The sequence below is a fragment of the Hoplias malabaricus genome, chromosome 8 (assembly GCF_029633855.1).
Source record: "Hoplias malabaricus isolate fHopMal1 chromosome 8, fHopMal1.hap1, whole genome shotgun sequence".
In the NCBI taxonomy this organism is placed as follows: domain Eukaryota; kingdom Metazoa; phylum Chordata; class Actinopteri; order Characiformes; family Erythrinidae; genus Hoplias; species Hoplias malabaricus.
In genome coordinates, this window is record NC_089807.1 from 25098555 (window position 1) to 25242733 (window position 144179).

At 39.1% G+C, this 144179-nt stretch overlaps 2 protein-coding genes across 6 annotated transcripts; one reads left to right on the top strand and one right to left on the bottom strand.

Moving 5' to 3' along the window:
• Positions 1 to 7499: 7499 nt before the first annotated feature.
• Positions 7500 to 80079, top strand: LOC136705752 (echinoderm microtubule-associated protein-like 4). Of its 5 annotated transcripts, XM_066679494.1 has the most exons (25): positions 7500 to 7884; positions 8422 to 8479; positions 41954 to 42130; positions 49935 to 50067; positions 50767 to 50964; positions 53663 to 53806; positions 53918 to 53943; positions 54116 to 54148; positions 55343 to 55466; positions 55951 to 56100; positions 58982 to 59051; positions 59999 to 60109; positions 61271 to 61366; positions 61722 to 61856; positions 63795 to 63930; positions 67524 to 67675; positions 67887 to 68012; positions 68894 to 69025; positions 69305 to 69372; positions 69497 to 69585; positions 70073 to 70170; positions 73016 to 73103; positions 73300 to 73398; positions 74985 to 75115; positions 75294 to 80079. In XM_066679494.1, the coding sequence occupies exons 3-25, from the start codon at positions 42049 to 42051 to the stop codon at positions 75786 to 75788; spliced, it is 2916 nt and encodes a 971-aa protein (XP_066535591.1). In that variant the 5' UTR covers positions 7500 to 7884; positions 8422 to 8479; positions 41954 to 42048; the 3' UTR covers positions 75789 to 80079. The 5 variants fall into 5 exon arrangements, with proteins under 5 accessions (XP_066535591.1, XP_066535590.1, XP_066535588.1 ...); XM_066679493.1 differs by lacking the exon at positions 8422 to 8479; XM_066679491.1 differs by lacking the exons at positions 7500 to 7884; positions 8422 to 8479 and adding an exon at positions 29608 to 29803.
• A 4695-nt stretch (positions 80080 to 84774) lies between these two features.
• wu:fj16a03 (uncharacterized protein LOC335475 homolog) lies at positions 84775 to 87693 on the bottom strand. Its single transcript, XM_066679651.1, has 3 exons — positions 87539 to 87693; positions 86593 to 86691; positions 84775 to 86114 (listed from the first exon to the last, which is right to left on the bottom strand). The coding sequence occupies exons 1-3, from the start codon at positions 87582 to 87584 to the stop codon at positions 86029 to 86031; spliced, it is 231 nt and encodes a 76-aa protein (XP_066535748.1). The 5' UTR covers positions 87585 to 87693; the 3' UTR covers positions 84775 to 86028.
• Between the last annotated feature and the right edge of the window lie 56486 nt (positions 87694 to 144179).

A 144179-nucleotide genomic window follows, 5' to 3' on the forward strand; every position in this document is an offset into this window, starting at 1 on the left:
ACATAAAGACTAAACTTTAAAGACTGCACTTGGCTCCCTGGTAACACTGCAATTGTATCTAACCATAATTTTTAGGGAAATTTTAAATATTACTATTCCGAACACACAAAAAAACATACTTACCTGAGACCATGTTCTTTGTAAATGCAGTACATATCCCTGGTAATTAGTACCTAGTACTATAAACTTTTTACAGTCTTAAACATTACGAGATTCATAAAATTAAATTATAATTTTTTCTGAATTTTACCATACTATTCCTCCAAATTCCTAGAGTAAAAAGTTATGAGAATTATACCCAGGGAAACTGAAAATATGTACTTCAAGACTACAGTGGACAGTTTCTTGTAAATTATCTGGTAACATTTTGATTTAACCCATTATTAGCACTCAATTTTGCAATATGTGCAAATTAAACATAATATTTTAGTGAATTTTGCAATGCTATTACTCCAAATTCCTACAGTAAAAATTATTCTCTGGGTACTCTAGAACATGTTCTTCAAGGCTGCATTGGAATAGTCTGGTAACAGTATGATTTAACGCTTTAATAGCACTCAAAAATGCTATGTATGTAAATCAAACATCATTTTTTTATGAGAATTAAAATAATATTACTCCAAATTCCTACTGTAAATATGTATGAAAAGTATAATCTGGGTACTCTAGAACATGTTCTTCAAGGCTGCAGTGGAGTAGTCTGGTAACAGTTTGATTTAACCCTTTAATAGCATTCACAATATTGCAATATGTGCAAATTAAAAAGTTGTACTGAATTTGCAAGGCTATTACTCCAAATTCTTACAGTAAAAATCTATGACGATTGTACCCTGGGTACTCTAGAACATGTTCTTCAAGGCTGTCATGGAGTGGTTTGGTAACAGTTTGATTTAACCATTTAATAAGACTCACAATTTTGCCATATATGTAAATTAAACATCATTTTTATGAGATTTGAAATGCTATTACTCCAAATTCCTACAGTAAAAATGCACGACAATTATTCTCTGGGTACCTTGGGGCATGTTCTTCAAGGCTTCAGTGAAGTGATTTGGTAACAGTTTGATTTAACCCTTTAATAGCTCTCACAATTTTGCAATATTTGTAAATTAAACAGCATATTTATAAGTTTGAAATGATATTTCTCCAAATTCCTACAGTAAAAATGTATAAAAATTATTCTCTGGGTACCTGAGAACATGCTCTTCAAGACTGCAGTGGAATGGTTTGGTAACAGTTTGATTTAACCCTTTAATAGCACTTAGAATTGGCCACATATGTAAATTAAGCATCATTTTTTATGAGATTTGAAATAATATTACTCCAAATTCCTACAGTAAAAATGTATGAAAATTATTCTCTGGATACCTGAGAACATGCTCTTCAAGACTGCAGTGGAGTGGTCTGGTAACAGTTTGATTTAACCATTTTATGGCCTTCAGCATTCTGCAATTTGTGGAATTGTGTTGTTATTCTTATGAAGTTTGTAATGCTATTACTCCAAATTCCTACAGTAGAAATTTATAAAAATTATTCTCTGGGTACCTGAGAACATGTCCTTCAAGGCTGCAGTGGAATGGTTTGGTAACAGTTTGATTTAACCCTTTAATAGCTCTCAAAATTCTGCAATATTTGTAAATTAAACAGCATATTTATGAGTTTGAAATGATATTACTCCAAATGTTTGACAATTATTCTCTGGGTACTCTAGAACATGTTCTTCAAGGCTGCTGCGGAGTGGTTTGGTAACAGTTTGATTTAACCCTTTAATAGAACTCAAAATTGTCCATATATGTAAATTAAACATCATCAAATAATATTACTTCATATTCCTACAGTAAAAATGTATGAAAATTATACCATGAGTACCTGAGAACATGCTCTTCAAGAATGCAGTGGAGTGGTCTGGTAACAGTTTGATTTAACCATTTTATGGAATTTAATATCCATAGGGTTTTTTGAAGTTTTTTTCAAGCCTATTACTTCTAATTCTTACAGTAAATGCACATAAATATTATACCCTGTGTACCTGAGGACATGTTTTTCAATACAACAGTGAGATTTTCTGGTAACAAACCGTTCTTTTAGCCAATCAGGCCTGTTTTTAATATTAACTGTATTGAATTATGTTTTAAATTAATTTCTTATGAATTTTCAATATCTGCGCTTTTCTACGAGTCCCCCCTCTCGCTCGCACACGTTCTACCGTAAACTGTGATGTAGAAGCGCACAAGAAATCCTAGTGTAGATGGCGTGACTGCGTTTTCGCGAAGTGCAGATGGCGTGACCGCGGTAAAGAGACTGGGGGGAAAAAAGGCTATTGATTTTGCGTTCCCTTGCAAATATTTGCGTTCCCTCGCAAACACAATTGCGTTCCTTCGCAAATGTTTTATGATACACAATTGTCTTTGTGGCTCAGTCAACACATCAAGACACTGCAATTTCCAGGGAAATCCAACCACTTGAAACAGATATTATATATGTATTTATTTATCTCTACTAACACAGTTTCGTTGCCAGTGCGAATTGTTCATACATCTGTAAGGAACTGCCTCACGTCAGAAGCTGTGAACAACAGGTTTATATACATTCGGTAGCATCTTGAAAGTGCTAGTCAGAACGCCGTAGCTCCATGTATCTCCATACTAACAGGTGTATGAGACGTAGGCGGCTTCATAAAAGAAAGTAAAAGTGTGGACGGCTGTTTTTTTTTTTTTTTTTTTTTTGTTATTGACTGGGGTAGGGGTCAAGCTAAGAATCTCAACGAAAAACCTTTACCAAGCAAAGTCTCGCAAAAATCCGGTCATTCAATAACAAGATGGAGGGTGTAAGGCAGTGGTGCAACACACAGAGGTCTCAGGGCACGTTGCGGACTGAATTTTACAGAGACGTGGCTCAGCGCGCTGACTCCAGACACGGCTGTGGAGGTAGAGCCGGTCCCTACACCATGCATTTCGTTTTATCCGGGAATTCTTTTTTTTTTTTTTAAGCTGCAGTAAAAAAGAGGATACCATTTTTACACACATACACATATTACTCCAATACACTACCAATAGCTACACATTTATTTAGGTGTTCACTCTCCTTTCTCTCACACTGATTGGAAACTGTGTTCATTGTCTGTATCTCTGTACTGTTCATGTAACCTTTGTCCATGCGTTTGCACTTTAAATTCTCTCATCCTCATTTCAAAGCAATTAACTACACAGCATCAAACATTTCAGTTGGCGCTCCCCAATAACATCCATGTTTTCTACTGAGAAGAGATGCTGTGTCTTTATATTTCAGTCCAAGATCAAAGTAAAATTGAACAAGCTGCTCCATAGTTCACCTGACATGCACAGCTAGCACATAATCAACAGCAAGCAGTACTACAGAGCCCACAAAGTATTTGCGAGGGAACGCAAAACTTTGCGAAGGAACCCCTGTCCCCTTAGGGGCTCCGTACAAAAGACAATTGTGTATCAAAACATTTGCAAAGGAGCGCAATGTATTTGCGAGGGAATGCAGTTATGTTTGCGAGGGAACGCAAAATCAATAGTCTTTTTTAATTTTTCCCCCAGTCCCTTTAGGGCCTCCATACCATTCCAAATCTGATTTGAGACTCCCATTTTTGTTATTTAGTTTATAGTCAAATTTGAAGGGAAGAACTTATTTGCTAGCCAGGTATACAAAACTAGTAAATTAATTAGCTTGGCTAAGTGTTTGTGTGTACATTTTAATTGTTTATCAGAGTTTAGTTAAGAGTATTGCATTCAAAGTGTCTAAATACTAAATGTTGGCTACCAGTTCTGTGATCACAAATGTAGTGTGTTGGTTTATGTAATGCATATGAAATGACATGTTATTTCTCTGTACTATATGTTTTAAATGTGGACAGTCTCGTCGTGCCACGACTTTCAGGAAGTTGGCTGCATTTAAGGCTCACATTTACAGGTATCATTAAAACAGCAAAACTGAAGCTAGACCTAGGCTATATCATATAGGATATGTCATGAAAACTGCAATGGTAAATGTTGAAGACTTAAAAGTATTTATATTCTCATCATTTAGGCAAGTGCCACAGCTGCTGATCTTGAAACCCTTAACCTGCCTGTGAGTCCTCAGATGTTTATTCTGGGTATGTATATATAACTGCAAGATTTGTCAAAATACTCCAGAACAACAAATGTTTAAGAAACATTTGAATTATAATTATAGTGGAATTTTTGACCAATGCAAGATGTTTGCTGACAATGGAAGGACAAGTGACCTATGTTTGCTCAAGCCTCTATTAATTTCTGGAAAGGCAGCCATATTCTCCTTGTACTAAAATTTCAATCTCCAATATTGACAGGAAATTTAATGTATAATTGAGTTAATCTAGAAGTAAAAAAAATATGCTTTGTATGTTTTTCTTTCTTTCTCTCTCTACTTGTTTACTTCCTCCTCTGAATTAAACTATCCTCTATTTCATGTTATCTTACCTGGAATTAAAAGTATTAATAGATATAAAAACCTTGAAATATGATAACTTTACTGATGCAGAAACCCCATGTATGAAAATGGATTAAAAAATTCTAAAATTATCTGAAGGTAACTGCTTATTAAAATTTTGACCTGTTTCTGTTGGGTAATTCTTTATGAAATTATTATGAAGAGCAGTTACTGTTCATTCATTCATTCATTCATTAATCTGCTGCAACCATTTAATTCTAATCAGGGTCATTGTGGGAATCATTTGATACAGTTGAAATTTGTGCGTTTGATATGTGAAATTAAAGGTCAAATACAGGATTTTCTGATTAATATGATACATTGAAATATTGCATAGCATATCTGTCTACATGGCTTTTAGATCAGGTATCAAATTTAAATCGCAGTACTTTTGGAAAAAAAATGTATTTGTTGAGTTCATATTAATATCTATCCTCAGTCTTCACTGCAAAACGTGTGAGCAAGCGACAACTAGGACTGGGTGATGTGACCAAAAATTCATATCTCGATATGCCTAAAAGAAATGGAGATATTTGATACGATATGACATTATGAAAGCCATAACAAAATACAGTGTCAAAGTATTAGTGTTTATTTTTAGCACCATATAGGCCATGCTGCATTATCTAACTGTAATTATTAATGTAATTCACCCTTTATCTCACTCATTTCTTCTGATTACTTGCAGAAAAATAAACATAGCACAAAAAGTAAGGAAATTTGTGTCTGGTAGATTATTTCTTTGTTGTAACAGTGCTTCTTGCCGATGAACCTTATACCGTTACTGTTAATTTCTCTTTTAAATGGTGCCACATTTGTAAGAAACATGCTTCTGTGGGATGAGCAGTAGAGCTGAGTATGTGGGTTGCGCTCGTGAAAAATTTGTCAAATACTCACTGCCAGTGCCATACAGCTTATTTTGTGTGATGGTGTGATGTGGCATCTCCTTCACTGGAAAAACGAGGCTTATCATCATTGGAAGCAATGTCAATGCAGAAAAAGATATTGAGATGAAATTCTACAAACAGTCTGGGACCAAACTCTATCCTCCAAAATGACAACTTTTTTGTGCCTTTATTTCCACATGCTATTTTACTAATTATTATGGAATTTTTATTTTTATAGATGTCTCATCTCACCTTTCTTGTAATTCATCAAGGCAATAATGTAATTGGATATTGTAAAGTATTTTTGGTTTTAAAAAAAGCCTCTCAAATATCATAAGGGGCGAAAATATAAAGTTCAAGTAAAATCAAATCAAATCAAATTTATTTATATAGCGCTTTTCACAACTGATGTTGTCACAAAGCAGCTTCACAGAATTCCAGTAAGACAAGATTTGACATGAAATGTAAAGACAAATGTAAAACCCTCAAGTGAGCAAGCCAGGGGCGACAGTGGCAAGGAAAAACTCCCCCAGCTGAGGAAGAAACCTTGGGAGGAACCAAGGCTCACAAGGGGTGACTTTTTTTTAAAGTTTGAAGTTTTTAAAGTAAAAAATTTTAAAGTTGAAATACATTAATGTTCCTGTAAAAATGCAGTAATTGTCTGGGAACTCAGCTGCCAGTTATTTACTTTTTGTTTTTTTACATTTCTTGTCAAATCTTTGTCTTACTGGAATTCTGTGAAGCTGCTTTGTGACAACATCAGTTGTGAAAACCGCTATATAAATAAATTTGATTTGATTTGAATAAAACAAAGCTTGTTTCTTTTGAAGTATAAAGCTTCATTTATTTATACTTCACAATAGTTGTTTTTTTTATGACAAAACCAAATATTCCTTAGTACTTAGTGAGAATGTAGTGGTTACATAAATTTAGTTTGTTAAATAAAGTCAGTATTATGGTATGTCCCATGACCAATGACCTCTGAATGTTTCTTGATAGTCCTTAAAAGTCCTAAATCGAAAAGAGGCTATTAAAAGACTTTCCTTAAACGTCCTGTCATAGTCCTCTGAAGGTTTCCTGGTGATCCTATAAACGTCCTGTAAGAGCATCCCCTGTAATATTTTGGCGACCCTATAAAACAACATCCAGGGGACGTTTGCAGTGTTTGTTCTGGGGACGTCCTCTGGACCATTTTTTTGTTAGCTGGGGAGTAATGAAGGTCTTTTACTTTGTTAGAGTCAATGTCCTGACAGAGTGTTGCTGTTTTTGTAATCCTTGTATGAGGTTATTTTCTAATTAAGTAATTTGTATTACAATCAGCTTGTTACCAATGAACTTTTGTTAATATATTAATTGTGTCCTATTAAGGAAAAACTCCACTTTAGTTCTGTCCAGAAAGCCAGAGATCCTCCAGGACAATGCTGAAACACAAAGTGCAGTGCATTTATGAACAGAATAATATATTACATATTCACGGTGGGAAGTCTGCAGTGTGATGCACACAATTTTTGTGGTTTCAGTGACATTTCAAATAGTCTGTTAATATTGATAAACAAAGACCACATTTCCCATCAGAATTCATTGTTTCATTGAGTTTAAAGCAACACTAATAATTTTAGCTTAAAATTACAGCTTCAAAATCATGGTAATGTTTCACTGACTTTAATAGGGAGCAGGTTCTCTGTTTCTGCTACTGTGCAGAAACAGCACATTGTAACTCTTGGAGATGCTATTTTTGGATTAAATAAGATAAAATAAAACTTCAAAATGGTCAGCTACAAGGGACAAACGACAGTGTGTAGACGGTAGTGTACAAGAGACACATGGCAGCAGGCTTTGAATGATATGCAAAAGTGAAGGTGATAACCTGATTCAAATGCTGTTGAAAATAGGCAACATTTATATATTGCTTGATTTATTTATTCGTTCAATAACATACTGCTCAGGTTAGTTGTAAAATAAATATTTTTGGTTTGTGAACGTGAAATGTAGCAGCTAGAAATAAGATTAAATATATGAAATGAATTAGTCTTATAGGTTCGGCAAATTCAGGCCACAAGGAGACTCTTAGGTGAGAAACCCGAGGTTGGGCGCACGAAGGGAAGCCGCATGTGCCAAACAAGGCGGAGTCGGAAACGCGAAAGCCAAAGCCGTGTGTCTACACTACTACACCTCCTCCACTCCCCCTCTCTTCCTCCTCCTCCTCCTCCTTTGACGGAGGCGGTTCGAGGTTGAGGAGCTCAGGGAGCCACCGCCGTGATCCAGAAACGCACTGCGTCCACCGTGACAGAGAGCCGCAGCTCCCTTCTGCTTTTACTCCGTTCTCAGCTCACAGACACAGCAGACAACCAGAAAGAGGCAGCGAGATAGAGGAGACTGTTAATCCGCACTGCTCTCGTCAAAGGCCCATTTCTCTCGTTTCCTCTCCTTGAGCACAGGGACTCCTCCAGGAATATCTCCTACCCCTGGGTGTATGCTGTGACATTCGCCCTAGAAATGGACGGTTTCGCCGGCAGTTTAGGTGAGTGTGTCCTCATGCTGCGCTACTATTAATAGCATTGCCACAGCAGCACAAGGCTAATTCCGTCAGAGAGGAAAAGAAAGAGCTGGTGAGGAATGTGTTTTGTCTAAAAAGCTAGTGCTATACACGTGTCAACGGCGTAGAGCTGAAACCTGTATCCGCTCTCCACCTTTCTCACGTTTTTTTTACCACGAAATGATCACCGTTTGGCAAATGGTAAGCTCTGAAAGGAGACACGGATTTCACTCTGCGTGTCACAGAACAGCAACACGGCCCAGTTTCTGTTCTGCTCTGTTTATTTCCGTCGTTACACACAGCCCTTTGAGGAGAGGCTGGAAAATGTTGTCGTGTAGTCTTTTCTTGAAAATCAGAGCTTCGGTCAGTAAGATAGAATTAAGCCGTAACCTGGTTTGTGTAGGCTGGATTTTCTGCGACACTGTCGGGCAGATATGAGTTCTGTCCCGTGAGTGTCCCTGACAAAGGCAAGTTGGATTGGTTTATTTTATTGTTTTATTTCTGTCTGTTTGTCTGTCCTAGGCTAGACCCCAGCTGCATGCAGATCTGCACTGAACCGAAAGAGCGGCACAGCAGTGTGGTGTGTGTCATTCAGTTTGACTGACAGGTGTCAGATGCAGTGAGCTGAGAGAGAAACCTTAGAGTAGTGATATAATAGCTTTTAACAAAGGAGAACAAAAATATCCTGTGGATATCACAGTCAGTATATACAGTGTCCACACTGTAAGAAGATGAGAAATATGTTCTGAACACCTTGTTTTTATAGTAAATGATGACAATAGTATAATCTATTCAAATCTAAATCAGCTTTTCACAATCCTATTCCAGCCTTAGCCAATCACATCGCCTGGTTGGAACTAACTGTTGTATAATGTTAATTATATGACAAAGGTATTGTGTCATTTTTGCACTTATAAGATTAAGGCCACATCGAATCATCAGTGTTATGTCAGTGGTTTATGCAGTAACCTGCAGAGTCAGTTGGTATGTCATACTACGTGACCAAAAAAAAAAGAAAGAAAGATATATATGTAATGAGACACAAGCTGGTTTCCCCAGATTGAATTATGTGAACTTTACATCAACATTCACAAATATGTAGCATATGTACATATGGGCATATGTAGGTATGTTGTAGCGCTATGAACTCAGCCTAAAAAAACATGTTATCATACATTATATGGAAAAGGTTTTCTTTTGTGCAGTGAAACTTTGGCCCATGAGCACCAGCTTTGATGTATATTTCAGGTCTGCAAATGTGTTTTCCTATCATATCTGAAGATTGAGGGAGCACAGTGATCCTTACATAACTTCATATCTCCTATTTGCTTGGTTATGCTCTCTGCAAAGGGTTGTGCATGCTAACAGTTTAACAATCTGTCTTACTTCAAGTTGCCATGGTGATGACTTCCTGGCTTTGGGCTTGTCCTAATGAATCAGGAAGATTGTCCTGTCCTTCAATGGCAGAAATATACTTATTCAGTCAATAGGACATTCTCCCCTTCTCTCTCATGGTATACCATGGTGATATACAGCATATAGCAGAGCATCACTTGCTTTCTGTCCTAGTGGGGATGTCTGCCTTGCAGTTTTGTGCAATTGCCCTAACTAGATTTAACCACGTTTCATTGATCTGTATCAAATTGCATATTGTGATTCATTAGTAATCTGTGTCATCATTTTTCCATTGTAAGGCTACCACTATGTTGTGTGGCTTGACTACGGTTGCTAGATTAAAAGACAAGGCGAAAGGTAATCTGTTCGGCTGGTGATGCAGCTGACGCAGATAGAAACTAATTCAAGGAAGTTTTGTCTCCACACGTAGATTCTGCTTCAACTTAAGCATACATGTTTGTGTGTGCAGTCTCCCACAACCTCAGTGTCTATGTCAGTGGAGGAAATGTCAAAGGTGCAGCTAACATTTCTGTGGGCAGTCTGACGGCTGCTATGCGAGCAGTCAAGCATACATGATATGGGATTAACACTATCAGTCATCTGTATGTGGCCTACCATTGGTTTTCTTAGCATGGTGATAGACAACAACAGATTGATTAATTTAACCACTAATCCAGGATAATCCATTTTTATATACTTCCTTTTCCTCTTCTACTTTACATGTAAATAGAGGAAAGTGTGTTAATGCATATCCCTCATACAAATATAAGCTCATGGCTAGAGATATTTAGATGTGAAGCAAATCAGTATACTACTGTCTTGCGTTTTACTCACACGCTCCCTAAACATTCACTCTTACTGGTCTACAAGGGGCGCTATTTCTCTCACACTCATCACATTTAGGAATTGCTCCGTTAGGAGCGCCAATGCATCCCATCAGAGGTACTACATCAGGTGCCTTTGTTTATAATATTGCACTTTTATAATGTTGAATAGTTTGTATTGCTAATTCATTTTTTTCTAGTGGATTCATTTCCTGTTTTTAATATTTTGGAAAAGTTTATTTTTTAGTTTTAGCACCAGTACATCCCTATTTTGATCTGTTTATTTTTATGAAAAGCTTGTTGAGCTTAAAAACTTTTAATTATTATTATTGAATAACTACTGTACATTATAGGTAATTGCTCTGAAATGTAATAGTTATGAGTGTGAGTAAAGTATGAATCAGCATGCAGGTCCTTATAAGTATTCAGGGTTTGCTAAGTAACTAGTATTTACAGCCTTTCATAGCCTTGTCCTGACTCTGTCCATGGTAATAAACTGAGGAATTCTTTAGACTCTAATATGTTTAGCCATGACATTGTTAGAAATATTTGTGCATCTATAAAACCAGTGCAACTTTGTTTCTGATACACAGCCTGATTCCTGCTTTGTGTATCCTGTTCTTCAGACTTATGTATGTATATTGACAGTTGTAGGTCAGCAGGGTTGAAAGTTTTTTTTTTTTTTTTTTTTTGTCTTGTGATCACCATTGCAGCATCATTTCTTCAGGCATTTTGGGTCCAAGTACTGAAACACACTATCCCATCACCACCACGTCACTGTCACTGCAGGTATGAGGATGATCCGCCAACGAAATCAGATCTGCTCTGAGTGTTTTGTGGGACACAGAATCCCTCTTCTATTGTAAAGCAACCTTGGTTTTGTGAAAGGCGCTATATAAGTGTAACTTATTATTATTATTATTCTACAACTGACAGACACACTGAGTCCACTGGCTATGAGAGAGGTCAGCATGTATACCCCATATTGCTGCTTTATAAGGCTTCATAAATTGATGTTATAAATAACAATCCATCAGGAGGTCAGGAGGAGCTGTAAAGCCATATTGATAACTAAATATAAATGCATGCTTCATTCCCATAAGTTGTCACAGGTAAATAGGATTTCTCAGTTAGTTCTCAGGAGTGTTTGGTTGCGGTTTAGATGGGAGGAAAGATTTTTACTTTATGTAATCGCACCATGGTTAAAATTTCACGTGCTTTGTTCTTTGCTGACTGTTACACCATACGTTTTGATACGTTTTCCTTTGTTCAGCATGATTCTGCGTTTCACATGGAACTTTTACATTTTTTGCATTACATAATGCATGTTTGTTTAGCTGTATTGTGATTTTAGTCTGATGGTCTGTGAGAGAGTGTATGCATGTGTACAGGCCTGCATGCTATTCTCACTTCACAGAAGTCAGTTGCATTAGGAAAGACAAGCAGAGGATCAGGTTACAAAATTGGAAACAAAGAGGCGAAGAGAAAGGGAACGCATTGAGAGAGGGAAGGAAAAATTCTGGAAAGAGACGCACATGCGTTCGAGCACTTCCAGATGCAGGAATGCTTGCCTCCCAATTTTGTGCATTCCTCAACCCATTTTTCCCTCATAACAATGGATTGCATTACATCTGGAATGAAGGGGAAAAAAGTGACAAAGACAGGCAGAAGGAGAGAAAGAGTAATAGAGAATATGTGAATAGTAAAACACTGGGCATTTGATTAGAGGTGTGTTGAAAGCTGTTTACTGTTTCTGTATTCCCTGACTCAGCTTTCTCAGCGCTTCGGAAAAGATAAGGAAATTAATTTGTGGATGTTTGCTGGTTGAAAGATGGACATGAGTGTCATTTAGAGTTGTTTGTAGTGGATGTATTCTTAAAATGGTCCCAACATATATGACACTAATATATAGGCTATTAAATGGAGAAGCGGTACAGTGGTCCTCTAGTATTAAATATGGAGCAGCATTTGTCTGGGTGTTGGGGTTGCACTAGCTTGACGTTTTAAACGAGATGGTTAACTTCCCTGCCGTGTGTGCTGTTGAGGAGGAAGGCAGTGCCAAGGCTGCTGTTTGTAAACATTGTGGCTAGCTGGGGGGCCATGCCAAACTTTGATTTGTGCCATCTCACAGGCTCCCATATATATTCATATTCTTAAAGAGAATTGTGTTTTCTCTTTGTCTGTCTCTTTTTTCTTCCTACTGTGCTTCTCTCTTTCAGCAGGTTTGCCCCTAGGCTGCGCTGCATTTACTACAGTGCTAAGTAGGGACAGCAGGAAGTGCATTGGTTGATTTCAAACCATGTCTGATGTCAATTTCCTGACAAGTGCATATACACACACAGAAAGAGAGGGAGAGAGCATTAGAACCCTTGATTCTAGCCATGCTTTTGATGTGTGTATTAGCCGTGCACAGTGGGAGCACAGTCAGAGAGACAAAACCATAATCAGGATTAAAAAAAAGTCTTGTGCTTCTGGAAAAGTGTGTGTGTGTGTGTACTTATCAGTAAGAGGGGGGTGGGGTGGGTTTTAGGTGTAATCTGTGTGTGTCTGGGTCAGAGGGCCTTCAACAGGGGGCCTAATAATTTTTAGTTAATCTAAAAGACTAAAATGGCATATTTATTATTGTTTTCATTAAGATGACATTGGAATTTATATAAAATTTGATGTAGTCTACTATTCACATCATGTAGATGTCGATATTTGGCTCTGTGTTTAAATGATTAAAAATGAGACATTGAATCCTACAATAATATTGCAGTTAAAATTCAAGGTTTCAGGTCTCACAGTGAATGATGTAGCAATATCGGAATGCCAGTCAGATATTCATCAGCAGAATCAGAAGGAGAAGAAGCTGCTCTTATGTCAGGTTGCTCTGCAAAGACCAGATTTATTTGTGTAAACTATTTACATGGACAGAGGAAAGGAAGCACAGCAGTCACTTTTCATATATATGCTGTGTTATAGTCGTTTCCTCCAAATAATTATCACCCCTCTTATTTGTTGTACTTGTTTAAAAAAAAAAAAAATATATATATATATATATATATGTGTGTGTTTAGTCAGTGGTATTTAGTATGAGGATATGATGGCAAAATGTATCTGCTCTAATTCTGATTGATATGAGAGACTCAAAATCAACCGAGGGAAAACCGTAAAAGCAGAATTTTGCAGAAAAATTTATATCAGTATATATTTTTTTTTGTCCAATGTATGCCCATAAATATGTTGGAGTCATATACTTGGCCATATGTGTGTACACGCTAGGGATGCAATTGTTGGCATGAGTTGCTGTTTTACTGTTAACAGGCAAACCTAAAAATCATGTACATGTATTTAATTTCTGTATTATTGCACTATTATGATATATTCTGTATTAATGTGATACTGAAAAATAATATTTATTCTTTTTAAATACCAATGAATATTAGCACTAGGTAGGGTCTTTTTACATAAAACATACCAAATTCAGCACCCAGTTTGGTTTAGCAAATTCTGAAATTATTTAGTTTATAGAAAACCATGCACTCAAACATTTGTATTGGTTGTTTTACCAGTTAACATGCCCAGTGCAAAAAATGAATCAGCCCAGTACAGAGAGGCAAAATGTTTCAGTGTGGTAAGAGCAATCGTCACATGTGTATGACTTGGCTAGGCGTCCAACTGGAAGATGGGCATATGTCCATATTTTTTGTGCTTTCATGAGCTGAGTCATATAGTGTGCTCTGACAGCACTAACAATACTATGCATTGGGGTTGGAGTTTACAGGAATGGAATTGTGAACCACTCTGAAATGTATATCTAATGTTTCACTAGTGGAAACCAAAGTTGTGTGTCTTCCACTATGTGCTGTTGCTTGTTAGCCAGGATACCTACATTCAATAGTCTTTCTGCTATTACACGTATATTACCTATTCACACAAATAGAACAGTGGTAATTTGCTTTAATAACACAGTCCTGACATATGTGGTGATCATGAAATGAATGCGAAAGGCAGTATGAAGAAATCGTGGGAAATCAAGTGGTATATAAACTTGATTAAATTCATGCTCACAGATGTATAATGACTAAATGGGAACTCCATTCATGAGGCAGTTGGTGTATTTACTAAAGGTGTAAGTATACACTCAGTAGGGATGGGCCTGACAATTTGATCAATTGAGGAAGTTATTTAAAAAAAAAGTAATAAATTAGCACAATGGATTAAATGTGAAAGAGGAGGAACAGATATCTGGCTAATGTGCTTGTCTTGAGCTGGAGCCATTAGAGATTATGTTTTCTGGGGCAGGGATGAAGGAAAGAAAGAAAAATGTATTAGTATGAAAGAGTTGCATTTCTTAATAGTAACGCTAAAGCTGGTAGGAGGGAGGAGTGTATGGAGAGGTTGTTGATTTCACTCATACCATCTTAACACACACTATCCCATCAACCACCACGTCACTGTCACTGCAGGTATGAGGATGATCCGCCACCCAAATCAGATCTGCTCTGTGGTGTTTTTTTTTTTGGGTCTAACCACTGGAGAACAGGGTGAAAGGGTGCAAACAACAGAGGGACTTCAGTCTGTAACTGTAGAACTATAAAGTGCTCCTGTGGACAGTGATAGACAGTGAGTGCAAGAACAAGAAGGTGATCATAATGTTATGGTTGATTGGTGTAAGTTGCAGATTGTTACATGTCATTTAAATGTATGCAGCTTTTAGACATAAAGAATAAGTGTCATGAATGTAACTGTAACTGAATGTAACTAAGTGTCATGAATATTTACATTAATTTACAAGGAATCTTTTTTAAAAATCATTCAGAGCAGTATATTGGCTGTTTTTCTGAAATGACTGCATGAAAAATCACAACATGTTTTTGTTACCACCATAATAACTGTGATTGGATAGTCTGCCATTCCATCATTCACTTCTTCAGAAGTCTTTATTTAAGTGTGTTTGGGCTTTTGTCATGCAACGATGTTTTGTAGGGACCAGTGTTAAGTTCCTTCACATAAGAAATTGGGAAGTAAGGCCAGTTTGTTTTATGTACTGTGACTGATGAAGATGGCACATGTGATGTGTGATGGCAGTGAAAGACAGAGTATGTGTGTTTGCTAGTTTTAGCGCTCAGTAGCTCTGGTTATTTTTAGATGTTTGTCACCTACAAATCATGAATGTGCAGTGTCTGCCATTTTCAAGAGCTATGTGCCCCCACGCTTTTCTTCTGAAATGCTAACCTTTACAGCATGCTGCCCACAGTCATACACAGGTACACACACACACACACACACATATATATATATATATATATATATATATATATATATATATATATATATATATATATATATATATATATATATATATGATAATGTAATGTGAGAATATAAACGATAGACAGGTGGCAGTGTTGACATGACTGAGGAGCTCATGTGATGTCTGTGTACAGTTAAATGCTGGTGTCTGTCTTCCAGTTTTACCATTTCTGAGGGCTTGAGCTTTAGCTGGTTTAAGGTTCATACATTGCCCAATTTTTTTGCCCAATTTCATCCTGTTTATCAATGGTCAAGACCACCACAGAGCACATGTGATTCGGGTGGTGGATCATTCTCAGTGCTGCAGTGACTCTGATGTGGTGGTGGTGTGTTAGCGTGTGTTGCACTGGTACAAGCGGATCAGACACAGCTGTGCTGCTTGGGTTTTTAAACACCGTATCCACTCACTGTCCACTGTTAGACACAAGTACCTCATCAGGCCAACTTGTAGATGAAAATTCAGAGATAGTAGCTCATTTGTTGCTGCACACTTGGTGTTAGAAAAAGAAATGTATGTATACAAAATATATTTTAAAAATGATTTAGTTCAATTAACATTTGGGGAACAGGCAGGAAAAGAGTGTGAAGAGAGACAGTGAATGACTTGAAGAGACAGATGAAAGGAATGGAATTTTAAAAGTTTCTGAGAGGAAAAAATATGAGAAAAGAGTCAGGAAAAAAAAGAAAGCAAATCAAGAGTCAAGACAGCCTCTGTGGAAGCCAGGCTTTCATTGGGTGTTTTTCTGATCTTCAGTTATCCATGCAACCTTAACCACCCCCTGCCCCTCTCAAGTTCTACGTCCAGATGCTTCTTTTCCCGGGACCAACTTTCTCTTGCTCGCTATTTCTATGCTTTCCCTCTCTTCTTTCTAACTTCTTTTCTTTACTGCAAAAATACAGAAAAAGAAGGGGAGAAAGGTGAGGTAAATATCACTAACAGCAGCATTTCAGTTAGACGAGTGTCAGCATGTCAGTATCAGGTTTGATTTCCTCAGCAGCCTTGCAGCAAAATGCCTCTCACATTTGCTGATCTCTAAGTCTCATGTACATGCTGCAGAATGTGATCTGTGCTCATGCATAGATACTTCAGCATATGCAGGTCCCAAAGAATCAGGGTTAGTGATAGTTAGTTATAACTATAGATAGATGGTTAATGACTTCGCTTAGTGCCAGCTGCAGGGTGGTCCTCTCTCTCTCTCTCTCTCTCTCTCTCTCTCTCTCTCTCTCTCTCTCTGTCTGTCTTTCTCTTTCACTAGTCTCTCTCTCTTTCTTCCTCTCACTCATATTTGTTAATTAAGGGTAAATTCAGCCACAGGCATAATGCCTTTTGATCAGGACTTTCCCTCTCACCTGCTGGCTTTATACCAGTTTCTTTATGTATGTCTTTCTGAATGTTTGCATATCCGTAACCAGGAGTAAGTACTTAGTGTATTTACATGGAAATCGACAGTGTGCGGTTAAACTGGCTTACTTACCGGTGCAAAAAAAAGGTGAATCTGTTAGTAACCTGAAATTTTTCCAAGCAGCTGCATGTTAGAATGGACGCTTAATTTCCTCATACATGCAGTCATTCATACCATTGCACTAACAATGTATGGTGGCTGCTTGTTCCTTTATACCATTTTAAAGTCATTGACAGCCTTGTGGATCTACTTTACATATTATAAAACAGACACAGAATTTGCTGCCCACACACTGCTAAAATTTCCTGCTCAAAATGCCCTTCAGTCAACAATACAAGTCCACACTACGCTCATAAACCACAAAGCCATAAACATTCAGGTCAGAAAAACAACTTTTTTTATCATCTATGTTCCACAGAAAGATATATTTTTCTTGTTAACTTACTCTGATCTGCCTGCAGCAAGCAGTTGTGGATTTATAGACTAACCTATCATACACAAACACTGACAATTGCTGCACACCTGTGATTTAATTCAAACAGAGATATATGCAAGTACTGCTGTCAGCAGAAAATTCTAGAGAGCTATTTGGCTTTTTTCCAGCCTCTTCTATGGTACAACATTGTGTGTGCAGTCTAAGGTTGTGTTGGATCTGCTCAACTGCCAGTTAAGAAGACACAAGAACTTGTTCAAACACAAGTCTGTCAGGTTTTCTGTGACTGTATAATCATTAGCTATGCAGTAGACAGGAATGTTATACGTGTTTTCTTCTGCACAGAATGTTTTTATGGGGATTCCTGTTGCTCTGTATGAATATGAAAAAATTGTCATGAATAATTTTGCTGAGATTCTGTAAAATGCTAATTTTTAATGACTCAGAATACTGCCGTAAATAGTTTGTCATGAATCCTCGCATAACATGAGGCTGAGGGCTTTTCCATAATAACTGATATAGGTTTAGTTATTTTATAAATTTTGTGTATATATAGACAGTATTGTGTATTATGTACAGTGTTAACTGTGTCGTTGGCTTTGTAATTTGACATTCTTCATGTATGGAGACTTCTGTTTGGCCCAGTCCATTATACAGAAATGGAAAGACCTGCCATACTGATTGCACTTGTCAGAACAGTCAGTTGTACAGAAACTCAAGTTCTATTTGGTGTTTGTGAAATACCTTAGGTGCTGGTCTTTCTCTCTCTTTAAAAAATGTGTCTGTTAATACTCAAAAATGTTGAGAAGTAATTGTATTACTTGAAATTAGTAGGTGTTGAATGTTATCTGTGGGTTGAAGCAACATATATTTTTTGGGTTCGGTCAAAATTGTAGAAATATTTCATGTAACTGGGTGCAAGACCAGCAATAACCTCAAAATATAAAGCAACAATGGATAGATCTGTGAGATGTGACAGTTTCTACCTTAACTGAAAACACTAATGAGAACAGGAATCAGGATCATTTTGAATATTATCATTTACAACCATCTAAAATGTTGCATAAAAAACTCAAGGGTGCTAAACTGATATTACTTTAGAACAGGTTAAAGCCTAATGAATCAAATTAAGCCTTGTCCTTCGCTCACGGTATCTGTGTCATAAGGATATGTATCACCATAATTAGGTCAATGCTGCAACAAGCAAATTGTTCCAGTGAGATTTCAAGAAAGAAAATGTGTAAATTAGTACTTTTTTAGACTTTTCTCAGAACTGAAGAAAAGAGAATTTTCCTGATTAGTATTAAACACCATATTCACAGCTTGCATACCTGAGTAAAACAGGATGCACAATACAGTATTTACCAGTGTGCTTGCAGCTGGGCTTGTTATGCAGTGCAGTGTAATAGTAGAGTTTCCACTCCAGTCCTATGGCCTCTTGGTCCTCCCTTCTCTCTGCCAGGCTAATTGGAAACAGAGACATCAGGAATGAAGGTAACGCTGCCAAGAAGGGCAGTGGTGGGCGGCTCAATCACTTGCTTGCCTGCCTGCCCGATCGCCCATTCGCTCGCTTTGCGAGCCTTGGTTTTGCAGGGATCAGGAAAACTGTGTCTCCATATCCTCACTTCAGCCACTGGACAGTAAAGTGTTCAGCAAAAAATAACTTTTGCTTATGTTGCATCATGGGATTGCTGGAACAGCTGAAGAGCAGAATAATGTTATCTCAGTAGGCAGCATACTGAAGGTATCTAAGAACGGGCTTAAATATCGAGAACCCTCTATCCCAAATTTTTTGGGGTTTTTGCAAGCCTTAATATTTAGTTTCTATTAATTAACATGTTTTTCATAAAATCTACTTTTTCTGAAGTCCGTTTTATATATTGTGTAAATCAAATCTGCATAAATCTTAATTTCTGGGAGCCCGAGAGTAATATGTAACCTCCGTGGCCTCTGGTTTCAGCGCTGCTGTTTTCTCCAGTCCTGCCTCAGGGAGGACTGATATCAACACAGCTCTGCCACTTGCAATACTTCCTCGAGCTTGGAAGCGAAGATGGTGGCAGAGCTCTTTATTTTAAACACTGAGTTAGTAAGAGAGATTAGCTGAGGGTGCTCTGCACCTCTCACAGGTCTGAACACGTCCCATCAAAAACTATTAGGCAGATTAAGACTTGTGCAGGAGAAACACATTGGCAGAGACATGGAGAAAGAATAACAGCAAAACACTGAAGGATGGGAACTATAAAAAGACAATTTGTACAGATATTCTGTAGATTTTCATAGACTTTGTCATTGCAGCTTTGGTCAATTTGCTGTCCTTAATTCCTTATTTAACAGGAATGATACATATTCATTATATCACATCTTTATTTCCCAAATTTTGCAAAAAAACCAAGACGCTGGTTTTATATATATATATATATATATATATATATATATATATATATATATATATATATATATATATATATATATATATATATATATATATACATTTTTTTTTATTTAATATTATAGGACACACACCCCCACCACCACCACCTCATTACTTACTCAGAATGCTTCATTACCAAATATGTGACTTACTCAGCTGTGCAACATCATGTAGGTTCATGTAAAAATCCATGTTTCTTCAGCTGAGCTTTTAGCCATTGGAGAATTTTTCTTTAACAAGCTTAAGCTCTGCTGGACTCAAAGCAGAGGTCATCTGCAGTTCACAGTGGCTGCTTTGGGTTGAAATGACTCACTAGTCACCTGCTGACTTTTGTTTTAGCCTCAAGTGAAATGATAAGTTTTATTAATTAATTAATTAATTAATTATGTTTTTACATCCATCCATCCATCCATCCATCCATTATCCACCGCTTATCCGGGTCCTAACCCTGTCTCTAAGGGAGAGTCCAGACACCCTGCGGAGAAAACTCATTTCAGCCGCTTGTACCCGCGATCTCGTTCTTTCGGTCACTACCCAAAACTCGTGACTATAGGTGAGGGTTGGGACATAGATTGAACGGTAAATCGAGAGCTTTGCTTCTCTGCTCAGCTCTCTCTTCACCACAACAGAGCGGTACAGAGCCCGCATTACTGCTGACGCTGCACCGATCCGCCTGTCAATCTCACGCTCCATCTTTCCCTCACTCGTGAACAAGACCCCGAGTTATTTAAACTCCTCCACTTGAGACAGGATTTCACTTCCAACCTGGAGAGAGCACTCCACCCTTTTCCAACTGAGTACCATGGACTCGGACTTGGAGATGCTGATCCTCAACCCTACTGCTTCACACTCGGCTGCAAACTGGTCCAGCAAGAGCTGGAAGTCCCGGCTCGATGAAGCCAACAAGACCACCACATCTGCAAAAAGCAGACATGGAATCCTGAGACCACCAATCCAGACACCCATCTGCCACTTGGCTATGCCGAGAAATTCTGCCCATAAAAATTATGAACAGAACCGGTGACAACGGGCAGCCCTCTCCAGTACCCCTGCATAGACCTTACCAAGGAGGCTGAGGAGTGTGTTCCCCCTATAGTTGGAACACACCCTCAGATCCCCCTTTTTAAAAAGGGGAACCACCACCCCAGTCTGCCAGTCGCCTGATGGTTTGCCAGAAACGTCTCGGAGGCGACCGAAAGTCGTTTTCCATGTTCTCACCAAACTCCTCCCACACCCGAGTTTTTGCCTCAGTGACAGCCGAATCCACGAGCCGCTTGGCTCCTCGGTACCTGTCGGCTGCCTCTGGAGTCCCCTGAGCCAACCAGGCTTGATAGGACTCTTTCTTCAGCTTGACAGCCCCCCTCACCCGGAGTGTCCACCACCGAGTGCGGGGATTGCCACCCCGACAGGCACCGACAACCTTGCAGCCACAGCTCCGTTCAGCCACCTCGACAATGGAGGTCCGGAACATGGCCCACTCGGACTCAATGTCACCAGCCTCCCCCGGGATGCAGTCGAAGCTCTGCCGGATGTGGGAGTTGAAGATCTTTCTGACAGGTTCCTCTGCCAAACGTTCCCAGCAAACCCTCAGCATACATTTGGGCCTGCCAGGTCTGTCCGGCATCCTCCCCCGCCATCTGATCCAACTCACCACTAGGTGGTGATCAGTTGACAGCTCAGCGCCTCTCTTCACCCGAGTGTCCAGAACATATGGCCGCAGGTCAGATGATACGACTATAAAGTTGATCATCGAAATGCGGCCTAGGGTATCCTGATGCCAGGTGTACTTGTGGACACCCTTATGCTCGAACATGATGTTTGTAATGGACAAACTGTGATGGGCACAGAAATCCAATAACTGAACACCACTCGGGTTCAGATCAGCGGGGCCGTTCCTCCCAATCACGCCCCTCCAGGTCTCACTATAGTAGAGCCCAACTATATCTAGCCGGTACCTCTCAAACTCGCGCTCCAGCTCAGGCTCTTTTCCCACCAGAGAGGTTACGTTCCATGTTCCAAAAGCCAGTTTCAGTAACCGAGGATCAGAACGCCAGGTACCCCGACCCCGACCGCCACCCGATCCACAATGCACCAGACCCGGATTACTACCTCTCCCACATGTGCTGGGCCCATGGGAGAGTGGACCCATGTAACTCCTTCGGGCTAAGCCCGGCCGGACCCCATGAGTGAACGTCCGCCACCAGGCGCTCGCCAAGGAGCCCCTCACCCAGGCCTGGCTCCAGGGTGAGGCCCCGGTAACCCTACTCCAGGCAAGGGAGGCTGTGTCCGTGATCTTGTCTTTATGGATCAGTCTTTGTCTGGCCCATCACCTAGGACCAATTTGCCTTGGGAGACCCTACCAGGGGCTATTGCCCCCGAAAACATAGCTCCTAGGCTCATGCAGGCACGCAAACCCCTCCATCACGTTAAGGTGGTGATCCAAGGAGGAGTGTTTTTACATGACTGACAATTTAATGGACCCTACTGTCATTTCTGTTATTTTGCCTTTGACTTGCCTTGAGTAGTGTCTGGCTCTGGCTCATGTCTTTGTTTGTCTTTGGTGATGACTGTGCCCTCCAATCTGTGTCAAGCTGGCCTGTGATGCAGCCCATTCCGAAGGCACACTGTGATACAGGGTGTGGTGCTTGACTTGTGGCACGAACAATCCAGCCTGAGGACTTTTTTGGACCTGGTCTTCTATGTTTGTGTATGTGTGTGTTAACAGCAGTCCTCTGAGTGGACTGTCTGTCTTTCTTGCTACTGCACTTCAGACATTATGAAGGCCACTGGTAATTGTCTATATGCAGAAAGTAATCATAGAATTATAGGGCAGATTGAGTGTGTGTCCAAATAAAATGTTAAACGGTTTTCTAATTGTGTTTAGCATGTTCCAACAGAACAGAAAATCTGTACTTGCATTACTTGTCAAGGGTTTGAATTAGTGCATCTGAGTGATTGCACTCTGCTGTTCAGAAAGTTCAGTTCTTCTTGAGCTTACCCCAAGGGCTGCCTCTTTCTATGGATCGAAGCACACACAGTGCACTGACTCATGAAGCTAACTGACAGAACATACCTGACAACATTATTTATGCTGTGTATGATCAGTCTTTCAAGATTTCAAGATACTTCTGTGTAGATTGAAGCTAATATTGGTGACCAGAGAATGAATTATGCATAGATATTGGGTCATCTTACGTCTGCCACTGCGTAAAATTAATTTGAACATTTACAAGTTAACATTACTCATTCAATAATAATTAAAAAGAATGTTTAGGATAGTTATACTGGTTTGAATGAGGCATATATGTAAGGGTGTGGTATATTGTCAAAACAATATCCGCTTCTGACCCCTGCTTTAATACCCCTCTCTCCAGGGCACGCTAACTAAGGGCACAGATTATACACAATTTAACCAGTGGAGGTGCATTAATTTTGGGCACAAAGCTGACAAAATGAACTAAGGCGTCGCCTCGCTTCGTTGTGAGTGTTTTGTTTTAGCTGTTAGGCTGTTTTTTTTAATATGCCTGAGTTTTAGGCTTCATTTGCACAAAGACTTTTATGTTGATGAGCCTGAATATGGGTGGGGGGAGTGGGGAGAGCACTGTTTTTACTGCTGGAGCCTGATTGTGGTGGAGCGTTGCCTTTATCAATAACCACATTTATTAAAAAAAACTGAATATATAAATTTCAACATTAGCAATAGAATATATACCCAATGAACAAATATCTCAATGTCCGAATACTTGGGGCCGAATACTAAGTATTGTTCAGGAAATCAGTGCCCATTTTAAAATGAAATCTGCACTGAGATTAGATTAGATTATATTCAACTTTATTGTCATTGTGCAGAATACAAGTACAGGGCCAATGAAATGTAGTTAGCATCTAACCAGAAGTGCAATATATAACATTATTTACATAATTTACATAAAGTGCAGTTGTGATTATTTACATAAAGTGCAGTTGTGATATGACATTGTGATTATGGAAGTTAAATATATACATATTGAAATATAAAACATGTAAACAAAGTAACATTGTGTAGGTGATGCATTATGTACTGAAGGATAAATTAAATACAACTTTACAGAAGGTGCAATGAAATGAATGTGCAATGTTTGTTTAAAGTGCCTGAATGGTGTTCATCCAGATAACAGCCTCAGGAAAAAAACTTTTACGAAGCCTGTTAGTGCGGGAACGGAGGCTCCTGTAATGTCTGCCAGATGGTAAAAGGCTAAAAAATCCATGATTCGGGTGGGTGACGTCCTTGACGATGTTTCTTGCCCTGCCCAGGCAGTGTTTATGGTAGATGTCCTTGATGGTAGGTAATTCGGTGCCTATGATGCGCTGTGCTGTTTTTACCACCCGCTGGAGAGCTTTGCGGTCTGCAGCACAGCAACTGACGTACCATACAGAGATGCAGTTGGTAAGTATGCTCTCAATGGTAGAATGGTAAAAGTTCACCAGTATCCTGGGAGACAAGTGAGCTTTCTTCAGACTCCAAAGAAAATAGAGGCGCTGCAGACGGAGGAGTTCAAGGACCAGGTGAGGTCATTGGAAATGTGGAGACCAAGGAACTTGGTACTGGACACCTGATCCACTGCAGTTCCGTTGATGTAAATGGGGGTGTGAGCTTGGTTGCTAGTCCGTCTGAAGTCCATGTTGATCTCCTTTGTTTTGAGTATGTTTAGTACCAGGTTATTGTTATGGCACCACAAGGACAGATGCTGTACTTCATCCCGGTAGGCTGTTTCATTATTGTCTGTAATCAAGCCTATCACCGTGGTGTCATCTGTGAATTTGACTATGGTGTTTGAACCATAGGCAGGTACACAGTCATGGGTGAAGAGAGAGTACAGGATCGGGCTCAGAACACAACCTTGTGGAACGCCAGTGTTCAAGGTGATGGTTGATGAGTGAAGGTTGCCTAATCTAACAGATTGGGTCTGTTAGACAGGAAGTCTAAAATCCAGTGGCAGAGTGATGTGCTGATACCCAGTTGGCTGAGTTTGGATATCAGCATAGACGGGATCACTGTGTTGAATGCAGAACTAAAATCGATGAACAGCATTCTCACATATGAGTTTTGACAGTCCAGGTGGGTGGTGCTGCAGTGTGTAGTGCTGTTGAGATAGCATCCTCAGTGGATCTGTTGCTACGATAAGCAAACTGGTGTGGGTCCAGCGTAGCAGGCAGGCAGGATTTCAAGTGAGAAAGAACTAGTCTTTCAAAGAAAGACTTTTCACTGAGGCTCCCAGCATGGCTTTGCTTGTTGAGTCATTCGCTAACTCGTGCGCTACATGGTGCCACTAAGTGTACAGAGCATACAAGAATAAACCAAAGCTTCGTGGAGGTGTTCTAGTTTGAGGTGTAAAGCTGACAAAATGAACTGTAGCTTTGCCATGCTTCGTGTTAAGTAGCATGTTAGGCTTCGTTCAAGACTTTTATGTTGACATGGCTGAATATATGTGGAGTAGATGGGTTGCTTTTATCAATAGCCACATTTTATTAAAATGAATATCTGAATCTCAATATTATAAACAGAATTCCTACCCAACGAACGAATAGACGAATATTCGGGGCCAGCCCTGCCTATATGGTGCAGTTTAAGAGCAAAGTGCATGTTTGAACCAGTCAGCGTATTTAGCCAACATCTGAAATGTATAAAAGTGACTCACACTGTACGTCTGGTCTGATTGACCTGCCGTGATGTGGGGGCTCAAAATGCACGTGAAAACATCTCCTACCAAATGACCTGTCTATAGACAGCTTCTGACAAAGCTGTTTCATTCCAAACAACACAGAACACATCTGAATATACCAGTGTTTACTTTTTACCAGTGCATGGGCAGTGGTAGTGTTTGTGCACGGTTTGTGTGCAACCCTGAGAAATCTGTTAGCGATATGTATTCACTCTGCAAGACAAGCGACCAAAATCATTGACATGTCAGAAAACCATTCAAACACACCATGCTTCAGTCAGCCTGTGTGTGCAGTTAAACGGGCATCACTTCCCTCCACGCATGTCACAACACATGACAGCTGAACTTCAGCCCAATTCAATATTAAATTTGGATACGCCATATCAGACTTAAAAACACTATGTCTCTGGCTTTATTTATCAACCTTGAAGCCATAGAGAAAATAAAATGCCAACTCTATGTTTTATTTTATACATCAAACAAGCTTTGAAGTTAACATGAATGAACACATTTATGACCAATATTTAAATTCATCTTCCTGACAAACAACGATTACATCAAAATTAATTTGAATTCTGAGTGAAATTCTGAGTGGAATTCTGAGTTTAAGTTAAATTATATTAATCAACAGTTAACACACTTTAAATTAAATTACAAGACTACGCTAGTGAGTGTACCTTTCTTGCAATACAGATCTGGATGCCCACCGAAATGTTTTGGCAACTAAATTTCTCTGGAATGTACTTACTTGCAGTATAGTTTATACATTTCTAGCCAATGTTTCATTGTCCCATGAACTCTGGGTGTGTTCATGTTGTGTTCTCAGTAGGACTGTGCATTTAATCAAAATTATTCAAAATTATAAATTTTAAAATTTTATTTTATTTTAAATTTTATAATAATTTATAAAATTTATTATAAATTATAAATAAAAATTATAATGCTGTAGTCACGTGGTTCTGCTCCAATCTGCCACCTGGAAGTGACATGGAGGAGAACCTAAACACAGAGGTCGACCCAGGAACTCGACCAGATTGTACCAAAGAAAAACACAGCGTCTGTGGTTTGGGTGTGTTGTGTTTTGACTTTAATTAGGAAGACATTGAACCAAAAGAAGTCAGTGAACAAAAGTCAAACCATCAGACCGAAGCACAATCACACACCAAATATGAACAGTGCTCAAAAAAACAGAGGAACAAGCTCTCAGGAACATTAAACAAAAAAAAAAAAATTAAAACTTTATTACTGAAGCATATTTACAGTACATGCACCATCAGTGAACTATGAAGGCCAATAATACAAAATTAAAATAATCGTTCTTTAACTGTAATCGTGGTAAAATGTGCAGTTATTTATGATACTGATTTGCGCTCATATCGCCCAGCACTAAGTGTATATGACTGTCATTGTTTGTGCAGTCAGAAGTTTATTAGCTGGTACCCCATTCTTTCTCTGATTGGCATGTGACAATATGAATAGTGGACTTTAATTGGTGTTAAATGCATGTCTGTATGTATCCATCTGTGCCAGTGAGAGTGTGAGGGTGTCCATGCATGACTTTTGACCTATTTTCCCTTTGTCCCAGCGCTGGAAGTGTGCTAGTGTGACTTGCTCAGATCATGCTTTCAGAAACTCTTCCACAGCAAGTCCACATGCAGCTGTGCATTCCTTATGTAACCGAGGACCGTTCCACAGCTTATATGTATAGACTGGTGTGTTTGTGTTTTATGATCTATGCCTAATGTACATGCAGGCATTTGTCATAATAATAAACCAGTCATTATGTTTTGCAGTATCTGAAATGGACTGCTGTTCTAGGGATTATTTTGTAACTTGGATCATACAATAGGGAAACAAACTCACTTTTTAGCAGTCTTTAAATCCACATTGTTTGATATGTGTCTGTCTGCTCGCTCTGTGGTGTTCACACCCTTATTTTTTTTTTTACTGACATTTGCAAGTCATTTTTTTCCTTTCTATTTGGAAGTTTGTTTATTTCAAAATATGTCCTCTGTCTCTCTCTCTCTCTCTCTCTCTCTCTCTCTCTCTACTACACAACAAATGCAGGATAATTGGTTTTATGTAGCTGTTACTAAGCTTTGTTTTCATCCAAAGCTCGCTTTTCTTCATTAGAACCCTGATTAATAAAAGTAAATTTGTTTTTGAATGAAGTCCTATTAAGACACAGGTCTAAATGCTACATCTCAGATTCTTATGTGAGCTGACCACACACACACACACACACACACACACACACACACACAAAGTTCACATTTGTGCTCTTCATTCTGGGTCTAATTTACTACAGCATGAACGTGGCAGCAGTTCCAGTGTCATGGGATGTCCAGTGAATGTGTTTTTAGACCAGGTGCTGGTGATTATGTGCTGGTGGAGGACTACGCAATTAGACACAAATATATAGCATTCCAGTCAGGAATGCTTGCTCAACACTGGCATTTTGACAAACGAAGCACTGAGGGGAAATTGGGGGGGTGGGGGTCTAGGCTATACAATACATTTAATTTAAATCACTTTTAATAATTCTTTTCTTTTTTTAAAAAAAGACATTTTGGTGTGTTTTCAAAGGATTTTGAAAGTCCATTTTTATTTTTAGTACTTTATAAGTGACTGTCATGTAATTAATATGATCAGTAAATTATAGGGATATTACAGTAACAGTAAGTGAAATGTAATCACAGGCCTAAACAACTGCTGTTCTAAGGAAGGTACAGCAAGTGGGTGTTGAATTGACAATATCAAAAAATGTATAAAACTCTATTCTATTAAAAAATAAACACTTGCATAATAAAGACTGTTAATTATTCAGTGACTGAAATGCTCATCTTACAAATTGTGCTGCTGGAAGTTCCACCTAAAGTGCCAAGTAAATTTACAATTACATTAGGTTTTTAAATAACTGAAATCTCAGAGGACACAGTTGAGTGTAATGCACTAGCTTTACTAGTTTGCTCTAGTTAAATGTGTACCACTTTAGAATAAGAGTACATTTTATAAATGGGTTCACATCTGTTTATTAATGGTTCTTAATTATGTTAACACATTATTCCATTAATGTCATTTCTGACACATAGATAGTGTAATAGTGACGTTATTTGACAAATAGTGAACCCACATCCGTCTACACAGTTAAACATCAGATCTTGCAACATACTGCTCCTACTTTGTGTATTCCATCAGACAACATTAAGCTTGTCAGCTTCTGTGCATATTTGTTAATGCATGTAATAATTTAAGTACCAATTTAATTAATTAACCCTCTGTAGAAAGTCTTTTTAGACACAGATGACAATGTGGTACAGCTTAACACAGGAAATGACTAAGTTCAAATTTTCAGGTCAGCTTATTTTTTATCTTGTCATTTTCAGTAAGTTCTTGGACACTTTCAGCATTAGACAAAAACAAGGTCACTGTTGCCCTTTCTCTGTGTTAAAAATGATTATTAATGACTTTTAAGGCAAACTAATTAATAATCATGTTACAGAAAGATTTTAAACCATTTCTTAACCTTCATAAGTGTAGATTTGTTTTAAAGTCGTGCTGTTAAATGTTATTATTTTTCTAAATCGAAAGCCTGTGGGTCAACTTGATTTAAAGTGTCCTGCTGATTCATGTGATCTAAATGAGGAATGATTCATTCATTCAGAGATCAACAAAATCATTACAAATTAACCAATGTGGAGAAAGTAATAAATGATTTATCCATCATGATATGTTGTAAAATTGTTTCGCATTCTAATAGAACATCTATCCGAGTGTGTGTGTGTGTGTGTGTGTGTGTGTGTGTGGCTATGAGTCTGTATGTGTGTATATTCTGCTTGAGTTTGACACCTCCTCGTGGTTTCCTCCTGTACTGTGTCCCCTCCCCCTCTTCCTCAGAGCGCAGTAAAATTATACAAGCCTTTCTGTGTGTCTGTGAATGTGTAGCGGAATGGCAGAGGTTAAAGATGTGTGAGCACAGAGCTTTGGCCACTCCCTGAGCCAGCCAAGATTTTCATTTTTTATCCTTTATCTCCACCTCCACTCGGCCCTCTGACTCGCTCCCTCTCCCCTCTCCCCTCTCTGTGTGAGTGTGTGAGTGTGTGAGTGTGAGTGTGTGTGTGTGAGTGTGAGTGTGAGAGAGAGAGAGAGAGAGAGAGTTAAGACACTGTCTATAGAACAGGAAAAGGCTAACAGAGGACTGGTCTGTGAAGACAAGCAGTAGAGGCAGAAGCAGGGAGCGAGTGAGACGAAAGGAGGGCATCAGCAGCTTTCGGAGAAGGCTACGTGCAGCCACAAAGAGACTGCACACACACACACATTTTTACATATTTGTGTAAGGAGAATGGAGGACAGTTCAGCAAGCGTGGCTCCAGCATTCAACAATTCTACTGCACCCCTGCTAAACAATCATTGTGCGGGTAAGACAGCGATGTCTAAGGAAGATTGGTGTGTATATGTGGGTGTGTGTGTGTAATTCATTCTCTGTGCCATTTAGTTCCTGGGCATGTTGTTTATTAGGTTTGTTTAAGTTTAGATATTAGGTTTAAATTTAATTATAGCCTCTATCATGAACACTTTTGTCAGCAGTCAGATTGTGACATTGTTAATTAAAAGGAGATAAGATGTAAAAAGGAAATAAGATGTGTTTAAGAAACAGCTATCTTTCCTTGTCCATCAAACATTTAAGCCACACAAATTAATATGAGTGTAAAATCTAGCCAAAATATTGCAAAGGAAATTTCAATAAATTATTTTCCCCAGGTTGTTCATCCCTAGAATAAATGTTTGTTGGGTTGATACATTTTAAACACAGTAGGCTTTAGGTTTTGAACACAAGGAGTGTGTGCCTGATCTTGTTGCATTGTCCATGTATTTCTCAGTGCTTCTGAAGGGGATTCCGAGCACACAAGGATTATTTAAACTGCATAAAGTGTGGTGCGTGTGTCTGTTGTGGCTTCAGCGGGAAGCCACTTCTGCTCCCCCATTGAAGGTCTGCTGTTTGTGGTATCTCATTCAAAGCAAACTGGCTTAAGGCAACATGGGGTACTGTTAAACTGCTAAATGGCGTGTGTGTTGTTGGGACTGTACGTGGTATGAGTTGTATAAATGACTCTGAGAGCAGAGGATGTGAAATGGAGACACACACACGCAGATACTCTCACAAGTATAAGGGCCAGTTCATGGCTCAATGTGGACATGGTCCTTTAGTCGGTTTGGGTGTTACTTCCTCTCTTTGTAAAAGTGTGTTATAGGAACTGGCAGTCAATGAATAACCAGTGCAACACACAGCTGTTGGATTGTGTGTGTGCGCGTGTGTCTCTGCATATTTGCTCATGTGAAATTTGGCGGGAGTATGTATGCTCTGTTAACATTTACAATTCATTTGCATGCCATGGTAAGCCTTCAGGTTACAGCTATGCAAAAACGATTCAGAACCTAGTTTTCCACCACAATGCTATTATCATCTTTTTTTCTTTCTCTCTCTCTCTCTCTCTCTCTCTCACTTTTAAGTTCTTGCTCGCTTCCCTCCCCCTATCATATTCTGAGGTTCTACCCTCCTCTCCTCCACCTCCCTCTTTAATTAAAAACAAACAAAAACACATGGAAGCAAAACAAAGTTTGAAGCGCATGTTGCGTGAGAGAGATAAAGAATAGGCAGACAGTGCAGGCAAGAAACATACCAGAGACCTAGGCTGTCCTGATAGCTGTTGTTTGTGTTGGCTCTGATGCTACTCAAATAATTCAAATCCACAAGACTTTATAACTAAATTATACAACTAAATTAATTGGTTATTATAAATAAATACATAAGCAAAAAACACCTTAATTCACAAATCAAATCAAATTTATTTATATAGCGCTTTTCACAACTGATTTTGTCACAAAGCAGCTTCACAGAATTCCAGTAAGACAAAGATTTGACATGAAATGTAAAAAAAACAAAATGTAAAACCCTCAAGTGAGCAAGCCAGGGGCGACAGTGGCAAGGAAAAACTCCCCCAGCTGAGGAAGAAACCTTGGGGGGAACCAAGGCTCACAAGGGGTGACCCATCCTCCTCTGGTCAATCTACTGGTAATAATAGTCAGTATTTGTATTACTATTGTATTTGTAATACTACTAATAGTAGTATTTTTAGTATATATATATATATATATATATGACAAAAAAGTCATAGGTGTGAAACCAAAATATATAAAGCATATACCCTATTATTAGCATTTCACTTACTGTTTATCGATACATTATGATCAGTGTCAGCTTTTTAAAATCCTGCTATAGCAAATAGTTACTTCTTAACGGTTTTATTATGCATTGCCTATTTTCTGGGCCTTTTTGCCTGTGTTTTTAGTTTTTAAATGTTTAATTATGTTGAATATAGGGGCATTCCTATTTTTTGCTTGTTTTCTTTTCTGTTTCATAAGGTGTCTTTGTCTGACTTCAGATTTTTCCTCATCAACACTCTTTATAATCTTGCTGAAAAACATGACACAACATAGTCATGGTGAGGTCAGACACACATGTATGAGTCAGAGACAGAGAGAGAGAACACCCTGCATCTGGCCAGGTAACCCTGATTCTTTGGGACCTGCATATGCTAAACTATGGATGCATGAGCACTAAGGATGTATATCTTCACCACTAAGGTCGATTCGATACGCATCTCGATACACTGCCACCGATACGATATAATTGCGATACACTGAAAACCCTTGCTGATACGATGCGATACAAATCACTCCTGTTCAGGATACGAAGCAATTCAAAAATGATTTGATAACGATATGACTTAATTATAAGAGGATTTGGTTTGATAAGTAATCATTCGATATAGTTAGTTGAGGTTTGAGGATGTATTAGCCTAACCCATCAGTTTTCTTAACTCGATAGCACAATTCTGCTTTACTCTCTGTAACGATCTGAGGGATGTATGCATCTGGTTGTTTTCAATGGAGTAAAACCAATACATAATATAAAAAAATGCATAATTCAATACATTCAGAATGAGAATTACATTTTATTCAGTTGAATTACTCAGTTATATTCTCCGTCTATATTTATACAAAATGTATAAAACATATTAACAGTTTTCAAAAGTGCAGTATTAAAAATGTGCATAGAGAAAATTATGATTTACAACACATACTATTGTCTGCTAGACTTATCTGCTACTCCACACCGTGCCGTCACCAGGTTTGTCGTGCTACTAACGCATTTTATAGCCCCACAGCATTGCTTGCAGATTGAGTGTATCTTGTTAAGTTGACCACCTTGCTTAAAAAACCCAAAATATGGTCACACGTTTGATCTGTGTGTCTTTTTTGGTGCATTAAATATCTCTGTCGTTGCTAATGCTCTCGTTTCCTTCCATTTTTGTTGTGTACGTCTGCGTGCTTGAGTCCGTGCCTGAGGACACGATGGTGCATTTATGTTGCCTCAGAAAAAAAAAAGAAATCAATAATAAAATACGTTGACTCAGAAAATACGTTAGAATAAGGAATAGATACTGCAAAACAAAACACTCGATTTAACTATGGTATTTGCCGATGCAAAAAGGCTAGAGGAGATGCACCATAAATTCACCCGCAAATTAAACCCGATGCAACTTGAATCTACCGGTGCAGTCGCATCGCAGACGTGTGCCGAACCACTGATGTGAATCGGTGAATCTCCCCACCCCTAATGAGCACAGATCACATTCTGCAGCACATACATGTGACTTAGAGATGTGTCATCTTTGTACTAAAGATGTTTCTGTTGTGCAATAGATTTCATAAACTTATAGATATGAGATTAAATCATTCAGCTTTGATGCAACTCTTGTGAGCTGTACAGCCAATGCATAGAGATTATAAACAGCCTGTTAAACCCATGAATATACTAATTTTAATTATTGTATTTATATCACAATATAATTCTTATTTTTGGCCGATACAATATAATTCGAACATAGAGTATAGAGTATAATATCCACTGAAAAACTTACAAGAAATAATTAAATTTAATTAAATATTTTTAAAATAACTTTAAAATTGAGTGCTGAACTGACAACAGAGCCCTGTAGTGACCATCAGTCAGTGACAGATGCTGTAAATAATGTATATTGAAATATTGAAAATGTGTATATAAATCATGTCATTTTTATTGAAATATTTTATATTGATATTGAATTATTGTCCAGCCCTAACTGTACCTTAAATAAATATATTTTCAGTATAAAATAATGTATTTGCCCCTTAATCCTTGTCAGGCTTTCTTCATTTGATACCAGGAGTTAGTTAGCTTTAGTTTTGCACTGAGGCTACCAGCAAGCTTCACACACCAAACATGTCTTAAGTGCATTTGGAATTAGAGGGAAATTGTAGAAATTAGATATCTTTTACATACTTCTTTAACTGTGAATTATTAATTCAAACAGGCTTAGTACAAAAAAATTGATCTCAGATATGACTTATGTGCTTGGAAAAAGAGACGGGCATTAACTGCCAGGAAGGGTATGATGTAGCTGTAGTAAAGTGAAACTCTGGCCTGTTCTGTGGGCTCATGTGTACTAATCCAGCTGATCCATCATAGACTAGAATGCTGTGACCCTCTCTCTTTCCTTCTCTCTGTCTGTCTTGGCCCAGCTTTGCAGTCTAATGTCTTTAAGCGAACCTGTCGCCACACGCAGCAAACGGTTTAAAGCTGCATACAAGCAGCAGCCTGGAATCTGAGAGTCATGCTGTGATGATTAGCATGCCATGCTGACACACACTCACACATTATCTCTCTCTCTCTCTTTATTTAGATAGATAGATAGATAGATTGATTGGGGGACTTGAACCCACAACCTCCAGGTCCATGGAGCTGTGTGATTGCGACACTGTGCCGCCCCTAAAAGGATTTTATTAATAAAAAATAAATGTATTAAAAAAAACAGTTGCTTGGATGAGGCTCTGTGTTTTCAGTGGTCAGGACCTGCAGTGTCAACTCCCAGTGATTAAAGTAACTATCATGTTGCTCACGCTAATATATGCTAATCATACGCAAGTGAAATGAATCAGAGACAGAGAGTGATGACAGTAAAGTGATGAAAACCCTTGTCACAGCAGTGTTTTACACCATTACCCTGTCTCAGGCTCAGGCACCCTGAGGGGTGTGTGTGTGCGTGCGTGCGCACATGCATGGGTGGCTTGGTGGGTGGGTGTATGTGTGTATCTCTGCACCAAGCCTGAGGCTGTAACAGTGAATGATTAACATACAGTTTTAAAGCAGCTCTCTGTCTCCTCTGCTCTTAACTCCCTGCCTCTTCCTCTGTCATAGGTCTAACTTGACTTGGAGGGGCTCCAGAATGAATTAATAATAGAGCTTGAATCAGTTGTTTCAGAATACAGCAGCCTGATTTATCAGAGGTAGTGGTACGTTTATATGTATCATACATTATATTTGTTTCAGGAAAATCTCTCTATCTTGTGTACAGTTAATATGTTACTTATTAGTTAGACATGAGGGTATTTTGAATATATATCAGTGTTTGTCCACCAGTGGTGCATGCAGTGAAACAGGAAAAGCTTGGTAGTCTTGGTTGAGTCATCCCAAATATTTTTGTAATAACAACGCTGAAAATGAAAACCAGTAGAATCATAATACTCATTGCCTGTATATACCCTCCTAAATGCAAGAACAAGAATGATTTCATGAACACCAGAATCTAGTCCATCAATTTGTGTGTGTATGTGTGTATGTGTGTGTTACCAGGGATAAGCATTAGGCTGTTCTATGAAAAAGGTAAATGCCCTTCTGTCTTGCTTCCGCACAGACCCTCATTTCAAGTTAGAAAGGAAGGAAGTGTAGAATTTTGGCTTATATTGTGGCATAAGTCCTTCATTTTTATATCCGCTGTGTCCTCAGTTGGCAGAAGTGTGACTGCTCTGCAACTCAGAATCTAATATATTGCACACATGCATCTACACACACACAGGCTTATTAAACCATCCAAAACTGCTTTAATCCCACACTTACACACTGCTGAAATATTAGACAACATGTGGACCACCTTTGGGCACCTGAGTGTTGAAATGATATGCTAAATATAATTGCTGTGTTAGGCTTTGCATTATACTCAATGTAATTTGATACTTAGATTGTGCAAGAATCTCTTAATTCAGTTTCACATTCTAAGTGGTGTGCTTTCATACTAAATACTGATGAGTGCAAAGTCAGCTTTTTGTTTGGCAGCTTTTTGTTCAATGCTTCCAGTTCCACCTTAAATGCTGCAGTAGCCACAGGCACTACAATGCAATTGCTTCAGCATTTAAGGTGGAACTGGAAATTTCAAGACTTCTGCAAACTACTAGCGATTTTTTTGTTATGAAGTAAAGGGCCATGCACTGAAACTAAGTTAAACTAAGATAATACAATGTTTATCATAGATTTTAAGTTGGTGAAAATACTGATGTTTTTGGCTTTATTTGGTCGCTTCTGCTGCCATTGTGCCAGTGATTCACAATGCGTTCATAGCTGTTCATTTGAAGTTTGCCCATGAAAATTCAGTTTCATGGGGTATATACCCCTCCCACTTGGCCCTACCATTTTTTCCCCCAAGAAGATTTAAGACACCTCACACCTAAGCAAAAAGGAGGGGTAGGGCTAAGGGGTAAAATGGGATTCACTCTGTGTCTAAACCCTAGTACAAAGGCCAGGTAATGTCAGAGTGCGCTTATATGTTATTAGAGCCAGTAGTGATCCAGAGAATCAAAGTGAATTCGTCCCTGAACACGTTGCACAGGCATTAATCCATGCTTAAGCCATACACAGTTCATATGTGAAATTGACTCATGTGACCTCACTTCGCAAGATGAGCAAGTACCATTCAGTGGCCCATGAATGCATGATAAAAGAATTTGACCCTCCCCAATAGCATTAAGATGATCAAGTATTTGTCAGTATCTATGGTTATCTAACTTACGGGATTTTTCTCTATTCCGGTTTCCTCCCATGCTCCAAAAACACATGTTAGTAGGTAGTTTGTTGACTCAAAAGTGTCCATAGGGATGTGTGTGTGTGTCACCCTGCCAAGGACTGGCGCCCCCTCCTGGGTGTGTTTGTGCCTTGCTCCCAATGATTCCAGGAACTAGATAAGTTGTTACAGACAATGAATGAATGAGTTAGCATTGCCATTAGAGATCATTCTCATTCAAAGTCCTCAAGATTCTAATAGCCAGTTGTGTTACATTTGTTTTATCACAAACACAATTTAACACAATTTTCACTATGAAATCATATTAAAATATAGTTGTATGAATAGTTGGCTGTTTTTGTGACTTTGTGATGCATGCCTTAAAAACAGGTAGGTATCTGTAAGATGTTATGTTACTTCATTGTAATACTGTGTCCATTTGCCAAAAAAACTAAAGGTTTTCTGTATTCTTTCTCAGTCCTGCCATGTTCTCCAGCCTGTCAGTCCCTCTTGGATGGCACACGATTCCCCTGTGCCTGTGTTCTTATTCAGCAGATGTTTGCTCTTACATTTGGGTCATACAAGGCCCCTGAGTTTTCTGTACAGCAGATATACAAAACTGGTCTCCGTTGCAAAACACTTTGATTAGATGAGGTGTGTGTGTGGTGCAGTTTGGTACACAGGAAGGATTACCACCACATTAGAGAGGGTGTAACACGCACATACACACATATACTGGCATCCTTACGCACCAAATCAGTAGAGACATGTGCTGCCACTTGCACTGTACGTCTTTACAAGTGTTTAAATATTTTAATGAGCACCAAGCCTCAACACTTAATTATTTTTCCAGCTAAAAGATCAAGATAAAACATCTCGTACTCAGTGGAGAATATTTATATGAGAAAGAAAAAAACAAACACAGAACACCAGTCCATCACAGAGCAAATAAATTAAATATAATAATTTTAAATAATGAAAGACAACTACATTTACCAAATCAGGGTGGGCCTGAACTATTAAAATGTTCAAGTATCCATTTATTGTTTTAGTATTCAGAAAAGGTCTTGGTCACAAATGCATTACCCTTTTCAGCGGGCCTGATGTGGGCTTAATAAAAGCATTCCCTGAGTAATCCACCTGAAGTGATGCCTTTGAATACAGAACAAATATTTCGCACATTGCACTGTGGACACGTTACTCAAACACCAGCTGTCTTCTGATTGGATAAATGCATTGCTTTTGCTGAATTAATTTGCATAAATGTGGTCTTGGCTCAACTTTTTGCTGCACCACGTCTCTCAGACATGGGCCCATCCTGCACCACTTGTCTGTGTCTGACAGAACTGCCACTTCCCATTGAAAACAAACATTGTGGTTGGTTAACATGCTAGAGCAGCGTAAATGCAGGGTAGCTCTGAGTACACCTTGATCAGCCTTTTAGCCAGTTATTATTTCCTGAACTGGCTTTTAAATGCAACCTTTTAGTGTATATTAATGTAATATGAGACTTTACACTTTAGTGAAATTCTGCATTTCCTCTTTCCAGACATTTGACACAAAATTATTACTCTTTTTAAAGTCTGGCTGTGCATGAGTTTAACAGTAGATGAAACAGAGCCTATGTCTGCTCTGAATATGAATTTTGTACATTGAATGAAAATCTTACAAAGGAGTATTGCAGTGCTTCAGAGAACCATTTAATTGTTTTATATCTGTTGGACACAACTACTTTACTAGCAGTATATCTTGATAGAAAGTTTTGTATTTCATTGCCTATTGTAAATGAATGTTAATGAGGTGTGTCGGTTGAATGCCTCCAGTGTAATTGTTTGTATTTTGTAGCATGGAGAGGACTGGAAGGTTGATTGCGCCACTCTTTCAGCAGAGCTCTTATCTGGCCCATATATCTGCTATCTCTCCCAGAGGACGTCCTCCTTAGACATGCAGGCAAAATGAAGCACCCAGAAACAGCAGTGGTTGTAGCTTTTCAGCCCCCCCGCCACTGTGTGCGATTGAGTGTTGCCCTCTTAATTACAGGGGAAGGAATGCTTCTAAGTCTTTATCAATGTGAGCATGTAGAGAAATTGTGATATGGAGAATCTGTATGTGTAATCAGCTGTTTTGTGTGTGTGAGAGAGAAGTAGAAAGACTAGGAATTTGACAGAGCATTGTGAAATATGACAAGTGCAGAAGTCTTCCCTTATTTGCTATTAGACTGCAAGTGCTTATGGGTAGAAATAAAGAAGGTGTTTCATTCATACATATACATATATATAACAGGGTGATGCAGAATTACCCTTGTTTATAAATATTATTTCACATGACATCAGGACTGGGGAAGGTTATTTCAGTCACATTTATTTTTTAATTTATATGTCATTATTTAAAAAGCATTAAAAAGGTCTCTCTCTCTCTCTCTCTCTCTCTCTCTCTCTTTCTCTCTTTCTGTGTCTTTCTCTCTGTGTTTTACTCAGTTCCTCCTCCCTTCCACATACTTAACTTTACTGCTAGACTTAACCGTAACTCCCGCTAAAATTAATTTTCCCTGTTTAAAAGCATTGTATTGTCAGTGTTTGCGCTCTTTGTACTGCAGTTCCCTGGCACAGAAACACACTGCAGATAAGGCAGCTTAAAGGAAATACCTGCAACTAAAGGAGGAAACTGCGGGCGGAGAAGCTAGAAGGTGAATTGGCGTATTCAGCAGCCAGCTGCACTTTGCTTTCACAGTCCTGGCTTCCTGCAACCTTGAGAAGTTTCTTTTGTGTCTCAGGGACTTTGTGACCAAGATAAAAGCAATTTGATATGTGTGTGGCCTTTTACTGCAAACCTTAAAAACTTTCATAATTTCTTTCCTTGCATTCTGAGATTTTGTGTTGCTTGAATGATCAAGGAATAATGGTTGTTGTTTTTTCCATTACTGATAGTTACATGTCAACTTACCAAATCTTACCCAAAAATTCTGGAAGGTTTTAGGAAGCTGGTTCCTCTCGTTTGGTATTTTGTTTTCCAGTCCTTGACATACTGGACTAATGATCTTTATTCTGGCTAGGCTACTGCTCCAAAGCTGTTTAGCCCTTGGCTCAGGCCTTGGTTTATTCTGTTTTAGTAATAGCTCAACTTACTTTAATCTACAGGAATATTTTTCCAGTATAAATTCCAAGAAATCTGAATGGCAATTGGATTGGCAATTTTTGAATCTGTCTCTTTTCTCAGTAGTGGTTTTCGGATCACTGTATATTCTTTCTAACACAGTAAATAAAATTGATTTCACAGTTGGAGGATGAGAAAATATAACATGACCCGATTTACACCTGGGTGTTTTATGCATGTTGGGTGTCAGGATTATTTCCAGATAGAAAATATTCACCTAAACCTACAACTGTAAACACATCACAAGACACATTCAAAACAGATTCACACAAACCACATCAGGAGGTGGTTTGAGACCAGATGTTATGGCAGTGTAAACTCATCCGTCTTTCCACATCCTGCAAGTAAATCCCTGCCCAATACAGAACATCACAATCCATGCAAGTCTCATGAAGCAACCAGGTGTACACATGGTCAATATTCATCATTTTGTTTTCACTCATTTTCATTTGACTTTCCTCTTCCTTGTGCAAATGGATTACTTCATGTCTGATATCCTCAGAAATATTTTTTTACAGTCTACATATAACCTGGTGTGTGTGTGTATTAGTCATTTTTGCTAATTTGCCTCCCACGCATAGAATAACTACACCGTGACCTTAAAATCCAGCTTTCTGCTTTGCTCTCTCCAGCTTTCCATTACTGTGTATGGAATGTGTGGATTCATCTAGAATTGAATGTTTGAAGCAACATTGGTCTGTGTGTTTTCAGCTTGGTTTATGTTTTATTTCATATGTTTATATGTGCATTTGTTTTTTGATATTATTTTATTTACCTGGGTTTTCTCCAGATCTTTTGTTGTCAGTGTGCATTTGTGTAATGAATATGCACACTTTCAAAAAAAATGGCAGTATATACTCAGTGCCCCTCTAACTAGCTAACCACAATTGAGAATGCAGGGCCCCTTTTTCCTTGCTTTGCCAAGTTAGTGTGGGCTCCTTCAGCAGTCTCAGTTCTAACCACAGATATGCCAGGCAGCCCACTGCAGTGATGAAAAACAAGATACCCCCCCAGCAAGCCTTGCACACAAATACCCCCTTAGAGTATCAGATTACCTCACTTAATCTTGCAGCCAGATTTACTTTCCATATTCGTAAAATCTGCAGTGTAAGAAAAACATTGTGTGGTTACTATTGCACTTTATCTATTTTTGAAGTCATCTTAGTGTTAGCCCTATTAGGTGCACAAAGTTCATCCCAAAGGATTCAAGATTTTTCACATTTTAACATTTTTAATTAACAAATTTGCTCATTATTCTAGGCCATATATTGAAAATACTGGACCTATACAGCTGATATCTACAGGGTGGGCCATTTATATGAATACACCTTAATAAAATGGGAATGGTTGGTGATATTAACTTCCTGTTTGTGGCACATTAGTATATGGGAGGGGGGAAACTTTTCAAGATGGGTGTAGACCATGGCAGCCATTTTGATGTCGGTCATTTTGGATCCATCTTTTGTTTTTTCAATGGGAAGAGGGTCATGTGACAGTGGTTTTATTTGTTAACTTCACCATTCACATAGAAGTTCCTCATCACTGAACAAAATTTTCAGTCTAAACTTAGGGTCCTGCTCCAATTTTTGTTTAGCCCATTCTGCAAATTCAGTGAGTCGATCTTGGTCATTCTCGTTGAGATGCTGCAGCATCTAGAGTTTGTAAGGGCGCCATTTGTGAGTAGCTAATATCCGCCGAAGGGATGTTCGACTGATGACACTCTCCAGTGACATGTGGCGTATGCTACGCTGTGGGCGCTTGTTGAATGAAGTTAGGACAGCCACTGATGTTTCTTCATTAGTGACAGTTTTCATGTGTCCACATTTTGGCAAATCCAACACTGGACCAGTTTCACGAACCTTGGCAAGCAGTTTGCTAACTGTAGCATGGGAGATGGGTGGTCTCGTAGGGTGTCTTGCATTGAAATCTGCTGCAATGACCCGGTTATGGTGTTCACCAGACAACAACGCAATTTCTATTTGCTCCTCACGTGTTAACCTCTGCAACATGTCAATGGCTGTAAACAAAGAGAAACTTGTAAATAACTAATGAAAGAATAAAGTTACATTAAAACCATTTTTTTTCTTGTGAAATTCCCAATATGTTTGATGTGTCACATGACCCTCTTCCCATTGAAAAAAACAAAAGATGGATCCAAAATGGCCAACTTCAAAATGGCTGCCATGGTCACAACCCATCTTGAAAATTTTCCCCCCTCACATATACTAATGTGCCAAAACAGGAAGTTTTCCTATTTTTTCCCCATTCCCATTTTATTAAGGTGTATCCATATAAATGGCCCACCCTGTAGTACAGTTTGATTTTTATTCTACTCAACTGTGTTAGAGTAGGAAAGTCACAAATATATGTTTGATTGTGGCCATCAATTCCCCACTGCTGTTTGTAAAGGGCTACTGAACATTGGAAGTGTGTTTATACAGAATGTTAATGGGGTTTATATGGTGGTCTCTCTCCTAGACGACAGCATCTCTGCAGCCAGTGCGTCGGACGTGCAGGACCGTCTGTCCTCTTTGGAGCTGCGGGTTCAGCAGCAAGAAGATGAGCTGACCGTGATGAAGGCAGCGTTGGCAGACGTACTTAGGCGCCTTGCATTGTCAGAGGATTCTGCTGCTAAGAAACAGCAGGGCACAAAAGGTAAGAGAATGTCTATGTGTGGGGGTGGGTGCTGTTTTGCAGTTTAACACAGAAATTCAAAGGTATTCAAGCAACAATGGGTTGAGTATAAAGTCAAGCCAGGGGCAAAATATCAGGTAAACTGACACTGTAATCTGCTGACACAGGGCCTAGTGCGGTCCCTGGAAAATTACTGGGAGAATACAAACCCGATTCCAAAAAAGTTGGGACACTAAACAAATTGTGAATAAAAACTGAATGCAATGATGTGGATATGGCAAATGTCAATATTTATTATATAACTATAAATAACTTAAATAAAATTAATTATTGTAATATAACCTAGATGACAGATCAAAAGTTTAATCTGAGTAAATATAACATTTTAAAGGAAAAATATGTTGATTCAAAATTTCACAGTGTCAGCAAATCCCAAAAAAGTTGGGACAAGTAGCAATAAGTGGCTGGAAAAAGGAAATTGAGCATATAACGAACAGCTGGAAGACCAATTAACAGTAATTAGGTCAATTGACAACATGATTGGGTATAAAAAGAACTTCTCAGAGTGTCAGTGTCTCTCTGAAGCCAAGATGGTAAGAGGATAATCAATTCCACCATTGTTGTGCAGCAATACCACAATCCACCGTGCCATCCGCCGTTGCCAGCTGAAACTCTACAGTGCAAAGAGGAAGTCATTTCTAAGCAAGCTCCACAACCTCAGATGTTTGCACTGAGCCAGGGGTCTTTTAAAATGGAGTGTGGCAAAATGGAAGACTGTTCTGTGGTCAGATGAGTTACGATTTGAAGTTCTTTATGGAACACTGGGACGCCATGTCATCCGGACCAGAGAGGACAAGGATAACCCAAGTTATTATCAACGCTCCGTTCAGAAGCCTGCATCACTGATGGTATGGGGTTGCATGAGTGCTTGTGGCATGGGCAGCTTACATGTCTGGAAAGGCACCATTAATGCAGAGAACTATGTTCAGGTTCTAGAACAACATTTGCTCCCATCTAGACGTCATCTCTTTCAGGGAAGACACTGCATTTTTCAACAAGATAATGCCAGACCACATTCTGCAGCATACACATCCTGGCTACGTAGGAGAAGGATCTGGGTACTGAAATGGGCAGCCTGCAGTCCAGATCTTTCACCTATAGAGAACATTTGGCGCATCATAAAGAGGAAGGTGAGACAAAGAAGGCCCAAGATGATTGAATAGTAAGAGGCCTGTATTAGACATGAATGGGAGAGCATTCCTATTTCTAAACTTGAGAAACTGGTCTCCTCTGTGCCCAGACGTCTGTTGAGTGTTGTAAGAAAAAGGGGGGATGCCACACAGTGGTAAAAAATGACCTTGTCCCAACTTTTTTGGGATTTGTTGACACCATGAAATTTTGAAACAACATATTTTTCCCTTAAAATGAAACATTCTCTCAGTTTAAACTTTTGATCTGTGATTTGTGTTCTATTCTGAATAAAATATTAGATGTTGGCACCTCCACATCATTGCATTCAGTTTTTATTCACAATTTGTTTAGTGTCCCAACTTTTTTGGAATCCGGTTTGTACATATTATGCCCAGTATTCAAAATATTTATTGACTTTTCTGTGTGTAATTCATACTAATTGCTCATTAAAATTGCCAGTGGGATGCTAATAGATGAATTAAAATTGCTTTTTAAAGAGATATTACAATTTCTTACTATAACTTATTTTCAAAGAGAAAACTACTGTGGTATTATTTATTATCTACATGGGATTTTTGGCAGTTCGTGCCAAGGATGTCACACCACAAAATGAACATTAGCTGTAAATATATGCCCTGAATTTTGAGTGTAAAATGGCTTGAGAATATTCTGTTACAAAGGGCAATGTCATCAGTGCCACTTTGAAGCAGCACAGGTGTAAAGATAACATGCTAAAAAAAAGTTGGATGTTTGTGTGGGTGTGGTAGAAGAGAACTAGAGCCAGACCAATATCTGTTTCAATCCAACCCTGACCCTCAGTGTATCTGTTTTTGTTTGAAATGCAGTAGAGAGAGAGAGAGACTAAATTGAGGGAGTAGTTGGCTGTCAGGTAAACCAAAAGTTGCTGTGTGATTTAGAACCTACTCTGATCACACATTCATTGTTGTATGCAGAAAGACGTACACATCTATTATAACATCCCTCTTCGTTCTTGGTCATAATACTGCTTTTCCTGATGGGGATGGGCATTTAGATAAACATGTAATCACCCTAATACCCAAATCTATTCACAGTACACACAATATACCTTAAGATATTTAGTGTTTCCTGAAATGTCCTGAGAAAGAGATAAACACATTTAGAATACAACACATTAAGCAGTTAACATTAAAATAAACTGTGCACCATTTGTGAATGAAACCAGAAGAACAGAGAAGAGAGGAAAAGAAGTCTGTCTTTCCTGGCAAAACCTGCAATTTGTTAGCACTCATCCGCTCACCGCCCCCGCCTTTCCAGTTCCCACTGCACTGTGTCCACTAGCAGCAGGTCTGGAACTCTGTGTTTGCTTGTCCCACATGTGGACACTGGCAAATGCTTTTAATCTAGTGTCATGCTTCAGAAACATGCTTCCGGTATTTTGTGTGTGTGTGCGAGCACATGCGCACAAGGGTGTCAAAACTATTGGGGGTCATTTTAAAACTTCTGGTCTTCCAGTCTCTTTGCAAAAGTGTAATGCGCCAATACAGTTTTAATTAATTTACAATATATCGTTAACATATTTTACGTTTTTCATCATTTTATGTTTACAGAACATTAACAAATGTTTGCACGTTGCTTTTTATATTTATCATTTTCAAAAAGGGCATTGTTAATTACTTTTTTTTTTTTTTTTTTAAGGTATTTTATATCTTTTCACATAAACAAACTAATCGATTGACACAAGCAACTGTTTGATCAACTTTAATATTTATCGCTAGTTGCAGCCCTAGGAGCATCACATTACAAGTTTGCAAAGAATAATAGTTATATGTGACTGAAAAAGAGGAACTGAGAAAAGAGCAGCTGGTTTTTTATTGATTGTGCTTGGCTGAAACTTAGAAGCAGAACCACAGTTTTAGTAACTTCTCTGTTGCGAGACATGACTCTAGCCTGAACTTCAAAGTGAATGTGTGTGAATGTGTGTGAATGTGTGTGAATGTGTGTGAATGTGTGTGTGTGTGTGTGTGTGTGTGTGTGTGTGTGTGTGTGTGTGTGTGTGTGTGTGTGCTCATGTTTGTCACCTCATTTCTGCTTTTGTCTTCCACAGACATCTTATTTGAGTTTTTTTTTTTAGAGATATCAGAAGTTCACTAACTGTTCCCCAACAATAGACACATCCCTTAATGGATCTGGATCATTCCTCCTCTCTCCGTTTTCTTCCCACTCTCTCAAAAACCACAGTTAAATGTCAAGGCTGACTCACAGCTCCTATCATAATCCATCCTTTTATATATTCTCGTTTCCCAGTAAGCGTCCCCACTAAGAGATCTGTTTCTTTTCTCTCTCTTTCCTATCTCTTTGGAATTCTTCTTTCTCCTCCAAATCAGCTACTAAGGCTGTTAAAATGGGCTTTCTTGGTGAGTTGAGACTGTGATTTTATTTTATTTTTTTTTTTGTGGATCAAGGTAAATTTTCAGATTTGGTCAGCATTGTGCTCTAACTGTATACTACATGGACTGGTTTAGCTCAGACAACACAAAGTTGTCAATGGACAGTGAGGAGTATATGAGCTCACTAAGAACTGTTAGATCCTAAATGCATGACATTCTAGCATTTGCTAGCAAAGAAGAATCATTTCTCTTGTTTATAGTGACTTATATTCATTGTCATCTGAGCGGTGAGATCTGATGTCTTATGTCTTTATTCTTATGACCTCTTACGGATGTCTGATTTGGTCTTGGTCCGACAGTATTTGAGAGTTTCTGGGGGCAGGGCAAAAGGAAGTCAGTGACATACGCTGGATGGAAGACAGAGATTTCTCTAGTTTCCTGAGGGCGTTAGGAGGTCGCATGTGGCCCCACTATGAGACTGTACAGGCCCACACACATCCATACACACATTCACTGGAGGTCGTCTTGTGTCTGGGTAGTTGGATTGTGCTCTTCTCCCTAACACACTCCTCTAATTGTATGTAACAGTGTGATACGTAGCTGCAGTTAACTCCCAGCTCAGGACTATACAAAATACACAAACAAAAATGACAGAAATAACAGTGATGAGAGGTTCAGCACTTGAGCTGAAATGTCACATTTCCTGGCGTTTTATAGCTATTCTGAAGTTCATTCTAAAGATATGGTTGTGAGAGCATCTGTGGGCTGCATTGTGAAGATGCTTAGATGTAGGTCTGTTAAAATAATCACAGATAGTTCATTATCCTGCAATTCTGCCTTCAGATGGACTACAGTAAAAATAAACCTGTATTACGTTCTTTTATTCTTTTTGCATCCATTCAAAATATTATGGCTTGTGGGTATTATTATTTGACCTCCATGTCTTTTGTGGCTTGAAACTGGGCCACAGTTTCACAGAAAACAAACAAGCTTTTGAGCAGTTGTTGTATTGTTAACTTACAAATTCATGTCTGAAATATAATAAACTGCAGTGATGATATACACAGCATGAACATGTGCTGGAGAATTGACCAATGAGAGACCTCTGTGTTAGATTTTGGAACAGTGAAGTTATGTGGAGAGGAATTACAGTACCCCTCCATACCTTGCAGATCCCTACCCACCACTCGTGCACATAGGCACACTTTGCAGTCTGATAAGGCCAGGCACATGCTATATTTGTGTGTCATGTGGACCTCAAATCAAACCTTCAAGGGAAATTAAATTAATCAAGCCTATTTCTCCCAGAGTACAGGCCACAGGTCTACAATTATTAGATGGATCACTGCTATACAATAGAGATCAGCGCACATGAGAGCCCAGCAATGCAATTAAATCAGACCTTTACAGATGAAGTTTTAAATATCCTGGCTGATGCAAACTGCTGCAATGGGATCAAAGTTTGATAGCATAAGCCTCTCTCAGTGCTCTCTCAAGTCTTATATCATTGCTATCACCTAATTATCAATGCCAGCAAGTGTTTTCAAGAAATAATTTCAAATATCTGCCCGTACTGATGGTCCCTACTGGCACCATGTTCACTAATGTCATTTTTTTCTGTTCAACCTTAATGTACCAGTGATGCATGTGGATTTTTTTGTCCTTTGTATGTTTTTCTGTTTAAAATGACTAGGTGAAGCTAAGCTAATGATTTCAATGTCTCATTTTACACCGTGTGAAATGAATTAAACATTATAGCAGTAACTAACAAATATCCAGATTTCAGTATACTTTAAATAAAATGGCAGCAGGTTTTCTATTTTTTTCCTTTAGAAGATGAACTTGTGGCATAAACTTGAGTGACATTTACCACACTGCAGTGCAGTGGAATATGGAGATGTACTCAGTAAATCAAGACCCACAACAAATACATGCAGTGCACAAAATTCATAGATGTGGAAAGAACAGTACAACAGTAATGCAAAAACAAAATCCTGCATTTTCTCAGTTTGAAGCCAGCAATGATGATGTTCTGAGATAATCTCAGTAATGTTAACTAGTAAATTATATTACATACAATGGTAGCAATTCAATAAATATATACAGGTGCTGGTCATAAAATTAGAATAGTATGAACAAGTTGATTTATTTCAGTAATTCCATTCAAAAAAAGAAACTAGTATATTTACTTATTCATTACACACACACTGATATATTTCAGGTGTTTATTTCTTTTAATTTGATGATTATAACTGACAACTAATGAAAAACCCCAAATTCAGTTTCTCAGAAAATTAGAATATTGTGAAAAGCTTCAATATTGAAGACACCTGGTGCCACACTGTAATCAGATAATTACCTCAAAACACCTGCAAAGGCCTTTAAATGGTCTCTTAGTCTAGTTCTGTAGGCTCCACAATCATGGGGAAGACTTTTTGACAGTTGTCCAAAAGACGATCATTGACACCTTACACAAGCAGAGCAACACATTAATGGTCATTGCTAAAGAGGCTGCTGTTCACAGAGCTGTGTCCAAGCTCATTAATAGAGAAGTGAAGGGAAGGAAACGATGTGGTAGAAAAAGTGTAAAAGTGATAACCGCACCCTGGAGAGGATTGTGAACCAAAACCTATTCAAAAATGTGGGGGAGATTCACAAAGACTGGACTGCAGCTGGAGTCAGTGCTTCAAGAACCACCACCACACAGACATATGTAAGACATGGGTTTCAGCGTCACATTCCTTGTGTCGAGCCACTCTTGAACAAGAGACAGAATCAGAAGTGTCTTGCTTCCAAAAAGGACTGGACTGCTGCTGAGTGGTCCACAGTTATGTTCTCTGATGAATGTAAATTTTACATTTCCTTTGGAAATCAAGTTCCCAGAGTCTGGAGGAAGAGAGGAGAGGCACAGAGTCCACGTTGTTTGAGGTCCAGTGTAAAGATTCCACAGTCAGTGATGGTTTGGGGTGCCATGTCATCTGCTGTCCACTGTGTTTTCTGACGTTCAAAGTCAAAGCAGCCGTCTACCAGGACGTTTTAGAGCGCTTCATGCTTCCTGCTGCTGACCAACTTTATGGAGATGCAGATTTAATTTTCCAACAGGACTTGGCACCTGCACACAGTGCCAAAGCTAGCAGTACCTGGTTTAAGGACCATGGTCTACCTGTTCGTAATTGGCCAGCAAACTCATCTGATCTTAACCCCATAGAAAACCATTGAAAACCAATGACAGAAAGATCATTGATTGTGCTAGACTGAACAAAACAGGAAAGGTACATTAACACAAACTATTTTAAATGAGTTTCCTCAACAGTTTGTAGAAATTACAAGGTTTAATTTTTAACTTAAATATTCTTGCGCATTTAGTAATAGATTTTTGTATTTCTTTGCGTAGTTTGTTGCTCTGTGACGTTTGTCATTTTGGGTGTTAGTATGCTTGTATTATCTTCAATAAAAATTATGTAAACAAAAAGATCTTTTGGAAAGAGAATTGAAAAATTCACATGTTTGTGCTATTATTAACATTATATCTGAGAGAAAGAGAAATATCTCTGGTTATTTTATTAATTGCAGATTAGAAAAATGGCAGTTACTAATTGCAGCTGAGGTAAATACCTGTTACATGTGCTTAATTCAGAGTTCTTACGAAAATGTACTATTTTTAAGCTGATGTCTGATAATGGTGTTAATTGCACCCCCTGTCCCATAAATGCATAATATTTATGTAAAGGTTTAAATAACTGGAGTTTGATTTTGTCTGATATCGACAGTTTGGGTGCTCAGGGAATTTGGCAGTATCATCTTCTTAGGTGACTCTTCTGGTTGGTTTGCGTGTTAGCTCTCATGTTTTCCTTCAAGGAGTGGTAGGGCTCTACTTAAGTAGTCCAACTTGTTTGTCCTAATCCCTTCCGCTTTGATCCACTTACCTTGTCTGCATCCTGTCCTCGTTAAGCTACCCTTTATTCTGCCTTGGTTTTCTACCTCCCCCACCCCCTTTCTGTTCTCCTCATCTCCACAATCACATTGCAATCACTGTTGTCATTCATCATGTCATTTTCTGTTGACTTTTGTTGCAACAGCATCCATCAAACGGCTCAGGGTTTAGCAAGTTATGCACAATCAGAAATGGCCAATATACGAATAAGTTAGGATAAAACATCTGCAGAGCAATAAGCCTACGCTGGGAGTAAGATAGTAAGGCATCCCTACACCTTTCTTGCTGTAATGAATTAATAACATTTCCTGATCCTGGATCTGTTGTGCAGGTCAGACCCCACTACGCGAGGCTTTCTCCATGTCCTGTATTGCCAATGGCAGCTCCAGCAGCCGCAAGTCTCATAGAGACAGCTCTACGGTGTCGGTAGCTCGGAAGGAGACCCTGTCCTCAGCAGCTAAGAGGTAATAATACACATGTCCACAAAACATAATCAAAATCACACGCTTGTGTGCTATAGTCCCAATGATTCCAGGTAGGCTTTGGACCTACCGCGACCCTGAAATGGATAAGCGGTTACAGATAATGAATGAATGAATTTGTGCTATAGAATATTCTGAAAAATGATCCCAAAGAACCAACATTACATGTAATATTTATATACTTTATTAAATAAAATGCATTTTTGCATTGCACACCAGTACCTGAAGTGCCAAATATTTGTTTCACAAAGCTTGTTATTTAGTCTAGGCTTCTAAAATCTAAATTCGAAATGAATTGTTTGTCAAATTGTATAACTCTCAGAAATAGAACATCAAATTCATTAACTTATTGTAGATATTTATCATTCAGGGTGAAATGATATATAAATTGAATTTGATCCCTAATAAGTGGTACTGCAATTTACAGGATCAATTGACTTTTAAGGCACTGACCTGGAAGTTCTCTTCAGAGAGTATTTTCCTTTTTGTCACAATGCTTACCATGACCTGTAGCATCTGTTAAAGTGGGTGGGGATATTTGTTGTTTACTTTTATTTATGTCTTCTCCATCTGAATTTTAAATACATTTCTTTTAAATGTTTCATTGTTTGGTTATGTGCTGACCATTAGTTCTGTCCCATGACTTGATCTGTCTATGGCTGATGGGCTGTTATCTTGCAGTGGTGGAGAGAAGAAAAAAGACAAGCCTCCAATGGAGGGGATCAAGGAGAAGGAGGAGCCACCACAGGCTAACGATAAACCTCCTTCAACACCCAGCACTCCCCAGGCACCATCTCCCTCCAGCCATTCCCCTTCCCCACACCCCCTACAGTCCCAGAGAATGGCTCCAGAGAGCAAGGGGCCCTCCCCAGCCAAAAGGTTCCTCCCAAAGTCCATGCAGTCTTTCTGCTGCGTGCTACAATGCTCTGGCAAATTTCTCACAATGCACTTTACCTCTGGCTAAAGGGCAGAACTGGCATGTTTCCCACATCAGTATCTTTTCCTTTGCTCCCACCCATATTAAATGACTTTATTTACAATGGAATCATCTGCTTGTCGCCCAAGCTTTCTCAGACAAAGACACTACACTTTATAACATGTCAGGGATTACTTTACAGTTAATGGCTAATATAGTGGTTCGTTGTTTTTATGCTTATGAGGATTAAAGGAGCAGCATATTTACATAGTGGTCTTTCTAATTCTGATCTTTGCAACAGGTCTAGGATCAGTGGATTTAAGTAGGTCACTGATCTCAGACCAGCTGTGGTCTGTTTGGATATGTTCACTCAAAGAAGGAAGAATAAGGAAAAACAGATGCCCCTCATCTAAATCAAAGTATCCTGATATATTGCATGGCTAAATTATGCTCTATCCTGTAGCCAGTAATCTTTGACACTTTAAGTAACCATTTCTGCCTATACTTAATATGCTTAGGGACTGTTTGCTGAGATATTCATATTATCCATACTGCCTGTCCAATCCAATTATCTTAAGAGTCATAGAAAACCAACTAGCATTTTTCTTTAAATCTGAACCAAGATTGGATTGTTGTAAGATTGTTGAGTGAAGGATCCATAGTCAGGAGATTTATTCAGGCATGACATCTGCAAACAATTGCATTATGTTTGGAGATAAACACTCCAACTAATGTCAGTGCATAAATACTACATGGCTGATTTAGTTTTCAGGAAGATTGCACAGTGTAGCGGACATACAGATAATTAGTAGTGTTTTAGTGTTACGACTATTTTCAGTTATTATAAAATATTTTTAGATTATATTTAACAGCTGTTGGTACATTAGAAAAAAACATTGAAGCTTGATTTAAAAAAAAAAAAAGGTTGTATAATGACAATTGCCTTGAGAGACATAACCTAAGCATCAGGAAAGGTGATCAGTACTCTCAGTAACATCCTCTCACTAAACAAATATTTTTTTTCTGATCCTCTTCAGTAACAACCTCATTCATAAAGACAAGTGAGCCCAGTTGTAAGCAGTATCATACTCTGCAATTATTATTATTATTATTTTACATTTTAAATCAAAAGCAGAGTTTCTCAACCTAGTTATGTAAGATGTACTTGAAAATATAAATCATATTTTGTGCATCTTGTAATTTCAAATGAACCACAAGTATTTACATTTCAATAAAACTCAAGTAAAGTACAAAACAAATAAAATCTGTAATAGTATATACATGTAGTAAAATAATGCTCATCTGTATTCTATTCTGTGACTGGGAAGCATGTCTGCTCTGCTGGGGCCTGAAGCTATTTTTCTGCTCTCACTCTGCCCAAGGTTGATATCATAGGGAGAGGGTGCTTTGTTTAATGGTATGCCCTGTCCCTGGGACAATCGACTATCTCTCTCTCTCTCTCTCTCTCTCTGTGTGTGTGGTGTGTAGAGAGAGAGAGAGAGATTGAACTGAATCCTTCCAAACAGTTATTTTTATACATAGAATGGATACTATTCAGAATAACACAACTTTACCTTAAAAATAGTATAGTGTACAAATAAAGTGTTAAAAAACCTTTTTAAAATATTTATTATCCATTAAATAATGTGGATGCAAGTTTGTGCCATCTGATAAATCTGTCAGTTCAGGGTACCTCTGTTACTACATTTTTATAGTATGATGCAGTAGCTTTTATTTATGTAGAAATTATTTTCATAGGTGAAATTATTAAAACGAGGGGACAAAAACCACAGGCTGGTTTTGTTAGTCTGTGAATATACATAAGGAATGCAACATACATAAGGAAAACTGTTAAGGAATGTGATCAGTTAGTTTTTGTTCTGTACATGAAAGAAAAAAATTATTAATAAATGAATTATGGAGGTATTGGATGGAGATCAGTGTTGTTTGGGTGATCCAAAGTGTATACCTTTTTCTGTGCTGTTTACATTTTCTTGTTACATACAGCTCAGCATGAGGACTGCCTTCTTTTCTTCTTTATCTTAATACTCCTTTGTTATATGCCAACTCTCTATTTTCTCTCTCTTTCTTTAGCTACTTATTTGTGCTTTCATTGTCTTTACCCTGTCTTTTCTTTGTGTTCTTTTACTGTTTTGTCTGTTGTACAATATGGCTGGGGTTTAACCTCTCAGCTGACTATACTAACAACTGAGTGGGGTGTGCTTTCTCTCATGAGCCTGGCCTACTGCATGCATGGACCCTTTCCAGAGGGATGTGTATTCTCATGGCTGTGCCTTTCATAATGAAGGCATGGTTTTGCTGTTTTCCTGCCTTTTCAGGTTCGAGATTAACCAAAATGTAGGAGAAGCATAGGCATTTGGAGGAATGTAGTAATCTTATTGTGTAAATGTTTTTGGAATGTAAGCCATAGATTAAACCATGTCTCTGTAATGTGTTATAAAGCCATTTTGATATCGGTAAGTTCTTGTCTAGGTTAAAAAAGAGCATACCTCCAATGCCATTATGCCTCTTCATGAAATTATAACACTTTCTTCTCACATTTCAACTTGTATTAATTTCATCAGATTTTTTCTTCCTCTTAATTTTCCACAAATGTGTGACTGGTGTGTTTTATTTATTTGTTCCTCTTTGCCTCATCAGCAGGGGCCACAGTGCGAAGCGGGGTGGAGGAATGGAGCGTTCTCAGAGCAGCACGTGGGATAGTGGGGAAGACAGCAGGAACAAGCTGGTTAAAGCTGCTTCCACATCAAGACTACTGGCCAAAGTTGTGAAGAATGCAGAAAAGTTAGTAATATGAGTACTCCCCGTCTCCTTCTGTCTGACTGTCTCAGTTTAAACTAAATGTATTGTTTCATAAATGATTTGTCTTTGAAATGTTGCTCTTTCTGTTCTCAGACACCGAGATCCAGTTATCAGTCAAGGTAAAGATTATTTTCTTTGCTTCCAATAGCGCTAATGAACCTACACCCCTGGCCCAACCTGTCATGTAATAACTGTTGTCAGTCTTGTGGTTGTCAAACCATAGCTGTTTTCTTCCTGGTATCTGTCATCCTTTGTTGGTTTTGAGAGCTGTTGTTTTTGTCCCATAACCAGCCAAAATGTCAACTCGTGAGAAAAACAATCAAGGTAAGCTCTTGTACCTTGCAGGGCAGAGGCAGCCGTAAAAAAACAAGCAAATGCTCACCATCTCCTGCTTCACGCTGGGCAATGTGCACTTCTTGCTTAGATTTCTTATTAAGTTTGCTCGTCTGGCATGGCTGAATATAATGTGCAAGTGAAAATAATTAAAATGCATAATAGCGTCTTCTATAATATGTTGATCAAGGAGAAAAATCAACAAACTTCTCTATATTTCTGTTTTTTCTCTCTGATATGGTTTAGTGCAATTTCTCTAACTCCCTATCTTTCTTAGCTGAATTAATTATAAAAGGACCTTCCTCTAGGTGACAAGGCTATTTCCTTGAAATGTAAAGTGCATTACAAATAAAATGTATTATTATTATTGTAAGGCTAATAAAAAAAAAAAACATATTCCTTATGTGTGTGTATTTGTCTGGTTTAAAAGAGTTACTTTTTAATGTTAGCTCCCAAAAGCAAAATACTGCAAAGCTAGTACATTTTTCCTCTGAAGTTTCTTTCTTCAGGTATTTTGTTACTCAAGTAATACATGTGGTCTACTTGTATTATTATTAGTAAGAGCCTTGCTTATCTAAGTAGCTTTTAATGGACGTGAGCATAAATCTGTTTATTTACAGATTACAGTTATGTATATGAATGGTTTTATCCTAAAAAGATAGAAAACTCACCTAACAGAAAGAAATGGGAGAGAAGAGAAACTCATCAAGCACCTTTTGAGCTCATACATCCTCACTCTTCCTCCTAACTCAAGATCGGCATTCTGTTTTCCTCTCCTCATGCTTCTGCTTTCCCCCATTTAATCCCAGCCTAGTTTAGACATCCAACCCCCTGTTTTTATCCTTTGGCATGACACAAATATCTCTCTTTTTTGAGTTGCTTGTGTTCTAGAAACATTAAGGGCATGCAACCTTAGCTAACTTCTTCGAGAGTTTAATTTATAGACTAATTAATGCAATGAATGCCTTTTTAATAATCTAGAAAATACATTTAAATCTTATGAATGTTGTGCTTCATTATTATTGAGAGTCCTCACAATGCCTTGAGTAAATGTAATCCACTGTTATGTAAGCATGATTTTAATTTTTATTATAATTTAGGTTGAATTAACATTAATTAAAACACCGATTTATCAGTTCCTTAAGTGTAAATACCACCCTGACCTTTCACTGGACCTCTCCACAGAGGGAGACTACATCAAAATGTTCATGCGTGGACGTCCCATCACCATGTTCATCCCGTCTGATGTTGAAAACTATGATGATGTTAGAACCGAACTTCCTTCTGAGAGACTCAAACTGGAGTGGGTGTATCCTTTGTGGAACAGTTTTACTTTAACAAGTGTGCATATTCCTCATTGCCATAACTACATCGCTTATTAACACAATGGAATGCTAAAGCATTTAAATGTCAGTATTACTACGCTAACTGATTATTTAACATGTAATTGTACTTCATGTATATATTGACCATGTATATATCCATATCCATATATATATATATATATATATATATATATATTGGCCACAGTGAAGTGTTATAGATTGGTAATTGTTTCAGAAATTATTAAAAAAAGAAACTATTTTGTAATAACTTGTAAGGTTAGTAACTAAACAATATACCTGTAAATTGATATTTATAGCTGTTTATTCAGATTATTATTTATTGCTAATCCTAGCAAGGTCTACCTCAGTAGGGTGAAGGCTAGCATGTTTCCTACCTGACACATAAAGCCAGCACCTCTTCTGTGTATTTAACTGCCACTAAAATTTCTCCTTGACTCCATAGGGCAGATATGGCTATAGGGGGAGAGACTGCAGGGCAAATGTTTATCTGTTGCCTACAGGGGAAATTGTCTACTTTATTGCTTCTGTAGTCGTACTCTTCAACTATGATGAGCGGACACAGCGGCATTACTTGGGACACACCGACTGTGTGAAGTGGTGAGATCTCACTTTGATATACACACATATGAGGCCTGGTATTTTTTTACTTTGCAATTGCAGTCCAACAAAATTCCATCTAAACCAAACCAGAACATCCACCATCATCTGAATACCAAAATAAAAACTTTACAATTGTTGTAAGCTAGCTTTATGACAGTTTTGAGTAATGTAGCAACAGGCTCTTGTCAGATCACCACCAAATAAATTTTAAGTATTCATTGCCGCTATTAAAAAAAATTAATTAAAAATGTAAAACTGCTTAACAGTATTTACAAATAAACTATATCCCATAAGTTATTTTGTGTGCATAAACGTTATGTAAGTTTACGCACGTTTATGCTTGCCTTGTGGTCCTTGTTGCTTACAGTCAGTTGGGAACAAAAGCAAAACGTTGCCATTAAAAACAACATAAACTATTGATAGTTGTGCTCTGACACGGATTGTTCTCAATGTCAGATTGTAGTGTAGTAAGGTACACCACAAATACATATACATATAATTTTTATAATTTGTTTTATAGCCTTGACCTTATTCAAACTCCTCCAATCTCTGATATTTGACTTGATGAAATTAATTAAGATTTATAATTGGCTTAAGCAATTAAAACATTAATAATTAGTTTGAGAAAGAATAATAATCATGCTAAATGAGTCCGTCAGGATTTTCAGGAAATTAATAAACAAATTGCAAACACTGTGATTTCCAAGAATGAGAGTTTTATTAACAAAGAGAAAGATATTTAATTAACATAGCACAACCCTGTAATCTCACGGTGTCCGGTAAGGGGAACTGATTCGAGCTTAAAGGTGAGCTAGGCGCTTCTGGCTTGTGACTAAAGTTGCTAACTAAGGTTTAATTAATACAAAATTTATCAAGAGACTTAATTCGGTTCTCAGCTCTGGAAATGCATAAGTTTAGCTTACTTTTTCATCGATTCTCACCACTCGTTGCGTACAAAGGCTCTCTGAGGTCCTGGGAGTTATGGCGTCTTGCTTGATTTCGCGGTCTCAGAAGTTTCCAGGCTGAGTCCGCATGGAGGCTTTTCTTCGTCGGTTGAGTCGCCTTGGCGTACTCGGAGCGTGATGACGCCGGCGGCAGAATCCTCTGGCTCAGTGTCGTGAGTGGGAGAGTCCAACTATATGGACGTTTGGACGAAAGTTCTGCTGGTTATTGCGGATCCAGAACTGAAAATCGGTTCAATAAACTTACTTATTCTACGACGTTCAGTTATCTCGGCGGTGTTTTCTTACTCTGGCCACGAATAAGTTCACCTGCTTTGATCAGTCGTGAGATTACACTTCGATGGGTAATAAAACATAAACAAGATTGAAAGAAAAGAGATATTCAAAACTACTCGACGTATTAGTAAAACTTCATACTCTTAGCTAATTTCGAGACGTCTCTCGTAAGCTTTTTCTGAAGTCTGAGATTTTCCTTTGTTTCGTTGTCGGCGTGCAGAAGAAAGTGTTTCTTTGTCGTTCAAAGTTTCTTCTCGTAGGTTGAACTCTTCTTGGCTTTCTTTCGTGGTTCGTTACTTCTGTCGAGCTCTCGGGACTGAATTCTCGTAACTCTGTTGAACTTCGAACTCTGTTGAACTTCGAACTCGGTTGAACTTCGAACTGAGCTGCGTTGGGCTGCTCTCTGTTTTCAAGGCTGGCGCGGTCACGCCTTAACGGGAGGAGTCCTCTTTCTGATTGGACACGAATTCAGTCTCACGTGACTCTCGCTAGGGGGAGAGAGTCGAAGGGGGTTTGAATCATTGATTCACACATAAAGAATATGAATTTCTCGTATCAAATTTCTTATACCCGTTATCAACATATAACAATGAGTACATTGGACTATTAACATCAGACAGTTACATAAGGTTTCATCTTTACGTCCCATTTATGATGCTATGCTGGGAAAGAATATTAATTCGTTTAATCCTATTCAGAGGTAGGATTTCTCTTCATGATAGGAACAGTCCACAATATACAACATTTCATTAGGAGATAGGCATTCATCTGAGGGTACAGAAAGTGACATTAATACATAGGTTTAATACACAAATAATCAGAGTTTGATTATTTTCCGCTATTGTTTTCCAGCGACTCCGAGCGAGGCGTAGTTTCGCCAGTGTCCATTTGGTGTCGCTGTTGATCCATGCTTCGGCGGGAATCAATGGGGTTCAATTCGAGGTCGCCCCTTTCTGAACATCTGTTGATTCCCGCGGAGATACCGAGACATTGAGGTGCCATTTCGTCATAAACGGGATTATAACCCTTCCTTGTGTTTGAGGTTCCTGTCTCTTAAAAGCATTATAAAATAGGTTATCTCCTGAGGAGGGGGGGGTCGTTGGGGCCATGTGTTGAAAGTGTCCTTCTCAAGTCCTTTGATGTTTCAGCTTATGTGTGTGCGTGTGTGTGGGGCTTTGACCCCCCGCGGGCACAAACAGTCCTGTGGAAGGTTGGATGTTGTCACAGACGAGAGGTCTTATTCAGACTGGAAAAGTTTAATTCAAAACTTTTCATTTCGATCTGGTTATCTGGTCTGTACTCCACTACAAGATGTTGACATAAAGGAAATGTTTGCCAGGCTTCCTGTTGACAACCCGTCCAGTGGGTGGTCTACATTTTTGATGCACCACTAAATATAATTTAGAACAGTTCACATCATCTGTGTTACAAGCTTAATACACTTGTTGTGGGGTATAGTACACATTATTGATTTGTTACTGAAATTGATCTGTGAGATATTATTGAGAAATATGGAGAAATGTTGTGAGGTGGGAGTCCTAAACAAGGCAAAGTATAAACAGTTATCCAATCACCATTACTCCACTGCAGTCATGTGACTGATAAGCTTCTTGAATTTGCTCTATCTTTGTCTCTGTCAGTCTTGCTGTTCATCCAGATAAAATACGCATTGCCACAGGACAGCTTGCCGGAGTGGACAAGGATGGGAGGGTAACACACACACACACACACACACACACACAGGTCCGGAGTGTTAGGGCAGTGTAATAGGATATTGTCTATAATAAACTACATGATTAAGACCCTTTTAATGACAAAAATGACTAATTTAATATCAAAGTAGAATTGTACTAATATCAATTCATATGTGCATTTTGTTGCCTTTCACAGTTAAAACTATGTTTTAATATAATTTTTTATTAAAATCCCCAGTGATAAATCCTCCTGAAACTCAGCAATTTTAGTGCAAATTAAGTGTCTTGATGTAATGTAATATATGACTTCCAAAGACATGTTTGAATTCCAGATTCCATTCACATTAAATATTTTGGTTTTACAAAAATCACATTGTGAATCACAATGATATAGATCTAAAACCCATAATTCATGTCCAGCACTTCCTCAAATTGTAAAGACAAATTTAAATTACAGAGAGGAAAACAATTAACCCCTTGCAAACATTTCAATCCAAGCATATGATAAAAGGCTTTTTGTTTAAATTATTTTAATTAATAAAAAAAATTTTCAGATATTTCCCAAGTCTAATATATTTACAAGCCTAAAACTGATATTCACTGTATCAAAATTCAGTGTATATCACCAGCTTTGTTCTCACAGATATCTTCCACCAGATTCCAATTGATTTTTACACCTCTGTTTTCTTTTGTGCTATTTAGCCTACGGCAGGAAATTAGGATCTGTATTATATTATAGGGAAAGGTTATAAATTATATGGGGTGGAAACACATAATTGTATCAGAGCAGGCTAAAACTTCAATGTATTGAGATATAAGTTAATAATATTTTGCTGTTCATCTTACATTTTTAACACTTTAGAGTGAAAATAGCTGGAGTTCTGTATAGCATTTGCCTGAAACTTAAAACCTGGATCCTGTCATTAATACCAACCTTTTTCTCTCCACTTGTACCTCCGCCAGCCACTGCAGCCTCATGTAAGAGTATGGGACTCTGTCACTCTCACCACCCTCCAGGTTATCGGCCTAGGCACCTTTGAGAGAGGAGTGGGATCCCTCGCTTTCTCCAAAGCTGTGAGTCTTTCTTCCTCATTTACATTCACAGCATTTGGCAGACACCCTTCTTCAGTGGAACTTATAATTTTAATCACGTAATAGGGGTCACTACTTCTGCTGTAGTTCTCTCTTGGTTTATACCTATTTGTGTGAGTGAAGTATGGTAGTGGGTTATGCTGGGCTAGTGGCATGGAAGTGTTAAATGTCTCATAGGGGGTCTAATCAGCCAGAGATTATTTTTCATCTATATTGCTGGTGCATTCCTGCTTGTTCCACCATCCAGACACTTGCATACACATTTAAAGTCTTCTTTTAAACTTAGAAATATTATATGAATTATATTGCTTTGCTATGAATTTAATTTAATTTTATTTTATTTTCTCTGTTATTCACTTTGTGAAAATGAAAGGATTTGCTCACACATTTGTCAGCAGGCAAAAGAGAGGTCATATTACCTCTTTTCTACAGATACAGCAACATTTCATGGTAGGATAACACAACCAATAATTGTTATTGTGGGCAAAATTAATATTATACTCTGAAAATTGAAAAAACCTTTATTAATTATTTTAATTATTTAGGTATTTTTAATTATTTAGCAGAAACTTCTATATAATTGACAAAATAAATACCATTTATAAACAAATAAAATAAGATTATATAATTACAGCAATGTCTAAAATAATGCAAGAATTACACCAATGAAGACTACATGCTAGTCTTTATCATTTTGCTGTTTTAAGTTCTCAAAATTATTTTGTGAAACATGATAACAATTTGCCCAAAAAGAATGGACCTTGAGAGTTATATTTCTGGCTCTAGTTTTGAAATCCAAAATGAAGCTAAGTGCATCCCCAGTCACTATTTTAAGCAAAATGTAGCAAAGATCAACATAGAGATTACTGTCTATTAGGTTTTGTTAGAATGTCTTTGACTAGCTCTAGCTTAAAAAAATACTCTTTTACATCTGGCATCTTTTCAGTCATACTTTGAAATTATTTCACTTCATGTTTGTAAAACACTTCCAACAATTCATCAGTCGCTGACATAATGTTCCAAACAGTCACAAGGATATGGGTTTTTATGACTCTGGTTTTTTGCAGATGTTTACCTCATTCAGGGCACTGAGGGTCAAATCCAACACTAATTGCTGCTGTGTTGTGTTTTGTGTGTGCGCAGGATTCTGGAACTCACCTCAGTGTGATTGATGACTCCAATGAGCACATGCTAACTGTATGGGACTGGCAGAAAAAGTCCAAAATCGCTGAGATTAAGGTATGACACCATATACCGGGTGTATTTGACTCCACCTTGAAGCTACTAATTATTTTTAATCCTTCTCATCACACACATTTCTCAAACTTCCTTATCCTTTCCTGCAAATTGTTTCCTTTTTTTGTTCTTCTACTCTTTGCCTCTTTGTTCTTGTGAATCACCTTCTCTCATGTTGCTTCATGACATCAACATGACCTTTTTTCTATGATCCATTCATTAATTTCAATTAGTCTCTTCCTTTTACTTTTCCTCTGCCTCCACCCATTTCCATGTTGAAGCCATTCTCTTCAGTGTTATTTGTGCTGTGTACTGTTCTCTCTCCGTATCTCGCTTTCTTGCTCTCTCTCACTTACAGACGACCAATGAGGTAGTCTTAGCAGTAGAATTTCACCCCACTGATGCCAACACCATTGTCACATGTGGCAAGAGTCACATCTTTTTCTGGACGTGGAGTGGCAACTCTTTGGCACGTAAACAGGGCATCTTTGGGGTGAGAATACGCACACACACACACACACACACACACACAAGCTCATAAATTTATGCAGTGACTCATCCACATTTAGAGGAGCTTTCTCAGATCACTCAGTTATAGACATGCATATGTTTACATGTTTGTGTGAACTGAGATTTGGCAGTGTACAAGTAAATACACAGAATTTACAAACATATTTTGTAAGCAAGACAACAGGCAGACAGACACTCTACATGTGCTTTGTCTCTTCATTTCTGTAGTTGTTGTATTACACTACATCTAAAGATTGTATTGCTTGGAAACTGGATTACAGTGTGTGCAGATAAATGTTCAGCTGATTTTTTCTACAGTTATATGTCTCTTATCATAGTTTTTACCCAGTCAGAGGAACCCCCATCTAGCAAATCCAGTTATTACAGGATTTTAGTTTTTCAAAACTACTCATACCAGATTAGAAGTAATGTGATACACCTAGATTAATAATATGGAAACGTCACATTTCAAAGCATGTACACTTTTTAAAAGATAGTTTTCAAAACTACAAGGGCAGTAGTGGAGAGGCAGAAGATGCTTAAGAAATGTAAGGAGTGAAATGTGGCTCTGGGCAACGAGACAGCATTACTTCTAAGAACATAATATATAAACTGACAGTGCTGAGAAAACATCTCACAGATGTGCTTCCAGGGACTTTAATAAGTTCATATGCACTGAACAATCACTGGATTCAGAATATTTACACTCACTGTTCATTTCATCAGCTCCACTGTCCATACAGGATCATTTTGTAGTTCTACAATTACAATTACACCTGTTTCTCTGTGTGCTTTCTTATCCCGATCCCCATTATCCCCATTTCACCCTGCTCTTCAGTGCTCAAGACACTGTCATTTTGGTGATGTGCTAATGTGTGTTGTGCTAGTATGAGTGGATCCAATTCAGCAGTGCTGCTAGAGTTTTTGAAGCCTCCAGTGTCAGTGCTGGACTGAGAGTAATCCACCAACCAAAAATATCCAGCCAACATTGTCCTGTGGGCAGCGTCCTGTGTCCATTGATGGAGGACTAGAGGACAATCAATACAAACTGTGCAGCAACCGATGAGCTACTGTCTCTGAATTTACATCTACAAGGAGGACCAATGAGGTGTGGACACAGTGCCAGAGCAACACGCGCTCACTAACACACCACCGTCATGTTAATGTCATTGCAGCGCTGAGGAAGCTCCACCACCCAAATCATTCCTGTTCCGTGGTGGTCCTGTGTGGCTCCTGAAAAAGGGTGAAATAGGGATAATATGCAGAGAAACAGGTGGTCTACAGTCTGTAATTGTAGAACTACTAAATTATACTATATGGTCCGTTGAGCTGTGAGAATAGACAGTGAGGGTTAATACAAGGTAGGTGTTAATTGTTGAATTTATTATGTTTAAATTACAGTGATCCCTTGTTTTTCGCGGGGATGCGTTCCAAGACCACCCGCGAAAAACGAATTTCCGCGAAGTAGAGGAAAGATATTTTTGTATGTTTTTAATTTTTTTTGTATGTAGCTGGAACTACATGTGATATCCTACCAGTTTCTTTAATAGAGTAATTCCTAAGCTGTGATTTAGCGTAAGAAAATTTCACTCGGATGTGGACATAACCAATACATGTACTGTACGTAAGACATACTTGTAAATGATATATTTTGTCACCTACAGGCCTAATCTATGAAAATTTAATGGATTTAATGAAATATTTTGGCTATTCATCTTTCACGGTTTTCCTAGATTTTCCCTCAATATCCGCGATATAGCGGCTATAAGCCCCCTTGAAAAAACTTGCGAAGTTGCGAATCCGCGAAAAATAAATCGCGAAGTAGCGAGGGATTACTGTATTTGCATTGCGTGAATATCAGTATTTTCCTAACTGGTTTAATTTTTTAAACATGTGTGCTCTGTGTGTGCCTGTGAGCTAGAAATATGAAAAACCCAAATTCGTCCAGTGTTTGGCCTTCCTTAATAATGGAGATATCTTAACTGGAGACTCTGGAGGCGTCCTGTTAATCTGGACACGCAGCACAGTGGAACCAGCCCCAGGCAAAGGACCTAAAGGTAAACATTTTTTTCCTCACCCCCGTTTTAATTCTTACAATCACAGTCACACATACACACCTATCGTCATATATGCTTGCACCTGTGTTCTCATGCTTAAGCCTTTGTTTGAGAACTATGAGGAATAGAAGAACAAGTGAAACTTGCACCTTTACCAGAGCTTGTGATATTTAAATGTCTGCATTTAGGTATGTTGGCAGGTTTCTGTCTCTTCTCTCCAAAGTGGTAATAGTTTTCCATGGCATGTTGCAGAGCTAGATCATCAGGGGTGGCATAAGGTGTTGTGTATAATGGCCTTTTATCACAGTGCCCCCTACTGGATAAGTGTGCACCCTGCATTCGTTGTCGTGACACTGTTTAAAAGGTTAAGTCTAGCACTAGGTTTACAATAGAAATGAATACAGTTCAGCCACAGCTTCCAGTATTGTCTGTTCACTGTTCATATCAAAGCGGCAACAAACAATTGACGTAGTTATTTACAAATGATGGCAAACCAAGGTGGGTACTGGCTGATTAACTGCAGACCTTACCTGCAAAACTGTAGAAGATGAAGATGTTTTGAATGGTCAGTGATCTCTTTACCATGGTCAACCCCAATGCTCATCATAGCTCATATACATAAGCAAGATTCTGTACATAGAAACAGATAATATGATGTTCATGTGTTAGCATTACCATGTTAAGATTTTACAATATGTGCTGTTTGGGGAAAAACAACAATGATACAGACTGCTAATGGAATGTAATCATGGAAAAGTTGCATAGTGATAGTGGCTGCCTGAAAATAGTGATCCTATAATGGTCAACAGAAAACGTATAATTTATACGACAAGGACAGCAAGTACTCAGTCTATTTGGGTTCATTCCTTATTATAAGAGCAAGAAAAATAACATTATAAAGTTTAAGATTCAAGAATTTTTTTCACTGCCAGAAAATGTGTCTCTGTGGTGGTACCCTGAAGGGCACATATTTGTACCTTTAATTAGGGAATATAACTGTACCTTATTTTTTTTATAATTGTAGATTTTAAAATTGTGTTGATTTCATACGCCCAGTTTCATCTCCAGGACTTTTATGATGATTTTTTATTTGACACAGTTCTATAATGAATGATTACAAACATGTATCTCTCCTTCTGCAGAAGATAATGTAATGTACCTTTAGGGAACAAAACTGGACTTTTACACACTGTTGTACCTTGAAAGGTACATTTAAACTTTTTGTACCTTTAGTGACCAATAATGTAGCGCTACTGTACCTTTTATTCTGAGTGTTGTCATGTGTGCAGTTGACCACTAATACATTGAACAACACATTTATTATTTTTCACTCCTTCTGTTCTGATTAATTAAAGAGTGACTATAAACATGTAAGCGCTAAAAATGAAGCAGGAAATTAAAAAGAAGCAGTAAGAAAATGTATTGTGTATAAATGAGTTGGTCTGTATTGCGCCTGAGCATTAAAAGCATAAGAGAAGTCAGGTTTAAATAGTTCTTGTGGGAAAAAAAAAATATCTGTGCGTACTGTGCAAGTTTGCACTCCATTATTTTGTGTGTGTTTTGTGCCTAAAAGCGATGTTTGAGCCTCATTGTTCTTGATTTCACACTCCTATACTGTGTCTTCCTGATGGTAAAAATGTAAAGATACAGTGTTGGGGGTGGGTTGGTTCTGTTGTGTGCTCTTCTCTTGACCCTGGAGTGGTAAATGTCCTCCAAGGATGGTAAGGGCTGCTCCTGTGATGGTTCTGGAGGCCCTTACAGTCCTAAGCCGTTCCCAAACCAGACCAGAGTCAATTGAGGATGTTCTCAGAGGTACCCCTGTAGAAGTTGCTAAGTATTTTAGCTGGTTTGCCAAACATTCTTAGCCTTTCTTAGTGGTGTGAGCTGCTCCCTCATCCGTTTTTGATAAACAATAATTTCAATATTCTTGTTGGTATTCATGAAAATATTGTTGTCCTTGCACCTTGCCACAGATTCCCTTTTGTACGCTGTCTTATTAACTTTAGTGATCATTCCAGTGACTGTAGTACAATCAGGAAATTTGATGATGCTGGTGTTGGTCTTGGAGGCCTGGGACTCTGCACACAGCCCTGGGGGATTCTAGTGTTTATGGTTCGTGTGCTGGATGTGCGGTTGCCAGTCCTGACAGATTGTGGGCTCTTTGTCAGGAAGTCCAGGATTCAGTTGCAGAGGGTAGTCTATAGTCTGAGTGTGTGGAGCTTTGTGGTCAGTTTTGATGGTAAGACTGTTGAACGCAAGCTGTACTCAAAAAAGAGCATTTTCACTTAACAGATCTTGGTCTTCAAGTGCAAGAGGGCTGTGTGGATGGCAATGTTCTCTGCCTGTTCTGGCAGTAAGCAAATTGGAGAGTGTCTTAGGTATTCATTATATTCCTTTGGATGTGTATCATGAATTGTCTTTGAAGCAATTAATTACAACTGGAGTCAGGAAGGTTGCAAATGGACAGCAAGCAAATAGTGAGGAAACATCTTCTGAATCTTATAAAAAGTGTTTTTTGATTACAGTCTTGAACGTCGTCTTTAATGTTCTCAGGGTCCTGCTCATTTATGCCACTGAAACTATGAATGATGCGCTCCCTGTTGCCATTACATTCTTGTGTGGCTTGGTGTCACACTTTGTGCCACACTGCCAGAGTTTATTTCCCTGCCTCTGGTGATTTTTTTTTTTTTTTTTTTTTTAAATAAAGTTTAAGGGAGGATCTGGGTTACATGTGAGGGGACTTTGTGTCACTCACCAGCACCTCTTGAAGCTGTGGCCTGTTTGTGCATGTGTGTGTATTTTTGCTGTTGGTAGGTCCATGCAAGTGGGTAAATATAGTATAGAACATTTAAATATTGTTTGAAATTTGCTTGAACGAAAATACAAAAACGGGGGTGGGGGGGGGGGGGGATTTTTCTTTAAGTGTCCTGGTTGATCCCTCTCAACATTATATCCTGTCAGCCTTTGGATAACAGCTGAAGTTTGTGTCTTTGTGTCTCTGTCTGTCTGTCTGTACTTGTGTTTAAGTTGACTGGATGACATGGCCAGATAATTTTCCTCCTTTTGTGGTGTGTTACCAGCATTATTATTATTATTATACAGTGGGAGTGATAATCAAGAAGAATGTTGAGAATCAAGGTTTGCCAAATTTTCACTCACACACACATGCACACTCCTTCTCTGTCTTTACCCCCTTGCAGATCCCCACTGGCAATACTAAGAGCTAAGAACATGTTGGTGCCAAACCACATTAGCCATGAAAAGCATTTGTGGTATTCTCTTCCCAGAAATCACCGTCTTAGCCGTCTCCATCATTCTTTTGTATTTTCGGTCTGTTTTTCTCTTCACTGCTTCTCTGATTTCTCTCCATGCATGCTGCTTTTCTCATTGTCAGCTTGCATTTCATCTCCCTCAGTAGTACCATTTACCATTTCCTCAGCAGACAGTGCTGTCAACTTGTAGTATTACTGTATGAATGTGTTTCATGGTACAGTGTTACGCTGATTTTTTTTTTCTCAGTATGATGCTAGAAGATTTTGTGCTGTTTTGATGCTTAGCTGATAATTCATTGTTTTATTCTTCCTCTTCCTCAGGAGCATTTCAAATCGCTCGTCAAATCAAGGCCCATGATGGCAGTGTGTTCACGCTGTGTCAAATGAGGAATGGCACACTGCTGACCGGAGGAGGCAAAGACCACAAGATCATCCTCTGGGACCATGACCTCAACCCAGAAAGAGACATAGAGGTGGGCCAGTTGACCCCATACACACATATTTTGTAAACAGAGGTATTGGCATACACTAACTTGCTGGCAAGGCATATAAATGTCTTCAGGGTTCTGAATGTGTTTCATGTATTTTAAACAGAGGTGTATTTCCTCCAATAATTGATTTTCCAGTACAATTAAATGTAGTCTTTGTTGTTGAATTTTACTGAATTGTATCACTCTTCACTAGGTTCCTGATCAATACGGAACCATCAGAGCTGTCGCTGAGGGGAAGGGGGAGCAGTTTCTGGTGGGCACATCACGCAACTTTATTCTTAGGGGCACTTTTAACGATGGTTTTCAAGTAGAAGTGCAGGTGAGAGATCTTTCCTTCATAAACTTCATACAGACAGACACTGAATAGAATTAGGAGCATCTTGAACAGAAGAATGTGCACTTGAAAAGAAATCTTAACAAATTGAGTCATTTTGTATGCAGTACAGAGACTGGTCTACATTTAAAGATACTCAGAGACGGGTAGTTTAGTTCCAGAAAATAAAAAATACTTCTCAGGATTTCTAAATTCCTGGCTTCACTATAAACACAAACCAAAAGATGTGTCCAGGTAGTTGAAATGAAATCCTGAGGACTTGAACGTCCTTAGCCCTGACTTTTTTACCTTTAATAACTTCATTAATTATTTTTGCTTGGTTAGAGGAACACATGTATAAAATGTGCAACACAATTTGCCTATATTCAAAATGGTTTCTAATGACAATATACTGTCAATTCTTTGTGTGCATGTTTTTTCTGTTGTAAGACTGTAAGTCATTTATGGCCTTAGTTACGTCATATCCGGCCAGGAGAAGTTGGGTTGTGATTTTCCAGAGCCCTTAAACTCCTGTAGATTTTTTCCAGTCTTCTGTCCTATTGTAAACAGACCAAAGAAAGCATTCCACACACTCTTTCAACACTAGCCAACTCTTGCTACTGTCCCTTCCTGCTCTATGCGAGGACATTCTAACTGTGTAAATGTGTATTATATTTTTACTCCTTCTCATTTAAAATGGCCACACGTGACATTTTCAAATCATATGCAGCACAAATTTAGTGTTCACAATACTAGGCTTACGATACTGTCATAATAGACCCTGCCTTATCCCACAAACACAGGTGGATCTGCTTGTCACTAACTACACATGAAAACACAATAATACAGGCCTTATCCATTTTGTTCTTGTATTTCTTACGCTGCAGGGTCACACCGATGAGCTTTGGGGTCTGGCCACCCATCCATTTAAAGACCTGTTCCTCACCTGTGCCCAGGACAGGCAAGTTTGTCTGTGGAATGCAGTGGACCACACTCTGGAATGGACCAGACTGCTGGATGTAAGAGCCTGCATGCCTCCTCATAAATGTACAAACTCAGAGAGTGAACCTGACCCCTCCTCTACTTTAGAGTGTTATTACATGGACATCTCATACCAACATAAAGTATTGTTTGGTCCATGTAAATATTCATGATTCAAGAGAATCAACACCTCAATATACATTTTTTAAATCAGCATATGATACATGGTTGTTAAGAGTTCTTTTGGACTACCAGTGTAGTATTAATTCTAATGATGATGTTGACGATGGGGTGCTGATTCTCATTGTCTCTCACAGGAGCACGGCCACTGTGCAGACTTCCATCCTAGCGGAGCTGTGGTTGCCATTGGTACTCACTCAGGGAAGTAAGTTACTGTCCTGCATTCTGTTTTCTCGTCATTACCAATAATGAGCAAAGAGTTTAGAGCATATACTAGAGTTCCAGTTTGAGCCGTGTGTGCGTGTGTGTGCGTGTGTGTGTGCATACAGGTGGTATGCTCTGGATGCTGAGACAAGGGACCTGGTGGCTATCCACACAGATGGAAACGAGCAGCTGTCAGTAATGCGCTACACTGTAGGTGAGTGAGAGACTGTGTGTGCGTGTGTGTGTAAACTCAAATGAGCATAGCTATCTATTGACAAAGTTTAGTCCAATCATCCAAGGCCAGTCCATGAGGGCAGAAGTGGCCTTGCTCTCTCTGGGTGGATACGATGGCCGCCCTCCTCACCTGCCTCTCCAGCACAATGCTGACCAGCTCAGGTTTCTTTTAACTGGTATAACAGATCTGGACAATTAACGTTCTCCTCCGAGCACGTTGAGCTGTCCATTGATGTTGTGTTAGCAGCAGGTAACAAGAAAAAAGCAGTTGTGGGCATGTGCTTGTGCTCACCCATCTCAAGTTGTTGGAATAGTGTGTTAATGAGGGAGACTAAACTGAGATAAGTAAATTGCGAAGAAAATTAGGTAAAAAATAATAATAGTAAAATTAATAATAATAGCCTTACTAAACTATGATTTTTTTTTCTCTCTCTCTCTCCCCCCTCTTGTGACTCTCTCAAATCCAGATGGCACACTGCTGGCAGTGGGATCACATGATAACTTCATTTACCTCTACACAGTGTCGGATAAAGGACGCAAGTACAGCAGATACGGGAAATGCACTGTAAGTTTCTTGCTAGTGGATGCATATGCACAAGTGAAAGTGTATACAGTGGTTGCTGTTTTCCTTGTATTTATCAACCCTTAAATGAAAGAAGTTATATAAACATTGTGTTTAAATGTAATCAGCAAAAGTTTAGAATTTCTGAAATGTGACTGTTGACTTTTTTTCTCTAGATAGCTTTTTATTTGACTTCTTGTTTTTCTTGTTAAAGACCAATGGGAATTAATTTTTGTTATGGAATGATATTTTTTGTTATGGAATTATATATATATATATACGATTATATAGCTGAACACAACTAATATAACAAGTGTTTTTTCCTAATTCAATACAAAATGTCACTTTTTATGACCTGATGTGCCTTTGCATCAGGTCATAACAACAAAAGGGTGCTCTACTTAGTGTTAAAGGCACTTGGCTTGAAGGGGTTGAATTATTCTGTCACTGCAGTAGTATATTTTTATGCCAGATTTGGATAAATAACTTATGTTAGTTGTGTTGAGCTATTTAAATGTTTCTTGTTTGATTGTTTTATTGGAAACAGCTGGAAGTTTATAAATTTAGCTAATAAACCTGATGTGCAGTGGGGGTTGAATAATTGTGATTGCAGCTGTATGAATTTATTGGGCCAATAAAAGGTTTTAGGTAATCAGTTCCAATTTTCCACCCCATTAACCAAAAAAACAAAATGATAGGTCAGGATATGGTCAGTCTTGTCTGGTGCATGACTTAGATTTATGAATGGCCGTAAAATTGAAACTCAGACTTATAAATGTAAGACAGGGTTATCCCTGTGTCTGACTTATCAAGATCACTTCTGGATGTAGTTGGGAAAATTTTTCTTTAGACGTGATTAGGAGGGCAGAGCATATTCACATGAGACTAACCTGACAAATCAGCACAAGGAAGAGAGAGAGACTGGGAGAACATCAGTCTTTGAATTTACATCAATGCTGGCACAGCTGAATAATAAAAGCCTTGCCTCTGAGGGAGAGATAGGCAGGGTATATATGCAGTTAGAGGCCAGCTAGAAAGGGAAATAAGAGCACTGTGAGTTTCTACTGATTTTAAGATGTGTGTTTAAGATCTGTGTGGTCTGTGATAAAATTTCCTGCTTGTGTTTAGCAGGTATAGACTTTGATGTTACCGCTCCCTGTTTGTGAGAAAATATGAGCCTAGTGACATGTAGAGTGTCTGGCCTCAGGCTTGGCAAGATGTTACAGACATTCCTTTCTGTGTGTGTGTGTGTGGTGCACACATCTGCATGTGTGAATATGGGAGGAAAGCCTTTTGACTCCAAGTAACTTGAAAACTATGCCAAGAAAGGGAAATCAAAATTTCCTCCCTAAACTGTATGGGGGAAGAAAGACTCTGCCCCTGTGATGAGAATCAGCTGAACTTAACTCTGACCAGGCCTTGGAGAGAACTGTTAGGATCAGACAGTAGTCATATAGAGGAATACTGGTGCATGAACCAAGGCAGAGACCAAGAGTCTAAAAGGTGTCATGTTTTAATTCATTTGCGCTCACGTGTTATGCTCTTAGTCATGCACTGATGGAAATTTATCAAGAGATAATTCTAATGGTTAAAGAATAATGAGGTATTCACAGCATTTTGATGGACGGGGCAGTCCCAGTATTGGCTGTATTTCACTATAAGCATCAAATAATTCACAATTGTGCAAACGTGTTCCATGGAATGACAAATCACATTTCCTTATCTGGCAGTCCAATGGACAAGTCTAGGTTTGGACAGTCAGGAAAACATTACCAGCTTGACTGCAGTGTGCCAACTCTGTAATTTGGTGGAGGAAAGATAACGCTATGGGATTGTTTTTCAGGGCTTTGTTCCAGCGAAGGGAATTCTTAATGGTTCAACAAACCAAATCCCAATTTGTGGTTAACATTTGGGGAAGGCCCTTTTCTTTTCCAGAATGACTGTGCTCCAGTGCACAAAGCATAGTCCAATGCCTTTGGTGAGATTGGTGTGGAAGAACTTGACTGGCCCATTCTTGCCTCAACCACATCAAACCGGTTGCTAGCCAGGCCATCTCATCCAATGCACAAAGACTCTTTTGGATTAATCGGCAAAAATTCATACACAGTTCAAAATGTTGTAGAAACTTTCCCAGAAGAGTGGTCCCATTTATATGCCAAAAGGTGCCAACTCCAGAAACTATGGCTTTCCAATGGGATGTCATAAAATCTTCTGTAGACTTAATGTGTAGGTGTCCCAATACTTTTGTCAGTATAGTTTAAGTATAAATGTTGGCTCATAGCAGTAGTGCAGCTGCATGCTAATATTATAGAAGAGTATTAGCAAGAAGCATTGTTAGTATGGGCCAATATTAGCAAGCAGTGTATTATCTGCATCATTTGTTCATACTGATAATACCACTGCTGGCTTATAATGGTAAATAGCATGAGCCAGCTGATATGTTGGTCAGGCCCTAACATCAGATCATCTGAACAGCAAAATAACTACTTTTTAGGGGTTAATCTAAGGTGTTTGTTCTCAGTTATTCTGTATGGACTGGACACAGCTTAGCAACTTCTTCTGTCTAAATGGTTTTGAGTGAGCAGGAAGGAGAGGAAATAGCCTTTAAACCGTACAAATAAGGGATGACTAATTAGTGATTGATAACATGAATCTACAGTCTGCACTGACTAATTTTGCATATGTTGATATCTGTGTACAGAGTAAGTAAGCTATGATTCTACTTGATTGTAACAATCTAAAATAGATTTGATTTCTCATGGTAATTTTGTGTGCGTGCGTGCGTGCCCGCCCGCCCGTGTGTTTGCATATGTGTGCACATGCTTTTTTTTCTTTTCCTCATGCACAGGGACATTCCAGCTACATTACGCATCTTGACTGGTCCCCCAACAACAAGTTCATCATGTCCAACTCAGGAGACTATGAAATCCTCTACTGTGAGTGATCAGCCACAGAAGCATGAAAAATACTTACAAACAGATCTGATCAAAGACATGGTTCTTATTTTGTTGAGGTTTTTTTTTATTATTCTTTTGACATTTGCCGAATAATAACAATGACATTAAAAACAAATTAAGCTTCTGTTTAATACTTTTCTATATTTCTCACTTTCTTGCTTTTTTGTATTTATAGGGGACATTCCAAATGGCTGTAAGCTGATTCGTAACCGCTCTGAGTGTAAGGACATTGACTGGACCACCTACACTTGTGTACTTGGATTCCATGTCTTTGGTTAGTACTAACTAATGGACCATTACCTAAGGCAGATACTGCAGTTTAATTCTCTAGTGTCTAATTAGAAATACTATTTCTAGTGTCTGAGTGATATAGTGGTGGGTTTGAAATACAAAAATACTGTGGATATATTGTTAGCAGTAAAATTCCAGTTAGGGGCTTGTCTTAAACTTCTCATATGAAATAAGTTGTTGGCATTGTTTAATTCTTATATCCATTATCCATTTTTGTAGACACAGAATGAGCTGGTAAATATATAAACATAACAGTGCTTTAGTGAAAATAATAATTAAAAAAGAAAATTGTAACTTCTGCTCAAATGTATTTGTATTATATAATTGTATTACTTAAATATTTGTGAACAGTCAGTAAAAGTTTTAAAAGTATAAGCTTTTGAACATTATTCTGCTGCAAATTCCCTCCAGAGACGTTAATAAATAGGAGGGGATGGTTCAATGTTTGAAGTGTATAAAAGCTCATAAATCTGAAAAATGGAGACTGATTATCTGCAAAGTAGTTTTCTTCAATAAAAAGAACCCGTGATCCTTTAGGTAAAGCCAAAAGCAAGAAAGGCCCTCTGTTTTCCTTCATAAGCTTTTTTAGTTTTCTTCACCTGCCCTTTTTTCCTCAATCACTATGATAATCCTTTGTAAAATGCTTAGTCCTACTCTTGATTAATACCAATCCAACTGTTCCAAGAACTATTTGCAGCTTAGCAAGACATTTGATATCCGTCACCCTTCACCTTTGCGTATTTGTGCTTCTTATTGAGCTGGAAAAATAATTAAATTGTGACCTACAGGTTCCACACCAGCCAAACAAAAATTTATCAGTAGTGTTTTTCTTGAAATTGAGAAGTGTAGCACATGTGACATCACTATTAAAATCTCACTGTTTCTGCACCCTTCAGCAAAATCCGTTGTATGTTAATACAAAGTCCTTTGTCTTATGGAGCAACACATCTCACAAGTTAGACTTCTGCTTGTCATCTGACCATGTGATTAATTTCATCATTTAACAAGGTCAGGAAACAAGCACTATGTCAGATAAGGGCAGTTTGACTGACAGGCAAAGCATAGGTAAGTGATCACCATGGTTAGTCCTACTGCATGAATGCACAGAGAGTATCACAGGCATGAGTCAGATGTCTCGTGGGCAACAAAAAATATAGGGAAAAATAAAGCAACACAAGCCTTTGCCACAAAGATAATTGGGTCTTTACAGCTGTCAACTGTTCATGATTCCAAAAAGGTAAAAAGGTGGAAGAGTTGTGAAGAGTAAAGGTGCTCATCAGTATATTAGGCTAATGGTCAGACAGTACAATGTTCATTTTTGAATAATGGATAAATGAAAAGATACAAAAACATACAAAAAAACAATGGAGATATATATATATATATATATATATATATATATATGTATATATATATATATGTATATATATATATATATGTATATATATATATATATATATATATATATATATATATATATATATATATATATATTGTAGTCTTGTCTGTGTACTGGTGGTATACTACCTTTGACTGTGTGTTGGGTTTTTTGTGGTTCCTGTTTTATAGGAGTGTGGCCGGAGGGCTCAGATGGAACTGATATCAACGCATTGGTCAGATCTCACAACAGAAAGGTCATTGCTCTGGCTGATGACTTCTGCAAGGTTCATCTCTTCCAGTATCCCTGCTCCAGACCTAAGGTCAGTCCCTTGTATTTTTGTACAAAACGCATGCATGTTAGAGCTCGATCAGACAAATGGTATAGCACATATAAATATGGTCTTTTCATAGGCAAAATTTAACCTACATTATTTTTTTATTCTTTTGTGTATATTTACTTCAACAGAAGTTTAACATTGCTGGTTGTCATCCTTCCAGGCACCAAGCCACAAGTACAGTGCCCACAGCAGTCACGTGACCAACGTGAGCTTCTTGCACAAAGACAGTCATCTGGTGTCGACAGGCGGCAAGGACACTAGCATCATGCAGTGGCGCTTGGTGGAGAAGACGCCAGCGCTGCTGCCCAGTGACTCCAGCCTTGTCCTCAGTGACTCCATCCTGCACAATTCGACTCCTCGCAGCTTGGCTCCTGTCCAAGCCACACCCCCGACACCATCACAGCCTTTAGCAGTGCCCGACTCTCTGTCGATTGGAGGCACGCAACCCGACACCAATACACCTCCTCCGACGCCCACTGAAGCCGTGGAGCCAACACCCAATGGAGAGCAGGAAGGCTCACCTGAAACCCCTCCTCCTTCTGATGAAGCCACACCCACTTCTGACAGCACTCTGAGCCCAAAAGACAGCCTGGACCCTAGTGACGACACAGCCACACCCAGCGATGAGGGCACGCCCTTCAGCCCATCCTCATAAATTATGAGGAGCCAATAGAGGTCTTGTGCTCCTGTCCTCATTCTCCAGGGTTCTCGTGTGTGCTCTGAGCTCCTCCCAGAGGCACTTGTGTGTCATTGCACCCTTGCTGTTGCAAGTTGGCGCACATAAACAGAAACTCTTTAGGTTTTACTCTTTTCAGGTTCTTTTTCTACTTTTTATCTTTGTGTGTTTTTTCAGTGAGGGAGAAAAGATGAATGAAGTATGGTTAAGTGCTGCCCAGGAGGAATCAGACACAGTATGTAGATGAAAATCTTTGGAGATACATTAACAGACACTAACATGCCTGTACACACTGATGCACACATACACTACCATAGACTGAATTCACTCCCACTTACTCCATCTCTCTCAAACACACTCACAACCTTTGCCAGCTGTGACCTCTAGACAGATATAAGCAGTTGATTTTTTTTTCCCCTCAAAACTTCACATGCAATTGACTTCTATTGGTATCATGCTGATGTCTACAGACTCATTAAATAAAAACAATGGTACATATACAGAGAAAGGGGCAAATAATTAGTTGCATGCATCATTTTTTCTTAATAGTTTACACAGTTTCTAGTGATTCTAGAGGTACAGCTAAGTCAGTCAGTCTGTTTAAACAGTCATATATGGACATGTTGCAGAATGCCATTGATGTGCTCGGCTCAAACATAAATGATTACCTCAGTGGAAAAGTGGGCTAAAATGCACAAGAACCTTTAGAGAGCTCTCAGCAGGCTGATACTATCCTTACTTGACTACTGGAGTCGTTATGGTGAACAGTGCTTAACTATGTTATCAGAGAAGTGCTGCATGTAACTAGTTTTATGTGGGAAGCTTGCTAATAAAGTTGGAATTAGATGGTGTAGCAAGTGATTTAACTTCTTCTTACCATAAGATAAAATATTATTCCTCCATCATAACTGCAAAATATAACTTTTACTCTTTTTCACTGAAATTAGTAAAATTCAGTGTATGCTCATCTTCAGACTATAAATATTGATTCGCTCTTTGTGAATCATGTAGAGGTTTAAATAATAATAATAATAATAATAATTGTGAAATGCCTGCATAGCATGTGCATCTGAGCCAGAAATTGTTTAAAAAATGCCAGGCAGGTATTCCTGGCTCATTGGCTGGAATCAAGTACTGATTCCTTAGGCTTCTGTATACATGGCCATGCTGCACAGTGATTTTGAGCATGTCAGGAACCAAAGAATTGTCATTTAATCGAGTAGCAGCCATAAACAATATGCCACATTAACACAGCTACTTTCTCTTTCGCTCTCACATTTCCTTTCACTGCTGCTCAGTCCTGTCCAAAAATAACACTGGGTCACTACACACAGGTGTGTAAGTCTGACCCAACTTCATATAAAACCCTTATATCCAGTAGTTAATTCTAATCTGTCCTTTTCAATTCTCCGTCTTGTGAACCCAAGTCAGATGATCTGTTACAATGTCATCTGCATGTCCAGAGATATCCATCCACCCCAAACAACAGCTTCGGTTTTTCTCCAGCTGATGTGTATTCCACATATTCATACAGTTCCTTTTTAGCTTGTTCTTTTTAGGTTGGGATTGTTCGCTTTATTGAGTGAAAGTGGTTTTTTTTTTTTTTTTTTTTTAGTTTTTTTTTTATTATTATTATTCATGAGAGAAAAAAATTAAATGAGTCTTAAATGCTTGTGATGTGTGTGTGTGTGTGTGAATGTATGGGCTGACTTTTTTTTTCTTTTCTTTATTTGTCTTTCATTCCGCAAGAGGGTGTTTCTCCGTTCCTTCCTCCTTTCTACCCTCCCTCCCCTGGCAACTGAGAATCACTCACCTTGCCAGCAAGCGCATGTATTAGAGAGAGAAGGAGGGAAGATGATCTCTCTCCTTATATCCTGAACTCTATTCTCTCTCTCTTTCAGCTAGAGTTTTGTCCTGAAACACTTCACCAGAGCATTTTATGGAGCTAACAGGGCCGAGGAATAAATGGACTGTAGCAAGCTTTTGTATAAAACCTTGAATATTGGCTGTGGTGTGAAAGAATATGTCTGCCTGCAGTAGTAGCATGCATGTCTCTTCATGCCTTTTAGGCACTGAAAATGTGTGTGCGCCCATAAGAATACTTGACAGAGGAATTTTTCAGGCTAAATGTGTGGTCTCAGTGTTACACAGGCTCCTGTCAAAAGATGCCAATTTTTGAAGATTTGCTGGCAGCATCTGTTTTAGGATCGTAGGACTGCAATGTACTGAGAGTGTAAACTAAAAGTGTAAAAAGGCATGAAAAGCATGTTTTGCCCTCAGAATTTAGGCTTGATATGTGCTATTGAGAAGGCAGGACCAAATGCATAATATGCTATGGAAAAGCCAGAGGCCATTTTCACATTGATTCAATTTCAAGTCAGAATTTACAGACTTCAGCTTAAAGAGCAAGGGAAACATAATTTTAAATGACACAGAAGTCACAGCATCTAAATAAAAAAAATCTGTGTTATTTTAGGAAACACCTGTAGATATTATTTACATATTTTAATCATTTTTGAACTTAATCATTTTAATCATTTATCCCCCCAAATTCCTGAAAAATTTGACAAATTAAATATGGATACATTTTATTTAGTGTGTGGCTTTTGTGTAGTTTTCTGTTAAATTTTTTTCCTGCTTCTTTCCTAATGTGAAATGGTTACCTTGAATTTAAATAAACAAAAGGGCAGTCACTGATGTTTGCACAGTAAAGTGTGTACAATCGTTGTAGATTATACAGTTTGGGTGTGTGAATGATATCAAATCATTCAGTATTTGGTGGTATTTTGGTGGACTATATTTTATAAAGTGCTCTGTGTACGTATTTGATAGATTACAGGTATAGTTGTAGATGCTTGAGAATGCCACTGTGGCATGCAAATGGAATGCAAAGATGATATCTGGTAGCTTTACCGTGTTTTTCAGTGTGGTGCATCGCTCAGCCCCACATCCCCCATCTCCAGCTGGTCTGCAGCTACATTTTTCTAGTCCTTTTTTTCTATAGCCTTTTGAATTGCTCCTGTTTTTAAAATGTGTTGTAGTTTGCAAAGAATGTTTTGGTTGAATTTCTATAGATGGATTTTTACAAGCTCTTTGCTGTGATGTATAGCTTTAGTGCAAAATGGCACTGTTCCCTTACTCAGGGCCTGACCTGGTCACTCTTCCCTATCTCTTTCCCTGTCCACTAATCACCTCCTCTGTAGCCTTCCAACATACATAAAGGCACACACAAAAAAGGGCACATACCAACAAAAGGACTTAATAGACTGTAAAACTACAGCAAACATTTTTCTTCATTCTACAAACAAATTCAGGAGACTTTCAGACGCCATGTGCGTGTTCACGTCTGGCTACTTTGTGTATATAATAGTTCCTCTGTATGTATATAACTTTATAGGAATGCTTTCTTTACAATGCCTTGGCCATAATGAAGAGCATGTTTGGTTATTAACATTTGAGTGATTAAGGGGTGCTGTAGCACATAGCGTCCCTAGGAAAGAAAAAACTAAAATCAGGAAGAAATCTACAATCAGTAAGTGCAGTCTTTAGGCCAGTAAAGGCTATTCTTGGATGTTGTGTGGTTTGGATATGCTTTTGATATATTTTTGACCCGGTATGTGCCTCTAGGACCCTTACTGGTGAAATGTTTTTGAATCCAGTGAAGGTGACTTATGACAACACAGTTACCAGTCATGGGATTGCCAAAGGGGCTTTAAACAGGAATGTTTCTTGAATGTCACTTACTTGAGTGGCCTTGCCCTGTGTCCTCTGTGAATAAGAGTGGAATGTGGAGGTTGTTGTGGCTCATTCAATCTATTGGGTGGGAAATGTTAGCTTTTAATAAGAGATGATTTTATAAGATAACAATGGATATGGTTATCTAATTGTACTTTCATACAATTAAAATAGTGCTGTGGATACATCCAGTGTTTGTGCTTACTGGACATGACAATAGGTTAGTGTTAAGCCTTCAGTGACTGGCCTATTTGATTTGTTAAGGGTCTGTAGTTCTGAAGGGCATGAGACGGGCTTAAATCCAAAACATACAAGGGGAGAGAAAGAGGAGGCAAATTCAAACTGGAGTGGAAAGATACAGTACTTCTGGAATATTCTAGATGGTAAAGAAAACTATATCATTGAGGGTCATGATGATGAAAATGGTATGTCAATAAATATGAAACTTTTTTTTCTTGTAACAATGTTTGAGCCAATCTGTCTCTCATGCATTCCTGTCAATGGGCAGAAAGAACTGAAGATTTTAGAAAATAAACAATCATTTTAAAATAAGTTGCTGGTTTTTTTTTTTGTTTTTTTTTGTTTTTTTGTGCTGGTAGAAAAATAAAAGAATTGAACTAAAAAGTACACTGTGCTAATAGGGCCTTTTAGTGGACCAGAACAAACTTGGCAAACATATGTTATAGAAAATGAAAGTGCTATGTTTGCATTCTAAAACTGAGGACATCTAGTCATTTTCACTGTCAGATATTCCAGGTTGGTCTACAGTGCTTAAGTTACATGGCTCAGAAATCCTTCTTTGTGGAATATCCATTATCTGTAACCGCTTATCCAATTCAGGGTCACGGTGGGTCCAGAGCCTACCTGGAATCATTGGGCACAAGGCGGGAATACACCCAGAAGGGGACGCCAGTCCTTCACAGGGCAACACACACACACAGTCATACACTCACACCTACGGTCACTTTTAAGTCGCCAATCAACCTACCAACGTGTGATTTTGGATTGTGGTAGGAAACCAGAGCACCCGGAGGAAACCCACGCGGACAAGGGGAGAACACCAACTCCTCACAGACAGTCACCTGGTCCGGGAATCGAACCCACAACCTCCTGGAGCTGTGTGACTGCGACACTACCTGCTGCGCCACCATGCCGCCGCTTTGTGGAATATGCCCCACGTAAAGTCTTGAATAAATGTCTAAATAAACATTTAAAACATGCATTCTCCTGAGGGATCAATGCTAAGGGGAAGGGAGAGATAATTATTAATTAAAGCAACACTATATAAGATTTGGTATTTTTGAGGTCTTCCTACAGCCAGAGTGTAATTGACTTTTTACAGCATTGACTTAATAAGCACTTTTGTTAGTCGCTCTGGAAGAGCGTCTGCTAAATTCTGCTAAAAATGTTTCACAGCACTGACCAGAGCAATGTTAGGGGCTCTGTTCTTACTTTTACACGGAGCATCACAAAAATCTGTAATTTTGAGCTAGAGGTAGTAATAATACCCTGTGTTGCTTTAATGTGTCTACAATTAAGAGAAGAACAGATATGGTGTTATAAAACTATTGTAACAAAATATTCTAAATGAGGAGTTAAATTTTTTCATACTCATCATTGACATTCAAAATATATTATGTCCCTTTGCATCTTTATTATATCCCAAAGGATTCTGTGCACCTCTGCTGTAGCTGGGAGGAATATATGTGAGAGTGCCATTTAAATTGGTCAATCATATTTTCTCTATAAATGGGCAGGTTTTGCTTTCACCAGAGCCCTGGCTATAGGTACCTCACACTACCAGATTTGGATTCCACGTGCGCAGACCATCATAGAGCATAATCGTAAATAGACAAATAGGATTTATGAGCAGAACTACAGCACACACCACCCAATTTCACAAAACAGTATATTCATATGCAATTAATAGATAAACAGATTCAATGCTGAAACGAATAATATACAAACAGCTCTCAGTTGATTGAAGAAATGTTAATGTCTTGTGGGTGGCTGTTATTTGTGGGAGAGGAAAAAATCAACAGATTTGCAACTCCTGAAGTGATTTTCTCAGTGACTTCAAATTTATTGATATACATGTGACTATTTTCTACAACTACAACTCTCACTGTCACATGTGCACAGTGGTTTTGCACCAAATATACCTCCATAAGACACGGCTCTCTTCCCGGCTCCTGTGCTCCCAGAGGCGGAGCAGCCCATTCAGTCAGTCAGTCCACACAGCAGCTCAAACACATTACAATGAGCTGTGAATGTACAAATGTACACGTTTGCTTCTGTTTACCTTTAGGTGCGAGTGGACACTGAAACCGTGAAACGCCATGCTTCACAATTAACAAGCGGATTGCGAAGAGACTGATGATAAATTACTTCTGAAACATATGAGTTGGTGTTGAGGGCTGTGTCATAAAATCATTTGACGCTATGAACTAATTAATTATGATTAAAAATATGGGCACGCTAGAGGGCGTTAATGCACAAAGGGGTTAAGCATTATGTTAGATTCTACTACCAAACATTCAGGACAACACCACAATTCACACGTTCCTCCACTTCAACATCTTCAGGATGTTGATAGTCTGTTGTATTGTATCTTCAGTGAGCCTTTCAGATTTTGGAGACACTTTGAAATTAATAATGATAATGTCCAATGAATTAAGCCAAATGTGCCGTTTCGCCACATTCTATCATATCCAATGCTATGTTCACAGGGCCATTATATAAAAAATCCACAGTAAAATTTCTTCATCTTCAGGATGTTAATAGTCTGTTACATTGTATCTTCAATTAGCCTGTCAGATTTTTGGAGACACTGTGAAATTAAATGATAATATCCATGGAATAAAGCCAAATGTGTAGTTTTTCCACGGTATGGAGGTTGTGTTCTTATTTTGCCATCTAGTGGTGACAGAATGCAACTACTCTGCCATTTAAGGTGGAACAGAAAATCAGAATAAAAAACTGGCGAATAAGTAGCCAACTTCAGCGTAGTGTTATCACTATACCAAAATAATAACTTTCGATACAATACGTGCCCAAATGTTGTGATACCAATACTGAAACGATACCATCGCAAAAAACCTAAAACATCAGGGAAAGTAACGTACATTCTCTAAAGCTGAAATTGGTCAGCAAAAACACCCATATCTGCTTGTTAAAGCCCGGATCTCTGCGTCAGCCTAGTTAGGGTTAGGGAAAAGGGTGGTGGCAATGCCTGAAGATTACGATCATAAAGACGTATTAATTGCTATTATTTTAGATATTTTTAGTTAGACATGTTTCATCTTTGTACACCATGTTACACTGATTATTTATCCTTAATTTTTGCATATATTGGTAGGTTGTTACACTGCTAGAGGAGGAGTTCCTCAAACTTTGCCCACTTCAAGGAAGGTGGATGTTCTCCAAAGCAAAAGTTATCGACAGATTATAAGAAAGATGTATCAAATTTCTCATGATTCCAGTTGCCTAATTATTGTCCATGGTATGTCCTTGTTATCGATATCTTGTATAATCCAGGAGGAAGTGGCCAAAGGAAAATGTCTGTAATGCCCATGGACACAGAGGGCTACTCTGGTCGGCAGCTCCGGTCTGTCTCAAACAGTGGCAAGAATGTTTTGTTTTTGGCACCACTACAAGAAGAGATGGACAATGAGCCACTACCATACGATGCAGAAGAATTTGCAAAAATGCCACAGGTTCCCTGTTACCTGTCATAGTGCCATGCCACTGCAAATGTTGGCACTACATGATGAAGAGTGTCAAAAAAACAACAAATGTTACTTGTGTTTTGATATTTATTTTTTCAAATGTTATTCACTATTTGTATCATTTTATATTATTGTCCCACAAATCATAAAGCAAAATTAATTACAAATGAGTAATTTTATTTTAAGAATAACATTTTAATTAGAACTAACTGTTTTTGGTCAGTTGTTGCATGAAATTGCAGTAAATATTTTCACCAGGGATTCTAGTTGCTTAATTCTACTTTTGTAATAGATTCCAGTAAACTGTGGACCAGCCTTTTATGAGTCTTAAGTATGGAGGTATATTTGGTGCAAAACCCCTGAGCACTTGTGACAGTGAGCTTGGTAGTTGTAGACAATAGTCACACATGTGTATCAGTAAATTTGAAATTTGAGTTGCAAACCTGTAGATTTTTTTCCTCTCCCAGAGGTACAGCTTAACAGTTACACCTTCACAAACTCTTCAATGCAGCTGCACAAATCCAGTTCTACACACACAAGTACAAATATATCACACGCTCACAGTTTTGCTCCAATTGTAGCGGTACATATGGTGCATAACATATTCGCACACGTATAAATCTTGCACATTCGCAAAACGCAAAACTTAGTCTTGAACAAAGTGGAGAAACCTAAGGGTGTACATTTTTATACTGCAGCCTAATTGTTTCTAGATCCTGTCTCCTGTCTTTTTTAAATTTTATTTATTTATTTTTTTTATAGAAGATCTGTGTCAGGCTCACGGGGCAGACTGACGGAGGCACAGTAACTTTTTATTTACAAGACAACCATACAAAGACAGACTAAGATAACAAGCAAGAAAACTTAAACAAAGAAAGACTGAGACAGAGAAACTTGGAAACAATGACTTGGACAGAGAAAGGAAACTGGACATAGAAACTTAGAAAGAGAGAGCTAAACACACAAAGAGAGAAACAGACTAATCTTAGACAGAACTAAATAGACACTTGAACAGCTAGAACTAAACAGACTAAACTTGAACATAGACATAAACCGAGTAAACTCACCAACAGACAAAGAGACAAAAGAGATACAAAGACTGACTTGGAGGGTATAAGAAATAAGTGAGACAGACAGACCAGAGAGTACAAAACAAAGGTGAAATGTTCGACAAACAGGAGAGACACAAGGGAACTTAAATACACAGACAAGACAAGATGCAGCTGGACAGATAACGAGGGGGCAGGGTAACAAATGACTCAGACAAGGAGGCGGGACAAAGGCGGGACTAGAACAATAACAAACATAGCCATGTGCTAAAAGAGCACATGGCCAGGGAAAACAGACATGACGAGACGAGGGCGTGCCAATCTGGCATTCTTAGAATTGCAAGTCGGCTTTTGTTTAATCAACCATTATGCCTGGAAACTGAAGATTAGATTTATGTTTAATGGTTTTTTTTTTTAAGTATGGATAACAGTGGAAGCCCAGAAGGAATCTTTTCACCTATTCCTTGAGTGTCAGGTCCGGGCTGACTGAGGGAGGCGGATGCAAACACTATAACACAGCAGCTTTATTCAGAATACAGACAAAGAACAGAGACACAACAAAATCTTTAACAGAGATACTAAAACAAAGACCTAGATATGGATATTTACATAGAGAGATCTAGACAGGTACAGAGAGGTCTTATACGAGAGACAAATACAAAGAAACCTAGACTAGAGATAGAGAAACTTAGATACAGATAGATGATAGTTATGCAGGATAGCTGAGACAGAGATACTTATACTAAACAGAGAGGAATTTACTAACCGATTAGAAAGATAGGGAAATACTAACATTAGAGAGAGGGAAGTACTAACAGACTAGAAAGAGAAACCAACACAAACAAAAGGAACACACAGGGAAGGGAAATGTCCACCCAAGAAACAAAGGAACTTAAATACATGCTACTAACTAGGAACACCTGTGACAGATAACAAGAGGGCAGGGCTACAAAGGAGGCACCATGAGGGTGGAGCTAAGGCAGAGAGGGAGACAGGAACAAAACAAAACAAAGAGCCATGTGCTTCTACGCACAAGGCACTGAGACAATGAGGAGAGAGCCAGCAATCTCTTTTTCTGATGTTGGATTCCAGGGATAATGATGAAGAGCACGATAGGTCCCTGATTTCATTTCACAAGGAAAGTCATGAAAAGAACCAATGGCTCTTTTCGTTGCCACATTTCAGGTATTGATTTATATTTGAAATAGATTTAAGTATTACTCAACACTTCAATAACACATTTGAAATTACTGCTTTGTATAAATCCCAGTACCAGTGGTTACTGTGAAGATCACAGCACATTTTTTTAGACATGGATACATTTAAACACTACTGAGTACTGAGAGGAAAAAACCTTTACTGAGAGGAAAAAAATTCCAGTGGTTTTGCATATTAAATTTTCAACATTTTACAATTTTTAACATTGCACAGTACTCTTCTTTACCCCAGCCCCACTGCTTCCATAATCTCTCATGCATATACAAATCACATGTTGAACTGGATTTTAACACCACCTTAGCAGTCCATGCTGTTAATACATCAGAGATCTATCAGAAACGTGTGTTTATGAATTAACTGAATGATTTATTAGGCATCATGGTTTCACAGTTAAAAAAAAAAGAAACAGCAGAATGTTAATGTCTTCTTATTTCTTTCTTTCTTGATTCTCATCTCTACTTAGTCTTTTGCTTTACTCTGGTGTTGAAATTAGGCATTGCATAGGTCGGTCTGGCAGCAATCCCAACCGGGTTTCTTACAGAAATCCAGTCTTGCACACCCCTTCTCTCCAGAATCTGAAAAAAACACATATATTCATAAATATACAGAACTGAGTACTTTGGAAAAGCATGGCTGAATAGTGAATGTACTCAGTCACATCACAGCATATAAAAGTGTAACATATAGAAAACACAATTTAATACATTTTACTGCTTTATTCATTTATCCACACTTGTCTGTCCTGTTGAGAACTGAAAACTTGTGATTGTTTGTATTTAGTTGTGGCCAGTTTTACAATGACAACAACCTGGGAGAGTGAGGGCAAGCACGTTTCCTCTGAGACATGTGAAAACAACTGCCGCTCCTATGCAGACTGCTGCTAACACAAAACCACTGAGAGCTGATCACACTTAGAAGAAAACAATAAATGTCGATGCCACCCACACTGGCAAACATTACTTATGATAAAGAGACAGGGAGGGCCATAATGCCCCAGTGAATATAGGTCCAACATTCTGTGTTAACTGATAAATGTGGTGTAGTGTTATTTACCTCTGGTGTAACATGCCTGTTGCACTTTGCTGGAGCACTTAAGAGTCAGGTTTCTCACCATTAGGAAATCTTCCCCATAGCACTGGATTTTATAGTCCCCTGCAAGAGAGAGACTTGTATTATAATGATTCCTGTCTTGGAGCCTCTTAAAACATGTCAAATTAATCATCTACAACTGTTTAAGTTCAAATGAGTCCTTGTCTAAATTTGTGATACTTGGTGTACAATAATAAATAACAGGTCTAAATTGGGAGGTTTCTATATGCTTCTTCTGAGACATGTGAAACCAGACATTTTTCTGAATTGCCATAACACATATCACTTTAAACAACTCAACACGCTTGCAGGAGAACCGATCTGTACTAACTGTTCGGTTATTTTAGCTAACAGGCTCCAGTGCTCTAGCACATTTTTAGCAGGATGGTGGAACAAGAAGACATACTACACTCTCAGCAAAACATTCACAATACCTTTTAATTGTCACGGTGGTGGTACCCTCAAGGGTGCATATTCTATACTATTTTATCTATTTGACCTATTTTACATTAATTATAGGTTTTAAAGTTATGTTGATTTCCTATGCTCCATTTAATTTCCAGGACATATATTTTTTTTATTTTATTTTTTTATGGTTCTATAATGAAAGTTTACAAGTATTCACCTCTCCTTCTGGAGAAAAAAAAAGTAACTTTAAACCACTCTCATACATATTTAAAGGTACATTTAATATAGTTACAAATGTACGTGTAGTTTTTTTTTCCTGACAGTGTACCAACCCAGAATTAGATATACATATTTTTAAGTTGCATTTGTGCCATATACACTGTTTGTTTTTTGTTTTAAAAGATGTTATTATTTGTATATTTGGCAAAATTTGCTTAAAAGTGTCTGTTCCTGACATTGTAGAATGACGAATGTGGAGGAGCTGCGGAATGTCTGTACATACCTAAGCACATGGGCAGCAGCATCAGCAGCAGAAACCAGGCTTTCATTGTAGCGTTGAGTTTGTCTTCCTCAGGCTTCAGTTACAGTTGTGAAATGCTTTAGAAAACAGAAAGCACTGTCACTTTTATACAGTTTTGGCAAGTCTGAGGGACATGTTCCCAAACACAGACACACACACAGGCACAGAGTAAACATCTTTATCTCCAGAGCTCATGGCAGCACAGTTTCATAGGTCATGTTCTCAGCTGGAGGGAACACTGTTGAAACAAGTTTTCTTTTGGAAAAAAAAGGAGCCTGGGGGACTGTTTGCATGACGTCAAGCTGATTTAAATATTGCTGAGTCATTGCTTATAGAACAGCAGAAGAGCAAATTAATTCAAACATTTTTTCTTCTTCTTCTTTTTGCATCCTGCTGGGAAATTATGCATTAAATGTCCACATATGTTTGGCTCATCCATTCTCCAATTCAAGGGCATCAACATCAAGGTTGTCCCCTTTTGCTGAACTAACAGCTTCTCTTGTGAAGTGTTTACGTTACAAGTTGGAACTTTGCTTTGAAAATTTGATGCCATACAGTCACAAGCATTACTGAGGTCAGATGATTATTTGGATGATTAGTTCTGGATCACTAACACCACTTCTCCTCTTAAAGCTACTGGCTGGTGCTCAGTCACTGCAGAGAACCCAGCTCCCCTGCTCTACAATCCAGTGCTGGACGGTCTTCTACTACTCTAGCTGTCACTTTGCATTAGAAGAGGTGAATTTAAGCACATTCTATTCAACAATGCAGAGGACATAAGGAGAAGGACAGAAATATGCATACATTTACATAGTCAGTGTACCTAAAATTATAGACAGTCATAGATCATTCTTATGTCACATGTACCCTTTGAATCTGACTTATATAATAGGTATATTCTGATCCTATTAGATGTTTCTTTATTTTCGGCACCATGTGAAATAATGTTTGTCAGGGCAAAGGTTTAGGGTTTCTGAACTTTCTAACGGACATAACTCAGGGATATCTGATAAGAGAGCTGGTTGTATGATCGTGGATATATCTCTTTACTTCTCCTTGAATAAAGTTTTGGTTTAATAGTGTAAAATTGCTTGCTCGTGGTCCTGAACTGTGTAGGAGGGAAAGTGAGTTCTTAATGGTGAAATAAATGTAAAAAATGCCCAAGAATGTTACGGTGGAAAACTGTAAAACCTTGACAGTAAATGATTGTAAACTCTAAAAAGGTTGAAAACAGTTTCTGTAACAGTGACATACCATACATACATTTATCAGCCAAAATACTATTTTTTACATCTCTTTACTGTAAAAAATACATTATTTCACTGTTTAACGCACAAATTTATTTTTTTACAGTGAAAAGTGGAATGAAGCCTCCCATCCTTGTGCTGTGGAGGGGTGGAACTGTTTTCAAGTTGTGCAGAACCAGGAAGTTTAGAACAAATCGTGCAAAGCCAGTGGCAGACCGCACTAATATTCATGTGGCTGAATGCAGTCAAACCCTCACATTGATGTTCCAGTGGGGACAAACTCCCTGTTAATATCCTTGATTGCAGAAAAACACACATTTGTCTGCCAACTTTTGCTCATTGTGCCTGTTGTAATAGTTGGTTAAGGTTGCCTTCTACATGAGATGGGGCTCTTCAGGCTGGAACACAACACTATACAATGTAGTCATTGTAACATCGCCCTACCTATGTAACTTGATTGAAAATGTCAGCCTGGATAAGAGCATTGGCCAAATGCCATAAATGTAAATCAAATGATTGTCCTTCCCCTTAAAGGGGATATATTATGAAGGGAAAAAAGGGTGAAAAATCACTTTTACAGTGCTTGTGCACATTCATTTGGTGATCTGGACCCCACCAACTCACATACTGTGAAATAAAACAACCCAGTCATTTTTTTATGGGTTAAGGCAAAACACATGAGGAAAAATAACCTAAGAATGTCCTTGCCTCTTCCTCTGAGTCTCTCCAGTCATGGCACTGGAACCGCGTTTAGGTGAGAACAGAAAGATGAGGGTAAACAGTGCAAAATAACCACAGCAAATATGGACAAATAAGAATGCTGATTAATAATGTAAAAAGAAGAATGGATGAAAAATAAATGGCTAAATCTAAACTGCTGGACTGAGCTCTGGCTCATTCCCATTTAAAAAACAAGTGCTAAAACTGGTCATTCTGAAAAGGCTTGTTTAGATGGGATTAGAATGTTGGTGTGTTGTTTGATGTCACGATTCTCGGGGCAGACTGACGGAGGAGGACGCACTTGCTAAAACACAGTGAACTTTATTTAGGAAAGAATAACAAAACAGAGAGATAACCGAGACATAGACAAAGGAGCTAAGCGAACTAACTAGGACATAAAGTAAAATAGACGAAACCTAAACACGGAGTACTAAACAGACAAAATCTAAACACTGAGTGCTAAACAGACAGAGAAACATATTCAACCTAGACATATAACTAAATAGACAAACCTGGACACAGAGCTTAAACAGAGACCTAAACCTGAACACGGAAAGCTAAACAGACTGAACGGTATTGACAACAAGAGACACAAGGAAGGAAACAGACAGAGAACAAACTGAAGCGAGGGACAGACAGACTGGACTGAGCAACATGACAAAAGAAGCAACAAGACTGAATTGGAACGAGAGCGATAACGAGTACGATAACAAGAACGAATGACCGACAAGAGGAAGTGATACAAGGGGACTTAAATACTTAACACCTGAGACAGAAAACGAGGGGGAGGAAGAAAGGCGGGACATGGGCGGAGACATGGGCAACAACATACAGAGCCATGTGCTGAGAGAGCACATGGCAGGAAAACAGACATGACAGGACGAGGGCGTGACATTTGATCTCTGTTGTCATTTGAACAAAGCATATCAGACCCAGGGAACTTTGTTAATTAGTGGATAATGGGTGCAAAATGTTTAAAATGTTAAAATAAGCTTCCATGTTGGGTTATGTAGTTATGCAGTGTAAAAAAGTATTGTTTTTAACAGTAAATAATTATTTTTTCATATTATTTTACAAGCTTATTTTTGGAGTTTTTAGATTTATCCATCCATTGTAAGTTTCCATTATAGTTTCCATTATAGTGGCTGTATTTTTTCCATTTGGCCATTGTGGTTAAGTACAGGGTCTTTTGGGTGTATGAGTTTGTCTTGTGGTGTCACTGGGTTTGTGGAAACACAAAGAAATGTGATATTTGTTGAAACTCTTGCTGAGATTCTCAGAGCCTCCAGACACATAGGGAGATAACAATGTTGATGTGTTCTCCTCCTCTGCCTGTCAGTCTGATATTGTTGCCAAATCTTGTTATTGTTTTGACAAAGGCTTGGATATGTTTGCCCTTGTTGTCTTTGGACAGCCTGTTTGTGTAGGGTTCTAATTACCTTCAACTTTTGTTCCAGTGGATGATAGGAACTCAACAGCAAATTATCTGTGTCAAAACTTTGTATTTCCATACCAGAACATTTATTAGGGACGTTGACATTAGGTTAAAGAATTGTAAACAACATTATTTTTCAAGTCAGTCTGGACCACTAGTGTTGTCTCACTCTGCTTTAAGCAGTAGTGGCATTTTCAGTGTTGTTACAAATAACCTGACCGAGGGGTCCTCCATGTTCTTGAACCAGACTAGATATTGTTCTTAAGGTTTGCAGGAATTTCCTTTCCACTTCCTCCTCATATAAACTGGCCACACTAGAAGATGTCAGATGGCACACACTTATGTTTCTGTCTGTATCAATCATCAATCATCAAATTTATTTGTATAGCGCTTTTTACAACTGATGTTGTCACAAAGCAGCTTCACAGAATTCCAGTAGACAAATATTTGACATTAAATGTAAACATCACTAGGTGAGCCAGCCAGGGGTGACAGTGGCAAGGAAAAACTCCCTCAGCTGAGGAAGAAACCTTGGGAGGAAACAAGGCTCACAAGGGGTGACCTGTCCTCCTCTGGTCAATCTACTGGTAATAATAGTTAGGAGTCCATGAGAACTTCAGTGTAGGGGCAGCTTCAAGGCACTTGTGTGGGCAGCTGGTCTGAAGCATGGAGGAGGATCTCGACAGTCATCCATCAGTGTCCAGATGGACAGGTGGGCGGTTGTTTACTCTGAAAAATGTAAAGGCATGGAACTGTTTGGTGTTTGTAAAGCAGAAATGGGAACATTTAAAGAGTGTGGCTAATGACTCCGGTAGATCTGACTATGAAAGCTTTAACTAAAAGGAGAGAACCAGAAGGACACACAGACGTGGGAGCGTCCTGAAACACTGGCATCCCTCCGCTCCACTGTCAACAAACTTGAGTGATTGCATAAAGCGGCGGACGACATCAGCGTCTCAGTTTACTATAATTCCCTGTGTCCATGGACCCCCCAGATCTGCCGCCTTTATCTATAGAGGAGCATTAACTACCAAAAGATAAACTAAATGAATGAATACCCTGTGTTACGCTCCTCAAGGTGAAATAACTAGGGATAATGAGGAGGCAACACTTATATTGTAACTCGTGTATGGCGAGCAGCAATAAATGAGCATAAAGAAAACACCAGTTTACTTAGTTACGGGAAGATAGAAGTACGATACAAAAACATATAGATAGAAATAAAAGACAAAACAAGATAATAGCATTAGATATATGTGAACAGCTTATATTGTTAAACACAGTTGTTGAAAAACGTTAACAGCAAAGGTGGACATTGGATGGTGCCAAAGAAAAGAAAATAACAAAACAAGTAATCTACCTGGCCCAAAACTAAACCTAACATAAATACACAGGTGGCACCCAACCCTTACCTATTGAACCTAAACATTATATATAATGTATATATAAACAGCTACCTTGGCCTCTACGGGACGGACTTGTCCTCCACTAACTTGTACGTAATTGTAGCTTTTGCAAATTCACATTTATCTAAACAGAGTGTGTAATGTCTGTACATGACTGTTCCAATCAGATGAAAACACAACAAGGTCATCTAAATATGCAGAGCAATTGGGAACATTACCAACTACAGCGTCAATGAGTCGCTGAAACATAGCAGGAGCATTTTTCAAGCCGAACTGTAAAACAGTATACTGTAAAAAATTATCTGGTGTTACAAAAGCTGAAATGTCTGAAGCCTCAGGAGTCAGTGGAACTTGCCAATACCCCTTTAATAAATCCAACTTACTGACATAACACGATGCACCCACATTGTCAATGCAATCATCCATGCGAGGCAGAGGATAAGAATCAGACAAAGTAACATTGTTTATCTTCCTATAATCCATACAAAACCGGGTTTTGGCACCAGCAGACAGGGTGAACTCCAAGGACTAACACTGGGCTTGGCTAATCCATGTTCTAAGAGATAATTCACTTCTTCTTTCATGATGGCTCTTTTAGTAGCATTAACCTGGTAAGGGTGTTGTTTAATGGGACTACTTGATGTAACTTTAATATCATGTTGTAATATTGGTGTTTGTGAAGGAACATCATGGAAAATGGAAGGAAAATAATGGATTAACTTAAGCAAATTTTCACACTATTCTGCAGATAAATGAGCTAACCTAGAAGGTAACTCTAATAAAGCTTGAGAGTTAGACAGTCTAGCACAGAGTATCCACTATATAGAGTATCCACTATAGGCCCCAAAACCAAACAATTCCCACACCTTATGTAACCTTTCTTTGAACTTGCTAACATATTTTAGAACTGTTGTGTTGCCTTTCTCATTGGTCTCAGTTAAAAAGGACTCTTTAAGTAGTTTTAAAGGACCACGTACACTATGGCCCAAAACTAGTTCCGCTGGACTAAAAGACAGAGCTCGCTAGCAGCAAACAGGACAAGAGGAACCCCCTCATCCCATGTTCTACCAGTATCTAAACAAAAGCGACGTAACATAGATTTCAAAGACTGATGAAATCTTTCGAGGTCACCCTGAGACTCTGGGTGATAAGGGCTAGAAACCAAATGTTTAATTTTTAAAGTCAGCATGACTTGTGCAAAGATTTTAGATAGGAAATTGGTCCCCTGATCGGTTTGAATTACTTTAGGTCCAAAAATAGAAAAGAATTTAACCAATGCATTAACCACAGCTGGTGCTGTGATTCTTCTCAAAGGCACAGCTTCAGGAAAATGTGTAGCAGTACACATAATGGTAAGCAAAAACTGATTACCCAACCTGGTCTTTGGTAAAGGTCCCACACAGTCAACCAGAATCCTATTGAATGGCTCACCCATTACTGGTATTGGACACAAAGGGGCTGGAGGAACAGTTTGATTAGGTTCATTCCTGTGATCTGGCATACATGACATGACCTGCAATATCTCGCTATGTCAGTTTTCATTCCTGGCCAAAATAAATGTTTAAGAATACGATCAAAGTTTTTGTAACCCCCAGATTACCAGCCCACGGATTATCATGAGCTAAAGATAAAACTTGTTGTTTATATATATTGGGACTGAGCATGAGTAAGCACACAAGCAGGATAAATATCAGACTAATCAAGTACAGAAGAGCTATGGGTAACGTGGAGTATACAGAACCTCTAAAACTGGCAAAACCTTTCCCCCTGCCAAGTCATTACCCAATATAAAATCAATGCCTTTCACAGGTAAGGCAGAACAGACAGCAACTTTAAAAGTTCCGGAGCACAGATCAGTACACAACTGAACCCAATGCAGTGGTTCCCTGACATACCCCATTTCCAGACCTTGACAGACTACAAATGAACCACAAAAGGTTTGGGCAGAAAATGGCAGGACATCAGCCAAGATAAAAGATTGTGCAGCACCAGTATCTCTTAGGACTCGAATAGTCTTAAAGACAGTGTCTCCCTGCAAGCTAACCCTGCCTTTTAAAATAAAAGCCTGGTAACATGGATCTATCGCAGATTTGTCAAGGGGTCCTTTGTTTAGCTGTCCTGAAGACAAAGACCTAGCCAGTGCAACAGTTTTTGACTGATTAGAATTATTACCCTGCTTATTTTGTCTTTCCTGTTTCTTTCTCAAAGCCAAACAATTAACAGCAACATGTCCTGGTTTGTGGCAATAATAGCATTCCTTGACATCACTGTGCAGAGATGAGCGACACTGAGAAGACTTTTGATTGACTTTCCGGCATCTGAACTCCTCTAACAGTTTTAAAAGACTGCTTATGGGTCAACACATACTAATCTGCTAGAACTGCAGCTTGTGATGCAGTGGTAACAGTATGTTCATTGAGGTATATCACAACACGACCTGGCACACAATTTTTAAATTCTTCCAAAAGGATCAGCTCTCTTAATGATTCAAAATCATGGACTTTACTCGCAGCACACCACTTATCAAACATTGTTCCCTTTTCCCGCTCAAATTCCACATGTGTCTGGGTGGAGATTTTCTTATAATTTCTAAAGTTTTGCCGGTAAGCCTCAGGGACACGTTCATATGCACGCAATACAGCTGCTTTTACAACATCATACTGTGAACTGTCAATAAGAGATAGAGTGGAACAAACTTCCTGAGCTTTCCCCTGTAACTTACATTGCAATAATAAAGCCCAGACATCTTTTGGCCAATGTAAAGTGGTAGCAAGCCTCTCAAAAATAGTAAAATCAGTGTCCACTTCAGTCTCTCTAAACGAAGGCACTGAATAAATGTTCTTGGCTAGATCAAATGGAGGGGTGTGAGGCTCGAACCCAGCACACATAGTCTGCGTCCCAGCCTGCGGCAGTGTGTCCGATAACGGAGCAGTGTGTTGAAGAGTATCTGGTTGTTGGGATCTCTGAACTGAGACAAACTCCTTTGTTCTCAGTTCTAGTTCACGCAACTTAATTTCCCTCTCACACTCTAACTCCATTTTATGTACAGCCAGTTTAAAATCATACTCAGACCTGCGAGCTTCAGCCTTCTCTTTTGCTTCTAATTGGAGATGTGCTAAACGACTGTCCACTGTGCTCAGGGAAGTGTGAGAAGAGGTGGGAGAGAACGGCTCATAGCAAGGCAGAGTAGCTCTTACCTCAGACTCAGCAACTGTTGTACTAGCCGGCGTGTGTAATTCCCCAAAAACACCCGGCTCCTGTCCCTCTACCTCCTCCTCATGATGCCCAGTCTCCTCAGTGTCCTGGACAGTTGCCATATCCTCCTCAGGAAGCAAGGCTGGCTCAGCAGTGGTGTCTGTGTCTGGGACTGAATCCAACACACCTAGCTCCACTAAATGATCTACAACCCATATACGGATATCAGATTTTAACACAGCCCTCGATATAGACAGATTGAAGTGGGCAGCAACTTTAATCAAGTCATCCTTTTTGCACAACCGCAACACATCCAAACTCGGCCTGGCTACAAAATCGCCCAAGTTAAATCTAGAAGTAGCCATCCTACCTACACTCCTAAACTACAACACAGTACCCCACAGTGGGACACAACACTCTGGCAAACCTACTAAACAAAGACAACAATGACCATATACCATATACAAAGTCACAAAACAATCCTGGATAACTGAATATCCCGGACGAGCCCCCAAATATGTTACGCTCCTCAAGGTGAAATAACTAGGGATAATGAGGAGGCAACACTTATATTGTAACCCGTGTATGGCGAGCGCAAGGAAAAACACAGCAGCAATAAATGAGTATAAGGAAAACACCAGTTTAATTAGTTACGGGAAGATATAAGTACGATACAAAAACATATAGATAGAAATAAAAGACAAAACAAGATAATAGCATTGGATATATGTGAACAGCTTATATTGTTAAACACAGTTGTTTAAAAACGTTAACAGCAAAGGTGGACATTGGATGGTGCCAAAGAAAAGAAAATAACAAAACAAGTAATCTACCTGGCCCAAAATTAAACCTAACATAAATACACAGGTGGCACCCACCCCTTACCTATTGAACCTAAACATTATATATGTATATATATATATATATCCCCAGAGCTTGCCTGTCCACTCTTCACATGGCTGGAGCATACAGAGAGAGAGAGAGGAAAAGAGTGGTGGGGAGCACACCGAGAAAACATCACAAGGGAAAAAAAAACATATGAAAACACAGTTCCTATTAATCACAACCGTAATACAAAGTCTCGGTCAAACTATAGTGCTCCTCCACACCGAGCTCCTTCCCAATTGGCCTTTTTATGTTCCAAGACCCACCTCCTCATACACAGCAGTCACTCCGGATTGGTGTAGTGCAGATTATGGCACCTCCTGATTGGTACACCCAGCACCTATAGTGAAGGATGGTAGCAGAGAGAGAGAAAAAAAAAAAAAAACATACATGCTATACCTGCATGTAACACCCTGTGTCAGCTATTTTCTGAAATTTGCAACTCATCCTAATGGCACATGTAAACAGCTGAATTATTCCACCTTACCCTTCTGTTATGAACATGACTGATAGGGGTGCAACGATACACACATTTCACGCTACAATACATATTGCTGTTTTTGCTCCACGATATAATACATTATCAACATGGAGAAAGAACATGAGTTTACCTTCCCTTAATTTTTAATGTAGAGGTCAAAGAGGAAAATACACACACAACTGCATATTTGGAAAGGATGAATTGTAACAGAAATTTTCAAATAAAAATAAATATATATATAAAAAATGGGGACATGGTGCTAACATAAGTTCTATCTAAAAGCAGAGCTTTAAGTTCCCAGTCTTTCAGCACTGACCTGCTGCTCTCAGCGCCGCAGCAAATCAACCCCCTGTAGGAGGGACTGTCACTCCATTGGTTGCTGATAGGCTAAAATAATGGTGACAACCAATGAGAGGGACAGTGGAGTATCTTTCCTTTGCTCCGGCTGAGAGAGAGCTGTGTGTTTCTGTCTCAAACCATCGCCATAAAAGTGTGACCTCAAAAAATACGTAATAAAATGCATCCCGTATTGGTTCAAAACGGAACACATGTTTTAGTGTCCAAATACGGGACTATTCTGCATTTTACAAAACGGCTGGCATCAATATTTCTAGCCCAGTTTTGCTCTCTCTGCTAGCCATTTCCCATCCAGCTAATTGTCGTTATACAATCCTGGGTCTTTCACAGTTCAAAGAGACACAATGTTTATGCATTGGCAACTTTGTACTCGATCAGTCATATAAATAAAGCTACTCTGAATTGAATTGAATAATTGTACAACGGGCTAACCAAAACAATACCATGGCGTAGTTTCCTCAATAGCTCTAAATACTGCTCTGGCATCGTCATAGTAACACAGCACTCCCATTACACACCGTGCCAGTAGATGCATGAAACTACAGCACGCCTCAGAACTATGTCCTTCTCTGCAGATGGCTGCAACTCATTAACGTGGGTTGATGGCTCACAATGTTTTATAAGAATAAAATCTTAATGTATGCGATACAGATATCGTATGGTATTTTACTATGTGTATTGTGACACCCCTAATGACTGAACATAGTGAAAGTTTTCTTTCTATTTAAATCACTGATGTAAAATCTGAATTGAAAATTTGAAGATTTTAATGGCTTGTTTGACTTGAAATCCTCAATGAAATTATACTGCAATAATAATAAATGTAAATTTTAAAACTGCAGTTATTTTGGTTTGAATTTATGCTATTGAATTGGTTCATTATATTTAAATTGTCCTTAGTAATGTATTCTGATTGCTCTTTGCTTCAAAATCTTTAGTTAATAAAATACTTCCATACATTTATCAATAAACTTCTTTTTCTGTGTAAAAGGCATGAAAAGAATCATTATGTTACTACTCAACAAAACTAACAAAAATGTTACTGTAACTTTAAGCTACTCTCTCCATCTCTGGTGTTGAACTCATCGTTCATTGCAGCTATCGTGAAGTTTTTCTTAAATTAAAAACCTATAATAACCTACAAGCATCGTTCCACAGATAATTCGCAGTGCCTTACATTAGATTTCTCCCACACATGGAGAGAAGAAAGGGATGGGCTTTGCAGTGAACAAATGAGATTTAGATTAAGGTCATGTCCATTGGATCATCCACCCAGTGTCCGCTGAATACAGTTCCATGGCTGGGAGTTATATTAACTGCTGTACGCATTGCCCAGTATCGGGATGATTTCACATTCAGAATGCCTCTGCCATCTGCAGACTCATTTACCAACTCAAGGTCCAATGTTAGTCTTCCTCACCACTTCCACCTCCCAGTAGTGTGCCTCTTCTCCCAGAGCATTTTGAACACAGCACACAGACACATACATTCTTGTATCTGTGAACTGTGTGGACAATTCTTAACCCATCTGGTGGGTTCTAAAAGGAAGGCAAGTCCCCAGGGTTTAACAATGTTAATCTTCCTGTTATACACACACACAGAGCTCACAGGATTCCGTGTTTTCTAGGGCACGTGGCTGGTTGTCTTCATAATGCATGCTGGTCAGGTTTTCAAAACATTTGTGTTACATTGCTTCACTGATTAGTGGCACTGTGGCATATCTGGCAGTGTCGCAGTCACACAGCTCAAGGGACATGAGTTCAAGTCCTTCTGCAGGTTACTGTCTGTGAGGGGTCTTGTGTGTTCTCCCTGTGTCTGCTTTGGTTTCCTCCCATGGTCCAAAAACATTGTGGTGGAAAATTATGACAGAAATAAGAAAACGGTATCAAATGAAATAAATTTATTTGGAGAGAATGCTACGCATAGCATTTTTTTCCTCTTATTTTGGGTTATTTTAAATACCCAAACTTTAGCTGGTTTCAGAGACACACCAATCAAGATTGCAATTTGATATAGGCTTTTCAGAAAGAACTGGCCCCAAATTGGTGCCTGAAAGTCTGTGTCAGAGAGTCATAAAACTGACACTATAGGTCCTTTCAAGGAAAGTTTACGACCGGCTCTTGGGGGATCATGGGATTTCTCAACTGCAGAGAGACACAGACTCAATCTTGATTGAAACTCACACAATATCTTCTCAAACATTTTGAAACAAATTCATTCCAAACCTAAATTCCCATTGGTATAAAACAATTTGAAGTTACATATGTGCACTGTGATGGAATTTGTTTATTGAAATGATTCATAATCAATAGAGATATTTTTAATCAGCAATGCTCATGCTTGTGTACTGAATTTGTTTTATTCCTAATTCTCTGTGTGAAACAGCAGACTTATCTGTGTGTGTGTTTCACTCCTTTTGTCTAAAGAGAAGAGAGTGAATAGAGGGGGGTGCACAGAGCACGTCTGGAAAGGTGTTAGAAATACAAAAGAGAGTAAAAACAAATGGTAAAAGATTTGGAGTCATACTGGGAGCAGGATACATTGAAAGGTGATTGAAGTGTAAAAGAGCAAACAGATGGTAACTTCAAAAGGAGTTCCAGGTATAAGAGATGCTAGTTGAGAAACGGTCAGACAGAGAGGTAACAGTGTTGCGTGCAGCATTCTCTTTCCATTAATAAATTGTTCTTTTACTTGAAGCTGACTCAGAGACTCAGCTTTCTTATTTCTGTCATACTTTTCCACCACAATTTGGCGTAGTCGGCAGGATGAGCAACGGATTGTGGCGGAGAGAGGAGCAGTGAATGCGAATCGAGGACACTCTCCGGCAGAGACTGGACCCAATGGTAGGGAAGAAACAATTAGTACTGTGGGGATACGTGTGACTGATCGTCCCTCCGCTAACAATCCAAGCCTCATCTACGAACATTGGTGGTGAGTGACAGTCTAATTATTTGCAATTAATTATAGTTTAATCTATTCCCCTCCACCTCCTTTTAAAGACTCCATCCTGGATGAAGTTTAGTTAAATGACAGTATAACAAGTGAAGACTAGCCTGGTCATTGCGAGGCCTCTAGTGGTAAATGTATCACTGGAATAAAAGACTAGCCTGGTCATAGGGAGGCCTCAAATGGTAGATGTATCACTAGAGTAACAAAAGTAAAAGAGTAGCCTGCTCATAGCGAGGCCTTTATTAATAGATGTCTCTCTAGAGTAATAGGTCCAGACCGTGGGAAGGAGTGCTAATAGTGTTAAGTAGGTAAAAGTGAGGTGAGATGTTGTTTTTTGGGATAAATTTCACTAAAGAGTCACTAAATCAAGTAAGAGAACAAGATAGGATCCCAATTAACCAAAAAAATTATATTTTAACCCAAATATTCACACTGCGGCTCTTTTTAGTCAGATGAGCCAGGATTATGGCACTGATAGTGTAACATATGTCCCACTGTGGATAAAATATTTTGTATTCCCGACTACTGGGAGCCTCAGTGTGGGATGGGATGTCCACGGGCGGTGGTTAAACACTGTGCAAAACATAAAGAAAATATGTTACTGGCAGTGGGGTTTTGGATAGAAGAAGCAGAGCGTAGGGAAACAGAAAAAAAGGGAAGGGGGCAAAACTAAACCTCTGTCTCAGTGTCTCTCAATCACAGCCAATCCTGACCTCGATGTCGCCCCGCTGAAAAGAACCGCACCAGAGAACAACCAAGCCACAGCAGCACCTGAGCAAGTAGCAGTGCAACCACCTCCACCATACAACCCACCAGAGCACCAAAACCCAGTGGTCCCACATCCAGCACCCGGCCCCTGTGTCAATCTGCAGCGGGAAATCGAAGTGTTGGACAGAGAGCAGGAGGGAATCGGCTTTCACTCTCCACCTGTCTCCGCTGAACCCAAACTTCAGGTGGAACTGAAGGGGGAGACCAATTCCCCCCACCCTCTGGAAGCCCAACCAACCAAGGACAGGTGATAGCCATGCTCCAGAACCCAAGTGGCTCTTTCCCCATGGTAGAAGTGGCTGGCCCAGAAGGACCCCTGTTAGTACATTGATATTGGACTGAAAAGGACATGATGGAAGCTGCCTCTGGCCTATCTGACCCCCGACAAGTTGGACGACGAAAGTTTGGAGAAGAATTTAAAGATTTTGTTATGTCTTGTCACCCGACATAGAACGAGATAACACCTACGACCCTGGAGAGAACGGTGCACAGGATCCTAACACTCCTTATCGAAATATGATAAAAGACTTGAAAACCCATTTAGGAGATGCTTTTCCTTTGAATGTAAACACGGGAAAAATAGCAGCATGCAGACAGGAAGATGGAGAGACATTTCAAGATTATCTGGTCCGCCTGATGAGAATTCATACAGACTTCAGCGGAGTGGACGCACCTGCAGCAAGAGCGGCTGATGCGGAACACGTGATCCCGTGGTAAGCACATCTGCACAAGTTTCCTACTAGGTCTGAAGCCAGAACTTTCCAGCACTATTAAGCAACATTGTGTGGGGTATTCTAGACAGCCCCTCAGTGTTATAGAAGACCACGCTAAACATCACGAAGGACTTCAATACTCTGGCAAAAAGGAAAGAAAAAAAGCAGGCAGACACTTTGGACCAAGCCATGTTGATGATGGTACAACAAGTTGCGACCCTCCCCACCAGTGCTTCACATGGAGGAGGCAGAGGAAACGGACAAGGGAGGGCTCGAAAGTGAAGCAGAGGCAGAGGACGAGGGTGTGCGGGCAACGGGCCAGCTTTCCAGCCAAACGTGTTTCAGAGAGATATATGGGTGAATTGGTGCTACAATTGTGGCAAACAGGGACATTTTGTCAGAGACTGCCCGGAGCTATATGCTCAGGAGGAAGAAAGGCCAGAAACAGCACACTACAAGAAGTGACAGGAGGCGGAGGGGCTGGATAGTGAGATTGAACCCACTGACACAGCAAAAAGGGAAGTACTCTCTTCTTCTCCCTATTTTTCATTAGTGCAACAAATTAGGACATGCCCATTAAGTATGCCTAAAATAACTTTAACTGTAGAGGGTAAAACCTTGATATTTCTGGTAGACAGTGGGGCGGGCCATTCAGTAATAAGAACTAATGAATTTTATTGTGAAAATCCTGGAGCTGGAGCTTGCTTCACTTCCTCAGCTGTAGGCTTCTAGCAAATATGATGTGGGACTAATTAAAAACTGTGAACCAGTATCCATCACACCAAACACACCACTTACAGATCTAGGCAAGCTCCGTATCCTTTGAAACCTGAAGCAAGCTCTTCTTAAGATAGGGGTCATAGTGCCATGTCCAGACTCAGTCAGAACACCATTTTTTCTAATAAAGAAGCCCGGCCGGGATGAGTGGAGTTTTGGCACCTGAAGTAGCAAACCCTCACACTATTTTGTCCCAGATACCCACAAACCACACACACTTCATGGTCATAGATCTGGCAAATGCATTTTTCAGTGTACTGGTACATCCAGATAGCAGGTTTTGGTTTGCCTTCTCTTTTGAAGGGAAAGCATATACATTTACATGTCTTTGTCAGGGGTATTGTGAGTCTCCTGCTATATACAATGCAACCCCGAGAGATAGCCTGGCATCACTAACATTGCCAGAAGGAGTTGTCTTGCTCCAGTACGTGGATGACCTGCTCGTGAGTGCCCCCTCGCGGGAGCTCTGTAAGCAGGTCACCATGCTCTTGTTACAACACCTGGCTAAGCATGGACACAAAGCCAGCAGGGCCAAGTTTTAGCATTGTAAGCCAGAGGTTACCTTTCTGGGCCACATTCTCACTGCAGGTCACAGACGTATGTCAGCAGACAGAATTCAGGCAATTTGCCAAACACCAAAACCCATGACAAAGAAACAATTATTATCTTTTTTGGGAATGTGTTCTTACTGTCGTACATTCATTCCATCTTATGCTGAAAAAGAAGGTCCCCTGAGAGACATCATCCCAAATAAAGGAACAAGCACATGCCAGCCTTAGGCATACCTAACCCAACTAAGCCCTTCGTCCAGATGGTGGACGCCAAGGGAGTGTACATGACATCAGTTCTCACTCAAAAACATGGGGATAAGTTACGCCCAGTGACGTACTTCTCTGGCAAACGAGACCCCGTAGCTCTGGGCCTACCAGTGTGTCTTAGGGCAGTGGCAGCAGCTGGGAAAGCTCTAGTTGCTTTTAGGGACATTGTACACTGTAAAAAATGTCTGTAAATTTTACGGTGGAAAACTGTAAAACCATGACAGTAAATGACTGTAAACTCTAAAAAGGCTGAAAACAGTTTCTGTAACAGTGAAATACCGTAAATAATTTTATCAGCCAAAATACAATTTTTTACATCTCTTTACTGTAAAATATACATTATTTCACTGTTAAACACACAAACCATTAGGGACGGTACAAGTGTCCAAGGACTGGGAGGAGCTGAGACTCATTAGGGAGCTCCCAGCATGCTTTGCTTCTCCATATTTTCTGTGATTTTCAGAGTTTTTTCTGTCTTTGAGACTTACTGATTTTGGGTTGCATTGGGGTGATCACTGTGTGTGTTTGTGTTTTTGTGCATATTATGTTGAGATGTGTGTTGGTCAGGAAAGTTCACCAAGCCTGTGTTCCATGTGTGGCACCCAGATACCGAACATTTCTTTAGTCCTTTCAGCAATATCTCCTTTTAAGGGCTGAATACAGGATGCAGTTTGGCTATATCTAAATATGGCTATGTCTCAGTCTCCTTTCTCTAATTTGTCACACAATTTACATGTTAATTTTATAGCAAAACAATGTTTATTTGTTATTTTTATGTAAATACCATGTTTTTTACAGTGTATATCTGTTTTTTTTTAACAGAAATGTACTGTAAACAAAACAGTCCTTAAATGTAAAATTTATGATTGCCAAAAACGTGACCGTAAATTTTACGGATTTTTTTTTCAGTGTAGCATATGCTCCCCTCACTCTCAAAGTCCCACACAAAGTGCACAACATTTTACAAGATCAAAAGTTTGCACACCTCTCAGCACAGAGGTGGCTGCGCTATCACACAGCTTTGTTAAACATGCCAAATGAGTAAAAACAAATGGTAAAAGACTTGGAGTCATACTGGGAGCAGGATACATTGAAAGGTGATTGAGGATGAACTGTTTGAAATTAATTCCACTTGGACACTCAAAATAGGTGTGATTAATTTACATGTGTTTAAAGTCAATTTTGTTTATATGAATACTATGCGTGTAGTTGTTTAATAATTATGTAGAAGATAATGCCTTAATGATATTACTTTGTGTTATCATCTGATCTTTTATATTGCAAAAGTATGTTTCAAAATCTTGGAGATTCATTCAGGAATTGTCTTCAAGTCTTTGTCTTGTCATGGGTCATAAATTGTATGTGATGTCACTACCAAGGTACATGAAGCAGCCAATCAGGAGCAAGAGAGACTCCAATCTTATCCAATCAGTATTAAAGACGGGTCTTCTAAACTCTGGTTAAAAGCCACGGGTGCCAAATTCTAAAGCCTTCTTCCCCCTTTCTCCGCTGCTTGACTCTTCACATCAAGGTTCCAGACACTTGGGGCATTTTCTCTTTTAGACTTTTTCAAGGCTAAAGAGTAAAATTAATAAATTTTTGAAATGACTTTGGCTTTCATAAACAATCTTGGGCCCCTAAAGCGTGGTCCAGATAGAAACTACGGATTAAGAAATGCTATAGTTTAACTCTAGCGAAAATTCAACCCCACACCCAGAGCATTAAGGAAACCTTAGACCTCTGACCCTAAAAAGGACGAGAACGCCTCTGGACCAGCAACGACGAAGACGGCCATACACACCCTCAGAATGACCTTCTGAGATGGGGCCCCGGAGAGACCTGCATGGGCGTGTCTCTCTCTCACAAGGTGGCAGATCAGCGATGACGGAGAATCCCCACCGAGACATTCAAAACGCTACCAGCCGACTGAAATGTCGCTGTGTCTGAAAGTCTCGAGAGAAAAGGAACGCCCGTATCTGCAATGCTACAAGGCCCACGCTGGAAGGCACCGCACGTCAGTGACATGCTCCCAGCTATCCAGTCCATTGCCGTGTCTGAACAGGGAGAGAAAACGCCCGCAGCGGCAACCTATAAGGTCTGAAATTCTCCAGGAAGTCGTGCCGGAAAGCACCGTAAGCGACATGCTCCCTGTCCATCTCCGGATACGTAAGGTCACATGGTCTCATGTTTCTTATGGCTCAGGGTTGGTACTGAAATCTTGCTGGGATAAACAATAGCCTTTTCTAGAATCTAGGGTAATTATCATAGAGAAGTGCCCTCATATATTAATCTCCCTGTTCCCTCATGTATCGCTGTAATCCATTTCATTATATGAATGTATAATCAATATTCATTATTTGATATTAATTTTAATAAACCAGTTGTGTGATAAAACCAGTCCTTGGTTATTTGTTTGTGTGTGCACCTTTCTACTAGAATTATTACTTCTAGTTCAGATTCAATTTCAGAGTTGAGGTATATTTATCAGACGGCCTCATAAGACAGTATTAAGAAATGTTCAGTGTGTTTTTTAGAGCATATGGCTGAACACATGTATGTGCGCTACAGAGAGGGATGTTTAGGATAAGCTGTCAGTGAGGCAGGACACTATCAATTTTACACCCTCCCTTAAGTGCATGCAAATGTAAACTATTCTCTATGTTTGCCTTATTTGGAAAGGAGAGAACAATATAGACGAAAGGATCCGAGCCAGGAGGGGAGAGATGATCGGAGCGCTCAATTGAACACTACTCTCACGGGATCCTTAAGAACCCGTAAGACACTGTTTTGGTAAATAAAGATGTATTTACACTTTTAACCGTGTCTGCGGAGATTCTTTTCCATCACCTGTCTTCACAACACAGCAAAAGTTAACAACAAAGATGGCAACGAGGATGGGATTTGAGCTGTGACCTGTCTGCTTCAGATGACCCCTGCATTCGAACTCCCGCTCAAAAGCCGGCAAATAGAAGGTGAGATTTTCACAAATTTGAGCGCTGGTTGGGTGTTTGGGCTATCTGATGCAGAAAGAGTTGCATTCATAAATAGACTCATTAGTGTATGCAGTGTTGTGTTGATAATGGTGCTGGATAAAGTTCTCCATTCTAAATTTTAACTATAGTCATAGTAATAGAGAAATGAAGAAAATAAAAGGGAATAATGAAGAAAAGAGTAAAAAGGAAAAAGAAAAAGAAATGTTGAAGTATAAGTAGAATAGCTTAATTAGTAACGATAAGGTGAGCTGATGATGACATGCACGTTTGGGTAAACAGGGCCCTATTTTTGCTTGAAACTGTAAGACATGAATCACAGTCATTGCGTGAAAGTAAGCTTTGAGTTTTTTGGAATTGGATTGTATTGAAATAGTGAGAAGCCCTGGGCCCAGTGGCATTTGGTTAAAATTTATTTAAGGTTTTAAGGATAACGAAGAGGAAAAGAGACAATAAGAAAGTTAAATAAAGAGAGGATGCCGCTGATTTGGAAAAAACCCTCGTGGAGGCGGGATTAGCCCGGCCACAAATCCTGAAAAATTCACTAGGTGATTTTTTGGGTCAGTTTGATGAGAAACTGGAGGTGTGATGCAGAGATTTAAGTAGGGGTGCCCACTCGAAACACTGTTGACGAACACTGTATTGATGCTGCCTCTTTTTGAATTATTACACCTCATAAGGTAGCATAAATTAAAAATAAGGAATAAGAAATAAGGAAATAAGGTAAGGGCGGCAATAAAAAGCATGCTGTTAATGTGTGAATGGGTCGACTATGAGAAATTGTGTTAAAAATGATGAGTGTGTGTAAGCGTTGTTTGGATGATGAGTATGTGTGTGTGCCTAGTGAGTTAAGAAAAAGGAGTGTCTTGCTGTGCATGTGTGTGTGTCAGCTGAGTGTGTGTGCCTCACACCCTCCCTTTTCCCTTTTCAACGTTGTCCCTTAGTCTGTAACTATGTGTGTGTGTGTCAGCTGAAAGAATTTTTTTGGGAGAAAAAGGGGGAGTGATCAACCCCCTCCCTTCTGTGGTTGCTTTTGAGTGTGTGTGTGAGAGAGAACTGGTTTCTCCCTTGCGCTGTAAAAAAGCCATGAATTTTCTGTGGGTGTTTTTTTTTTTTTTTTTTTTAAAGAAAGGGGGAAATGACACCTCTGCCTAGAGAGTGTCAGAGAGAGAGAAAAAGGGGGAATGTGATAAAGAATGAGAGATTTAGAAATTAATAGGGAAAGAAATTTGTAATGGTAAAAATTATGAGCTTCGTTCAAGGACAGTTATTTAAATGAATATGAACCTCAATAAAATGAGGGGTTTGTTTATTTATGACAATGAGCCTGAACGGAAGATGTTTTTAAAGTAAAAATATATAAAGTAAAAATAAATGAGCTTTCTGGGAGACAGTAAATTAAAGAAAATATAGACAATGAGCTCCAGAAAGACGTTTTTATATGCTGAGAATAGGAGAAAGGAGAGCGAGGTGTAAAGCTGAGTAATTAATAGGGTACATTGGGGAAACTGTAAGGTTTAATCATGGGAATTAAAGGGAAAATTGTTATTGGGGAAAGGAGAAAAATTTTTTGAAATCTCCATATGATGGCTTTTATTGGGGAAAAAAAAAGGGATCATGGGTCTAGTTCCTCTCATTTTATTGAATTTTATTGAAATCTTATGCTTTGCAAGGGGGGTCTCTTTCTGTGTAAGGCCTTAAATTCACTTTTGAAAAAGAGAGAAATGACAGGACTTTGATTTGTGACGTACTGATAAAAGCCACGTTGATTTGATTTAAATAGAAACTAATAGTTATTGGGCAAATTAGAAAATATTGATGTATAGTGCTGTGCAGGGGTTTGGAGCTCCTGAGAATGGGTGCATTTGAACTGAATTTTTTATGGGTGTGGTGCTTGTTATGATCTAAAATAAAAGGGAATAGAGGATTAATTTAACATAGTGGGTGAGAGTGAATTGGTGGAGCAGTAATTTGGTTGTGTTCTCTTTGAATGTAATAGTTTGATGAAATTGAGATACATTGAATGGGGTAATTGTTTTAGGCCAGTGGAACTGAGGAATGGCCTTATATGGAGAGAGCTGCTACAAGATGGAAATAAAGTGTGTTGGAATGGTGTTATTTCAGTTGCTCAGAAAAAGGGGTTGAATTTTATAGTCTATGGTGTTGAGATCTCTGTGAAGTACTGTTACTTTATATGAGAAAAATAATAATTTTTAGCTGCTAAATGATAAGTGAAAGTACTGCCAAATGTGTGAATATTGGATAACTCTGAGTGTTTGGCATTGGTGCTTTCTGGGGTTTAAACATACCACTGCGATGTTTATATGTGAAGAGTACAACATAGTACATTAATCTTATCTTAATATACACATCTTAGGAACCAAGATGCAGGGTTGGAAATTTACTATCATGTGGTCATAGAATAGTATGCGAAATTTATGCTAAACTGGTTAAGCCGAACCAGATGTTAAAGGAAGCTGCATTAAGGATGAACTTATTGCCATCAATCACTTTAGACCCTTTTTAGGGGGGTTGAGACTAAGGTCATTTAGGCTTCAAGCCAATGAAGAGATTTGTTGGAGGTGTTTACAATATTGAATGAAGGGTAAAAATGTTATGAATAAACTAAATGTTGGTAAATAAAATACAAATAAGCATATTGAATGTTTAATTACTAAGAAGTAAGCTGAATGTATTAAATATCCTGTGGGGTGGGTGTGTGTGTATGTGTGTGAGTTCTCTAATCTTAAAGGAGACGGTGAGAAGAGGTAGAAGGAAAGAGGGGGTCTGCCCAGAGCAGAGCAGACTGCACAAAGGCTAGTCATTTTATCCACAAACTTCTTTCACAAACACCTGCATTGATACATTTAGATTAAATCATTAATAGGTCTCATTATTAAAAAGTAATAATTGGAAATTCATTGATTTGTTTATCTATTTGCATTTAGTCCATTATTGGTGCTATAGTACTTGACATAGACTTCTTCAAAGAAAGCTTGGCAACAGGTTGTTCATTTTTAAGTTAATAATTTGATTATAAAGAATTAACAACGAGGTTTATGAAGAAAATTTATTATTAGAAAATGGGTTTTTTGATTTAAGGCGTCAAGGAGAAAAGCGAAAGGAAAAAAGAGAAATAGAGCTTGGCATTCTCCAGTTATTTGACCAAGAGTGTCAGAAACTGATGAAGGCAGCGAAGGACAAGAGGGAGAAAAGTGTAGACGTGATTAACCAACTTACGAAGAAAACCGAAAGACAGATGGCCGAAGTTAATGTGTCTTTTTCACATGTGGACTCAGTTAAGACACCACCACCTTATGAGAAGGAAGTGAAAAGTGAAAAAGCCTATCCTCAGCTTCCAGTGATTAGTCAAGGAGGAAATTATCACATTGAAGACGAAGATGAATGCATCATTGAAACAGGACAAGCAGAGACAACGATAAAACTGTATCCGAGTTCCAAAAGCAAGAAGAAAACTCGACGTCTGCAGACTAGAGGTGAACTGAGAATGAGGAGGAGGACCATTGAAGATGAGGATCTGAGTGACCAGGAGGAGGCCATGGGTGGATATGACCCAGCCATCAGACGAATGCTAGCTAAAGCAGAAAAAAGAGGAGATGTGAGTAGAAGGAAAGAGGACTCAAGAGATGGAAGTTCTGATGAAACAGAGAATGAAGACAGTGATGATGGATGGAAGAGTAAGGGATCTTTCTCTGAAAGAGGATTCTTTCCTGCAACATCCAGCACAAGAGGAGAAGACAGACGAAGAGCTTTGAGAGAAGTAGAAAAAAGTATAGACCAATGTTTATTGAACTTAGGTGCTTCTAGCTCACTGGAGACACAACTGAAAGAGTTGCAGACATATGAGGAGGATCTGAAAAATGAAGACACTAAAAAATCTGAAAAATAATACACTTTGCGTCCAAGGAAAGGGAAATCACTTGAAAAGATGTGTCCAGTGATAGTCCGAGGACGGAATTTGGAATACAAGCCTTGGCAAAATACACATATGTCAGATATCATGGAAAAGTTGCCTACTTTGCAAGAAGGAGCACATCCTTGGATTTCAAAATTGGAAGAGCTTCTGGTGGGAACGCAGCCAGCAATAGGTGACATAAAGAGACTTTTAGCAAATCTCCTGGGAGTTCCAGCCATGGAAGAAATTCTACAGAAAGCGGGCCTAGAACGATATGTAAGAACTGCTGTTAATGATCCAGAGCTGTTTGCTGCAATCAGAGGTCGAATGTGGAGAGCATTGAAAGATTCATTTCCAACCAATGTGCATCCTGACAATATCCTGATTGAGCCTTTGGGAGAAGATGAGAACCCAAGAGCCTATGTGTCAAGAGTCCATCAGGTATGGAGAAATATCACAGGAAATGATCCAGATTTAAATCAGATGGAGCAGTCAATTTTGTGAGCCAAATTACAGAAGGGACTACCCTTACCAGTGAGAAGTAAACTGGCAGAAGTAGTGGGTCTCGGAAGCATGGCAAAGAGTGTCAATACAGATCATATAGCCCATCAAGTGGAGCTATATAGAAAGAAGGAACATGATCAGAAAATACAGGATGAAGAGACCCTCAGAAAGCTGAACCAAATACAACTGGTGGACAACAAGAAAAAAGAAAAGAAACAAGCTGTAGTCATACAAAGTCAGCCTCCTAATCAGCCAGGACCACATCTGGATCAGACTCAACCTCAAGTGAGCCAGTCAGCATCAGTTGCTCCAGTGACTCCCTGGCCACAGCCAGTGTTTGGTCAGGTGCAGACATGGAGAGGAAGAAGTCAAGGAAATCTAGGAAGAGGAAGACCAGGAAGATTCAGTCTGAACTTCCAGCAGCCTCCTGAAGTGTGCTATAATTGTGGACAGTTTGGTCATTTTGCTCGTGAATGCAACCGGCCAGGAGGAAACTTCAGGGGATACTTTAGAGGAGGATTCAGAGGACAACCAAGGTCAATCAAGGGACCTGTGAACCCTTATAGGGGCCCGGAACCAGGATTCTAGGGATGCCCGTAGAACTCGTGTGGGAGGTGTCAGCTGGTAGCAATAGGGCCAGAGAGAGATCCAACAATAGAGGTGAAAATAAATAATCGACCATTGACAATGATGGCAGATAGTGGAGCTGCTTTCACCTGTATTCGGCCTGAAGATGCTATGCACCTCCCCAGGTCTGGTCAGATGATTCGGACAATCGGGTTTGAGGGAGTAAAACAGCTGATTCCTCTCACAGAACCAATTGATCTCTGCTATAAACATCTGAAGACTACAATACCCATACTGGTATCAGAACATACACCTATTGCACTTTTGGGAAGAGATGCTTTGTGCAAACTGAACTGTACAATAAAATGCACACCGGACGGCTGCCTGGTGGAAGTGCCGAGTGAAATGATTGATCAACTGATGATGAAAACAGAGACTGAAGCTTCTTCAGTATTTTGGATTGGAAATCTTAGCGAAGAATTCTTGGAACCAGCCAAGATGTGGGAGAAGTTTATTGTAGCAAACATGCCTGATGCAAAGACTCCAGAGTATCCATTTCATTGTACACTGAAATACTTTAAGGACGCTGAACAATCAGATGGAGAACAATGGCTGAGTCATCAACCAAAGCAAGTTGAATTATGTTCATGTTGCATAATTTTGGGACCACAAGGAGCTGCTATGAAGATAGACAAAAATGATTACCTGCATAAAGAATTTGAGATGGGAAAAAGTGTACCACATGTGACTTTGCTGGTGTCTGAAGAAGTTTCTGTGAGCAGAAACAAATAGGTGAAATGATGGCAGAAGCAGAAGAAGTTGTCTTTAAACCGCTTAAAGAGAATCTTTCCATCTGGAGGAGTGAAGATCAGCAATTTATTAAGATTATGATTACTGCTCAAGGACAAGGACAGCCACAAGTCGTCAGGATGACACATGAATCACTTTACAATGAGAAGATGGATTCAAACTCTTTGAAAGAGGAAATGCTGCGATATGTTCCAAAATGTTTATGGTCACAACATTGACATTGTGAAAGTTGAACTCCGACCAGGAACAAAACCTCAGTGGAAGCCTCAGTATCCTTTGAATGAAGAAGCAATCAAAGGGATCGAACCACAAATTGAAGGTCTTGTGAAGGCAGATGTTCTGAAGATAACACAGAATCCGCAGAGTAATACACCTTTGTTGCCTGTGAGAAAGCCAGATAACTCTTATCGTTTAGTACATGATTTGAGAGCAGTAAATGAAGTAGTCGCAGACTTTCCAGCAGAAGTGCCAGATCCACAAGTTTTGTTAGCCCAAATTCCTCCGGATGCAAAGTATTTCACAGTATTAGATGTTCCACTAAGTGTAGAAAGTCAGGGTTTATTTGGGTTTACTTACAAGGGACAATTCTATGAGTATAAGAGATTACCACAGGGATATAAACATAGTCCTCACATTTTCAATAAAGTATTGAAAGATGATTTAGTTGGGGTAGATCAGAAGTTAAAAAGTACTGTCATTCAATACATGGATGATATTCTTCTCTGTGCACCAGATGAGGAAACATGTCATAAGGATTCAATTACTTTGTTACAGATGCTGGCAGAGAAAGAGCACAAAGTCTCTCAGAAAAAATTGCAGTATTGTCAGGAAAGGGTAGTTTATTTAGGGCAGACCATAACACAGGGACACAGATGTATTTCTGATAAGCAGTTAGAAGCTATTTGCAAAGCTCCCAAACCCAAAACAGTTAGAGAAATGATGACATTTTTGGGTATTGCAGGGTATTCCTCAGCATGGGTAGAGGACTATGCTAGTTTAACAAGACCTTTGAGAGCCATGATTAAAGATACAGGGAATGCTCAGCTTTATTGTAATCTTTCCTGGACACAGGATGGCCTTTTAGCGTTTGAGACAATAAAACAGAGGTTACAAGAGGCTCCAGCATTAGCTCTGCCAGATTATTCTAAGAATTTTTTGTTATACGTGTCCACTTCTACTGGAGGAAAATATGCATGTGCAGTTCTTTGTCAGCCAACAGGTACGGGAACCAATCCCCAACCAATTGCTTATTATTCAACTGCTTTTTCAGAAGTGGAATTGGGGTTACCAAGTTGCTACAGAGCAATGGTGGGAGTGTACTTAATGTATGAGAAAGCATCATCTGTCACGATGGGTTATCCAGTGACAATTCTTACACATCATAGTCTTAGAAATCTTTTAAATTTTGGTAAATATACTCTAACTATGCCTAGAATTAGAGATTATCATAGGCTCTTAGAACAAGAAGATGTCACCCTAGCGAGGTGTGTAACAGTAAATCCAGCTGAGAACTTGCCAACTCCAGAGGATGGTGAACCACATGACTGTGTACGAGACGGAGAGAGGTATTCGAGACTTAGATCTGATTGCAAGCTATTCCGTTGCGTGAGGCTGAAGTGGAGTATTAGACTGATGGGTCCTGTTATCGTGTAGGAGATAAATTGAGGGCTGGCTATGCAATAGTAAGAGCACAGGGGACCGAATTTGTTGTTGAAAAGGCTGAAGTAATTCCACAGCCTGCATCTGCACAACTTGCTGAACTTGTGGGGTTAACAGAAGCATTTTTGTTGGCTGAAGGTAAGCGAGTGAACATATACATAGATTCGGTGTATGCCCATAATGTGTGTCATTTGTTTGGATCAGTGTGGAAAAACAGGGGGTTTAAGAAAACTGATGGGTCACCAATACAGCATCATGCTCAAATAATGAAACTGTTGCATGCTATGATGAAACCTAAAGAAATAGCAATAGCTAAATGTGCAGCTCATAAAATGGATGCATCAAGGGTTTCACAAGGGAATAGAGCAGCTGATGGAGCTGCCAAAGCCATTACAGGAGCGGACAAACTCGGGGAAGTGTTTTTGGTAACTCATGAAGTGGACTTCAAAGAGAAGGTGACACTTAATGATGTACTTTTAATGCAGGAAGCTGTTCCTGAAATAGATAAACAATTGTGGTTGGATCGAGGTGCCAGCAGGGATTCTACTGGTCTCTGGAGAAACCATGAGGGGCTAATAGTAGCACCCCCGGACTTGTTAGGTCTGATGATTCAAGAGGCACATGGGTTAGCTCATGTGGCTAGGGGAGAAGTTAGGAGGAAGATTACAAAGGAGTATGGTTTTTGGGCACCATATTTGCTTGAACAGATTGATTACGTAATTGGCAGATGTATAATTTGTTTGAAAAATAATGTTCGCAGGGGGTTGATGGTTCCGCCTGGTTACATTCCAACACCAAGGGGTCCTATGCGTGAGTTAGTTGTGGACTTTGTTGACATGATAAAACCAGTTGAAGGTAAGAGGTATATGCTGGTTGTTGTGGACAGGTTTTCACGATGGCCTGAGGCATGTCCAACTAAGCGTAAGGATGCTCAGTCGGTTGCCAAGTTTTTGTGTAGAGAAGTCATAAGCAGGTGGGGACTTCCAGATCGAATATCCTCAGATAATGGGAAAGAGTTTGTGGATAAAACAGTGAAATTAATTTTGCAAAAATTGGGAATTAAACAGCATCTGGGAGCTGTGTACCATCCGCAAAGTCAAGGGATTTGTGAAAAAATGAATGGTGTCTTGAAAAATCGGATTGTTAAAATCTGTCAGCACACGGGGTTAAATTGGATAGCAGCACTTCCATTAGCATTAATGGTTTGTCGCTCAAGTGAGCTGCGAGGCAGACGAATGCCAACGCCATGTTTGCGTGCAAGTGGGAAAGGTCCAAGTTTAGCACTTTTAGAAGATGATATGAGAGCATATGTTTCATACTTAGCTAATTTACATAAAAGAATATCCACATACGTTTCAGAAAAGCAAAGAAAAGAGGAGGAGCAGGAGAGGCTGGATGAGCAAAGGAAGAATACAGTGCAGCCTGGAGACAAGGTGTTTGTAAAGGTATTTAGAAGAAAATGGTATAACGAACGCAGAGAAGGACCTTTTGAAGTTGTTCGCAGTACTGGAACGGCAGTTTAAGTCAAGGGGTCTCCAACGTGGTATCATTTATCTCACTGTGTTAAAGCACCAAGTGAAGAGGAGCCTTTCTCAAAGGGAGGAGAGGTTGCAGGTTCAGGAGAACCAAAAGAACATGAGGGAGAACAGGTTGAAAATAACATGCAAGAAACAAATCAGAGTAGATCTCCTGAAGAGGAGATTGTCCCTGGTTTGGATGATGCTGATGACTCTGTGAATATTGCTGATGATGCCAGACATGACACAGCAGATTGTAAACGAGACAAAAAGTTTGGAGAAATTGAATTTCAATATGTCCCAGAAACAGCAGGTCCCATTCCAGAAAGCAGTAATTCCATTTCAAAACAGTTCAGAGACTTGGATCAAGAAAAGAGTCCAAGACCAGTTCGGAAAAAGGTTAGACCTAAACGGTATGAGAACTAAAGAGAATGAAACTTTAAAGAATTTTACTTTTTCAGTGTCGAAAGTTAGTGAGGGGGTAAATGGATCACATCTAACTACACTAATGCCTTTGATAATTTCAACAACGTCATCACCTTTCAAGACAGTGGTTAAAGCTAAATTAGGTAAAGCAGTTCATCTTCCCTGTAAATGTGGAAGATTTAATACAGGGAGTAATAGTCCTCCTGAGTGGAAAAATAGTCATGGTGAAAAAGTGGTGTTAACAGGACCTGAAGTTGATCATTTGCCTCATGACCAGAGAAAGTATCTTTTGTTTAATGCCTTTAGGTGGTTCAGAGTTAGAGATGATTGTTCAATTCTTTTACGTAATGTTACATGGGAAGATCAAGGGGAATACACTTGTACTTATTTGGAACCAGAGTCCTATTGAAGTTTTTACATCTATTAAAAGAGTTCAGGACCAAACCACTATGGCAATGACTCTGAAGGTTACTAAAGAACAAATTAAGCCATTTACTTTAGCTCCAGAAATAAGTAAAGGAAATAATGTAACTAATCGGCTTACTACTTTAGATATGCCATTAAAGGAGATGAATAGCACTACACTGCCAATGATGACTTCTGCTTTGGGTACATCTGAATCTAGCACAACTGTTGAAAATGGAAAAATAACAAGATCACATAATGTTGTAAAAGTAACCCAGACTACAGAAGTAATGTCCTTTCCATTGCAGAAGGAAATAAACATAACACAGGGTCCAGAGTTAAATATGGAGCATGAAGTGAATATCAGTCAAGTGACTTTTGAAGCTAGAAACCCAATGGAAGACATGGATTCAAAGGGTTTAGTAACCACTGAGAAAATCACTTTAGAAGGGCAGAGAGAGTTTTTTGATTCTGACTGGACATCTGAAGAAATGACTGACCATTATCATGCGTTACAGAAAAGAGAAGCAAAATGGAAAGCATATGGATTTGATTCTTCAGTGTTACAAATCACAGACCCATGGGCATCTAGAAATGTATGGTTTCAGCAAATAACCCATTCCGTAAGAATGAGTACGAGGTTGACTGGTCCATGTGTGGTGAAAGTTCCATCACCAAGCACATGGCCATCAATTTTAGAGACAGTACCAGAACCATTGCATGCTATGTGTCAATCTTATGCTTTATCGTGGTTAATATATCAGCAAAACTCTGAAGAAGATATAATAATGGCTTTATCAGTGCATTTGTTTAGACCTAGATTAAATTGTACTTGGTTGATGAATTTACCATATGTGAATTTCCTTAATCAGCATGAAAATATACTGACAGCACGGCCTGATGCGATGGAAGTAAAATCTGTGAAGACTAAAGACTGTTTTTGTTCCAATGATACTCACAATGGACAGGGGATGTTTATGGGAATATCTGATTGTGCTCGTTATAAGATGAATTTTAAAGAGCCTAAACCTAAGGATGTTTTGTTTAAAGTGAATTTTCATACACCAGATAGCAAACAGAGTAGAACATTAATGGTGCAATATGACATTTTGCCTGTAAATGTGACTATAGGAAATTTTAAGGATATTTAGTGGGTTTGTGGAGATAAAGCATACATATTTCTACCATATGGGTGGACAGGCTGTTGTTATATGGCAACATTAAGCTTCCTTATGAGGTTTATACTCTCCAAAAAGTTGAAGCAACTGATGAAGAAAGAAAAGGGAAATGGCTCAATTTCATAACTTGGAAGCATATCATTGGAGAATCAGTATAGGAGAAAAATGGGGTATAGGATTATTCCCATGGTATGGTGTGACATTTTTAGCGGATCATATAGATAATATTACGTACACTTTACAAGGGTTTGCTAATGAAACAATAAGAGGGTTTCAGTTTTTGTCAAATACTCAAAAAAGTCACAGATTAACTTTGTTGAAACATGACATGGCTCTGGATTACATTTTAGCTAAGCAAGGGGGTTTATGTGTAGCTTTGAATCTAACAGGGGATGCCTGTTATACTTTGATTCCGGATAATTCGGATAATATGACTAGTGTTACAGAAGCATTGAAGCATATAAGGGAGGCGTTTGGTCCATTAAAAGGAGCTGGATGGTCTGTGAATGCTTGGTTATTGGAGAAATTAGGACCACTAGGAGCAATGTTGACTCAAGTTTTTGGAGCAGCTCTTTTAGCAGTGTGTATAATGTTTTGTTTTTGTACACTGTTGTTAACTTGTGCAAAAGCTATGATTTTAAAATGGGTTGGAGTTGTAATGCCTGGAAATCATGTACAGATGCCATTATTAAGTAGAACCGACTCAGACAAACATGAGGAGGAAATGTTGGAAAACAACCTGGTAGAAAGATATCCATTTTGAATATCCACTATTATATATTTTTCCATTCACTTATGACATTATCTTTTATTTTGTTAGGTTTATTATTTAGTAATCAAGTATAAAGATTGTAGGATGAAGTATACACTGTAGCTTATAAAATGTATTAATCCATTAATGTTACTATTATTAAAGTTTTATTTGATGTTTATTTGCATCTGTCATTTTTGCAAAAGATACTGGCTGTTGTTTCTTTCTTCCAGAAAGAAAAAGGGGGGAAGAACACTGTAAGGGAGGATGGTTGTTCGAGATTCCTGAAATGCTACAGGGATCCAAAAATCAAAAGAGGACAATAAAACAGAAGAACTTTGAAACAGAATGGTGAAGACTTGCTGAAGCTCAATATGTCATCAACATCACATCAGAAGACAAAATTGCTGAAAAGACAATATTATGTCATATGTTTCTATTGAATTGTTTATTATTAGTAATCTTTGATAGTGATAAACCATTATATGAGTGATATTAAAAATTGTAACAACTGTTTATTATGAAGATTTATAGACTGATGAAATGTAATCTGTGTAAGTGTATTGAAATCTCAGAGTTTTTGTTTGTTTTATCGAGGTTAGGGCCAAGGGGTGTGTCAGGTAGGGACAGGTCCATTGGAAGTTCCGATGGGTCGACCAGCCTGAATTTGGACATTGGTTTGATTTTATTTTCTGAGATTTTTATATACATTTACTTAAGTCAACTCCCTACACATATAGAATAAATTTAATTGGATTGGAGTACAATTTTGTTTTGATCGCCTGGGCAGAGGGATCGTTGAGGGAATTTTTCCTGTCTAAAATGTTTGAAGGATTTTCAAGAAAGATGGCTGCCTGGCAGGTTTTTTCGCCCTCACACTCCATGAAATTTTGTTACATTATAATGCAAGTGATGTTAAAATTGTGTGTAGGAAGGTATCACTTAGTTGTTATGACATTTACATGTATGGGTTGCTTAAATTTTTACGAGACTTTAACAGTCTCGAAGGGAGGAAATTATGAGGTATATTTATCAGACGGCCTCATAAGACAGTATTAAGAAATGTTCAGTGTGTTTTTTAGAGCATATGGCTGAACATATGTATGTGCGCTACAGAGAGGGATGTTTAGGATAAGCTGTCAGTGAGGCAGGACAGTATCAATTTTACACCCTCCCTTAAGTGCATGCAAATGTAAACTATTCTCTATGTTTGCCTTATTTGGAAAGGAGAGAACAATATAGACGAAAGGTTCCGAGCCAGGAGGGGAGAGATGATCGGAGCGCTCAATTGAACACTACTCTCACGGGATCCTTAAGAACCCGTAAGACACTGTTTTGGTAAATAAAGATGTATTTACACTTTTAACCATGTCTGCAGAGATTCTTTTCCATCACCTGTCTTCACAACACAGCAAAAGTTAACAACAGAGTCAAGGACCCACGGCGGGTCAATGAGCATAATTCATTAATAATAACTAATTCTAGCAAATTCTGCTGTGTAATATGTGAAGATGACCTACTTGTCTAAGCTGAAATTAGACAGGTAAAGACACTACATATTATCTAATAAAATAATAATTAATTATCATTGACTCCGCTATGTAGTGCTTATGCCACCACAACGTGTGCATAACTATTTCCACTACATCCGTTATCTCCTCTCTGTGGTCCAGAGACAAAAAGAGTTGATTGAACGGAAGGTGTCGATATGCTGTTATTTGAAACACGCGCACACACATAAGCCTGCTGTTCACACAGAGAATTGAGAAATAAAACAAGTTCAGTTACATAAGCATACATGGTCATTGCTGATTAAAAATACCTCTATTGATTATGAATCCATCAATCCATCCATTATCTGTAACAGCTTATCCAATTCAGGGTCATGGTGGGTCCAGAGCCTACCTGGAATCATTGGGCGCAAGGTAGGAATACACTCTGGAGGGGGCGCCAGTCCTTCACAGGGCAACACACACACTCACACCTACGGACACTTTTGAGTGGCCAATACACCTACCAACGTGTGTTTTTGGACTGTGGGAGGAAACCAACACGGACGCGGGAAGAATATACCAAACTCCTCACAGACAGTCACCCGGGGGAAACCCACGCAGACATAGAGAGAACACACCACACTCCTCAGAGACAGTCACCTGGAGGAAACCCACGCAGACACAGGGAGAGCACACCACACACCTCACAGACAGTCACCTGGAGCGGGAAATGAAGCTACAACCTCCAGGTCCCTGGAGCTGTGTGACTGCAACACTACCGGCTGTGCCACCGTGCCACCTCTTGATTATGAATCATTTCAATTAAATTCCATCACAAAATGTTGATAGGAGGAGTGTGTGTGTGTGTGTGTGTGTGTGTGTGTGAAGGACGGACACCCCTTCCAGGGTGTTTTCCTGCCTTGCGTCCAATGATTCTGGGTAGGCTCTGGACCCACCGCTGCCCTGAACTGGAAAAGGGTTACAGACAGTGAATGAATGAATGCTTCACTGATGGTTTTCCCCCCTCAGTGTGCATAAAGTCATTCTTTCTGTTTCTTAAGGGAATACGGTTTCAGACAATAACAAACAGGACATACACAAGATACGTGCACACAGGGGCACTGCAGACTGTTTCGTCCCCAGTGATGCTTTGGCCATCCAAGTACAGGAGTCCGACAGAGAAGGATTGGCCTCCCTCCGAATCACTCCCCATTTTAAAATGTGAATGATAAGTCACCACTTACTCAGGTCTTCATCGGACATTCAGCACCTCAGTGCCTTCATCCACTGGACACATCTAACATTATTTTGAGTTTGTGGGATGCCTGACAAGTTACATAGAAAAATCTGCACACAGTGGAATCCGTGTCTGGGGACTTCTGAAGCAAAGTAGCATTACCTCAAAGAAATATATCCTAGTATGTTGTTTGTATTTGCAGCACTGGAACTTGGATTATTTTATTATGTTTCACATATGGAATATTGTTATTAATACACACATGCTGCCAGGTTCAATTCCAGCACCATCAGTACATTGCCTTATAAATATCCTAACAAGCTTTGCTATATGGTCACTGACTGCTATCTGCTGATACAGAGTTCACAAACCAGAAGTGGACAGCACTAAATGCAGAAATGAGAGATCAATAGAGCAAATTTTAAACCTGACCCAAATTATACAAATCTTGTGTAACAGAAAGAGCAGTGTACATAACTGGATGTGGAAAATATGCATCAAACCAATCAAGATTTTTTTTATGTGGATAATGAAGAAACCTTGTGTAGGATGTACACAGAAAAAGGAGGCTTGTGGACAAACATTCCAGAGTAGGATGCAGTAAAACTGCAAGGTTGTGTGATCTGATTATTCTATTATGAAATACAAATGCAAAGGATGGCAAATCAGTGTCAATAAATTTTCCATTGTTTGTAAGTGTATTCAGTCCAATTAAGATATCGCATACTTTCTGTCTTATACTGCCTATTGTCTTTGGATTCCTTTTTGTCTTTAAGGCAATTCTAGCTCTGTACTTAATGGAAAGAATGGTTTGCCAAAGACAATCAAATGCACACAGCTTTCTATTCATCCCTGATGCAATCAATCATCTGTTTAGGTTCGGGCTAGCATGAGGCTAAACTCGCTAACAAATAATAGAAGTCTGTATTCACTAGAAGTCTGTTTTCATGAATAAATTCCCTCACAACACAGGCATCTGTTGGCATAGGTTTTCTTCCACCTATGATGCAGTTAAAGGCACAGTATGACTTCCTGAATGTCATATATGACTATTTACTTAGTTATTTTGATATTATTATTATTACAATTATATTTTTTTATATAAATTTGCAATTTTCCAAGTACTGTAGTGAGTAGATGTGGGCGGATCAATCCAAATATTCATAATATCGATACCAACGCTGGTACTGGTATTGATTAATACTTTCCGGCTATTTTGATATTATTATTATTACTATTACAATTATTATTTTTTTTAATATAAATTTGCATTTTTCCATGTACTGTGGTGAGTAGGGGTGGGCAGATTAGTCCAAATATTGATAATATCGAAACCAACGCTGGTACTGGTATTGATTAATACTTTCTGGCTAAAGTCTGTGTGTGACTCAGCGCAGAGCAGAGCGCACCGCCCCTCACCCCCCCTCACGTTGCGAAGAGTAGCGAATCCATAATTCCTGAAAACAACCACCACCCTCTTATTCAAGAAGGTCAGCCAAGCCTACACACTTAGTATCAGAAGTTTTTACTGTCAAGATTTTGAACTTTGTCATTATGTCAATATCATACATTACAATAGCTACTTTAAATGGCTGTATTTTTAAAAAGATCCATAATTTCTGAAAACAGAGACCAACATGTAGTTCAGAAAGAGCAGCCAAGTCAACACACTTAGTATCAGAAATTTTTACTGTCAGTTTTTCTTTTAATTTCACTTTGAACTTTCATTATGTCAATATCATACATTACAGTTGCTACATTTAAATGGCTGTAATTTTAAAATGAAATGTAAAGTGTATGTAAATTATGTGAAATGTAAAGTGCATTACAGATAAAATGTATCATTATTATTATTATTATTATTATTATTTAAAAATGCTCCATTATTTTCATATGAAATTAGCACCGTTATTCAAGAATGTGAGTCTAGCATATACACTTACCATCAGACATTTTTACTGTCATCTCTTAACTCCACTTTGAACAGCATATTTTTCAACGAGGTCGGCATAGCCAACACACTATAATATAATAATTAAACCCCACAAGAATAGGATGTAGAGGAAAACTACAAATATGTTTTATTACAAAAACATGCATGTCTTGGCACCATTGTTTTTTCTTTCCAGAAAGAAAGAAACTTTCTGATTCGTTCTGATTGCTCTTTAGCGTCTGATAGCGAGACCAAGAAAATTGAGTGTCGGATGGCGTGACGATCTGGATGAATCTGCGAAACGATCTGCGAAAGTGCTGCCAAAGACACGTTTGCTTACTTTTATGTTAAATGTATTCCATTTTCTGAACTCCTGAACTAAGATCCCATAATTGATTGAGGCATTCTGCTTTATTCAAACAGTAAAGACGTCTTATGAACAAATGGCATGGGGCCGAAGGCGCGACTGGACACAGAAATTGTGGAACTTCACGCATGGCGTCAGACTTAACCAGTGATTTTTGCAGACTGCCCTCTGATTGTAGAGAAAGTACATTACTTTTCCCAATGTTTTAGGTTTTTGCAAAAGTATCGTTTCAGTATCGGTATCAAGATATTTAGGTATGTATCGTATCAAAAGTAATTTTCTGGACAACACTACCACCTACCAGGCCAGCCTAGAAGAGGTATTTTTGCTTGCTGACTGTTGAAACTCACATGTGTGAATAGGAACTGTTAGTTCAGCCATATTTCACAGAGAGAAATTAAGGTGGTGCTTAATGGCTTATGGCTTAACAACAGACACTGTCTGTTGTTAAGCCATATTTCACATTCCAGTTTGTGAACTATATTTGGAACCGTTCAGTGTGTTTCCACTGACATAAACTGATTCATGCACCAGAAAAATGTGTTCTCAGCTGGAACACTAGGTTCTTCAGCATGATCCGTGGCTGAATAATAGGAAATAAGACAGGACCATGCTCCGTTTGTGTGTTTCTGAGGCTGTGTTTTGAACAACACCATGTGAGTTGGCCAAAGCCTTGGATTGGCATCTAAGTTCACAAGCTCAGCAGGACGGCTCAGAACTCTGCAACATACATACATATTATATCTCACAGAGAGAGGAAGACTGCTGAATTTGACTTAGTACACACGAGTGTGTGTCTTTGTGGTAGGGAGACATTTTGTGGATAAACTTCATGTGCTTTTCTCTAACCTGTTACATTGAATATATAAGTTATTATAATTCTTAAAATAAACAAAATGATCATCTAGTATAAATCTTTTAATAAAATGAACAAGAAAAACACTGATATTACACTGCTAGTGTTATATATTATGAACAAAACTTTGTGCTCCTTCTTTCATTTCTGCATTTATTGGTCCTGCCCTCTATATTTTCTGTACAACACAATCACATAATAAAAAAATGCATGTAAAATACATTGATATCAAGCACCAAAGCTTCTCCAGACCTTCCAATGACAAGGGTATGTATTTTGGGCTTTCCTGTTTTTGAACTGCCAGAAACACATGTGACAATGGCTATATGGCTAATGGCGGTCCAGCAAAACTAGATTTGCGTAGTTTCTATTTTCTCCTGTTTGAAAATTACAGAATGATATTCATGGTGTAATATAAATAAAATGGTTTAATTTTCTCCTGCTGAAAGGCTGCAGTTAGAGTGCCAGCCACTAGAGAGTGCAATCACCATAAAAGTGGTGAGTAAAACACAACTGTAGTCTTTCTATAAGCCTCCTGTCTGATTGGCTTTTTCATCAACAGGGTCAAAAGTAATTAAGCTTTATTTCCTCTGTGGTTTGCGTTCCATGCATTCATTTTTGTCTTGCAAATGAAAATGGTCACCATGTCTGTCATTCGGCAATAAATAACGGCACTTATGGCAGTCATACTATGACCAGATGAAATGAAATTGTGCCACTGCAGAATTTGAACCATCCCTTACAGTCAGGTCACACACACATCCACATAGAGAGACAGAGGAGGATGCAGCCTTTCTAACACCCAGGGAGCATTCTGAATGGAGGGTGAGGGGGGTTATATGCCTTAAAAGAAATTGAGGGAGCAGACAACATCACTCCATCCATCCATCCATTATCTGTAACCGCTTATCCAATTTTAGGGTCGCGGGGGGTCCAGAGCCTACCTGGAATCATTGGGCGCAAGGCGGGAATACACCCTGGAGGAGACGCCAGTCCTGCACAGGGCAACATCACTCTATTTTTAATTTTTTTTTTGGGTCAGTTTAGTGGATTGGACCAAGAACATTTTGGACCCACGTCTCTTACTCTTGCGTTAAAACTTGAGTTACAATGCCAGAGTAAATTTGTAAAAGACAGCAATGTATTTTGTGTTCTTTGTGTATGTGAGGGAGCATTTTCACCCAGGTCAGCCAGAGATTAGCAACATAAGCTCAGTTGGTTCCTATCCAATCAGTGTCACCCTGAAACAGAAAAGCCTGTTCTCACTGGTCCTGGCCTCGGTAGATAAGAAATACAATAATACAGTGATAAAAAAATTACTTCAGTCATTGGCTCTGGATCTTGGGTATAGTGACAACATTTCATGCGTTATATTTGTAGGCAAATTAACTTTAGTGACCTCTCGTGCCTTTTGCTAAATTCTGCATGAGCTATACGCGGCTGATATTCTGAGGATTTCTGGAACAACTTCATGTTCGTGAACCATCAGGTTCGTATTAACCACCCAAGCTCAGCACAACGTGCCCTCCTGAGTTAACTGTAACTAATCTATTTGCTTCTAGCCTAGCTATGTGTCACGCCTTCGCCCTGTCAAGTCTGTTGTCCCCGCCATGTGCTTTATTTGCACATGGCTTTGTTTGTTATTGTCCTTGTCTCCGCCCCTGTCTCCGCCTTTGTTCCGCCTCCTCGTCTGTCATGTGTTAACCCGTCCTCCTCGTTATCTGTCCAGGTGCGTCTCATCTGTGTTGTGTATTTAAGTCCCCTTCCCTCATTTCCTGTTGTCGAACATTTCTCCTTTTCTCCTTTGTCTAGTCGGTCGTGTTTTCTAGTCTGTCCGTCTGTCTCCACAGCTTCTCCGTGTTTGTTTTCTTAGTCGTTGTTTCATGTCGTAGTTTCTTTTCATTTATCGTTACTTCGTTAACTCTTTAGTCTGTCAGTCCCATTTGCCCTGTTTAGCTCCCTGTGTTTAGTTTAGCCTGCTTGGTTCCCTGTATGTTTTCGTTCTGTTAAAGTATCTTTGTTTTGTTATTTTCCTTTATTAAAAGTACTGTGTTTTAGCGAGTGCGTCCGCCTCCGTCAGTCCGCCCCTCGTTCCTGACACTATGTTTATAGAATGGACTTAAACTACCTCTAGACTACACTCTTACATGCTTAGTTTTTAGAATTTTATGCAGCTTCTGTCTGAAAGCAAATAAATATAGTCACGCTTGGAGGAATGATTTGTTTGTCAACTATGCTAACTTTACAGGATAACAACAACAACAAAAAGAGATTCTTAGATTTCAATATATGTTAATACAATATATATATATATATATATATATATATATATATATATAAATAAAATATTCCAGGCCATTTGTACCACTACTGTCTGTCTGTTCATTATATAATGTTCATAATGTCAAGAGCAGATGGTGTGTTCTAATTATGATCAAGATATTGAGATGAGATTAATTAACATCAATTTTTACACTGATTTGTTCTTGACCTTCATAGGTGTTTTGGTGTATTTTGTGGATTTTAAACAGTTCTTTGATTGTCACATCCAGAACTTAAAATCCTTTTCTTAATATCTCCTATGTATGATCCTCAGCAGTTTCCCACTCTCCAACTAATCAGGACGTTTTAAGGTGAGCATGTGCAAGAGAGCACAGATGCTTGATAAGGGCCCTGTTTAATGCTTTTTTTTTTTTAACCTTTTCTGGTTAATTTTTTTTAATATATGCACTCAACTGTCCATTGATTTTTCCCCAGATCTATAGGTAAATCCACTCATTAGCTGGAGCTCACCTGCTCACAAAGCCTCCAAACTATGAAGGTGAAGTTTGGCAGAAGAGAAAAGCAAAAGTATGTGAGCTTAAAACACTGTGTTTTTAAATCATAATTCCCTCAATTCATTTCAAGTAAATTAGGGAGTAATTGAATCCCGTTTGGAAGCTGTTTTGATCGCTCGGGTTTTCCTGTTTACTCGTTTACACTGTTATTTCTATATTTATATCTGTTTTTATAACCTACTAACCATCCATAGATCTATCTTTTAGATTGTCTCCGCAGGAATATTCATTACAGAGGCACTAAAACTGCCACCGGACCCTGGAGTAACGTTCTTGGTGTAAGTTACTAAAATCAACTAAAAGCGGTAAGTACCTGCAATTCCATGGCTACTACTGGCTGTTTTGTCTGCTCAGAGTGTGGCATGTTTAGTTTAACCCCCTTTTCCACCTCTAGCGATAATGACAGTGGTTGTGTTTGTAGTAAGTGTCAGCTAGTTAGCTCTCTGGTGGATAAAGTGGACCAGTTAGAAGTGCGCATCCGGAACTTATTATTGTTAAGGGATAAACAGCGAGATTCAGTGTTAGCAACTCCGGGTGCCTTAGGGAGAGTTAGCACCCCCACGACTCCGGCGTTAGAGCCCTCACAGCGGGGTGAATGGGTGACGTCTCGGCGTCATAGCCGGAAAGCTAAGGCTGATGCTAACGCTGAGGCCAAAGCTAGCCCACCGGGACACCACGCTCCTCCGATTCGCCTGTTAAACAGGTTTGCCCTGCTCAGCGAAGCACCCGCTGAGGAGCCTGTTAAGAGTGCTCTGGTTATAGGAGACTCTATTGTTCGACACGTGAAATTAGCTACTCCTTTAGGGGCGCCGGCAGTAACAGTTAGCTGTTTATCGGGAGCCAGAGCGCCAGATATTAGAGGCAACCTTAGACTGTTAGCTAATAGGAGATATTCGAGGGTAGTCTTTCATGTAGGGGCCAATGATATTCGTCTGCGGCAGTCTGAGGTAACTAAGGGTAATATTAGAGAGGTGATTAAACTGGCCCAGACGATATCCGATGCCGTAACCTGCTCTGGCCCCTTACCAATGCGGCGTGGCGACGAAGCTTACAGCAGACTGTCGGCGTTAAACTGCTGGATGTCCAAGTGGTGTTCCGAAAATCAAGTGGGCTTTATAGACAATTGGTTACGTTTTGAGGGCAAGCCTGGTCTTATAGGTAGGGATGGTATCCACCACACGCGGGAGGGTGCTGCCTTACTTTCTTGCAGCATAGCACATAGTCTTTTAGTTAGTCAGCAGAGTAGTGTAGATAGCTGCTGACAATCCAGAGCCGGGACCAGGCCGCAGACAGACAGGCTAAACCGACCGTCTGCGAACTGTCTTGAGGTGTCACCCAGGTTCAACTGTATTGAGACTGTGTCTTTCCCCCAAACTAAAAGTAAAAGTAGAAAAACAAAATCAGCCTGTTTCAGCAACCTAATCAATATTAAATCATACACAATAGCTAGCAGCAACACCTGAGAACTAAAATTTGGGTTACTCAACATAAGATCACTAAACTCAAAAGCACTCATCGTAAATGATATTATAAGTGATCATAAATTCAATGATTTCTGTCTCACGGAAACGTGGGTTAGACCAAATGAATATATAACACTAAATGAAGCCACCCCCCTAGGCTATAATTATGCACATAGCCCAAGAATATCAGGCAAAGGAGGTGGAGTATGTGTAATTTACCAAAATGCCCTAGAAATTAGTCTTAAACAATGTGACACCTTCTCTTCTTTTGAGGTTCTCTCCACTATTATTACAAATCTGGTCACAAAAAAGGACGCATTTTTATTATGCAACATTTACAGACCACCAGGGCCTTACTTAGAATTTCTGAAAGAATTCAGCGATTTTGCTACAAACCTAGCGGTGTGCAATCATAAAGTTATAATTGTAGGAGATTTCAATATCCATTTTGAGAAGGAAAGTGACCCACTAAAAAAGGCATTTACCTCAATCTTAGACTCTATTGGTATTACTCAAAATGTAACAGGGCCTACACACTACTGCAGTCACACTTTAGACTTAGTTCTGACACTAGGTCTTAACATTGACAAAATTAATATCTTACCGCGATCCTCAGCAATTTCCGATCATTACTTAATTTCATATGAGCTACGTTTTAGCCATAATATATGTAAGAACCCTCGCTATTCTACAAGGCGTATAATAAAACAATCTACCGCCCTACAATTTATAGAAAACCTACCAGAACTATCGACCCCAGTTCCAACTCCATCAGACCAAATGGACCTAGATGTACTAACTGATTACCTAGAAAATACCTGTCGATCTACTTTAGAAAAGGTAGCACCACTTAAACATAAAAGTATAAGACAGAAAAAGCTCGCACCATGGTATAATGATAAGACCCGTACTTTAAAACAAACATTACGAAAACTAGAACAGAAATGGCGATCAACCAAGCTTGAAGTGTTCCATTCTGCCTGGAAGGACAGCCTTATAGAGTATAGAAATGCCCCCACTAAAGCTCGCTCAGCATATCTGGCCTCGCTGATCTCCAATAATAAAAATAATCCGAGAGCACTGTTTAGTGTGTTTTCTAGAATTACAAAAAATCAAGCAGGTTTTGAACAAGTAATTCCAGCAACTCTCACCAGTAAAGATTTTATGGACTTTTTTAATAATAAAATTGAGAATATTAGACAACAAACTCAAGCCACAGGATCAAATCCATCCTGGCTGCCACCCGATGTGAATGATGTAAAACATAATATAACTGTAAAAGAAAGACTTGAAACCTTTTACCCACTCCCACAATTAGAACTAGAAAAGATTATCACCTCCGCAACTGTACAACTTGCACACTTGATGCAATTCCCTCAAAGTTGCTCAAAGAAGTACTACCAGCTATTATTGATCCTCTTTTAACTATAGTAAACTCATCCCTTAGTCTGGGCCATGTACCCAAAGCTTTTAAACTAGCAGTTATTAAACCTATGATTAAGACACAAAATCTTGATGCTAGTACACTGTCTAATTACAGGCCTATTTCTAATTTGCCATTTCTGTCCAAGATCTTAGAAAGAGCTGTGGCCCAACAACTTAGTTCATATCTACATAAGAATCATATATATGAAAAATTCAAATCTGGATTCAGGCAACATCATAGTACAGAGACAGCTCTAGTCAAGATAACAAATGATCTTCTTCTTGCCTCTGATCAAGGCCACGTATCCCTGTTGGTGCTTCTTGACCTAAGCGCAGCCTTCGATACAATAGACCACAATATTCTCATAGAAAGGTTAGAAAACATGGTTGGAATCACAGGGACAGCCCTATTATGGTTCAAATCTTACTTAACGGAACGTTATCAATTCGTAAAAGTAAACAATCTAAATTCAAATTATTCTAAAGTAAGATTTGGAATTCCACAAGGCTCTATTTTAGGACCATTATTATTTACATTATACATGTTACCGCTAGGCACAGTTATAAGAAACCATGACATTAACTTTCACTGTTACGCAGACGACACACAATTGTATATTTCAGCCAAGCCCGATGACAAACAGATTAAAGAAAATAGAGGACTGTGTAAAAGACGTGAAAGGCTGGATGTTGCGTAACTTCCTCCTTCTAAACAGCAACAAAACAGAGGTCCTGCTTTTGGTTCCAAAAGTGGCAAGAAATAAATTATCAGATTTAATTTTAAATCTAGCTGACTTTCCAGTTAAACCTGGTTCAGCAGCATAAAATCTTGGTGTCATAATTGACCCGGATTTATCATTTGATCAACACATAGGTAGTATCACTAGGACAGCTTTTTTACATCTTCGCAATATTGCTAAGATTAGAAATGCCTTATCCCTTCAGGACGCAGAAACATTAGTACATGCCTTTATTACTTCAAGGCTTGACTACTGTAACGCACTACTGTCAGGATGCACCAGCAGCAATTTAAGAAAACTTCAACTAGTTCAAAATGCTGCAGCTAGGGTCCTCACTAAAACTAGAAAATTTGAACATATCAGTCCAGTTTTATCATCACTTCATTGGCTGCCTGTTAAATTCCGCATTGACTACAAAATTTTGTTATTAACATATAAAGCTCTACATGGGCTTGCTCCTGAATATCTTCAAGATACAATTTCCTATTATGAGCCTCCACGTTCACTCAGATCACAGAATACTGGATTTTTAATTGTTCCCAGAATTCAGAAGGCCTCAGCTGGGGGAAGAGCCTTTTCTTATAAAGCCCCCAGACTCTGGTATGATCTTCCAGAAAATGTTCGGGACACAGTCGCAATCTTTAAATCTAGGCTAAAAACACATTTGTTTAGTTTATCTTTTGGTAGCTAATACTTCCCCATAGATAAAGGCGGCAGATCCGGGGGGTCCATGGACACAGGGAATTATAGTAAACTGAGATGCTGGTGCTGTCGTCCCGCCGCTTCTCGCGATCACTCAGGTTTGTTGACGGTGGAGCAGAGGGATGCCAGTGTTTCAGGATGCTCCCGTGTCTGTGTGTCCTCCTGGTTCTCTCCTTTTAATTAAAGCTGTCATAGTCAGATCTGCCGGAGTCATTAGCCACACTCTGGAAATTTTCATATTTTCTACTTTACAAACACAAAACAGTTCAACACTAATTCCATCCCTTTACATCTTTCCGAGTAAACAACTGTCTGTCTGGACACTGATGGATGACTGTCGAGACCCTCCTCCATGCTTAAGACCAGCTGCCCACGCTCCAGCAACCACCTAGTGCCTTGAAGCTGTCCCTACACTGAAGTTCTCATGGACTACTAACTATCATCACCAGTAGATTGACCAGAGGAGGATGGGTCACCCCTTGTGAGCCTTGGTTCCTCCCAAGGTTTCTTCCTCAGCTGGGGGAGTTTTTCCTTGCCACTGTCGCCCCTGGCTTGCTCACTTGAGGGTTTTACATTTGTTTTTACATTTCATGTCAAATCTTTGTCTTACTGGAATTCTGTAAAGCTGCTTTGTGACAACATCAGTTGTGAAAAGCGCTATATAAATAAATTTGATTTGATTTGAATATACACTTAATTATCTTTGTATTCTTATTAATTGTTGATGTCATGCTTAATTATACTTCTTACTTTTAGGTTTCAACGTTTTATTTTGGACCAAAAAATAATTTAAAAAAAAGAGCAATGGAGCCTAACAGACTGCAGTTTGTAAGCTAAAAAGGCACAGGTTTTCTAATTTAATTTTGAATTTCTAAAGCTACTTTTGTACTTCCAGTTAAGATGTTTTTAAGGTGGGCAATTTTACCTTTAGTGCACTTATTACTTTATGAAATTACAGTAAATCTTCAGCATGGATTGAGGTTACTCTGCTTGCCTCTGAGGACATCTACCCCATTTGTGGCTGAATTCCAACCTGGCTGGAATTTAAAAATGTAATGAGATTAGGAAAGTAGGCCATCATCATGTTTAAGTCTGTAATAAAGCAGGGTGTGTAGGAGTGATCAAGGAGCGAGGGAGGTAGGTAAGTGCAGGAGATTTTAATAACAATAACTTAAAGGAAACTAGACAGAGGGACATTAAACTAGAAACAGGGCTAAACACTAAACAAGGACTAGACAGAACTAAGGGGCTAAATGCTAAACATGGAATCTAAACATAAAACACAAGAGATAAACAAGGCGGCTAAACACAAAGCAAGACTAAACCCAGAGCAAGGCTAAGGAACATCAAGCAAACATGCATACAATGACCCATGAAGATTAAAATGTTCTTTTGGACCGTTCTCAAAGTAATTAAAATTTAAAAATATCCAAAAGGTCCAAAATACACCCTCCCTCTTCGGGGAGACGTGTTCGTTCCGGAAGAGTCGCAGAAACCAGTCGAGTGAAGTTCAAAGCAAATCAAAGTATTTATTTAACAATATTGGATCCAAGAGAACTAATACATGAAAACAGTCTAATGGCCTTCCCAAGTAAAGTTCTGACTTCTCCCCCATCTGACTCCACAGTTATACCCCATATGACGTATACCCTGCTGGTGGGGCGTTTCTGGCTGATTAACATATATTAATATGCATAATAAGACATGTTAGTACTCAACTCTCTCGTGCCAGTTTCACATGCACCCGTGACCCCAAAAACATTCATTCTTAGGAGGCTGACAATCACCTTCTTCTTTCCCATGCCTCCTTCTCCTGGAGAAGATTTAGAGAGAGACACTAATGCACTTCAGGTTCAAAATGGCCCTAAAGTTCAACCCCCCTGGCTAACACTTGTAATTTATGTGAGCTTGGAAAAAGCCTAAGTGCACATCTGTTCAAGGTTAAATGTTTAAGAATTTAGAAAGGTGTAAATATCAGTGAGTCATCATGCCAGTCAGTGTGCAGGATCTAAACTGTTTACTACATGGGTAAATACTGGTTAATCATTCATATGAGTGCATATAAAATACAAGGTTTCATACAATGAATATGTAATTATATTTTCTAATTTTAACTAATCATCATTTAAGGATATTTGTCCACTAACACAAAGTAATAAAATTGTTTCCTACAACACCCACAAACAGGAAACACTGACAAGGACTATATAAAGACAACACTAACAAGAAACACCTGGGTACTAATTAAGACACATGACACTAGAAACACAAGGGAAGGGTATCACGTGACCAGGGAACAATCAGGAAGCAACAGTCACATGACAAGGGGAGCACAGAACAGAAACAATACAAAACAACATGTTTCATAACTCCTTCCCAAAAGCATGCCTCACCGAGGCATGCAAAAGACAAGACACTAGTGTAAAAAAGGGACTGGGCTTAAGACAAGACTGGACTAGGCAGGGGAACAGGGACCAGAACATTAACTGGAACAGAGACAATCACGGTGATAGGAACAGGGACAGGAACAAGAACAGGAACCAAAACAAGGGGGGATGCCTAGGACTGGCAAAAGTCTGTGGGAATGTCCGAGAAGCAAGCCTGGGCACAGCTCTAGGAATCTGCCCCGAAGTCTTTGGGGCTGACCTACGGACACGAACTGGAATGGCCGCAGCCACAGTCACAAGTGCAGAAGTGGCCAGGTTTGCCGCTTTCATCATGGGAACAGGAGCGGCTGAGGTCGCCACCATCACAAGGACAGGAGCGGCTGTGTTCACCTCCATCACAGGGACAGGAGCGGCTGAGGTCGCCGCCATCACAGGGACAGGAGCGGCTGAGGTCGCCGCCATCACAGGGACAGGAGCGGCTGAGGTCGCCGCCATCACAGGGACAGGAGCGGCTGAGGTCGCCGCCATCACAGGGACAGAAGCATCGGGTGCCGCCATCACAGGGACAGGAGCACTGGGTGCCGCCTTCACAGGGACAGGAGCATCGGGTAACTTAAAGGAAACTAGACAGAGGGACATTAAACACAAGGGCTAAACTACAAACAGGGCTAAACACTAAACAAGGACTATACAGAACTAAGGGGCTAAATGCTAAGCACAGCTAAACACTAAACAACGAATCTAAACATAAAACACAAGAGCTAAACAAGAATGCCAAACACAAAGCAAAACTAAACCCAGAGCAAGACAAAACACAGAATTAAACATAGAACAAGGCTAAACACAGAACACCACTAAGGACCATCAAGCAAACATACATACAATGACCCACAAACAGGAACAACTGAAAAGGACTATATAAAGACAACACCAATAAGAAACTCCTGGGTACTAATTAAGACACATGACACTAGAAACAAAAGGGAAGGGTATCACATGACCAGGGGTAAGACAGGGGGAAACACAGAACAGAAACAATACAAAACAGCATGTTACTATGTCATTTATGTGACATGTGCCACAGGGTAGGTATCACCTTGCCCTACTTCTTTTCTTTTTTTTTTTTAGTAAGAAGAGCAAGGGCTATGTGAAAATGTGTGATGAACAATTAAGAAGTTAAACATGGTTTGCTTTGGAGGTCTGCCATCAGTCACAGGAAAGAAGTGGCAAAAGCAAGTAAAATATTTTACTACCATATAAGTATTATTCATTCATTCATTGTCTGTAACCGGTTATCCCATTTAGGGTCCAGGTTCGATTGGTCCAGCACTTACCTGGAATCATTGGGTGCAAGGCAGGAATACACCCTGGAGGGGGCGCCAGTCCTTCACAGGGCAACACACCACTCACTCACATACACACACACACACACACACACAAACACATTCCTATGGACACTTTTTGTCCTCACAGACAGTCATCCAGAGGAAACCCATGCAGACACAGGGACAACACACCAAACTCCTCACAGACAGTCACCCGGAGGAAACCCATGCAGACACAGGGAGAACACACCACACTCCTCACAGACAGTCACCCGGAGGAAACCCACGCAGACACAGGGACAACACACCACACTCCTCACAGACAGTCACCCAGAGCTGGACTCGAACCCACAACCCCTCCAGGTCCCTGGAGTTGTGTGACTGCAACACTTACCTGCTGCATCACTGTGCATCTCCAAATGAATATCCTTACAATGTAAGTTAAAATAAGTATTTTTATTACTTATTTGGCAGTCACACAGCTCCAGGGACCTGGAGGTTGTGGGTTCGATTCCCGCTCCGGGTGACTGTCTGTGAGGAGTTGGTGTGTTCTCCCCATGTCCACGTGGGTTTCCTCTGGGTGCTCCGGTTTCCTCCCACAGTCCAAAAACACACGTTGGTAGGTGTATTGGCGACTCAAAAGTGTCCGTAGGTGTGAGTGTGTAAGTGAATATGTGTGTGTGTCTGTGTTGCCCTGTGAAGGGCTGGCGCCCCCTCCAGGGTGTATTCCTGCCTTGCGCCCAATGATTCCAGGTAGGCTCTGGACCCCCCGCGACCCTGAATTGGATAAGCGGTTACAGATACTGAATGAATGAATGAATTACTTATTTGATTATGCACCAATCAGCCATAACATTATGACCACCTCCTTATTTCTACACTCACTGTCCAAACAGAAGCATTTTGTAGTTCTACAGTTACAGTCTGTAGTCCATCTGTTGCAATGCATACTTTGTTTCCTCAGATTTACACAGTTATTCCATGGTCAGGACCCCCACATGGCAGGTATGATCTGGGTGGTAGATAAGACACATCAGTGCTGCTAGAGTTTTTAAAACCCTTAGTGTCACTGCTGTACTGAGAGCTGCTCACATTTTATCTTGCAGTAAAATTATGCATGCATGTGTGTTATATTATAAATGTGCATCATAAAGATCCATAAAAAACACCTTGTCTCTGAGTGGTACCGTTTCCAGCTCACTGACAGACAAATTTGGTTTGTAATATCTTTTATTCAGGTGGAAATAATGTACGCATATGAATGTCACGCAAAAGCAGTGAATCATTTTTGTCAGTGTATTCAAGTGGACAGTATTTCATTCTCTGGGGCTTTAAAGGTGTGTTTCCTGTCAGTCATTCTCCATTTGGTTCTTTCTGATGTTTCAGAAGTATGAGTGCAGAATGGGTGGGCACAGAGCATGCTGCTGTCTGTGTGAGTCTCCTAACAACTAGTGCTCAAATCCCTCTGCATTCACAGTTATTCTCAGCACTGAAGAAACCTCAGCATCTTTCTCTGTTTGGCCTTTATTTCTTTAAACATACCAATTAAAACTGGCCTATTTTGGCTTCTCTCTCTCTCTCTCTCAAAAGGTTGTTCAAACATAAGATACAGTGAATGCTGTAATAGAACCAAATTCCCTCTAAAGCTAAATCCATACAGATACCAAAGGACCATAGCAAAGATACTACACTACATGTCTAATCAATTGTAGACAACCGTTCATCCAGTGTTTCTTCTGAAATGGTCCTGTTTTGCTTGTGTTGCTAGTAACTTATAGCATTTATTGTTATTTGAATAGCTTTACACTAAATATGGGGTCGTGGCTATGATCATTTGATTGTAGTCATCCACAAGAGCTTTCAAGAGATCAGATACAGACATCCCAAATGTCTGTATCACTGTTTTATCACTCCAAATATCGAAGGTTTGTGTCCTACAGTACTGGTCACTGCTTTTCTGTGGAAATTATGAATTTCTTTTTTTATTATTATTTTAAAATGTATATTTATTTATTTATTTATTAATGAAAGCAACTTAACCTGTTCTGTCAGTAAAATTTACAATGATGGATTTATCACTTGGAAGAAGTATCTGCTGGATACTATTTGGTTGAACATTGTGTTAATTACCAAAACAGATTACCAAAAACAAGACACAGAAATTTTTTTTGATGCATGTACATCTGAGGATGCACAGTGTCACTGATAAAAAGTTCTGATATTCTAAAGCATCAAAATGAATTTGATTGCTAATGCATTGGTCAGTCACTTAGCAGGTATGTTAGCCTGCATGGGTTTCAGTGGGTTCTCTAGTCCAAACTTGCACATTGGCAGGTAGACTGACCATGCAAAAGTGTCCATAATGCACAGATCAGGCCTTCATTTTCATCCTTAAGGCTTTCAACTAGTAATATTTTGTGCATTCACATTTGACAGATATACAAAAATGGGTCCAGGCATACCTCTGAGATTTGTGGGAATTTAGTAACCAGTTACTGTGTAAAATTGTCCAGTGATAAAGTACAGTAATCTCAGTGTACCATGCCAGAACATTTTCCACTGTGAGTGTACATCCTGGTGCAGTTTGACTTTGAAAGCTGCCTGCAAATGTATGAGTGAGTGGGCAGACAACATGTTCGTGAGGCAACCAGTTTTATTGTTGTTTTGTAAATTATTCTTGAGGGTGGTTACATTATGGTATATTAATGATTCACCAAACATTTGGGGTGACAGGGAAATTGTGTAAATTAGATTTTAGGCTTTTTGACAACGCTAGACCCAGCAACTAAAATACGCCTGATTTTAACATTTGATTTACTGTGGCTACAGTTTATCGCATTATCTGTCCATGGGACCACCCACTAACTGCACTTCTGGGCAAATTGACAGAGGAATTTAAAAAGGAACTGAGATGATGAGACAATGAAAGTTCAGTCACTAAGAGATAGTTCCTTAGATATTTCCCAGTTAAATATTATATCCATGCAGTTACATCAGAGACAGTGCTCCTAATTCAACAAAGTTGGGTGTGGTCAAAAACACAGTGTTGACATTTGTCTTTTTCATCTTTGGTGTAGGCTATTGGCTTAGGACCCTCAGTACTCCATCTTTTCTTTAGCTGACAACCAAAATATCTACATGAATTAGGAAGTACTTTATGTAATTGAGGCATGCGTTTGAGTTCACACACTGAAGCTGATTAATCAACTGCACTCAGGAGTTGGTGTGTTCTCCCCGTGTCCGTGTGAGTTTCCTCTGGGTGCTCCGGTTTCCTCCCACAGTCCAAAAACACATGTTGGTAGGTGGATTGGCAACTCAAAAGTGACCGTAGGTGTGAGTGTGTGTGTTGCCCTGTGAAGGACTGGCGCCCCCTCCAGGGTGTGTTCCCGCCTTGTGCCCAATGATTCCAGGTAGGCTCTGGACCCACCGTGACCCTGAATTGGATAAGCGGTTACAGATAATGGATGGATGGATGGATAATTTTGGGAGTAGGACCATGCCCGAACTCCTCCTCTCAGTTCTATTTATACCCCGCAAATTCACGTCATTTCCGCATCAGACAAACTCGCTTCATTTAGTTCAGGAGACGGATCTCGACTGTCTCGCGCTGGGTCATTCCTGCTGACCCCCATATTCAGAGCAGTGTTCGGCCATTATCAAACCCACCGAACCTGCTGTTTTAAAACTTGCTCCTACCTCCACCCCGTCTCTACCCTTTTCTCATATTCCGGCTTCATACACATTCATAAGCCACCCTGAACTCCTCCCCATAGACTTCTGAATTTACTTCCCTGTTTCAGCCTCTACGGGAGTGGTCCGTACTAGCAAATGCCACTTTGATGAGTAAGGCACACATTGTCCATGTTTGCACAGCATCATTTCCAATGTTTCCATAAACAGGACTAATCTTTCTGTATGAAAAGCTCTGTGTTACTGCTGTATCTGCTGCTGTTAAATTAATTCTCTTAACAATGCATCATTGGGGACTCGCTGAAGCCTACTGTAATAACTATTGTAATTTTAAATCTGTCCTCACTTTCAGTCCCAACAGCAAACCGACTGTTAGGCCAGAAATGTCCTTTATTACACATTATCCCTCACAATGAAATATTACTCTTGATGGAGGTGTGAAGTGATCTCTGATCTTAAGTGCAGTGTATCATTTTTTGCTCTGTGCTTAAATGAGATGTGATCAACAGCTTGGCAGGACATTATTAATGGATGGCCTAATTAGGGAGAGCGAGAGCAAGTGAGGGAGTGATTGAATAATACCCTTAGATTCATGAGACCATGCATAATTCACAGTGAAATATTAAATCACGCTTTATTGAAGAATCTCCAGTTTAGCTTCAGTGCAGCAGCATTTGCACTCATTGGAATTCCTCTTCTTTTCTGTGTTTGGTTGCATCTGCTGTTTATTGTCAGTGCAAAATAAATAAGCAAATAAAAAATAATGGCCAGAACATTTATTCCAATCATATTGTGTCCTGTGGCTGTATCCAGAATGAAAAAATCCCCAGCACTATTCTACTGGGTCTACTGAAGTCTGTTCTGAAGAAATGATCAACTCTGACCAGAAAAGAGGTAATGTATATTCATGGTGCATATTACAGGCAAAGGGAAAATCTGATGCTGATCTTCCTAATTAAATTGATCATTGTAAATATTGCAATATATTTCCCATATTTATACCTGGAAAAGTTTTGTAATACGATTTCAGATCATTCTAAATTGAACCGTACCATTTCACATCTTGCCTCCCTGCCTCAGTCCCATCATTAAGGTTGTCATTGTGCAGCCAGTGAAGGCACTTTCTATTTTGTTTAATGCACTGTACTGTATTGTACTGTACTCTTGGTTCGGATCTTATTTATCTGATCGTTATCAATTTGTTTATCTGAATAATAAATCCTCTAATCATACTTTAGTTAAATATGGTGTTCCACAAGGATCAGTGCTTGGCCCTGTATTGTTCACACTCTACATGCTGCCACTGGGTAGACTAATCCGTAAGCATGGGATTCAATTCCAGTGTTATGCTGATGACACACAACTGTATATATCAGCCAAACCTAATGATGTTGCTTGTCTACGTAAAATAACAGAATGTCTAACTGAAATTAAAGACTGGATGATGCAAAATTTTCTCATGTTAAATTCTGATAAAACTGAAGTCTTGTTACTAGGTACAGATACTCAGATACATTCACTCAGAAATGCTGCCATTAATCTTGATCATTCAACAGTAAAACACAATACCATCATTAAAAACTTAGGGGTAGCCTTTGATTCGACTCTCACATTTGATACCCACATATCCAATACAGTCAAAAACCACCTTCTTCCACCTACGCAATATTGCCAAAATTCGGCATATTTTATCATTAAAAGATGCAGAGAAACTAGTGCATGCTTTTATAACTTCACGTCTAGACTACTGCAATGCGCTCCTGGCAGGGAGCTCGTGCAAAGCCTTACACAAGCTTCAGTTAGTTCAAAATGCAGCAGCCAGGGTGCTCACTAGAGCTAGAAAATTCATATCACCCCAGTTCTCTCGTCCCTACACTGGCTACCTGTAAAATTTCGCATTGACTATAAAATACTCCTCTTAGCTTATAAATCTCTAAATGGTTTAAGCCCGCAGTGTCTTACTGAACTTCTCATACCTTATCGCCCGTCACGTACACTTCATTCACAGGATGCCCATCTACTCTTTGTTCCTCGCTTTAAGAAAAACACTGCAGGAGGAAGAGCCTTTTCTCACAAAGCTCCTCAACTCTGGAATAGCTTTCCGGTTACTGTTCGGGGCTCAGACACACTCTCAATCTTTAAATCTAGATTAAAAACCTACCTTTTCAAACAAGCTTTTGGTTAATCATTCACTTTCAGGTTACTCCTTCTCTATTAGTGTTTGAGCTGGTTTTCATATGATCACTGTTCTGTATTAACCCTGTCATATCACCATAGCTACAGCATTTTTAGTTAGCTTTCTAGTAACCACCAACACGCTGTCTGTCGCTGGGTTCTCTTGCCTGACCCGTGGAAGCTTTTTTCCCCCACTTATCCAGTTCAGGGTCTCGGTGGATCCAGACACGGAATCATTGGGTGCAAGGCAGGAATACACCCTGGAGGGGGCGCGTTTTGGCAGGGAACATTATTCTGCCGAAAGAGGTCACCGTCATCAGAGAAGACCACTGCACACACACCTATTGTCATAATGTTAAATAAAATACACTTTTATTGTCAGAATTCTCTGAAAATTGTCTTGCATCCAACAATGTCTCTATTTCAATTACAGTAATACTTTACACACCATCTACACAAACAACACGAATTTAAATTACATATATCCTAATCAAAAGCACACATCCCAAATTCATAATATACCTCATAAACCCTCACTCCAAACATTCTCACCATGTGTCCTATCTATCCACTTACACTCTTGATTAAGCAATAGCAATGACTGTGGAATAAAGGAGTTCCTGAATCTGTTTACTGTTATATTTGGTACTCTAAATCATCTCTTTGAAAGGAAAAAGAGCATACACCTTGTGCAACAGGTGTGTTATTCTCCTCGCTAATCTTTCCATTGCTTTCCTGTAAACTAATTTTGGAACAGATTTGTATCAGCCTAGTCTTCAACTTCACTGAAAGGGTGGCAAACCGTAGTCATACAATATTTCATCATACTTTCAATCTGTGTCTGTTTCCCCGCCATGTGCTCTCTTAGCACATGGCTCTGTTTGTTATTGTTCGTGTCTCCACCCTCGTCCTCATCAGTCTCGTTGGTAATCCGTCCGTCCTGGTAATCCGTTATCTGTTCCAGGTGTGTCTTGTCTGTGTCATGTATTTAAGTTCCCTTGTGTCACTTCCTGTTGGTCGGTCATTTGTATTGTTGTGCTTCATGGTTTCCAAGTCTGTCTGTCTTCGATTCGTTTCCCAGGTTATGTTGCTACCCAGTCTGTCTGTCTGTCTCCGGCATTCACCTTTGTATTGTTTCATTTCCTTTGTCATGGTCGTTTGCTACCTTCAGTCTGTCTGTTCATCGCATTGTCCCATCTGTTCCTCACTTCATTTCCTCTGTCGTTGTTTTGTTTCTCCGTCGTCATTTTATCATCGTCAGTCTATCTGTTTCTGCTTTTCCTCGTTTTGTTTTTGCTCAAGTCTCTGTCTTACATACATTTCCTTTTCCGCTTCTCCATTTCAGGGTCGTGGTGTCTCTGTCTCAGTTTCATTATATTTTGTTAATAAAATTACTGTGTTTTAGCGTGTGAGTCCGTCTCCGTCAGTCCGCCCCGCGATCCCTGACACAATCACTGAAATATGGATTACATTAGAATTCTATTTTTTGCACCTTATGACCTCAACCTCCGAAGAAATTAAATCAGTTGCTGTGTCTTGTCACAAACAAAATCCATATGGCTACTTCAAGATAATGCTGCATCTATATACACCCCCAGATATTTATATGACATAACTTGACTAATCTCCTTATTAATTATCAGTGGGCACAGTGATGCACAGCACACCCCACAAACTTTTCGTTTGGAGATGCTCTGACCTAGTTGTCTAACCATCATAATTTGACCCACATGAAAGACGCTCAGACCCTAATGCTTGCACATTTTTCCTGCTTCCAACATCAACTTCAAGTCACTGAAGGGTCACAACTTAACAAGTGCCAGTGATGTAATCAGTGTCAAAGTACCCCACAGAGTCTGAAATCTTAAGAGGTCTTTCACACTATAGGTATGCATGTAGATGTCACCATAGTCAAGTCATAGACTTGGCAATGTGTGTAATTTTGAGCTGGGCTTCTGTGGGGTTGTTTACAGTGTTTAAATTATTAATAAAAGGGACACCAATCCCAGTTTCACACTTAAAACTTTTAACACACCTGATTCAATAGATTATTCAGATGTGTTGTGATGTGTGAGGTGTTATAGATAAGAGAACTGCCAAGAACCAAGTTGGAAACCTGCTTGGATCGTCCAATCTAATTTTTACAGTGTTTCAAAAAATGTTAAAAATGAATAAACAAATAAAGAAGAAAAAATATCTTCTCAGCAAAGCCTTTTTTAAAATAGTTCAAGATCAATTGCCTGTTGACAAAAAAGTTAAAATCTATTTAAACTTTCTCTAAAATTACAATTTAAGAATTAAAACGCTTTTGTCTGACAACATTTTCATTAATTTCACTTTCCTAAGACCAGTATGGTTTTCCATAGGCTCATAATTCACAAGCATATAGGAGTTTACTGAAAGGTGGTTAAAAGAGAGATCTCAAAGTAAAATTAACTCTGATTAGTTCAGAGGAATTAAACAGATGACTTCTAACAGATGTCTGTTATCTCAGTGAATGAATGATCCATTTCCACACTTTCCTAAGCAGCACTTCTCCAAGAAAGAGGATTATTCGGTTTCTGTTCCTGACTGCTGTGCACATTGCTCTCTGTGCATATCAGAGCAAGTAAGGCATATGCTTCAGCTGTGGAAAAGGTCACTACCCTTTGAACCCGAATCCTGCAATTTGCGGGGTGAAAAACACAACTTATATAATCAGCTTTGTAAGTCTTGAATGTCTGAATGCTGTCTGTGAGCTCCATATACCGTTAGAAGGAGCAGATCCTACCGTTTCTAAAAATAGCACTCTCATCGCGGTGCTGTGAAGCCTCTGGGAGTAATCCAGTGTGAAAAACCACCTAAAAATCAAGGCGCTCCTTCAAAATTTTTGTCTTATGTCCTTGTCATGAAAGATTCTAATGATATTCGCTATAATCAGAAATGAAGACGCTGCAAAGGGACAAGAAAAACGGTGTTTACTTTCAGTTTCGTTTTGACTCACATAATGTCAACCCACGCTGTCTCTGGGCAGAAAAATCGTCAGCAAAAACATATTCCTATTATTGATTTATAGTTTTTCAAAGTTTTTGTAGGTTTCACATCAAATAATACTGCATTAGATCAACAAATATAAACTAAAAAGCTTAAATAATTCTTTTTTGTGTGTATTCTAAATAAACAAGTATTATTTCATCATTTTTTAAAAAGATTATAATAATAATATTAATTGTAAATATTATCAGCATCTGAGAAAACTGCCAAAGTACCAAAATGTTTTTTATTTGTTGGGAAATTTTCCATATTTGCCCTGAACTAAATTCCTGAAAGTCTGGGCCTGCTCTGACTGTCAGAACTTTATCAGTCATACATCCCAGAGCTTAGAATATCAAGAAAAATATGTCCGTCTGATGCTACAAATTTATTTTGTTACAGTAATATGACATGTAATAAATTAGCATCAAAAATGCTTATGTTTTCAACTAGACACCTCACACTAACAATCTGTGGAAACATGATTTCAAGGCTCTACATTGGGAA

What these genes read in the sequence shown, in the direction of transcription:
- wu:fj16a03 (XM_066679651.1), bottom strand. Translation starts at nt 87,584, where the DNA reads ATGAAAGCCTGGTTTCTGCTGCTGATGCTGCTGCCCATGTGCTTAG. An exon ending in GCTGCTGCCCATGTGCTTAG is followed by an intron (nt 86,692 to 87,538) that starts GTATGTACAGAC and finishes TCTCTCTTGCAG; the next exon opens with GGGACTATAAAATCCAGTGC. An exon ending in ACAGGCATGTTACACCAGAG is followed by an intron (nt 86,115 to 86,592) that starts GTAAATAACACT and finishes TGTTTTTTTCAG; the next exon opens with ATTCTGGAGAGAAGGGGTGT.
- LOC136705752 (XM_066679491.1), top strand. Translation starts at nt 29,728, where the DNA reads ATGGAGGACAGTTCAGCAAGCGTGGCTCCAGCATTCAACAATTCTACT. An exon ending in AGTAATGCGCTACACTGTAG is followed by an intron (nt 69,586 to 70,072) that starts GTGAGTGAGAGA and finishes TCTCAAATCCAG; the next exon opens with ATGGCACACTGCTGGCAGTG. An exon ending in ACTTGGATTCCATGTCTTTG is followed by an intron (nt 73,399 to 74,984) that starts GTTAGTACTAAC and finishes CCTGTTTTATAG; the next exon opens with GAGTGTGGCCGGAGGGCTCA.